Source organism: Camelus bactrianus, chromosome 30 (genome assembly GCF_048773025.1).
Source record: "Camelus bactrianus isolate YW-2024 breed Bactrian camel chromosome 30, ASM4877302v1, whole genome shotgun sequence".
Taxonomy (NCBI): Eukaryota; Metazoa; Chordata; class Mammalia; order Artiodactyla; family Camelidae; genus Camelus; species Camelus bactrianus.
The window spans coordinates 14440164-14584342 of NC_133568.1; the positions used below are offsets into that span (position 1 = coordinate 14440164).

Sequence of the window (144179 nt, forward strand, 5' to 3'; positions counted from 1 at the left end):
ATATATTGAAAATTCAGAAATTTTTCATAAATATCACAAGTCTTAGGCTCACTGAGGTCAGCTCTTCTGACTGGACCACTGAAAACCACACTGGTACCAATGCTACCCTGTCCTCAGCTACTCACCCTTGTATTGTTACAATTTGCAGAACGTTTCACAGATATATGGTCTCTTATGCATTTCAGCCTGAAGGTGGAATTAATTTCATTAGAACATTCCATAAGCAAAAAGAGGACCAGGGGGTCAACCTTCCTCCCAACTTGGCAGAACTGGTTGTCAATGCTACTTACGTACAGTCTGCGGATAGCCTCGTGTGGAGATACTTTTATGACCTGAAAGGTATAGTACGTTAATTTGTGAAGCGTTTTTAGTTAAGTATTAATAAATGTGATTATATAGGTGTATTGGATTGAGATGAAACCTGTTTTTTTATGGTGCATCACAGTCAAGGGAAATTTGGAAAAAACCCCCGTATTTCTCAACAGAGAAGGAAATGTCAAAAAAGGCCTGGAAGCAAAAGAGAATGTGAAAGATTTCAGAGTGTGAGGGGTATGCTGGGGCTGGAGGTGCTGTAGGAGAAGTGGATAAGAGAGGAGGGTCCAATTATGCAGCCATGCTAATAAGTTTATACTTTATCCAGATGGAAAAGAGGAGCAACTAAGGGGTTTATATAGGAGAGTGATATAATGAAGTTATTTATTTATTTATATCATTTCATTAATTTATTTTATTAAGGTATAATTGACATACAACATTATATTAGTTTCAGGGGTATAACAATGATTTGATATTTGTGTATATTGTGAAATGATCACCAAAATAAGCCTAGTTAACATCCATCACCATACACAGTCACAAATTTCCTTTCAAACTTATACTGTCTACCCTCTTAGCAACTTCCAAGTGTGCAATACTGTATTATTAACTATAGCCACCTTGCTGGACATTACATCCCCTTGGCTTATTTACTTTGTAACTGAAAGTTTATACCTTTTGACTCCCTTCACCCACTTCAACCACCCCCAGCCCCTGCTTCTGGCAGCCACCATTCTGCTCTCTATATCTATGAGCTTGGACACTTCAGTTGTTTCCATATCTTGGCTATTGTAAATGATGCTGCAAGAAACATGGGGTGCAGATATCTTTCTGAGTTAGTGTTAGTTTTGCTTTTTTGAAGTGATGACCAAATCAGCTGAATTGTGGAGAATGATTGGGAGGGGCAAGATGAGAGGCAGGGAGATGAGTCAGGGGGCTCTTGCAGTCCCTCAAGTAGGGGATGATGGTGGCCTGCACCATGATAGTTGTCAGAGGGAGAAAATTGCTGCAAAGCAGAGAATTTAAAGAGGCAGGGCTGACAGGACTTATTTGACTGACTTGAGGGGTGAGGTAGAGATTGGTATTTGGGATGACTCTCAAGTTTTCTAGCCAGGTCCCCTGAGTTGAACAGTCTATCTTAACAGAAAGAGGTCACTATGTGTTAGAAATTTTGAGAGATATTGGAAAGGTGAGATAGTATCTGACTGTATCAAGTCAATATGTTGGGGGCATATAGGATCTGGGTTAGCAGTTCCTATCACATAGACTGTGTCTGACTAGAGAAGACTTGACGTATGTTACTGGGACTGCATTTGACTCTCCTTTTGTAGTAACATTTTGAGTATTCTGTCTTATTTTGTTTCTTAAACTTCATCTGACTCAGGTTCAAAAGAATATCAATTTCCAGGAGGAGTAATCCAACTGGCACAATATTGGAAAAACAGAAGTGAACTGAGCAACAATGAAAAAATTTTTAGTGAATTCCTGAATCAGGTAATTGAGAAAAATGATTTGATGATCATTAAGATGGGTGAAATATGGGATTTAGATTGTATTCAGTGTTCTTTCGGACAAAAGGAAAAGAGCCAAACACTAGCTCAAATCACATTGATCTGATCAGTGTAAACTACTAATGGAGACCTCAGTGTGGATTTGGGATCTTAACTTCTTGGCATGAATGGTTATGTTTATACAGAGACCAGATGCTTGTAAGATGTCTCTTTCCATTTGTGTTAAATGCCCAACAATCTGTATTGCATAATAACTAAGAGCACAGCTATGGCATCAAATTCCCTGATTAGGATCCCTGTGTGACCCTAGGTAAATACTTAGATTTTCCTCTCATTTTATAAGGGCAATAGAAACTTTAAAAGATTGCTATAAGGAACAAGTGACATAGTAAATGTAAAGGACATAAAAATTGCACATTCTCAGTTAGAGCTTCATAAATATTAGTTACTATTATGATTATATGAGTTGTTAAGTTGCTGAGTAGGATGTTGGCTAAATAACTGGATTTCATTCTTTTTCTTTTTCAAGCATCAAAATGCCCTCTCTTTGAGTACCCTCAGAATTTATAACAATGGATTACGACAGCCACATTTTCATTTTAATGCAAATGAAATGGGATATGTAATAAGCGGATGTGCACAGGTAATTTTTCTGTGAACCTTTTTTTTCCCCCTGAACTTTCCTTTTCAGTGCAGAAAGAAACAAACAGGAGATATTTCTTTGTTTTGGATCAGCTGTTGGTAACATACTAGATAGGACTCGGTGCTAATGACTTTCTGGGTACAGTTTCCACAGAGGACACCAGGCGGGCCCTGCAAGGTAGCTTCCAAATTTGCTCTGAGCATGAGAAGAGGCTAAGAACATTTCAGGACTGATAAAGGGTTTTATCACTTACGGTGGAGGGGCTTAAATACCTGCTTACATTTTCGGAGTTTCACATCCTCAGATAATGCAAGTGTTTAATGTGCTCCCCTTTGACGACAATGACATTGGCTCTTTGCCTCTCAGTGTAATGTGAGTGGGGGTGGCTGGGAAGGTGTGGGATGTCAGTAGGGTGGCCATACATCCCCACTTATCCAGGATCCTCCTGATGTATACTTGTCATCTTGGTGAAATTATTAATAGTATTCCTCTGACTCTTCAGAGGGTCCTGGTTTGGGTGATCAATCATATGGTTACCTTAAGAAAAGCCACACTAAGTAGCATGTTACTGTGGTGACTTGACAGTAGTCTCTCTGGACTTTCATAGGGCTCCCTGGGGAAATGTACAGGTAAAATGGGCATCTCTGGCTTGTACCTGTCTCAGTCTTGACAGAAAGAGCCAGACCAGACTGATATTCACCTAAGTAAGTCATCCTAAGCAAATAGCTTCATTTTATGTTTTTAAGAGGTGAAAGCTTTAAAAAGTTGGAAAAGGGCATTGGAATCTTTCACAAATTTTATTTCAAGGGTCAGATTTTATTTTTGGTGTGCTTGTGTGCTCATGTGTGTGCGTCTGTATGCGCATTTAGTCTCTAACCCTGTTAATGGAAGACCATTAGGACGCTGCTTTCCCAGAAGGCTGGATTTTCCCAAGCAAGCAGAAAGGAGGGCACGGGGGTAGTAAAACACTGAAATTTAAATCTTCTGCCTGACTAGGGAACATAGTTTATAACTCTTAATCAGAACATGGCGATTAATGCTCTTTTTGCTTGATGTTCTGCAGCTCACTAATGCATTTTGAGGTACACTTACTTAAATAGTGGAATTTTTGTCGGACTATGTCTGAGAAACAGGAGATGTTATGTGAAGGATTGCCTCTCTCTTCTACTATTTGTCCTCTCTAAGAAGTCCCTTTATAACCACGTGCTTTTATTTATCTGTTCTTCACTGTGAATACTTATCTTTAATGAGTATTTGATTTTATTTGCTTAACTTCAACATAGTTCTTTTTCCCCCTCCCTAGGTTGGCATCATCAATACTCAGGGTACCACAGAGTTTAACATTCACATTGGAGATGTGGTATTTTTCCCCACTGGAACCCAGCATTATATTAAGAGCACATGCGATGAGGACTTGCTTCTCATTCTTGCCTTCAGCACTGAAGACCAGGTGTGAGAATAAGCCAGCTTGAGAGAGATTGCTGAGTGCCAGTGATGTGCAGAATACCCTGCTAAGCGATGAGTCTGGATCATAGGGGGCTCTCAGTACACGTGTGTTGAATGAATGGTTGAATGAATGAATGAACTGGCTGAACCAAAGTGTGAAGAGGAGAATCAAATAATCTTTCCACTTGGTTATAAAGGGATCCAATACATTACATTCCCTTGTAATTTCCCAAATTGTCAACCAACTGAGAAAAAGGACCAAAGAGTAGTATGTAGAGATCCATGAAATCATTTCTATTACCGACCAAGCAGAGATTAGAGAATATGGTTCGTATCTATGGGAAGGTGGTTTTCCTAATATCCAGCCCTAGAATTGGATTGGCCTCCCTGTGTTGAGATGGGCCCTTGTGTACCTTATGGCATAAGGAAACAGCATGATTTTTGAAGCTTTGCAGCTCTCAAGGAGGGAGTGAGCATAGTTTATTCTTCTGGAATTTACTTGGCAGAGAGATTGAGAGGGAGGGAGAGGAGAGATGAAGGAGAGAGAGAGAGAGAGTGGAGAAAGAAAGGAAAAACAGAGTCTTTTGCATGCGAAAAGAAACTTTAGGAGACTTGAAGTAACACTGAGTATGACTGAGCAATGCTACTGAGTGAGTAGGGGTGGCATTTCTTCCTATCATTCTTTAAGCAAATCTGGTATATGAAGATCTGTATTATGAAACATAAATTATGAACAATTATTTACTAAGTAGTTGCTTGCTTTTAAAAATTCATCCCAGGGTTCCTTGATTAGATGGAATAATGTATTTGAAGAGCAAGAATAAATAGTAGAATTTAGATTTTTAAGCAATCCTTAGGACTGGGTTTCCTTCTGAGACTGGGTGAGAATTTCAACAGTTTGGGTGCGCCTGGGGCAAGTCCAGGAGCAGACAGACATTTCTCTTGGCCACGCTTCTTCCTACAAGAAAGCCTAACAAGATCTCTGGGGCAGAGCACAGCATGAAGGCAGCAGTATCACCAACAGGACCTACGCCCAACGGCCGGTCTGTCCTGCTTGGTGATGCTCATTTCTCATAATGACACTTCCCCTCTTTGAGGGAGCCTGGAAAAGTCTAGAATCTGCTTCTCTGGGTCTCCAAACCTTCCTGGCGGTACCCAGGATGAGGTGTGGGGAGAGCTCTGTGAGGAAGAGATACAGTGGAAAGCTAGCTACAGACTTTGTTGGAGGGAAGAAGGATTCCAGTGTCTCCTACTTTTGGTGTGGGTCTCACTGATACTGCCATTCTCTATAGCTGTTATAGGAATAAATCATAAAGCCAAATCAGATCAAATCCAATACAAAAAGGAAAAGAAGAAAAAACTTGTTATAAACAGCAAGTTAGAGTTTAAAAAGTTAAGATTAAGAAGAGGGAATTTTAAAAATGAGTAGAATAAAAATTTTATATAAGTGTAGAAATATTCCAAATGTAAAAAGTTAAGAATTAAAATAAACATGGGAGGTAAAATAAATAAGAAACAGACTCACAGACATTGAAAACAAACTTATGGTTACCAGATGGGGAAGAGGGCGGGAAGGGATAAATTGGGAGTTTGAGATATGCAGATAATAATATATATAAAGTAGATAAACAACAAGTCTACACTGTATAGCACAGGGAACCATATTCAATATCTTGTAGTAACCTGTGGTGAAGAAGAATATGAGAACGGATTTATATATGTTCCTATGTGACTGAAGTATTGTGCTGTGTACCAGAAATTGACACAAGATTGTAAACTGACTGTACTTCAATAAAAATATGTTAAAATTAAAAAAAAACTCCCCCAAAACTAAAAGAAGAGATTAATGTGACATGAAAGGCTGATACAAACAAATTAAAATTTAAAAATATGAAAGAAGGATAAAAATAACAATTGAAAATTATTAAATATAAGCCCCAAATTAGAGAGTATAAATCTTTTAGAAAGAGAATATAACGAGGTTTTTTTTTTTTTAATTAAAAGAAACAATTTAAGAGAGTGATCCCCAGTAAGGAAGAAAGAAATGATTGGATTGGAGGAATTTTTTTTGCCTCTACGCCCAGCCTCAGGAATATCTGATGTGTACCTTGAGGGTGGGTAGTCCCCCACTAACCCATCAGAGGGGAATGGGGGTGTTTCTAATGGGGATATGTTTTACATAAGGTGTATGAAGGGAAAGAGGAGGGAGAGAGGATGGAGAGAGAGAGGCTGAGAGACAGGAACACACGCCCAGAGAGAAACACAGAATGAGAGACAGGGACACAGAAAGAGACAGACATGCCCCGTGACACAGAGATAGATGCAAAGGAACATGCACAGAGACATACACAGAAATAGAGACATACAGAGAGAGACAGAGACAGAGATCTGTGAAGAGAGCAACACAGACAGAGAAAAAGAGAAACAGCACAGAAATACACAAATAGAAGGAGACATACAGACACAGACACAGAGAGGGACAGAGAGAGACAGAGACCTACAGAGCGACAGAAACAGAAGGAAAGACACACAGACCCGTACACAGAAGGGCACGGAAAGGCAGACAGACCCAGAGACACACACACACAAAGAGACAAAAGAGAGATTCAGGGACAGATAATCTCAGAGACACACACAGACACACAGAGAGAGAGGAACAGACAGTGAGAGACCCACACATACATGCAGAAACTGAAAGAGGCTGGCTGAGGAAGAGAGGTGAGGGGAGAGAGAGAAGGACAGAAAGACAGTGATTGAGGGCACAAGGACAGACAGACGAGTCAGACCCAGCCGACTGGATGGCCAGGGCAGACAGGTGGAGATTAACGACCCTCTCTGGCTGAGCGGCAGGAGGACCACTTACCTGGCAGCCAGGTTAGCCTCCATCATGTGCCTTTGGGCGTGGAGCTCTGAGAGGCCCTTTTGTCACTCGTCCCTGCTTACAGGTAGACAGAGGTCTTGCTCCCTCTTTAAAGAGAACTGCCCCCCCAATGGGGATGGAGGTCCCTTCTAAAGAACACTTCAGATGCCTCAGCATCTCCAGCCATCAGTCAGATTTTCCTTATCCTCAGAGTCGAAAAAGTGAGCTCCCCATGGCAAGAGAAGTCAAGCACACAAGGGGACCATTTGCAGGATTTCATAGCTTGTAATGCCACACAGCCATGTGCTTACAGTCTTGAAAATGCCTTGATGGCTGTGAGATCTTTGTAGAAACCTGAGTAATTCGGTGCTAACACATCTTCTTTTGGTCTCCACTGTCAGTTGCAAACCCTTGACATGGACGATTATCTCCAAGCTACAGCAGACCACATCCTGGCCCAGCTTTTCTTCAAGAAGCAAAGTGAATTTAAGAAGATCCCCAAATTCAAGGAGGACCAGGCAATCAACCTGCCGTAGATTTGCTGATGAGTTCATATCTATTCTTCCCTCTTCATTTGTTATTATTGATTTTAAAGAAGGACCACTTGGCTCATGAACTTGGAGCTCTTTATAGAGTGATATTGGGAAAGCAGGTGCAAAGCAGCCCCATGGGCTCATTTAGCTGATAAGATTAAAGGCACTTCATGCTAAGGGAACATTTCAGTGTACTCTGTGCAGATTATCAGATTTCCTCTCCTATGGAGGAGATCTGATCAATTAAATCAATATTTTTTTGTATGGATTTTAGTATACATGTACATATTTGTTTATTTTTCTTTTGTTACTTCAAATTTGTTATTCCAGATGAAAATCCATTCTTTTCATGCACATCAGTGACACTTAGCGCTGTGCATGTGTTTTTGTTACTTATCGCTGTGGAAGGAAGTAGGGAGATCAGCCTATGTATGCACGTATTGAGGCACTGGAACCCAGTTACATCTAACCTTGTTTGGAGAGTTTCATATAAAACTCTATGGCTATTCTCAACCCTTTCATTGACATGAAGATACTTTTTGTAATGCCAAAATTTTCAGGGACTCACTCATACGAGTAGTTACACACTTATTGTATATTAAGAAATACTTAAGACTTAATACTAAGAAAATACTTAATGACAAACTAATTATGAATTCAATACTTTCTTTGAATTTTATTAGTCACGTCCCCAACTATTTACATTAGAGGAATAGTTGGCCCTGTATTAGATAAGTCTGTGGTTTACTTATCGGAAGCTGGTAGGAGCTGGTAGTCTTTAAGTTGGGGGTCATTGTCTTAAATAGAAAAGAATTTGTTCAGGTATAACCTGTGCTTTATTTTTGCTTATTTTGACAAGTTTTGGGCACCTCTGCATGTTGCTTGGGTACCACCATCAGTTGTGGGCCACCCTATGTAAAACTCTAGTCAGTGTGGATACTTGTTAATGCTTTCATCCACCATCACCTTTCAATTATAGTTCCCTGACACATAATGGAATTTTAAAATATTTTAGAATGTTTGTCCTTGGCCTAAAGATAAATCTGTATGGTCTCTCTCTCCTTCCCTCCCTCCCTTCTTTCTCTCTTGTTTCTCTCTCTTTCTAGATAGCTAGCTCTAGTGACTACATACATAGAAGGCAGTGAGAATCAGGAATGGCTCACTTTTAGCATGGGGAAGTAGCCATCTACATAATGTATATAATCAGATCATAAAAGGCCCGTCATCCCTTGGAACCACCTTACTGTGTATTTACCTTATTACCATTTTCCAGGAGAGCCAGCTGAGTTCAGAGCTTGTTAGCAAAGGGAATTTTGTGGTGGTGGTATTGTTTTGAAGAGAATTTATAGTGAAAGGGTCACCATCCAGGAAGGGGAACATGGTTGAGAAGATGCAGGGAACAGCACAGGGCAAATAGGTATATGGCAGGTGGATGTCCAGTTACAGGGGAAAGCGTCATAAAAGGAAATGGCAATGTGTGTAGGCAGACTTTATGTGCAAATTTTGTTTTACTTTGGGAATTTTTGAATATACTATAAATCAGTTCAAAATCCATTTTCTTGTATCAGGAAGTGTTATATCAGATTACTATGTGGTCATTTAATAAAGATTTTGTACATTTATTTGGTCTTCTAATTTTAAGCGAAACCTGTTCTTACATTTTTATGAATTTGGAGCATTTTTGGATTCCCTCTATGCATATTTGAAATATGATATATCATCACCTAAAGAAAATATGTTACGGTGCTGGAACTTTCTGGGTTTCCTGATAATAATGTACTTGAAGCCTGACTTAAGTTTCCAGTCTACTGTGTATTTAGAAAAGAAAAATAACAAAAATAGAAATAACCTAATGAAGACATGTCAGTTGGAATATTGCTGGCATTTTATTTTATGGGGGATATGTTCTTAATTTTCACTTGTTTGTTTTGATTTCAGTCCTTTTTCCCTCCTTGGAAAGTTGATTTCTAGTTTTCATACCATTTTATTCTTTAGGGTAACCTCATCCATTAGCCCTCAAGTGCTTTCAGGCTTTTTGGTGTATCTACTTTATTTATTACCAAATCAATAGATTGAAGAGTGAATTGCTCAGATGGATTATTTGGCATCATTCAGACAAAACCCACTCATTTGACTGAAAACCTCCTTTAAAATTGAACTTACCTTACCACTTTATACACAGTCTATAATTCAGCCACATTTCATTCATTTGAAACGGTATGAATTGTACATAGCGTGTTCTTAAATATCAAAAATAAAATCTTTAGAAAGAACTTTTTAGCAGCAGCTTTGAATAAGTGAATGGAGTGAATGAATTTGAAGAGAGGAACTATGAGTTAGGTAAACAGCACTGCATGTTCCATATTGCTTCTAAATAGTGCAAGGTGGTTATAAAAAGTTTCTTTGTTCATACTCTCATCCTTTCCTATTGAAGAGTAATCAGGCTGCTTTTTATCTTCCAACCCATTTAGGGAAAGGAAATCAGTTACTTTTATTATATAACTTGATTCCTAATGACTGTAATTTATCAGTGGTTGAAAATCATTTTCAGCTGTATAGGATTATTACTTTAAAAGACGAAAAGAAGAAAAAAGGCCAAAAAAAAAAAAAAGCCACAGTGATTTTGCTCTATAATTAGAAGTTACACGCAGTGTCTCCTCCATGCTCTGGACTCACCATCGCTTTATAAAACTGGTGTGTTCACCTTGGAGCACTGTTGCTTTGAATAGACCAGGAAGGCACGGGAGAGTCCAGAAAAGAATGGCGATGCTAAAGAGATAAGAAACTGTGTTTTCTTCATTGTACTGAAGTTGGAACTGTTAGGAGAAGAGAAGGGATGACTTAGAACAATGAGGTTGTACAGCTGGGAGGCCAGCTATCACTTGGTCTCAATGCTTTGATTTGCAGAGATACACAGTGAGACCTGAGAAGGGTAAGCTACCCAGATTGCAAGTAAGATATTTCAGAGCAAATTCCAGATCCTTTGGGATGCTCCCCACTTCCTGTGTAGAATTTTTTTTTATTACTGTCTTCAAATACATGAAAGATTTCTCCACCTGAAGCAGAACTCTACCCTAGGAAGTGTACAACCTTCAGACGAGAGTGGTAGCTCCTGTGACCTACATGCCCGCAACCCCAGCACCAGCACTGCCTCTCCTTTTCTGGGCCTCCCACGTGCCGGATGCCCAGGCCCAGCTGCTTCTGTAAAGAGGTGATCAGCGCCTCCTGTGATCACAGACCATTGTTCCTATGTAGCCAAGTGTTCACTAAGCAGTTTTATTTTAAAAGTTTTATTAAAATTTTTTATTGTGCTAAAATATACATCATATAAAATTTACAATTTTTAAGTGTACAATTCAGTGGCAGTAAGTATATCCATATTTTTGTGCAGCCATCACCACGTCCAATTCCAGAACTTCCTCAACATCTCAAACAGAAACAGTATACCTGTTAAACAATTACGTCCCATTCCCCTCATCCCCCAGCTCCTGGTAACCTTTATTCGACTTTCTGTCTCTATGAGTTTTTCTACTCTAGATATCTCATATAAGTGGCATCATACAATATTACTCAATGCTTATTTTTATGAAATTTTTGCTCATTTTGAAAAATTACACCTTTACTATGTGCTTAGCATTGTGCTAGGATATGCAACAGACATAAGAAAGATGTGGCCTCAGGAAATTTGTAATTTAAATGTTTCTTATTCGGTTCTATATTTCTCTTCCCTCCCCACCCCTTCCCTGTATGAACCTATCCCTCATCATAAGACTATGTTAAGGAATGCACAGTAGCAGAGATGAAAAAAATTAAAGAGATGAGTCTACATTATGCATTCATATTTCCAGAGAAGGCAACACACAGTCCCTTTGGTTGTTCCCATTCCAGTGTCAATAGTCTTTGGTCTTCAAATTTTCCATAATTTCATAAAATTGCTTTTCGCATACTTTTTTTTTTGAAGGCAGGTCTTCATTCTAGTTTCTAAAGTTTAAATATCCAGATAAGAGTGTTTGAATTCTGTTTTCTTTTTTTAAACATTAACAAGAAACCTCAAGTGGCCTCAGCAGGTATCTTTCACATCTCTTATCTTGGGTCAGGAATGCCTGGCTTCATCCTACTGGCAATAAATCTATCATTTTATTATCTTAGCCTGTTGTGTTCCGATTCTTCCTTGCTTCAGAGTGTGAAGTAGCTCTCACTGAAAGGAAGCAGGCTTTGATGTGTAGGATAAATGAATATTGTATGATGCGGGTCTGGACTCTTGGAGTGTCAGCCAAGACATTAGCACATATCCCAAAAGCCCACTTTGGATGTTGGGTTAATGAAGAGATTTTAAAAATTTAAATCATCACCTAGAAACAAATTTCCAATGCAAATAGTAGCTACTTTTATTCAGTCTTTCTTTTCAGGGAATTGAGCGATTAAGAAGCAGGGTTTTTAACCTGTTTTTGTTTTGGGATTAAGTAGTATGCTATAACTGTTAGTATGTGTCAAGAATAAATTAAATAAAAATAGAACAATTACTAGTAAAGTTGGTCTCAAGTGATTCATGCAAAGCCTTTAACTGTCTTGTGTACCTAGATAACTTCCCCCAGAATCAGCACTGCTTAAGTGATTATTGTCCTGGGAGGCAATTTTGTCTCTCTTTGTATGGGGTTATAGATAGTAAAAGCCAAGAAGAAAACAACTTCTGTCAGCCAGGATGGATTGTCCTTTTAAATGTACTTTCTCCTATGTTGTAAAATAAACCATTGGAGATGGATTTACAGGTTTATAGTTTTGAATTCTCGCTTGACCTGGGTGCGGGAAGGAGTTCTTAAATATACAGACGGTTACAGAACAGAGAGCAGGAACACATATAAGAAAAGGGAAAACTATGATTTTAATTGTTGTTTTAAAATGTCATGACTTAACTAAGGGCTGGGGTAGAACTCTTGGATTTCCTTCCCAAGAGAGATCTTCAATTTTTTCTTAAAATATTTGCTTTTGGATGGGACACTTTTTTAACCAGACACAACCTACTTCAGCCCATATTTTTAGCTACCACCCCTTAGGTTTTTAACTTTTAACTTCTCACTTAAATATAGCATACATGGAGAAACGTGTCCAATCACAAGTGTGCAGCTGGGTAATTTCTGCAAATGGAACATGCCCATCCAACCAGCACTTTGATCAAGAAACATTATACCACCTGCAGGCCCTCTTGCGGGGCCAGCTTCAGTCACCACCCACAATGTGATGAACTTCCTTGTGTCTGTTTTGGAACTTTATGTAAGTGGGAGCATACTTTATGTGTTTTTTGGTACCTAATTTACTTTCCCCAATATTATGTTTTTGAAACTCATTCACGTTGTTGCTCCTCCTTTTAATGTTTATGCTTCTTAATTTTCTTCTTTCTCTTGAGATAAGCAGACTCTTGGCTTTGATGTGTCACCCGCTTGATTCAGTGTTAACAGCCATGACATGTGTGTAAATAGAGTGACTCTAAGGCAGATCCGCATGGTGGCCTTGATGGCTGGGGCTGTCCCTGCTCTTTCTTCTCTACGTGGTCATCTGGGAAGAACTGAGAGCTAAGGAGAGAGAGAGAGAGGAGGAAAAGACAAGGTCAGCGCACTCTGCTGGAACCTTCTTTTCCTTTAACAGTCTACTCCTCACTCTAACCCTTTCCATCCCCATTCTCTGGTGGGAGGAACATGGTAGATGCTGGCTACACCAGCCAGGTTCAATTCCATGGTGATGCTTTCCCAAACAGGAGTCATTTTCCTCTAATTAGAAGGGGAGAAGTGAAAGGAGGTGGTCTAGGCATATTTTACCAGCTTTCATAAAAGGATGATTTGCTTGGCTGGTCACTTGCTTATGATTTTTTTTCCCCTCCTGGTGTGCGTGCCCATGGGAAATGAGCTAATATTTTATAAAATATAAAAATAACTTCAACATCTTTTTTTTTTTTAAAGAGAAAGAGATTTAAACTTCACAAGCAAATAGCTTAGATGAAATAACCCAAGGACTCTGACTCATTCAAGTTTGAGCAGTTGATTTTATAAACATTTTTCCCCCCAGGTCTCTTTGCAGTAAGAAATTTATAATAGTAGTTCTGTAATTTTGTAGGTCATCTTTTTACTAAGTACTTGTCAATTCAATCATTTTCATGCACTGTGCAGACGTAAAACCAATAGCTGTCTGAATGTGTCAACTTCAAATACTAATGCAGCATCAAGAAGATCAATACGATGTTTCAACACTCTTCCAACTTACTCTTCTGACCACAAAGGCAGAGAATACTCACTGGCATGAAGTCAAACTAGATTCTCAGGTTATAGCCAAAGGGGCTATAAAATGAAGTATTTATGACAGAACTATGCATTTCTTTTCTGATACTTCTTTACATATTTATAATCAATGTTTGCAGCACTGGGAGGAATTTAGGACGAAGTGGGAGGAAGCAGAGTAATGGTTGCTGTGGTTTTAGATGCAAAGGGAGATATAAACCCTCCTAGAACTGCAGAGACTGCAAGAAGGGCAGTCAGGGTGGTGGAATATGGTACAGGCAGTGGTGAATCCTTTTGGCAAGTCCCCTCTTACAGTCTTTGACATTGGCTGACTATTTGGAAAAGCCACTCTAGAGGCAACAGCTCATTTATAGAGGCCCCCTCCATGCTCCTCTCTTTGGGGCATGAGAACCACTTCGATGTGCAACATGAAATGTTGAGAATACCGTATATGTAGACACTAAAAATTTCCCAAACCTAACATATGGAGATCAAATGGGAGAGGAGACTCACCTTTTGAAGACTTATTATAAAATGTGGGTGGAAAATTTGTATTTAAGTATTTTGGGACAGATGCTACTAAGGGCAGCTTGATCTGAATGAACTAGATTAAGGGCCCTGGCTCCAACCATCAGTCATGCATCCACAGTAGGCATGTAAGACATTAATACGAACATGAATTAGTATCTGAAGACTTTCCCCAAAGTATCTTTGTATACAGGAGAGAAAAACTCCATCCATTAAGGGTCATAGGCCAGATTACTCTGTCCTCTGCAATGGCATCTCCATAACCATCTGGAATGCCACATACTTTGCTGTTGTGTTTTGGAGAATTCCTACTTGTGGTGACCCCACTTCCCCGTGCTGCTGTATTCTGCTGGGAAGGGACCATATAGATCAGCTAGTCCAGGAAGTACAAACTGTGTTTCCACAGTGCCCTAAACAGCCTGCAAAGAGTTGGGACTTTGAGCAGAGGTGAGCCAAACCGTGGTGCTCAATGCCCCCACCAGCTGTCAGCCTGCCCTGCTTCGAACAGAACAGAAAAAGGTTTGAAACTCAGTGACCTAGCCCAATTGCTTTCCTTTCTAGATAAGGAAATTAGGGCCTGAAGAGCTGACTTTCTAGGTATAAAGCTCATGAGTGTAGTAGCGACAAAACTGCTCTAAAAATGGATGATTTCTGGAACAGGAAGTGCAGCCTTCACTTGTGGAGGGGGGAGTTAAAGGGCAACTTAACTTTGTAAAGCTTTGGCTTCCTTGAGAGGTTTTAACATTCCCAAGGATGTGCTTGCCACCTTTAGATTCTCTACCGTTTTTGGAAAACACCTTTGGAGAGTTGTACACTGTTGTTTCAGGAAAAAATTCAATCGTAGCTTTCAGCTAGTGCTTCTGGTGGGAATGTGAGGCTAAACACGGGGTGCTGTGGCAAAGACTGCTACTTTACTTTGGGCTTATCTTTAGTCCAAAGCTCCCTTCCCACACTTTAGAGAAGACCATGATGAAATGATAACTATGACTAATCCACTTCCCACAGTCCCTGGATGACAGCTTCTAGACCTGTGATGGTGCCGGAGCTCCCTGCTGTCACACCTCCCCCTGCCTAAACCCATCTCTCCTTTAGACCCTCCCTCTTCAACTCTAGACTACTGTCAACTATCTACTTGACATTTCTGCTTGCGTGTCTAAAAACACCTTAAAGTCAGCATGACAAAAAGTGAATTTCTGATCTTTTCTCCTAAATCAACTCCACCTGAGCATTCTTCATCTTGGTCAATGGTGACGCTATCCTTCCGATTATTCAGGCCAAGACCCTCAGAGTCGTTCCTGCCTCCTCTCTGTCTCACGCCCTCCATCCACTCTGGTTCTGACCAGTTCTCACTACCTCACTGCTGCCAACTCTGTCTGAGCCCGATCATTTTCCCTCTCTTGTCTTGCTTCAGGAGCTTCCTAACTCAGCTTGCTTTCTGCTTACGAATCTCATTTTCAGTCTATTCTCAACAAAGACGTCAAAGAGGTCCTTTTTGTAAGTCAGCCCATGTCATTTTTTCCTCAAAACACTCCACTGGCTCCCCATTTCACTCAGAGAGAAGTTAAATGCTCCGTCTCCTTTACCCCCGACCTTCCTGCATATTCCACTGCTCCAAGCCACACCCTGCCAAGCCGCCCCCATGCCCCTCCTCTTCCAAGGTCACCCCCTCCATGCCTCACCCCCATAACTTCTCTGGTCTCATCTTTATTACTCTTGCTCCTCCTGGTCCCTCCACTCCAGCCACACCAGCCTCTGGGCTGAACCTCCAACTCTCTTGGCACGCTTCTAAATTATACCATCTGACTGGGTGGTCCCCTCTGCATGGACCACCCCAGCCAGATTTCTAACTCTCTCACATCATCAGGAAGGACTTTGCTCAAATGTCCCTTCTTAATACTCATCCTGGGTAAAATGGAAAAATAGCTGCGACCTAGACATCTCTCCCCATCCACTCTCGCCTGTGGATTTGCAGAGGAATATTTCTAGACATAGACCAGCGGGAGGGGCGCTCGGAACTCCCGCGAGACTGGATGCCCACGGGGCGCGGGAAACCCGGTTGCCGCCTGTGCCCCGGCCGTCTGCACGGAGGCTGCGCGAAGCGAGGCTGTGAGAGGCCTGAGGAGGCTGGTGGGAGCCCCGGCGGTCTTCCTCAGACAGTCTGGGAGGCCGAAAGCCCCTGAATGGGTGGGCGCTGCGCCGTCCAGCCGGCCGGGCCTAGGGAGCTTGCTCCCGACGCCGAGAACTGTTCTACGCGGAGCGCGGCACCTGGCCCTCCGGGCGGCCCAGGCTCCGTGCCCGGGACGCGGAGGGGACCGCTGGGCCTGGCGTCCTGCCGCCTCCGCCCAGGCTCGGAGAGCGTGGCCTCGCGGCCTCGCTGCCCCGGGGGCGCTGCAAAGAGTGGGGAGGGCCCGACGAGGGGGCCGCAAGCGGACACCTCAGCGACAGAGGTCTAGACGCGCCCGCGCGACGGTTGGTGGCTGCCAGCCGGAAGCACTGGAGCTAGCGATGCTGGGTTAGTGTAATTGCCTCATGCGTGGGTTTTGTTTGTTTGTTTGAACAAAAGCAAAAAAAAGAATAGATGGGTTCAAGGTATACGCACTTGAATTTCTATTGCCAAACTATCACCCGGAAAGATTCTCCTAATTTACATTTTACCACTAGTGTGTTAATTCCTTGCTCAAAACCGTTGATAACACTGCATTATTAAAAAACAAAGCAAAACAAAACAAAACGAACTTTACCAATTCCTTGCTCCAAACCATTGGTAACACTGCATTACTAAAAAACAACAAAAACAACAACAACAAAAAACTAAAAACTTTGCCAACCTTATAAGCAGTTATGTATTATTACTGTTTTAGTTTATATACCTTTGATAACTATTGAGGATGAACATCTTTTTACATCTTTATTGGTAATTTGCAATGTTTACTTTTACAAATTGTCCTTTGTCTATTTTTCTTTCTTAAAAATTGCCAAGTTATAAAAGCTCTTTTTGAATTAACCATTTCTTAGCATTTTGCATTGCACTTAGGTTACTTTTTTATCTTTTTTTTTGTGATTTCTTTTGGTCATGTGATAATTAAAGTGTTCATTTAACTGTGTTAAATGTTAGTTTTTTTGTCATGTGAAAAATTTAGGTGTTAAAGGTTTATGTCTACTGTCTTCTTTCATGGGATCGAATGTTGCTGTTTTGCTTAAAAATGTGTCTCTTACTTCTTTTATGAGTATTTATCCATATTTTCAACTAAGTTTTCTGATTTTATTGTTTCATCGAAATATTTATCTAATCTGGAGTTTATTCAGGTTTAACATGTGTGAAAGGTTGCAAAAATGGCTGCAATTCTTCATGCTTCTCAGTATGCCCACCCTCCTTGCAATGTGAAGTTGCAGCTCTGCCCACAAGGAGGTGGAATCTGTTTCCCACATCTGAAGTCTGGGCTGGCCTTGTAACTTGCCTTGACCAATAGAATGGTGTGAGAGTCACAGTGTGCCATTGCAAGGCTAGACCTTAGGAGACCCTTCGTGCTTCTGCTTGCTCTCTGGGGACCCTACAGGGCCATTCTGTTAACAGCCTGCTGGGTGAGGAGATGCACGTGGCCTTGTTTGTTGCTCTCCATCACTCCAGCTGACCGCGAGTCAGTTTCCAGAGATGTGGGTGAGGTTATCTTGGACCAGCTAATCCCTAGCCAAGATATCAGATGAGCAGTAGCTGACAGCAGCAGATGGGTGAATGAGAGCCAAGACCAGGAGAAGTGCTCCTCTGCTGAGTCCAGCCCAAATTGCTGTCCATCAGAAAAGTGAACTAAATAAGTGGTGGTGGTTTTTAAGCCCCTGAGATTTGGAGCTTGCCTGGTTATGTAGTAAAAGGTAACTGATGTATGAAGTAGGGAATCCTATTTTATTTATCTAAGGGTTAGCATGCAGTCTAACATCATTACTGAATAATTCATCTTCTTGCCACTGATTTGAAATGTCACTTTTATTTCAAATATATTGTCTTGGTTCTGCCTCTGGATTCTCCGTTACATTCTAGTGATTTGTCTGTTCTTTGTGTAATAGCCTTACTCAATAATATGTTTCAGTATCTGGAATGATAAGTCTCACTTCATTATTCTTTTTCTCCTACAGTTCTTAGCTATTCTTGTATTTTTATTCTTCCAGATGAATTTGGTATTTTTTTCCATATTACAAAAAATATATATGTTGGGCTTTTGAATGGAGTGTTACTAAACATAAAATCTGAAAAGTATTGACAGTTTAAAAATATTGTGCTATCTAGAAATATAATATTTTGAATAATTTATTAAGTCATATTTTATATATTTTAGAAGATTTTATAGTTTTCCTCATGTAGCTTTCTCATATTTCTTATTAAATTGATGCTTGGGTATTTTCATTGAAAGAAGGATTTTTTCATTGTAATTTATAGTTAATTATGTTTGATTTTAAGAAAACTTGACCTATATTAATTTTATAACTGACTACCTTACCGAGCTCTCTGTTTTTAGAGTAATGTTTAAAGTTGGATTTTTAAGCTGTGCAAATCATGTCACTGCAAATAATGATAACGTTTCCTCCTTTCCAATATTTTATTTTGTCATTGCATCTTATCGCTTTGGTTAGCCCTTTGAGGATAACGTCAAAGAATAGTGGTGAAAAGGTCACCCTTTTCTCAATCTTGCCTGTACTGTTTCCTTTAAACAAGATCACAACTCTTTGAGAGCAGACTCCATGTCTTGTTCTTTTATTCTTTCTCCCTTGATTCTTAGCACATTGCCTTGTTTATATTTGTCTGTAAGCAAATATTTAGTAATTCAAGGATCAAACACTTATTGCAGACCTTCTTTGTGTCAGATGTTGTACAGGAAACTAGGTGTGCAAAGATTAAGTCCTCCAGTTTTAGGGGCTTTTAAATCCGTTTATATTGTGCGGACTTTGGAGTTGGCTAGAACCAGGGCCAAACCTTGGCTTTGTGTTTTATATGTTGTGGGGCTTTGGAAATTTTATGTCACCTTTTAAATTTCAACTTTATCCCTTCCCCAAATATGGAAATTAATAGTAACCCTCTCATGAGTTTCTTGGGAAGATAAGAATACATGTATAAGAGCATACTGAAGGATTTCTGAGTAAATGAACAGAAACAGGAAATACAGAAAGAACTATGGTGGAGGGAGGGGACTATGGGCTTAGATTTGGATGTGCTGAGTTCAAAATTTCTGTGGAAATCTAAATGAAGCTATATGTTGGGCAGTTGAATATACAGATCTGGAATTTGGAGAGATTTAAATTTATGAATATGCTATTTAGGTCTTTAATGTTTTAAGGCCCAGAAAATCACTCTGGTCACCATAAAGAGGGTTTTTTTGGGGTAAGTAGGTGGGAAGGGAAAAACATATGAAGCCAAACTGAGGATAGAAAACCCCCAGAATGGAGGCAGCTCAGGGATGGGGGAGTTATCAGGAGAGGTAAGTGCCACAGAGTGGTCTGGGGTCAGCATTTAGAAGGCCACCGGTGCCCTCTCAGGAGCAGCTCCATTGGAGGTGGGAGAGGAGGCGTGACTGCAGTGCATGTGGGAGGCCAGAAAGGAGAGAGCAGCTATGCGGGGAGGATAGAGGTGAGCGCCATGCTGTCCGGTGGCCCGGTGGGTGGTTCATAGCTGAGACCCAAGCAGTATCCATGACTGGGGTTCAGATATGTCTCTGGGAATCTCTTCTGTGGGTGGCCACATCTAAGTCTTTATTTTGGGACCTGAGACACTCCTTTGACAGGCAGCCAGCAGATTATAGCCCCCAGTGAGGATCTCCCCACTGGGTGATGGAATGCAAAGTGGTTTTGGTACACTGAGGATTCCAGAGAATTCAGAGTACCTTTGGCTTCTCAGTGGTTCCAGAACATCAGCACAGTGGACATAGGCTGCAGCGCTTGGCAAATGGGACAGTACCTAGCAGAAAAAGCATTGGGTCCAGGCATGATCATGATGTTCAGTGAGAGCGTCAGTGCCTAGAGGATGCAGTGGTACCTGGAAGAAATGATACAGGTGCTTTCCAGAGCAGGCAGGTCCCAAAGGGTGTGGTGGTACCTTCCAGCATCATAGGAGGTGGTGGCAGGGGGACTTTGCCTGATAGTTGACTAGGCTTGCCTGTGAGTACATTTAAGACAGTGCTTGGGGATTCTCAGAAATACACAGGGGGCCCTTGAGGGGCTTAGGGTCTTGTGTGTCAGTTAAGTGTAAGAGCAAGCCAAATGTGGGTAATGAGTATTCCTGTGATCCCTTGTGCACCATGAGCCAGGCTGTACCTGAGGCAACATGGGTTATCAGGTGAAAAAAACTGTCCCTAAATTGGCCACAGGAGCCGTAGCAGAACAACCATTTGCTACTATCTCTGGGATTGTCTCTGCATGGAAGGTGTTTTAGCAGGACACACACACACACACACACACACACACACACACGGAAAGTGTTTTAGCAGGACACACACACACACATGTGTTCTAGGGTGAAATCATCCAGAGACAGTGGGTTAAAGAATACTGAACAGCTTTTCTTACATAGACCCTTTTACGAAGGGTCTCTGGTATCCTGATCCATCTGAGTCAAACTTGTTGAGCACGTTCTTGTTGAGCAGGTATCTGGTGCACTGGGTACAGTGGTGAATGCCAGAGACATGGCAGTCTAGTAGGGGACACAGTGCTAATAAAGATTATGAATCTCTAGGAGGAGGTGTAGAGAATTCAACATTCCCCAAACTTACACCATGAATCCTTTCTGGAGGAACACCTGTAACACCTTCTGTGTTTGGGACACTGTGCAGTATTGAAGGAAAAGAAGTGGGAGGAAAGCTGGGAGGGTGGGGTATGGATATTTGGGCTCTGAGTAAAGGACATTAAACGAGTTAAGGAAAGACAAGGAAAGAAACAGTACACACCATGGAAAGTGTTTGTAAATGAACAATAAAGCCTGAATGGGTGTGAGGTGAGAGGAGACTGAATTGCTCTCCCCATCCAGAGCCCTTCTCTTTTTCTTTCTTTCCTTTCGTCTTTTGCTTGCATCGCCTCCAGGTCAATAAACCTATGACCAGAAAATCCACGGACTCTTGAGTGGGTGGCGCCTTATTTTGGTCACCACATTTTGTGGTTAGGATGTCCAGCCCGGAACCAGAGAGGGACGCCATCCTGCCTCTGGGCGTCAGGTGGCGCTCACACACCGTCAGAGAAGTTTTTGCAAACTGCCTCAGTCTGAAGTTTCTGTTTTACCAAAGGGGAAAGCTGTGGCTTTCTGCAAAATTCTGCAACAAATTGATTGCCTGCAGACTTATGCGCCAGAGCTCAGTTCTCCAAAGGAGGGTCTAATACTCACATGAAAACCTAATTGTAAAACACCCAGCTCAGGCTGGACTGAAGGCCAAATCCTGTTTCTGTGAACGCAGCTACACTGTCTCGTCTTGCTTGGTCTTTGTGCCTTTTAAACAGCTTTCTTACAGGGAATGTAAAGACCAGAGGAACAGCAGAGAAGGAGAGCTGGAGAGAGGGTGTTGTCTGGACTCGGGACTTGGGAATCACTGCTGACCTACAGAGAAATCTGGGACGCAGGTACTTTGGACAGATCACTTGCCCTGAGCAAGCCTGGGTTCCTTCACGTAAGGAAGGAGGACGCTGCCTCAGTGCTTTTGGATCTTTGGGGAGATGGACTTTTCCTGTGTCCTGTCAGCTCTCATCTCCTTCCTCTGCAACAGCTCTTGTGCCTTGATCTCTCTTCTCTGGCTTTCTGTCCTCTGTTATTCCTGGACTCTTCGTGATCAGTCTGTGGGGGTGAAGTGGGTAATACAGAACAGCAAAATAAAACAGCGCACAACGCGACAGGCTGTGCCTCTTACCACCTGAGCCAGTGCCCTCTCTGAGCCTCAGCGTACTTATCTGTAAAGCGAGCTTTACAGTGCGTACTTGGAAAGGTTGTTTTTATAAGAATTGAAGAAAATAATAAATATATGGTGAATCATTTGCTTTCTTATCCCTCTGAATAAACAACAAATACAGACTAACACTCGCCAAGAATTTGAGTTTAAAATCTTCATTGATTCATTTTCAGTCTCAGCACTTCTAAGCCATCTGTTTTGTTTCTTTTCACTTGGGCTGGCTCTTTGTGACATGACTGCTTTTCCATTCATTCGTTTATGAAACAAATATTTATTGAGCATCTTATATGCTCCAGGCACTGTACTAGGTACTACTGAGTATATGGCAACAAGAACAAAATCCCTGATCTCATGGAATGCATATTTAGTGACAGAAATAAATAAAAAGCAAGTAAATAAACAATGCATAATTACAAATATTTACTATGAACGAAAAGTACCTTGATTTAAAAAATATAACGAGGGGAGGGATATCTTAGGATGGTCAGGGGAGGCCTTTTTGGGGCAGTGAACTAAAAATACAGAGGAGGTGGAGGTGAAAGTGAATACTCTCCTGCAGAGCAGGCTGGGAAACACTCTGTGGACACCTGCTGAAAGATTTTATTTTTCGTCTTTAAATAATAAGTAACAGCTATGCTTATAATAATGTAATAAAATCCATTCTATAACATTTTACAGTTTATATTAACATATTTCTTTGGAAATTTTTGTCAAGTGTATCTTTTTACCCTAGTGCTTTATTTTCAGCCTGGTCTGTAGAAGGTATCCAAAAAATGCTTGCTGAATGAATAAATGGTTACACGATCCCCAAAATAGGCAAGGCAGGGGTTACTGCCCCATTTCAGGGGTGTTGAATTCCTTATCCCTGTCCTTATGGTTCAGAAGGGGATAGAACTAGAACTAGAATCCTGATTTTGTTTTTGTTTTTGTTTTTTGACTTTTACTTCAGTGATCTTTTTAGTATTTCAGTCTTTGGACTTAAAGTCTCATCCTTGTTTTTATGAAAGTTCTCATCAACATATTAGAGTGTTTAGGCGAGACACAGGCCATATATCTGACGGAAAACCAGTGCAATCTTGTAGGGAATAAGTTGTTTTTAGGTAACAATGGTGTTAACCCGAGTGCAATATCCACACCACCTACACTCCACCCATAAAATCCTGGGCAGGTTTACACCTGCCAATTGCTGATTCTTGGGTGTGTTTCACAAACCAATGATTAGCTCTGAAATTCTAATGCTTCTATGAGTTGTTATGAAAGAATGATTCCAAAGCATCAGGAAGGATGTAGCAGCAGCATTGTGCGTGTTGTAGAAAATCAATGAATATTTCAGGAGTGGAAGTGGATCTCTTCACATTCCCATCTGTACTCACTCCTCTTCTGTAGGAGGTGAAATTCAGAAAGATCTCATGGGTATCTCATGTGTTGGTGGATTAGTAGATAACTAAAGAAATGCCTGAATAGAATGATTTGAAGATAAGATATCTGGTCAAAAAAAAATCTCGTGGGGATCTGGAATGCCACCCAATGGCTTTGTTTCCTCATTTTAGGTAGAATCTTTGCCTCGCAGCCTTTCTTTGAATACAAACCTACTAATCACTGTGCTAGAGTCTAGCAGGGATGCAAAGAAGAATAGGAGTTCTCCCACCCAATACATTCATTCATTCATTCATTCTACAAGTATTTCCTGAACATACTACATGCCAAACACTGTGCTAGGCTCTGGATGAGTCAAACAGCTAACATTTTGAATGCTCACTACAGGCAGACACTGTTCAAAGTGCTTTTTATGTGTTAACTCATAGGCTCACAACCCCCCTTGATAAATCAGAAGGTGAGGTCCAGAGAGGTTAGGTGATTTTCCTGAGGTCACACTGCTAGAGAATAGCAGTGACAGGACTCAGACTTGGGCCTTCTGGCTCCGGAACCGGAGCCTTAACAGAGTCCCTCCCCTGGGCTCCTAGTCCCTCCTGTCCCTGGGGGAGACAGAAATGTAAAGAGATGAACGAGAGTCCAAAAGGGCTGTGGTCCAAGGGGAAACAGGCAGGACTCCCGGAGCTGGCTGCCTGGAGCAGCTGGGGAGCTGTCACCAGGCAGGAGACAGTGACGCCGGAGCCACGGCTTAGTCACAGAACACAAAACAGCACCTCTTTTCCTCACTGACTCACTTTGCTATTAAGGTGTATCATGCCACTGAGGTTACTTTGGTAACACAATTTTTAATTATTTTAAAAGTAATATAAATAAATAAGGTACTAATTGAAGCAGTGAGTGCCATTTGGGTTGGGGAGACATGGCAGGTACATCGTGTGTGAGGAGTCTCACTTACTTTTCTCTCTCAACCCTTTTGTTCTCTGGGTCAGTTGTGGGGGCTGAGCCACAGTGGAAATCTCCAGACACTGGTAGCTCTCCCAGGACCACGTGGGCCCGATTACACCACTAGAAATGGAAAGGAAAGTTGAAGGGGGAAGGAGATGGATAAATTCAGCCACACCATCGTGCGACTATCTGTTAATTCTCTACATGCTCCTTATCCCTCACAATCTTGCATCTTCCATCTCCTTCCCTGAAGTACAATGTCATCGCTTACTCCCGACTGTCTGTAGTCCTAAAGGACACAGCTCATAGCCTATCTCTTTAAAGAAGCCCCTCTTACCACCAGCCCCGATCCCCCTCATGTCAAACTCCTATGGTGCTTAGGACCTACACCATCCATCTCACTGGTGAACAGACACTGCTTTGAATAGCTGATATGTTCATATTATGACATTATATTTCATATCTCTTCAAACTCAACTCAGTACCCATTTCCTTGACCAGAAGCTTCTACTTAACTATATACATCTAGGGTAAGACTTTCTTTTAAAGCCAAGGAGATCTTAAATGTGCGTCTGCAAATTTCTCTCCTTTTAAGCTTGTCAGCAAGTTGATTTTCCTAATCCTATTTTGCTTAATAATCAGTTCCTCTTGTGATAGAATGCTAACACTTTTGCATAAACTTCATTTACATTAAAGTTACAAAAGTTTATATGCATCAGCATGGTTGTTGCCCCTTTTGAGAATATTGCATTGTTTTGTGTACACTTAAAAATTCTTTTCCTCATAAAATATATATAAACATACAATTTACCATCTTTACCATTTGCCTATACTTTTAAAATCTCCAAGATTTTGAGCTAAATATTCTGAATACATTTATTTCTTTTTATACTTCTAATATTTCATAAATGTATAAAGCTTCATATTATCATTCATTAAGTGCATCCTATTGGGACATTCTTGCCTCCTTTTTGCTGTTCTGTGATAAAAGTGAAAACACACATAAGGAATATATTTACATAATAAATTCATTACAATTTAACTTTTGTGTTCCAGATTAATTCTAGATTCTGAAAGTTTAATCGATAAGTTCCCAGTTATGAACAACTGCACCAAGCTCGTCGCACTCTGCTTTTTACCTCCACACTTTTCTAGGTCTCAAATATTGTCAGTACTTACAGCTGGGGTTCAGTTACTTTTGATATTACTTTAGATTTTAAATCTAAGTAATACTAATAATATGAACATCACTACTACTAGTAGCTAACACTTGTCAAACACTTACTATGTTGCCAGGGATTATTATAAGTGATCTACACAGAGTGGTTTATGGACTCAAAACATTAGTTCCAGTCAGTGTCCATGCAGAGTGACAGTTTATACCGTCTCGTGGAGTTAGACCAGCAGTAGGTACAGTTGTCTCTTGTCCTCCCCGGGTTTGTTCTTGGGATATAAGGCACAAATATCAAAGTTCACCAAGAAGTAAGTGAGTAGCAGACTATACTAGACTGGAAATTCCTTGAATTATTTGTTTTTGATGCCCCAAGTGCTACTTAGCACCCAAATGTTTGAGAAATGAATTAATAAATATTATTTCATTATGGCCTAATAAAATACAGGATCATGATGGGCTTTGAAATGGCAGGGGAAATAGCTATGCAGGAAGCTGAGTTTGCAGCTAAAACATACCTGCTGTTAGGGAGGTAAGTCAAGGAAAACAGCTATTTCCGTCAAGGGAAAATTTAAAGTACATGATATTGGCTTCGTGCGTGATTGCAAATGTCAAAATTCCATTAATTTGATTTTTAAAGTTTAAGGTATTCTGCCATTTGGTTACTCAGTATATGAATAGAATGACATTTATTCTACTTGGCTCTCTGTAAGCTGCACATGCACATTTGTTTGAAGGGTATCATTTATCCCTTTAATGAGTATTTTAGGAGTGCACCATGTTGGGCTAAATAGGATGTGTGAACTAAAGGAACAGAACTCTGAAATTTAGACACTAATGGAAGACAGACCTGATAAACATGAAAGTCTTAAGGTATAATGAAAAACAGTGTGGGGTTAAGTGGCAACGAGTGATACAGACAGGATGATGCATCCACAGAGTTCAGAGAAGGGAGCGGATGATCAGCTGAGGCCTGATGAGGAAGGTACGATTCTGTTCATACTTGAACTGCAGGGAGGGGAAGAAGAGGGGCCTTTAGGAGTGGAGGTATATTGTGACCCAAAGGAGAAATTAGTAAGGTCGCACTGTCTTTTGAGGAAAGGTAAGGATATTTTCCAGTTTAGAGTGTTTTTTTTTTAAAGGTAATTTATTGAGCACATACTACATGCCAGGCATTGCACCAAGTATTAAGGTGCATCATTTAACATAATCCATCATATCACCCTGCAAAATAGTTGTTACTAAATCCAGATGAGGACACTCAGGCTGAGGGAGGTCACATCACTTGCCCAAAGTCATATAGCTAGTCAGTGACAGAGTAGACGCTTGATCTCAAGTCTCTCCCTCACAAAAGTTTGTGTGCTAACCCATCTGCTCCCATCCCAATTTTTCCAAAACAAAATATAATCCAAGTGTCAATCTCTCTCGAAGACTACGCTTCCTTTAGCATATTTAGGGGTAGGTGGTTTTATCTTGTGTTTCCCCTAAACTATTTCTCTGTAGCACATGTTCCTGCTCACTTGTCTCAGTCAGGCCCTGGGGCTCTGCTCACTTCATGGAGGTGGGCTGGGGGGTCACTGGACACTACAACCGTTGTCCTTATGATATGACCCTCTTGCCGTTGTGCTGGCTTCAGCTGAATGGTGGTGTGGAGAAGGACACAGTATCTCTTATTGCTCTGTTCCTTAATTCTTGACTATATCATCAACACGAAACATAATGAAGGAATAAACTGGAGGTTGTCTTAGTTTGGATGTAGGTTTAGTCATAGAAACAGAGACCCAGCATTAATAATGGCTTAACTATAATGGGAATTTTCCTTCACCATATAAAAGTCTGTTAGGGCAGCTCTCCTTTATGACAGAGTCTGGGGCCCAGACTTCGCTGTCGTAAGGCAGCCGCGTGTAAGGTCCAGCGTGGTGCACCGTCATGTCTATATTCTAGTAGTCTTTTTCAGGAATGGCCTGGAATTTGTGCACATCACTTTCACAACCATCTTATTGGCCAAAACTCTCTCTCTCTCTCTCCCCCACCCCAATCTCTCTCTCTATTTCTCTTCATCTCTCTGAAGGAAGTCATACCTGAAAATAGGAAAGCAAAGATTGTACCTAGATAATTATAGGACTGCATCCCTCCCAAATCCAAAGATTTGAATAGTTTGGTCTTTTCTCTTGGACTCTGGGAACAGCTATATTATGATCTAGGTTTTACAGATGACTTTTAATCGTTCATTTTTTAGTCGTTTCCTCTGTGGCAGAGATTGCTAACTATTCCTCAATATTCTTTTCATAGGCATGTAACTTCTGAGTTTCAGCAGCTGCTTGGCCACCCAGAATACAGATAGCAGTCCTCAGCCCCCCGGCAGCTAGCAGGACCGTGAGAGAGAGCGGTTCTGGTGTACAGCGGACACCTTCGTTCTGTTAAAGGACAGTGGGTGCGCTTCCTTCCACAGCAGTAGTTCTCACCCTTGCTTCTCGCCTCCAGCGCTGTCCTTTGACACGACAACCTGCAGCCATACTTTTGCCAAATTCTGGGGTTTTCTATCTAGAGTTACTCATAAGGGACATGAACAGAAAAACTGAGCATTGGCTTTTGTTGAAGTAAAGTTACGCCTTTTCATTCTCCAGCAGACCACTTGGGTAATTAATGGAATATGTATGTGCAATCCTCACACACACAGGCACACACCCATATCCCACTCACAGGGACAAAAGTTATTCTTAGATTCAATGCAATCTAAGTCCAAATTAAGGAAGAGAAATGCTTTTCAAAGCCATGATCTGCGCAGATACTGAAGCCAGCAGCATTGAGAGCGCCTTGTACTTTATGTGGAGCAGCATGAATTCCTCTTTGTTCTTGGTGGAGTCGGTTGCTCTTTTCAAACATCAGGGCCTTCTACCGCTAAGGATACTCTTCACCTGTTCAAATCAGTAACTTTGAATATACCCTTTTCCCTTTGGGTCAGGTGAAAGTTTTACCTGAGGTGTAATTCTGTCTCCCTAATCTATGAAAATCATAATAAAACAAAATATGCCATGTATTTGCTTCTTTTCAGAGTAAACCCTAAGGTCTGTGTAGATGTGGTGGTTAGAGCCATATTTCTAATTATATTTGGTTAAATGTTGTTTTATAATCTGAGAATTCTCTGAGCTTGTGCATCCTCCAGCGATGGTCATTTTTCTGGTCTGATGCAGTTTTCTTTGACAAGTCCTTTGCACGTGCTTCTATCTGGCATTGCCACATTTGAGTCCCAACTCTGCTCTGAGGATGCATTTCACTTTTCCTGTCAGCTATTAAATAGTTACTTTTAATTAAGACATTGACTTACCTTTCTGCAACAGCTCTGTTCCTCAAAAATTCCCCTCCAAGATCAGAGCATGAGTATCTAAGACAGAGATATTATATAAAAATGTAGAAGTCATAAATGACAGTCATTAAGGCAAATAGGTTTAGTTTTCCCTTTCCTCCCTCTTCTCTCCTTGCATCTTTCTTTCCAAGCAAATGACATTTTTAACTACAATAAAGTTTTTGGAATTTATGGATAATCTGGGTTTAAAAGATTACTTTATGTTAGTATGGAAATACAAGTTGAACAGATATTATAGAAGAGTGTTACAAGTGTACCCAAAGTGGCTTTTTGCTTCATGTCATTGGTAGTTTTTTTGTTTTTTGTTTTTGAAACAAATTAGAAGTGAATGTTCACCTTTGCTCGGCCTCTGCCAGCAGGTTCTGTCTGCAAACAGTAGTTCTCAAATGTAGCCATCCGTTGGGATCACTGCAGGATGTTTAGAGATGTCAGTGCCTGAGTGTCTTTCCAGGGCTTTTAAGTTAATTGGCCCTGATTGTGGCCTGGGCCTCTGGATTTAATAGATGATTTTAGCGCACAGCTGCTGTTGGAAATCTGCTCTCTACTTTTTCATAGGGATATTTCCTGAAGGATGAAATTCTGAATTATTGACTTATTTTAAAATGGTTCTAAAAACACTTATGCTTGGCCGGTAGAGAGAACAATTGGTGAGAAGCATTGAGAATTGGCTAGAATTAGGAACAGAATTGGAATTCCAAATACTCTGGATCCAAAGGGAAGCAAGACACAGATACACTACAGGGTGGGAGACAAAGTGACTGAGCCACGCAGAATCAGAGTGAGGATGCATCTCGTCGAAGCAGATGCAAGAGGGAAGGGGTGAAGGGGTGGGCTCTGCTACTCCAGCCTCTGAGGTGAAATCAGAACAGAAGAATTTAGACTTATTATTGGGAAAAGTGTACAGGAAAGGGGGACTCCCAGGCATGAGAGTAGAGTTAGAATTCTCCTCTGTCAGGCATCTGCCTTTCAGAGTTGCTTGGCTGGACCCGTGTGTTCTGAGGGACTGGGAAAGTGCAGGTTGGACCCACCCTACCTTTCCCACCCTCTCTTCTCCCTGAGCTTTTCCACCAGGGGACCGTGGACAATTCTTCCTCACAACATGGGACCATGCACAGTTCCTGCTCAGACTAAGGGGATTTAGGTTTGACTTGGACTTGCAAGCTTTCCTAGATCACTATTTACAGCTTTACCTTGTTGGTTCAGCTCATCTCTGCAATCGAGGGGTTTTAAAGGGAGCTTTTAAAAATGAGACAGGTAGAAGAAGTTGAAGAATAGGAGAAAAAATTCAAATTGGTCACTTTTGACCTATTAAAAGTTGGAGACATGGAGCCAGCTGGCAATGTATTAATACTGGGTGAACAGTATTAGTCTTACTTCACTTTACTCCCCAAAGTTACTTTTGCTCTTTGTGGACATTTATTTGGTGTTTTTCTGCATCCACTTGCTCTTCAATCATGGGTAAGATCTGATGTATGTCCAGACAGAATAATATCAAATGACTGTGTTTTGGCTCATATTACAATTCTGCTTTACAAAATAGTCTGCTTTACTAAAACATTAGATTTTTCATTTAAATGCAATACAGATATTGAGTTTGGCCTTTCTCCAGTATTTTCTGTTGGACAACAGAGGCAAGTGTGTAAAAATTATACTTGCCTCGGACCCCTGTAGTTAAGGGTTCAAATAATTCTCTTTGAAAAATTAATTAAGATCTCTGAGCCTCAGTTTCTCTTTTGTAAAGTGGAGATAGTAATAGTCTCTGTTTTATAGGGTTGCCTTTTTATTGCTGTTTTAAAAATTACTAATAGTATTTGGCTTTACAAAAACCTATTTTACAATGCTGGAACAATTTGGGGAACACCAAATGAAATGATACTAAAACTCAAAGCATAAAATAAATAAAATATCAACACTGACATAAATACACAATTGATTAATAAATAAATAGAGGGAGACTAAGCAAATCTGTGCAGAAGAATTACAAATAATTCCAAAGTCCAATCTGTTTTTCAATCCTGGTTCAAAACCAAAGTGTCTGATGATAAATAAAACAAACATTAATTTGGGAAAAGAAAAACCCAGGATGTCCTCAAGAAATCATAATAATACTTGTGAATGACAGCGAGTTAAACATCGGAGAGGTCAGGGTGTTAGAGGGAGACGTTCTTCCTTCAAAAACTATAAAAACAATATTGATAACTTTCTACTTTGGAAAACTTGAGTTTTTCACAAATTTTTTTAAGTGATTTTCAAGTTTACAATCCTGTAATACAGTGTTTTGGCTGATTCTGTAGAGACTTTTTATTGTTTCCTTTCACTTAGAAAAATGAGGCTGGGGTAGTTATGTTTTGCTGACATCAAAGAGAGTAGACTTTGACCATGTCGTTCCTCCTCTTTCTCTCCATCCCCTGCCCTTCCCTCCAGTATTGTTTTATGGGTATTCACTAACTCTTCCTTTAGCTAAAGAAGTTTTTGGAAAAGTGAAAAATATTTTATTCTCCAAAGGCTATTTCTGTTTCCCTTTTGGCCAACCCTTGAAAAGATGGGTATATTTGAAGGTGTGAAAGGGATCAGGAGAGGATCTGGGAGGACGAGGCAGTGGGTGTGTCAGGGATTTCTGCTTCTGTTAAGCAGGGCCTCAGTCATGGTCACCTCTCATCTGCCTCCCTCCCTCCCAAGAGAGAGATCATGTTTATCTGGCAGCTGTGCACCATATCCACAGGGCCTGTTAGAAGTTTGTATTTGCATAGTGCTTCTTAATGAGTGCTTTCAATAGTACTCACCTTTATATTTTGAGGACCCAGTCTTGTTAAAACTTGTTTCATGTGAAATAGTTTAGCATCAATGGCTTACTTATGTCAAAGACATAGGAGTGAAAATAGTGTGGTGGAATAAATTACTGAAATGTTAGCTGCTTGTCTTCTCCTTTTATTTCCCCTTCTTCTCTATTTGAGGATATAGCCTGGTCTAGTTTTTGTTGTTGTTGTTGTTGTTGTTGTTGTTGTTGTTGTTGGTTTTGTTGTTGTTCAGAGATTCTTGTGGGATAGAAAGGAGAAGCAGCTCTCCTTCCCTCCCTTCCTTCTTTAGCTAATGGCCAGGACAGGGAAATAGAGCCATTATTTTGTAATAAAGCTAAATGGAATATAATCTAAAACGCTGAATCACTGTGTAGTACACCTGAAACGAGTATAATATTGTAAGTCAACTATATTTCAATGAAAAAAAGAGCTAATGATAATTTCCTAGTAGGAGAAGGGACATAGATAAGGCCTATAATGGCCTGGAGAAGTTGAGGCCCAAGATTCTCCCCAAACTCATAAGAAAGGAGTTTGAGGTCTCATGGGGGGAATAAATGCATTGATTTGGAGCAATGGTTGAGGAATTGGGAAGACCCCAGAAAAATGGCACCTAAGGGAGAAGAGACATTGAGCATGAGGGTTGTCCGTCCAGGGAAAGATCCCTAGTGCCCACGTATGGCAAGGAGGCTGGGTCTCCTGCCCTTGTAGGACCACTCCAGGCTTGGAGTATGTTCACCTAAAGCTCTTCCTGCCTTTTCTGCATTCCACGTGACTCCAGAGATTCTGGTGCAACCTGGGAAAGGAAGGGGTGCTCATAATGACTGGGATGAAATGCAGGCTTGGTGCCATATTAAGTTGATTTAAATGCAATAAAACAGCAATATTTCTTGAACACCTGAGCTTGTGGGCTGAGAATCACATCTGCAACACTAGAATTAATTCATGGCTAATTGATTTGAGGGGAAAATACTGATCTTTCACACCAAAGGCAAATGGTCGAGTAAGTCCCAACAAAAGCAGGAACTACATTAACTTCATGTATTAATAAGGGAGAGGAGAAGGAACAAGTAAAAACATAAGGTTGTTTTTCTATAAAAGCTCAGGGTTCAAAAACCCTAGTCAGAGTTTCTTTTACAGAGTATACACATTTTTGAATTCTCGGGATTTGCAATCATTTTGGGCAAAGTTTGAGGTGAGAACGAGGAGGGGAGTCATTGACTTCCTTCCCAATTGGTTTCCTTTCCTTTCCATATTTGACTAATGAACTTTCCCATCTGTGCAAAGAGCGCTGGACTGGGGATCAGAACTGTGAATTTCAAACCTTGACCTTGGGTAAGCCATTTTACTGCTACATACATAAAACCGAGGGGCTTGGCATACGCAAGAGGGAGTTGTGGGAGTTGAGCATGGGGAGTCAGTGGTGGGAAAGTGTGTACCGTGACAAGCACTGGGCTTTCTTTGAGGACCCAGACTCAAAGTTTGGCTTTTAATACTTACTAGCTTTTATGCAAAAGCGAATATTTAATTTTTCTCAATTCCAGTTTCCTAAACTGGAAAATGGTAATTTTTTGTTAGGATGACATGTCGTGGTGCTTTATCAATTATAAAGTACTATACAAATTTAAGGCCTTACTAGCAATCAATCAACACAGATATTTTTTGAGAGCTTGAAATATGGTGCATAGATCTAGAGAAAAATGAGAGGAGCCCAGCATCACTTCAGGTAATGTTCAGTTGAGGACAGACCTAATATACAGGAAATGATCAGAGGACTTAATGAAAGAAAACTTTTAAGAAGAGGGTTAATGGGGCAGGACATAAAGAGATGGGCATATTATTAAAAAATTATGACATCAAAGTAAATAAAAGCCAATTATTCACCAAGCCTTCTAATGCTACCAAAACAAACCCAGATCTATCTTCCACTTTCAAAATTTTTTATTTTTTCCTGGTGCTTTAAGTATCATAACAGCAAATAATTCCCATCCTAATTAGAATGTGCAGGAAGCTTCTCTGGGTGAGAATCTCCATGCCTGTTAAATTCCAGATCAGTAAAGATTTTTACCTTTTGATTTCTTGAAACTGGCTTGCCTGTCAGCAGTTTGTGTTTCTGGAAGAAATGATAGTAAGCGCCAGGTGTCACAATGCTTTATGTAAATTAGCCTATTCAATCCTTACAACAGTCTTATAAGTTAGGCACCCTTATTATCACCAGTATGTCTGCTTTCTCTAGAGGAAAACTGAGGTACAGAAAAATTACAAGCTGCTGAGCCTGAATGTGAACCTTGGCAGCCTGATTCCAAGGCCAATTCTTTGTGTTAACCAGGATTTTACGTTGCTGCCGAAACAGAATCACCTCTGATTTCTCAACCTTTGATAACAGTGAAATTTATACCCTCTACAGGTAGAATACCCAGAATTCTCAAAAACAATTTTTGGGAAACATTGTTTTATTTCATTTGAAGTGAGAATATTTATGACAATCTGTTTGTTCATTGTTGGTGCAATCAGTGAAGACAATACCCAGCAAGATTAGTACTTTCTTTTGTGCTGGGGATTCTCTAGAGTGATGGTACTGCGATCGTGAGTCCTAAACTCACATGTAAGTGACAGAAGAGAAAAATTAAAAAAAAAAAAAGGAAAAAAGGAAACAAAGAAGGAAACAACAGAATGAGATCTTGAGAAGACTGAGTAGAAAAACAACATATGTCAGATTTGTTTTGACACAGCTCACTTGAATTCAGTGCATATTGTGAACAATTTTGACTGAGATATTTGAGTTTCCAGAGAATTTTTTCTTTCTATTAGTACATCCTTTAATTTTTAAGTCATGTGTTTGCATGTCCAGATACTTATCTTTAGGGCAAAAGTAATTACCCTATGTACTTAGAAATAATCATTTGTATGGCAAATATGTTGAATAAAAAATATTAAGTATTCAGGTGGAGGATTGTATTCATGCTTAATTCCTATTTATTAACAAACTCACATGTAATTTTAAATCATTTTGAAAAAATATGTGGAGCTATTATGTGAGTAACAATAATACAGTTTTACAGTTGTGATAGAAAATTGAGTCGGGAGTTTTCTCTCTCCATTAAGTCCTTTGAACCTACAGACATTTATGGCACTTCTGAGGAATAAGGAAGAAATTGAAGAACACCTAGTGGTAATTATATGTAATCACCAACACCTATTTGATTGTAATACTGGGAAAAACATGACACCTGGTGGCAAGTTTAGATGGAGAAACTAGACCTTGCTTAAGGAGAACGAGACAGATTTTCAGAAAATTTGACAAGTTGGGCAGTAAAAATTCCCAGTGTGTAACTGCTTCCTAAACTCACACACAGGAACCCAGTTTTATATCCTTACCTTTCTCCTTCCTTTCTATGTTCCTTCTTCCCTCCCTTCCATCCGCTCTTCCTTCCTCCCTCCCTCCCATTCTTCCTTTTTTCCTTAAGCATGTATTTTTTGATGTCTGCTATATTCTACTCATTATCCTCATTTAGAGTGCAGTAAGACAGATGCGATCAAGACGGATGAGGTTCCTGCCCTGCTGGGGCTTACATTCTAGGCAGTCTCTCTCCAGTCCTGTTCCCATTTTTTTCATTAATAAATGTGGGACATTGTAGCCAGACTTCTAACTGGTTTCCTGGTTTCAACTTTCTCTCCTTATTCTGTTTAGCATACAGCAACCAAGCAAATCATTCTAGTATGTTGCTTAGCTGAATTCTCGACAGAGTGAGGGCTAGAATACTACTAACCATTTACATGGTTAAATGAAACCTGCAGGTAATGACTTAGCATGGTTAAATCCCCCTTAAATATTGGTCCAGAGAGCCTCCATTAGCTTCTCCCTCCCCAGGAGGGAAAGGTTAACTTCTTATCCATCACTTCCACTCCTCCAGGACTTTTTTTAGGGCTTGACCTATGGCTTATTGGGGAGCACTGTTTGGTTTACAGTTTGTGGGATAGTGAGGCTTAGGTTAGGTTTATGACGTACATAAAATGATTCAGTCCCCAAAGTGACAAGCCCTCACGGGCAAAAACAGTGAGACAGTATTTGTCTGGATCACATTTCAGTATTTGAGATTCTACTCTGCCAGCCTGTGCTCAGCCCACATAACAATGTGGGATATTGTTATTTTTACTAAATTACGCTGATAACTTGCACATGTCTAAAGCAGAGCTCATGGTTTCCCGCTCCCTAGTGCTTTCTCTCCCCCACCTTGCTTCCCACAGTGGTAAATGGCACCACCAGACACCCGCTTGCTGAGTCCAGACTTCCTGGAATCATCCTTGGTTTCCTTCTTTCTCTATTACCCAATACTGAGCTCCTAAATGAAGTCTGGAGGCTCTGACTTCAAAATGTATCCCCACTGCAACCCCATCTCACCTACTCTGGTCTGAAGCATCATCTTCTTCTGCTTGGGTTCCCCCAAGAGGCTTAGATCTTGGTGTTTTGCTTCTCTTGTCCTCTATAGTCTATTCCCACACAGCAGCCAGAGTGGTTCTTCTGAAACATTAAATTACATTAAAAACCCGAGTCCTTTGCTCCCCCAGTGACTTCTCATCACCCTTAGAATCTATGCAGATACCTTCAGAGGCCCTCCCTGACCTGGCTGCTGGCGTTTTCAGTCTCGTTTTCTACCCCTGTCCCCTCTTGCTCACAGCTCTCCAGCCACACTGGCCTTCTTACTGTTCCTCTGACTCACCATCTCCTAAGAGACTTAACCTTCTGAAGCTTCAGTTTCCATCATACAAAGGGCATATGTGTATAGTTGAGAGTTTCTGTCTCACTATGCTTGGGGAGATTATACTAGATTAGGTTTGTAAGGTGCTGGGCAGTGTGCCTACCATTTAGCAATTTATTAATAATTTTTTTACCATTGTTCCTCTTTGAATACTACTCTCAATTTTCCAACTGTCCTACAAGTCTTGCTGGCAAATTAATTATTTCCAACCTGAACTCACAAGCCCTTCTCAACAAACCAACTCTTTTTCTTGGCATTCCTATTTAGGTTAAGGCCATCACCATTTTTTAAGATCTCTGTTCTCAAACCTCTGACCTCACTGACTCCTCCCTCACCCTTGCTGAGATGTCACCTCTAATCAGTCACCAAGTTCTGTTGATTGTATTTCTGAAAATTTCCATCTATCTCCCTCTTTCCTTAATGTCACCACACTAAACTCTCCAAGTAACTTCCTAACTGGTCATCCTGCTCTGGTCTCTCTTTCTTAAAGGATCCTATTCTTCACTTTCGATTCCTACAGCCCAGCTCAGTCCTGGTGAAGCCACTCCTGGCCTGAGCAATTTTCAAAGTCTTCCCACCACCTATAGAAGAAGGGCTCTGTGACTTGGCTTGTTATTCAAGGCCTCTGTATTTGTCAGGGTTCTCCATAGAAACAAAATTAATAGGCTGTATGAGTGTGTGTGTGTGTGCGTGCGTGTGTGTGTGTGTGTGTGTGTGAAATATGATTTGTTATACAGAACTGGCTTATGTGCTAATGGAGGCTGGCCAGTCCACAACCTGCAGGGGGGGCCGGCAGGCTGCCAGTGCTGCAGTTCCAGTAGGAAGGCTGGCAGGCCAGACACCTGGGGGAGCTGATGTTCCAGTTTGAGTCTGAAGGCATTCTGCTGTACAACTAGGAAGGGCTGATGTTGCAGATGCAGTCTGAAGGCAGTGTGCTGGAGAGTTCTGTCTTGCTCAGGGGATGCTGGGTTTTTTTGTTCTATTCATTTGATCGGAGGAAACCACCCACATTATGGAGAGCAACCTACTTTACTCAAAGTGCACTGATTTAAATGTTAATCTCATCCCAAAACACCCTTGCATAATGGTGTTTGACCAAATATCAAACATTGTGGCCCAGCCAAGTTGACACATCAAATTAAAAGCCAGTATTTGAACTAGCCCTCTTTGTACAGGTCAGTACATGCTGTTTACTTAGCTCATTTTGAAGTTTAAATCAGCAACCCTCTGAGCTTCTTGGTTTTTAAAAAAATAATAAGTAAATTATAATTAAAAGGATTCTCTGTGCATAGAGAAATTTAGAACAACTGTTCGCCTTTATTCTTCTCATTTCTGCTCCCAGGCAGAAGAGGCTACTGGGTATGAACTTCCCCAGATTCACCAGAAAGCCCCCTGAAACCTCAAACCCAGTGGCAATCTAGCGAAAAAAAAAAAAATCAGTCGTTCATCTAGCTGAACAATGTGCTAGGGTTATACCAAATAGTGCTGAATGATAGTTTTTAGTCTTCCATTTTGAAGATACACTAAATGGCTAAACTGGGATTCATCCTGGGAAATTAAGCAAACAAAACAAACGCACACCTAGATTTATTCCCACTCCCGAGAGACTTTTAAGAAGTGGAGTCTGGAGGTCTGCATTTTTAATGAACTCCCCAGGAGATTCTGATATGTGGTCCACTTTTTGAGAAACACTGATCAATGGGAATGAGCTTGTGAGCATGAAGAAGTGAGCTCACAGACACAGCACTGCTGTGAGTTAGTGTTCAGTTCTCTCAAATTAGCCATTTGATATTTCAGGTGAGTTGAAAGGAGGACAATAAGAATTCACTTATGAAGCTCACAGTAGAGGGGTTAAGTGCAACGTGAGGCACACACTTCTCCAGTGGGCAGATATGGAATAGTTTACAATAGAGAGGGCTTGAAATGATTATAAACGAGTGCCCCAAGCTGAAGACCAGTGAGAAGTGGATTTAACTGGGTTACCTAGACCTGTCAGGATTCCATGTTCCTGCAAAGAGGGAAGCCCGTGTCAGCTCAGACCCAACCTGGAAGAGATCTGGGAGAGTCTGTTTCCTTGGTCCACAAGATGTAGCACATACAGGAAGGGCTTTTTTGTTTTCAGTTTGAAGAGAAAAATGGTCCACTTTGGTCCCGAATAAGCAGTTGGAGATATTTGAGTATAATTTCTGGAGGATGTAAATTGCCCCCCAGATAAGTTACAAATAGTAACCCAAAATGAGCTTTGAGCAAATTCATAATGAAAAGCTAAGTGTTTTCTGCCTGTTGTAATAAGGGTCCTAATACAAGATCAAAACACCCAAGTTCTGGAGGGGAGGTTATAGCTCAGGGGTAGAATGCATGCTTAGCATGCACAGGGTCCTGGGTTTAATCCCCAGTACCTCCACTAAAAAAACAAACAAACAAAAAAGCAAAAACAAAACAAAAAACACCCAAGTTCAGAACTGAACACACAATAGGAAAACATTTATAGAACCCAGAAGAGGAGGAGTCCAGAGGCCCAAGAGCAAAGATGTTGTATTGGTTGTTTCTCACTAGAAACTCAACACACTGAATCACATTCATTTTATATATAAATATAGTATAAATTAACTGCTTTGTAAATGCTTATATTTAATATTCTAGGGTAGTATATTTTCCACTTATTTCCATACAGTCCATTTGTGGTCTTCGAAAACTCTGACTTTGAGTTCCTTCAAGTTTTGTAGTGGACTGGATTGAGTGGGTCCAAGCATAAAAATGTTATAGTGCAAAAAATACAAAAAGTAAAAATGCCTTAGGTCCAAGCGTAAAAATGTTATAGTGCCAAAAATACAAAAAGTAAAAATGCCTTATTAGTAATTGCTCTGTTTCATTTAAAAAAGCATAAAGGAAAAAAGAATTACAGAAAGTAGGCTTTGTTTCTCTCAAATACTGAAAACAGGAAACCAGAGGGGAATATAAAATACAAAAGCAAATTTCAAGGTTTACCTATAGCAATAATGCAAATTGCATCCTAAGTAATCATATTTCCCATTTTAAAGACAATATAAAGTGAATGTTACCTATTTGAAGTTACAAAATATACATCAGCCTATTTAAAACAAAAGTAGGATGACAGATTCTACACATAAGAATTTTTAGCAATACCACAGAATTCTAACACTGCTTTTTGCATATCAGGGATTTTTTTTTTTTTTGGCAACAAAGAGCACCATAAAACAGGAACATATTAAGGAATTCATCTGTAAACTGACTGTAGATCTTGCAAATGTCAAATGCTTACTTAAGGTGTTTGATATTTCACAGAGCTGATGAAAGGATTAGCTTTCTTCCTTTCTCTAGATTCTTTCGTTCTATTTCTGCTCTAGGCCAGCTCCTCAAAAATCACAACTTGCCAGGCTGCATCATTTATTTGTCTCAATTTCCAGGAATGCTGTTCCTGCATTAATAGTTAATGCTAGACTGTTTTTTTTTAATAGAAGGAAGATAAAAAATATTCATTGAAGAATGAATCAGAATAATTGCAAAACTGTAGTCAGAGAGATTTTATTTTATTCCATAAGCCTATTAGAAGGATTGAAATAATCTTTGTTCTTCTTAAAAGGAAATACATGTGTTCTGCCAAGTCCAGGGCCTAGCACAGAGTGGACACTCAGCAAATGGTAGTAATTTTTAAAAGTCCCTTTTGAGATTTATTGTCAGAAAAATATTTGACTCTTCTAAGAAACTTATTTCTTTTTAGTAGAATGAATCATGAGAATTATGTATTCTCACTATATTTTATATACCTGATGGTAAATCAAAACTAAATTTAGTGCTTGACTTTAATAACCATATTAGTCTAGATATTTAACACATCTATTTATAGTCATTTTACAATTGTAAAAAATTAGCTGTCTTATTTTATTTTGGTTTTGACATTCTCATTACCTTCTTTTTAGAAGGGGATGAGGTTAATGAAAATTAAACAGTAACAAGAAAGAATGCTGGAAGGCCTCAAATTCCTAAGACTTTCCATAGACATTAGGATACATTCAAACAAAATATAGAATATTTATATCATAAAATCAGTCTAGATGCCAACAGTATGTATAATTTATGTTTTATTGTAGTAGTGAGTGTTTGAAATATTTAAAACATCACAGGAAAAACAGTCTGGATAACTGATTTATGCCCCACTTAAAAAATAAAGCGAAAAGCTAGTGTTTTACAAAATTGAGAACTTTTCTATTTTCTAAGAGAATTTAGAGAGAAGCAAAATATTAATTTATCTTGTTTTTTAGCACTTTAAAGTATCGTGCTATGTACATGAATTTGTGGATAGAATCCCACACACCCATGTTCTGATCCAGTTGCTGCTGCTTCCTGCTGGGTAGTCTTTGTAGAGTTAGTCTACCCTCTGTTCCTCTTTCCCTATCTGTAAAATTAAAAAAAAAATAGTACCTACCATTCATAGTTACTAAGTTTTTTGATAATTTATACACCTGGCTAGCTAGCCTGAGACAAGGCCTGGTACCCACTAAATATTTTGTAATTGGTGGCTGTTGAATTAATAACAAAACCAATAATGTATGTCTCTGCTATCCTAAAGGTGTGCAGAACATGAATCGTCAAAGCCCCTTCGGTAAATTGCATTGAGCAAGCAGAGTAATACCGGCAGCCAAACAAGCTGGGTCTTCCTTCTGACGTGATTCTGGCTTGATTGTCTCTCTGCTTGATGAAACTGGATGTAAAGATGGGCACCTGACTCAGGTTTTAGTAGCAAGAGTTATTAAATATTGGGTTTTGCTTATATCAAATATCCAAAGTAACAACACTAAGAACATAACACTGTATTATTGACATAGCTACACTTTTTTTTTTCATAAGAAAGAGAGAAAAATACCTTAATCACTTATAATAATCATGACGATCATGTTTTTCAGGCCATGGGGTTGTTTAACACCTTGGAATAATTATTTACTTTTGCCCCAAATCAATTTTTGGTTAATTGTGTACGATTTCTGTTGATTACGTTAGGGTGTGCTAAGATTCCAAAAGGCTGAGTTTTGCCCATAACGTAATACACCAACTGAGTCTGGAAACTGTGTCAGTTGGAGAATAGATACTGATTCAGATGGTGGACTATAGCATGACTACATGTAGAACTGCTTTTTCATTTGTTAGAGTTCCTGCTGTCATAATTGTCATTTTTTTGCTCTGAAAGAAACTGATAATATGATTCTCAATTTGTCAAAGCTGTATAGATCCACTAGAATAACAGTTTGACTTTGGTATTTCACATATTTGCAGCTTTCTGTATTGGTAAAATTGAACTAAGCAGAGAATCATGAATTAAATGTGTATCACATTTGACCCTTTAACTTTGTTTTCTGTAGGAAAATATAAAAACAAACAAAAAACTTTACCTGTCAATTGGTAAACTTTCTAGTGTAGCTATAAAGTTTAGAAACACACCATGTTTGACTCTGTCAAGACACCCAGTAATGACTGTGTTAACCTGCAGGGGGAGAGTTCCCTGGAGTGGTTTAGGGACTGGTGGGGAGATGTCTGCCAAAACTGTATTGGACCATGTGGCTGTGTGGAGTGGGATGCATGCTTTTCAGATATGAAGCCCATAGTTATTTCTTCCAGGGAAGTCTAAAGGCACAGTTTTATGTAATGAATACCAAAGGTACAAATCACCTGAGGCAATGCATTGCAGATGTGTATATGTATGTGTATACAGGATTGATGGAAATGCTGCATTAATGCACTACATTCATTGCTATTTTGCATATTGCAGTGAAATATGCATTACTAATGAGGGGCAATGCCTTGAACTTTCATGCATGCATTGAGCACCCCATGTATTTTAATGCAGTTATCACCAAGCATATGTGTATTTGCCTGTGTTTCCAAAATGTATGGTCAACCTAAATAGCTCTCTAGTCCCTGAGTTGCACAGTGACTAGGGGAACCAACCATCCTTGTTTGCCTGGGCTTGAGGAGTTTTTCAGGATCAAGACTTCTAGCTTTAAAATCAGGAAAGTTCTAGAAAAATCTAGATCAGTCTGTCACCTTAATGATGACATACCAAGGTGTACAAAAGTTGGTCAGTATGTTCCACCTTCAATACCAGCATAGGAAGTGTGAAATCAACTGAATGTTAATTCTAACGTTAAATGACACGAGGGAGTGGGAGCTATGATCTCGACCATAAGATAGGGCTCAGGGCTACTTTCATCATTATCCTCTGCATGGTATTTATAATACACAACAGTGAACGATAACTACCAACCAAGAATTTGTGGACCAACTCAGTTAGGCACATCCAGTCCCAGCACGGAGCAGCAGAGGCCCAACGTCTAAACAAAAGCAGAATTAATTAATACTGCAAGAGTTTGTAAACCTTTTCCTCAATCTTAGAGGGACATTTGTAGGAAATATTAAACTAGATGGGCTAAAAAAGAGGGAAGTATAATCTACCGCACATAATCTTCCCAGCTTTGTGACTGCCTCCTGTTTTTCATGCAGTTGCTGTCTTAATGAGCCTGAGAGAAACATAAGGAAAAGAGCAAGGGTTCTGAAGTCAGGCAGGATTGGGAGGGAATCCTGCTTCCTTGACACCTTGGCTGTGTAACCTTGGTCAAGTTATTTAACCTTTGTGAGCTTTCTTGGTCTCATCTCTGAAATGCGAGATGCTTAGTCTAAATCAGTTTCCTTTGTCGTATACTCTCAAAGAATTATGTTTCTTGTAATTATGGCACAGAGCTTAATGATGATTATTTGCTCAGTGTCTATCTCCCTATGAGATCTATGAGAGAAGGGGCCATTTCTCTTTTTATTTTAACTGCATGGACATAGTGGGCATTCAGTCATTTTTTGTTGACTGGAAGAATGAAGGATTTTTGTGAGGATTACATGAAGTAATTTACATGTAGGGTTCCTGTCTCCCCAGTCGAACCCACTGAAATGCTAACATTTGTCTTGCTTCTGTATTTGTAGAAAAAAGTTTAGTTAATAGATACTTCGTAAATATGTAGAGAAACTGAAAATCAGGAGATCAGATGGCATATCTGCATGTTCATCATATCTGCACATTTGGTCAAAATGTCAATGCCTGTCCAGTTTTTTGGGGGTAATGTACAAGCAAATTTAGGTTATAGCCAAGGATTGTAACCATGGAGAACTGGTAGTTCATTTTGTTCTGACTAATGCTCCCTATTTCTATAGTGAGGATGAACCAACAATTTAGATGGATTTTGCATAGATTTTCAAAATATCTATTTATGCCAATTTTGAACCCAGTTATTGCATTCCAGATAAGAATTGTGTCTGAGCAGGCAGTGAAAAGTGAGGGCTGGCAGGAAATTTATTTTACCCAATCAGCTCAATATTTCAGCTGTATGTGATTTTCTGTCCAAATTATATAGTTGATTGCTTCAATTTTTTACTTCCCTCTGGATGTCTAGACACATCATTAGAACTGACAAAGAAGATGAGAAAATTTAAGTGGCATGCCTGTCTCTACAGCGCAAGGCCTTATGAGAAGGATAATCCTAGGAACTTAACTTCTTTCTGAAACAATTCACATAAAACAGGCTATACCATTTATTTGTACAAGGAATACTGTTTGGATCACCAATAAGTTAATACAGGACAGATGAGATAAATAAAGTTATATCCTATTTTTCTACTGGGCTTATTCTACAATAAAATTCCAGTATCCTTTCAATGAGTCCTTTAATTTTGTGTGTGTTTTTAAAGAGTTATCTAGATATAACAATTCAAAAATTTTAATGGTTATTCTATGATATGATCCCTAAAAATCAACAGTGAATAGTGTACCCTCACAATCTTTGTCCAGAATAGTCTTGTTATTGCCATTTTCTTGCCTTACCACATGCTCTGCTCTTCTTGAATGTATTACTCTTAGCCATTCTTTCTTAAAGATTGGAAGTAAGGATGAAACTAAAAACATACAAACCAATCAAATAAAAAATCTTGTGAATTTTGAACTCCCAGTCTATCCCTTCCCCCCAACCCCGGGAACCAAAGTTTGTATTCTATGTCTATAAGTCTGTTTCTGTTTTGTATTTATGGTTTTTTTTTTTAGATTCCACATATGATAATTATTTTATGCATAAACCTAGTAAGAAAGCAAAATATAGGTTGTTGCTGACACAGAAATACTTGTGGTTTGCCATAAATGACATTTTAGTTTCTATATAGTTGATACTGAAGGGAAGGGAAACTCTCTTCCAACCATCTTGGATTCTCCCCCTGGGGCCCTATAGATTAGACTGGCCAAAGGCAGATTAACAGGGGAAAAACAAACAGATGTTTATTAACATGTGCATCATGTGTGTATCACATGGGAGTACCAGAGATGAGTAACTCAGGGGTTTTGTTAGCATTTTAGCATAAGAAAAATACATTTTTAGAGAAGTGACAAGACAGAGGAATAGGACCTTGAGTCTCTAGGGACAGCAAATTATGGAAAGGCAAATATAGGAGAAATTAATGGAAGACGAGGGCTAGTTAGTGAAGTTTGTTATGTAGATTCCTCTGGTACCATCTCTAGGCTGATAAGGGTCTAATGTTTCTGGTGATGAACTTTTGTTCTTCCTGGTAAAGACAGGGAGGAGGGACACCTTTGTAAATTTATGTTCTGTTTTAGGCAAATAGGGGGAGGGCAGAGAGCTTTTCTTTTATATGCTTTTTCTCAATTGTCTTTAGCTTAAAAACGATTCCTATACCAAAGTGACACATAGTTGGCCTATCCAAGGGTACCAGATCTGGGGATTCAAGCAACCATGGAACCTGCAGATAGAAAGGGCAAAGTGTACTATGCCATTTTATATAAAGGACTTGATCATCTGTGGATTTTGGTATCTGAGGGGCATCCTGGAACCAATCCTCTGTGGATACCGAGGGACAACTAAATTTTGGGATGGTGTTGTATGCTACTCTGCAGTGCCGTTGGCCTTTTCTTATGCTGCTTTGGGGTGTGTGTGTGTGTGTGTGTGTGTGTGTGTGTGTGTGTGTGTGTGTTTTGTTTTCTTTTCTTTTTAAACTGTAAGATGAAATGGACAGAATTAAGGGCATATAGATAGTAATGTCTATTAAGCATTCATTGGCATAGTCAGAGTTTAGGTTAGATACATTTACATTGTAGAGATTATATGAGCTGATGTGAAAAAAACTCTCAGTGACTTCTTAAAATAGAAAAGCATACCAGGGTAACCTTTTTTAACTCACTGTATCAATTCATTCTCATAGTTTGGACGAAATTAAAAAATACTGTTAGATGAAATTTCTAGAATAAAAGTTAGGGAACATTGGACTCTTCCAAGTTCAACATTTTATAAACTACATGGAGGGACACATCCATGTTTGCCAGTGTTTTACAACAGAATTTATTCTTTCATTCAGAAACACTCACTGAGTACCTCCTATTTCTCAGATGCTAGTGCTATGTTGCCAGTTTGAGGAAATAGGAAGCAAATAAGACATTGTTCCGGCCCCAGGGGAGCTTACCATGAATCAGACAAATAGATGAGTCATTCTTACCTTGGGGTGTGATAAGTGCTTTGATAAAGACAAATCCAGTGTTGCCCATCAGTTCCCCTTAGAGGCAGGTTCTTTGTCAAAGTGATAGCTAAAGAGGCTGATGAGTTCCTCAGTGATTTTTAAGGTTAATCATGGAGTGGGCCAAGTGGAAACATGAAGGCGTGTGATAGTAAGGAGGTGGGTTGGGAGGCCACAGCCTTCTGACTTCACGTGAAGTCGTTTGAAAGGACACTTCTCTGACTTCTAGGAAGTGCTTAGAGCTATGATGGAGATGAGTTATCATGATGTGGACTTCCTGAAAAATCAAAACCAGACTTCTGGATCCCATTCTGGATCTTACAGTGCCCCTTCTATGCTCTGTCCCACACTTACACATGTTTTCCTGCACACAGAAATTCAATTGTATTTTACCACTTACAGTATTTATTAAAAAAAACAAAATAATGAAAACTACTTTGCATTATTAGTTGCAACTAGTTGCAACCCCAGATACGTTGTAAGTGTTCTTCTGGTGGGGCCCATCTTTCCTTCATTCTTCATCAGGCTTTTAAAGCACATGGGTGGCTTTTTACAAAAGTTTGTACAGTTTTGCCAAAAATGTTGGTTCAGAAAATTCAAATTTGTCAAATTTGGGTCGTCTAATGAAATCAGGTGATTTTTTCCTACTGTATAAACAAACCCCCATTATTAATGTTTTAGTAATGTCTCCAGATACTGATATTTAAACTAATTTGGAGAGAGAGAAAGAAAGATACTAAAAAATTGGATTGACAATGAAACTTGGAAGATTGAAATCTGAAGAAGAAAATAACTTCCTTTCACAAAAAGCTGTAGATACTGTACAAAGAATAATGATTTCTTATTCTCTATCTTCTCTGTGAGAGGAAATGTATTAATTCTATAGGAGATGGAATGTGAGTAAAAATTCTTGGAGAATGTTTACAGACAGAGGAATTTCCACAATTTCCTTTTTGACTTTTCAGAGAAGGCTGTAGTAGGCAGTATGGAATGCAGTGGTGAGTGAGCAGTCAAGTCACTCTGTGTTCCTATTTTGGGCAGGGTTACCTTTGTGTGGGGCCAGTGGAAGTGGCAGCAGATGCCTGCTCTGCGCAGAAGCAGCGTCCTGCAGCGTCCTTCAGCCTTACTAATGTAAAGATGCCCACCTGGGGGGTTCCTGTTCTATGTACATCCTTTCCTTCCTACCCTATCAAATGCTAAGGTGGTATTTTATGCTCTCATGTTTAAAAATATTTTTTTACTTCAAATTAAAAAAAATTCAAGTATAGTTGATTTATCCTGTTGTATTAGTTTCTGGTATATAGCATAGTGATTTGGTTATACATATAAGTGTAAATATATTCTTTTTCATTATAGGTTATTACAAGATATTAAAAGTAGTTCCCTTTACTATACAGTAGGACCTTGTTGTTTATCTATTTTATATATAGTAGTTTGTATCTGCTAATCCTAAACTCCTGATTTTATACTCCCCTCCTGTCCCTTTTGGTAACCATAAGTTTGTTTTCTATGTCTGTGTGTCTTTTTCTATTTTATAAAATAAGTTCATTTGTATTATACTTTTGATTCTCTTTATAAGTGATATATGATATTTGTCTTTCTGTGTCTGACTTACTTCACTTAGTATAATAATCTCTAGGTCCATCCATGTTGCTGCAAATGGCATTATTTGATTCTTTTTTATGGCCGAGTAGTATTCCAGTGTATGTATATGTGTGTGTGTGTGTGTGTGTGTATTTATGTGTGTGTATATATATATATATCTCACATCTTCTTTATCCAATCACCTGTTGATGGACATTTAGGTGCTTTACTATAAATTTTTAAGTTGGAATGTTTACAATCTCTTATAAAGGGAAACCAGGATGCTACTCCTGTCAGTGTCACACAGGGATGTGGGCAGCATTTTGGGTACGAGTCATCCACAATAGCCAGAAAGAAGGAGCCAAAAGACAAAGACAAAACCATATCTGAAGAAAACATCCAGAATCAATACTAGATATGCCAAATTAGTTGTCAGTGAGAGGTGGGATGGTGGAGGGGGTAAATGTGGGGAATTTTTTGGAGTTCTGTAGCTAGAAGAAAAAGCATACAGCAGAAATGAGGTGACAGAGGTCGAGACATTGGTCATAAGTATGGATGGGTGTTGACTGCATGATGTATGTGTGTGTCATTTGGGTCAGAAGACACAGGGTTTAAGGGCCCCAATAATGGACTTAAAGCATGTGTCAAATTTTACACCCACTGAGTAATTAAAGTTATTTATCTTAATCTAGAGATGAAGTCAGTACCTTTTCTGTTTCTTGCTTTTTGAAAATTCACCAGACAGGCCATGACTTCTTTTTTAAAAGAAGGAATCCTCTCTTAAATATTCAATCCAATTTATTATAATAGAAGGAACAGACTGGAAATAGGAAAGAAAACAAGAGGAAAAAGGGGCACATGGATTACAAATATTTTAAGTATGTGCATTATGAAATGTATCATAAAAATGTAAAATATGTGTCAGAAGAACATCACCCAGGTAACTGTGAAGTGACTTAGGTATCTTACATTTACAGTGTTTGTGGGACTGACAAGACAGGAATTGTATCCCTGCTTCTTTAATCTAGGGGGAGAACTTGAAAAATCCAGAGCTTTTCAACATCTGTAAAATTTTGAAATTTAAAAGTGATAAAGATAAAAAAAGAGGTTTTCCCCAATTAGTTTTACTTCAGTTTAATAGACCATGAGTGGAATGCGTAGAATTTCACATGACACACCGTCTTGGGCTTTGTTTTCTGCCCTGGTACAAAAGAGTGAAGATGAAGTTGTAGAAAAATCTCAGCTCTTGCATCACACAGTCATATCGTTTCTCCAGAGACTTGTCAACACGAAAAGGTCTATGCTATAGCTAATGGTTATCCTTAAGCAATGTGATGGTACAATCATTCTCAGAATTGGGTAATACATAGACCCTTTTTAATGGAAAAAAATTCAACCCTTTGAATGTTGAAAATACATTTTTTATTGTAATGTTACTTGAAATGTATAAATATACAAGGATGTGTTATACAACTGTATTTTGTAATAGCTGTAAATGGAGTGTAACCTTTAAAAATTGTATAAAAATGTACAAATATAACACTAATTATATACTTCTTATACTGTTAGCTATCGGACAAATATAAGACCCAAATAAATTTACACATTAAGTAAAAACAATACTTTAAAACCAACAAAATTCAAATTAATTTAATGTGGTGGATGATGTTGTATTACTGAAATTAAATTGCCCCTTGAGTCAGGAACTTTCAGGCCCCAGGTGCACAGATCTAAGCTGAGGAATGCCCTACACTAATGCTATGACCCCCTTGTCATCCCAAGGAAGAGTGTGGCTTTATAGATACCATGTGGGATTTAGGAAGAATCAAACCTCAGTTTGAATACTTTCTCTGATTTTTTTTTTTCCTATAAGCAATGTTACCTTGGACAAGTTAATTCAATTTCTTAAGCCTCATTTTCCTCACCTGTGAAATGTGTGGATTGGTGAATAACACCCCTCTTCTAGGTGTTGTTTTGAGGATTTAGTGAGATCATTTGGGATGCCTGGAACATAGAAGGTTTCCTATAACTATTAGTTCCTTCTCTTTCCCTAATTAATCTAGTTTTTTCTTTTTTTTAAGTTCCTCACAAGTTTAGATTTCCAAAAAGAATTATAGCCTATCAGACTGTACTAAACACTTAACTTTTGGAATCGCAGGATAATCAAAACCCATCAACCGCCCCCCCACGCTTTTTTTTCTGCATGGTTGCTTATGCTTCCTTCTTCCATTTGTATGTCCTTCTAGACGTTACCACATGTCCAAATCCAACTCAGAATTTAAGGTTCAGATCAGGTGCACTGCAATCCAGATAGCTTTTCTAAATTCTTGGCTAGAGCGATCACTCCCTTCTTGTAACTCCTGAAGCACTTTATCTGTACCTCTCATGTGTCACTCAAATTTGAGTAAAGCGGCTGGATATCTTACACAATGGCAGAGCCTTGACGAAGGGCTTGGAGAACAGCTTTCCCATAACACAGCCCAGCCAAGGACTGCTGGGAGACAACTGCTGACAGGCCCACCCCACGGGAGCAGCCGCAGTGAGGCCCCTCAGCACTCCAGCTGGCTAGGCAGCATCGGGGCGTGAAAGGGTCTTTTGTTCTGAGGATTACTGGCCTCCCATCAGCCCTTTCAGCCAGTCACGTACAGAGAGCAGGCCTGTCAGCAGCCTCATTTCTTTTCAGGAAAGGAATTGAAAAATCAGTGTGTGGTGAGGTGGGGCTTGGCATCATGGATCCTGGGTTGTAAGAAGCTGCGTTTCTGGAAGCTTCTCTACTGGCAAGTAGACACTGCTCAGTGGCTGGACTGCTGCTGACTTGGGCAGGAAGCTGAGCCAGCTTGTGGGTCAGCCTCTGAGGAGGAGGTTGTGAGGGAGATTCATACACTAGGTTCTAGGGAGAGATGGAAGAGACCAGAAAATGAGGCCACTGCATGAAGTAGACTCAACCACAGGGGAGGTGAGATTAGCTGAGGAAGGGCACGTGTCAGGCCAAAGGTGTGGTTTCTGCTGCCTGTGGTGAGCCCAGCCAGAGGTAAGCAAATGTGCTTACCAGAAAAGGTCCATGTTTGGAGTGGAACAGGCCAGCCCCAGGCAGAAGCCCTGCCTTTGTCTTTGTTAATCGTAATATTTAAAAACCCAGGAGTGACTGGGAATAGATATTTCTCCCTGTAAGGAATATATGCAGTAGTGTTAACATTTATCAAACTGACCGAATCATGAAAATTATCTGGTAAGGTTTTAAAAAAATACAATTTTCCAGACTCCATCTCAGACCAATCAATCATTAAAGAAAAGGCTGGTCTGGAATTCAGAATTTTTTTCCAAGCTTCTCAGGGGATTCTTACAATCAGGCCAGTTTAGGATGCCCTATTGTGCATGGAAGGCCCACAAGGGGAATCAGAGCTCTGAATTTGGATCTGGGCTTTAATGCTCACCCATTGAGAGGTCTTGTGTGAGCAATAACATAACTTCCATGAACCTCAGTTTCCTCAAATGAAAAAGGGGCCTCCCTTTCCTCCCTATCTCGCTGGCTTTTGTGAGGCTCCCGTGCCTTCATGTGTATGACGTGAAGTTCAACCTGTTTCCCTCAAACTGTCAATAAAATAAATCACACATATATTACAAATGTTTCCCATTGATTTGTAGCATATTTTGGAATAAAATTACAGGATGACAGAGGAAGCTTTGTCTCATTCCTCCTGTTCAGCATACATTGGGCAAGGAACTTAGGTTTCTTCAAGGGCAGTTCGGGTTATCATTGCTGCTTTCATTGCTCTCTTGGGGGTTGTGAAACATGCCAGATCAGCCCCAGACTCCAAGGACACTAGTTGTGTGTGTTTCCCTCTGAGTCTGGTTTGTGAGCTGACTAAGGGATGCAGAAAGAAGTGGGACCACATGGTGGTCAGTTATGTTTCTTCTGGAAGGAAGAAGGGAAGACATTGATCAGGAAATTCGAGCATGTAGGTATGTATGTGAATATTTATTAAACATTTTTCTTATTATGTTCACTATTAAAAAATCAGTGTACAAGAGAAAAGCAGATTATCTATAATCCTGTTGCCCAGAGCTAAATACTTTTTATATCTGGTATACATGTTTCCATAGATACCACTCACAGACATACATATTTATATAAACATATGCACATATACATATATAAACATACACATAAATATATACAAGTATTAAAAGTATAAAAAGTAAAATTGGGATAAAAAACCCTATTTGTTTTTCAACTAATATACATGATAGCTTTCCAAATGAATACAGACTCATAACATTATTTTTAATGGCAGACTACTAACACTTAACTGTCAAAATTTACTTAACCAATCCATATTAGTGAGCACCTGGAATGTTTTCCAAATACTTGCTAACATAAGTACTGCTTTGTACGTATATCTTTGCTTACTTATCCAGATATTTCCTTAGGAAAAATCCCTAGAAATTGAATTGCTGGGTCAAAGATTATGCACATTTAAAAAAGACTTTTGATATAAATTCAAGTGATTTTTCAGAAAAGTTATATCAATTTATGTTCACAGCTTCTATGTGCCAGTCCCTACCCTCAAGGAAACCACAGTCTAACTCTTTATACTTTAGAATATTAACTCTCTATCTCGTATATTTGGAAATATGTATATATTTTTTTTCTGGTTTCGAGTGCTCTTGTTCTCTGATTGGATTGGGTAAATTCTGGATGTTTACTTAAATTTCGTAGTGTACCTCATGGTCTGAAAGGAGATTAAAAACTGTCCTCTCACTTTGATCAAACATAAGTAGGAGGCTATGGCTACTGTTACTACTTACAGATATGGTCACATAATTTCATATGTTCAAGTTTAATTTGTATTGGTTGGCTGGACCATTCATTCATTTATTCATTTTATCAAACACTTATTGAGTGTCCTAAAATTTTCTAGGTGTTAGATACGTACTTTTAAGTCAAACATGACTCCATCTCTGAGGAAGCTGATAATCTAGTTGAGAAGACAGGTAAATCCACAATTATAGTGTAATAGTGTGATCAGTACTACGGTATCAGGATACATAGACTGCTTGGAGAACACAGAATAAGGAAATGCCTGAGATGGGGAGGCACTTGGGCCATTTTGAAACTTTAGTAGGTGTTTGGTGAATATAGGCATGATAAGGGCATTCTGTGCAAAAGGAACAGAGGCATGATACCCCTTGAAACATTTAGGAAATATGCAGTGTTTTTCTTTGGATCAAAGAGTATTGGAGAGTAACTGGAGGGAAGCTAGAGATGAAGTTGGGGCCAGGATAAAATGGGCCTTTTGCGGGCTAAGATGATCATGTTGAATTTTACCTTGAAAGTTTTGGGAGGAAAGAGGAAGAAGAGTGGAATTGCAGAGGGAAGGGGGTTTTACTTGCAGTGCTTTTTTTTTTTTTTTTCCTGGAGAGAGAATTTTAGATTTAGAGTTGCAAAAATACAAGTTCCCACATGCCCTTTAACCAGCTTTTGTTTCTGTTAAGCTTACTTAACCATAAAACATTTATCTGAACTAGGACATTAACCTTGGTACAAATACTGTTGATTAAAGAACAGAGCTTTATGCTGTTTCACCAATTTTTCTACTCATGTTCCTCATCTGCTCCAGAATCTAATCTGGGATCCGGAGTTGTCTTCAGTTGTTACATTGTTTTAGTCTGTGATAGTTCCTCAGTCTTTTCCTTGTCTCTCATTGTTACAGAACCAAACTTGGGTAAGCTTGTCCTCATGCAGTAAAGCCAATCCACCAACACCAGGTTGTGGTGAAGGGAAGTGCGGTGTTTATTGCAGGTGCCCAGCAAGGAGTCCAGGGCAGCTAGTACTCAAAGCACCCGTACTCTCTGATGGGGTTCAGCAAAGCATTTCTAAAGGCAAGGTGAGGGGGGGTGTCCCAGGTTTTGTAATCAGCTTGTGCACAATTCTCTGACTGGTTGATGGTGATGTAACAGGATGGTGCCACAGAAATTAACATTATCTGTCCTTAGATATCAGTAGATCTTGGGGGGCTGTGTGCTCATGATCATCAAGTTGTTAATTTCTTCCATTTGGTGGTGGTTTTAGCAGCTGTAAAACTCAGGAAATGTGCATCAGATACTATTATCTAGGTGCTTCAGAGAGGAGCTAAAGCAGAGAATACGGGGGAGAGGTCTGACCCAGGTCCCATAGGGTCCTGCTTGGTTACATCATGACCTTCATGCTTTGGAGGAATACTAGTCAATTATTTTGTAACGTGTTCCTCAGTTTGGATTTGTCTGTTGTTTTCTCATGATTAGACTGAGATTATACATTACTGGGAAGGATAACTCAGAAATGACGTGCCCTTCTCAGTGTGTCCTATCAGGGTGAAGAGTGATTTTTTTTTTGATATCTGATAATATTAACCTTGATCACTTGGCTAAGGCAGTGCCTGCCAGGAGTCTCCACTATAAAATTAATAATTTTGCCTTTGTAATTACAAAATGTCTTTGGAGTGTCAACCAAAAATCTGGAAGAACATGTTTTTGGTGACTTGGACACATCTGAGAAATAATATCATTATTATAATTATAGTAATAATTATATATTATTATTTTTAAGAGACTGCTTTCTGAGCTGGTAGTCTGTCTCATTGAAGCCCTAAGCATTCTTGACAAACAAATCAGTAATAATTCAGATGTTATTGCTCAATGAAGAGACTAACCTAACCTCATCCTGTGACAGATATTGTGACATTGCCCATGTGCTCTTATTCTACCCAGCCAAGTTGATCAGATCTTTAAGCCCTACCCTCCCTTCCCCTGTTTCTGAAATGTCTCTTTCCTTTCAGCACACGTTTTCTCAAGTCTCTTCCACATTAAAAAGTATATATATATACTTATATATATCTCTCTAAATAAAATCCCTCAAAACTCTCCTTTGACCTCAATACTGTCTCCTTAACCACCACCCTTTCCATGTATTTCCTTCACAGTCAAGCTTCCAGAATATGTAATTTATACTCTATGTCCACTTTCTGTAATTAGCCCAGCCCGTGGATTCTGGCTTTTCTCCATCAAACAATTAACATTAGTCTTATTTGAGTCAACACAACCCTTCATTTGGCGCTTTTCAGTAATTACCTTATTTTACTTCCTGCGGCATTTAACAGCGTTGAACGTGGACTCACTCCTGAAATGCTCTCGTCTTTCTTGGCTACATGAGCAACACTCTCTCTTGGTTTTCTTTCTATCTCTCTGGTTGCTTCTCCTTTATTTTTCAAGTATGTTTTAAATCTGCCTGTGTCTGAATGATGCAAGAGTCATACTTGCAAAGACTAGAGGGAGAGACAGTACATATACAGGGGATAACCTGCAAACACTGCCTTAGGCTTGAGGTTAACATCCCTAGAGATGTCGTGTGGTAGCAGGTACCCCTGGTATGCTGTGATGACAAGGGGGCTTTCCCTGTGGTATTCTTTCAAAAAAACCCCGTAACTCAGGTCAAGAGGGGTTGACCAAGACGGTGAGCTAAGTCCTGAGCACCCCTCCTCCCACATGCACACCAAATGTTCAGCTACATGTGGAGCAGTTCCCTCTGAAAGGGATCCAAAGGCTGGGTGAATGACTTCTGCATGTCAGAGAAATGAGAAAATACACACATCAAGGTAGGCAGAAAAGGCTGAGACACACTCCTACCAGAAACCCACTCCTGACACAGCACCATACAATTGGGAGGGAAACCCCAACTCCTAGCATTTCCTTAAGGAGAAAAGGGTTTGGGCCTCACATCTACCACCCCCAAATTTGAGACTCCCACCGAAGGGACAGGCTCTCAAAACACCTAGCTCTGAAAGCCAGTGGGGCTTGTTTTCACAAGACCCACAAGACTGTAGCAAAACAAGAAGCGATTCTTAAAGAGAGGGTGAGCATTCACAAAGGCTATCCCCGCAGGGCTCAGAACAGAGGGAGCAGGCAAGATAGCCTTTCTGCCAGTCTTCCCCTGAAAGAGGCCTGTCTGCATGCTTTAAAAGCTGCTGCCTGAGGGCCTGCCTTCTAATTCAGTAGGTGCTTGGGCTGGCTGTGATCCTCCCTAGAGAGCAGGGAAGCTGAAGGACCCCTCTCACCTTCTCCTTCCAACCTGCTCCTGGTCACCAGTTTCTCCATGGAAGGAACTTGTGCACATGTCTGTGCCCCAGCTTTTATGGTTGCTGCAGAAAGGATGGGCTGGATCACCTGCCTCTGATAACCACAGGGGCTTCCATTCTCAGGTTAGAAATAAATGAAAGGTGATAAATGTAATTGCTAGGAAAGTCTTCAGGATGCCTGGGGTAAGGTTTAACTGGTAGGTGACAGTATGCTGCATGAATTCGTTGGACAAGCTTAACAGGTCAGAAGTAAATGATGGGTTTTAGCTTATAAAGCATATTTTGCATGTATGGTCAGTTCTTTAATTAATCCTTGCAGTGACTCTGTGAGATACTATTATGTAATAGTTACATTTTCCATTTGAGCAGGCCGAGGTGAAGCAGCTTATGCAGGCTCACACCGAGGACCAGAATTTGCTCGAAATGTTGCTATTTTCAGCTGTGCTGATTACTGAAAAAAACTGGGGAGTGTTGTTTGTTCATTTTGCTAAAAATGAACCCTCTCTGACTTGTATAGAGAAAATTTATCCTTCCACTCTTTGAAGTGTTGTGACTTCTCTTCATTTTTAAAGTTTATTTGCTTAACCTTGTAGGTTTGGCTAAACCAAGATGTGTGACAAGAAATGCTGGTGGATCCCAGATCTTAATTTGTGCTTTGACAATGCAGTTCTGAGTAGGACTTGATTGAGCTGATCAAATTTCCTAAGTGTTCTAAAAGAGCTGCATGGAAATAGAGATGTGAGAGTCCATTTTGGTTGAGCCCCATGCTGTTTGATGATATATTTACTTTACTCATCTTCCTTAGGACATTCTGGTTTCTTTTTTCCTTTGGTTAAATCTCTCAGAGTAACATCTCCTATGTAAGAAGTCTTTGGCACTTTTAAGAGGCAAATATGACAAATCTTAGACTTGTGGTGTCTCTTGAAAATTTCCAGTAGTCCAAATGACCAAGTTTCTTTATATGATTTGGATGAGAACTATCAGCTTCTCCAGGTAATATTTATTTTTTATAAACAAAGTGCTAGTTAGAGGATTAGAGCTTTTGCATTTATTAAATCCATTACACATCTTTATGATAAAATTTTTAGTTTTTAAATAATTTAGTTACTTCATATAGTAGAATTTAATAGTCTAAATTCTACAGTGTAAACCCATGCAAAAATTTCCCCTTTCCTGGATTTAGGAAATATTATTTGGATGACTTTTATCACAGCAAGTATTTTTGGTCTCTTGTGTGTAGCAGTTAAGCGCACAGTGATGATGGCCCCTGTATCCAGGCCAATATGAGAGGCAAAATGCGTAGAAAAATAAACCAAAACAGTATAGGTTACATGTCTGATGAGAGGTACTGATAGCAAGAACTACTGAAATTTAGAGAAGTGAGAGCTCAGGATGCATCAAGAGCAGTCAGGAGAAATGCAGCAGGAAACAAAACAAAACAAAACAAAACGAGACTTAAAGATTGAAGGGTCTTAAAAACAGCCTAATGGAGGATTAAGTAGGTGAACTGGAGGAAAGAATAACTAACTCCATGCTGATGGAGAGTATGAACATCTCATGAATTTATGGCCCATCTTCCAGGAAGGGGCATTTTTGAAAAAATTACTCTTGTGAGGAGAGTGAGAGAAGAGGGAGCATAGAAGTGGAAGTGTAGGGGAGCGTACATGTAGACTGCCTCTGGGCAGCCCTGTCGCATCTCTGTGGTCCTTCCCCTGTCATCCCCTGGATGGATAGCTGTGCTTCATGTCTGTCCTTTGTGATCTCTTACCTCATCTTGAGGAATTTGCTCTTTAGGCCCAGTTGAGGAAAGCCTCTTTGGATTATGTGAGACCCAGACAGACAGACAGACAACCAGGGAAGATGTTCTTTTTATTATGCAGTGAGATCTTGCACTTACAACAATGACTTATACAGGTATGGTATAAATTGTTCTCTGAACCAGTAAACTAAGAGAGGATTATAGCAAGATGAATTCCTCATTTGTTATGTGTTCATTGTTGAAGGGTTACATTGCTTTACAAAAATGGAATGATTTTCAGAGGATATAAAATTATCTGAACTTACAGGGACTAAGAGGTATTTGATTTGTGGCCGAGCTCTGAATGAGAGTTTATCTTTTACATGGTACAATGTAAATGAAAACTGATTCTTCAAACAATTATTGCTTGGAGTGTAATTTCTATTCCAATTATCCAGAAATTCAAAGTCCCTTTTGAAAATAATAGCATTGTGGTGTTTGGTGTTATTTTTGTCTTGAAAAATTCAAAGGCTTTTTTCACAGTTTTATTTTGCTAAATATAATTACTAGAATATTCATATATTCATATTTACTTGATAATATGCATTAGAATTTTATAAAATGTGCATTTAAAATATCTTAACTATTTAAATAATGATCTTAAAAGGTAAAATTGACTTCGTATCATTGAGTGAGGTCAATAGATACACTGTTATACTTTCACTTCATATTAAGTCAGCCTGGATTTTATGATGTTAGATCGGTCAGATAGAATTCCAAGGATACAAGCAACAATAAGATAATAAGAATAAACATATCATTAATAATCAAGAAATTTTTGGAAGTAATTTCTCAAGTAAACTGCTTAACCTGGTATGAAGATGAATTAAATTGGATGCATGTAGTGATAGGCTGCAAATCTCAGAACATATCTCAGAACATATTCATATATTATTTTAACAAATATTCCAGTTAATTACCTATTTTTCTAAGCCAAAGGAAATTCTATAAATTGAAGTACATTAATGAAAGAACGATTAAGAACACCTAGCCGTCAAGTAAGTGTAACATTAAAATATGAGTTGGTGTAGTTTTCCAAGATTTAAAAATGATTTTAATGAAATTTTAATAAGTGCCCAAGTGAAGGGAAGAAAACACTTCTGGTTTTTGATTTATCTGAGATTCAGCAGGAATGAAAATTATTTAAAGTTTAATTCAATCAAACCGTAACAGAGTTCTTTGCCTGGATAAAATGAGAACTATTAATAAACGTAAAATTAAAGAACAATTACTTAAACTACCCTTGAGTGAGCCATGGTTATTTTATTTAATAGGAAACTTTTTATCTTTTCCCTTTTGTCTCTTTCTTGAAGGAGTGCCAGAAACCATTCAGGAATGTTCACTGAAATAAAATGAGAAATCAGCAAAAAGGGATAAGGAAACAGAGCAATAAGAAAAAATGCCTGATCTTCAATGTGCAAATCTATGGGAAAAATAATATTTTTTATTTTGCCAGGCATTTGTTGAGGTTCAAATACGTAGCAGAATAAAGGTCTTTCCTTGGGAAAGAGGGCACTCACATCTTATGAGGTATCATAATATACTTTTCATTCATAGTGCATTTTTCTTTATTAAATTAAAAAATTTATTTTTTAAAATAAAAATTGTACATATTTAAGGTATAATACAATGTTATATATGCATCATGAAATAATTATTATAGTCAAGCTAGTTAACATATCCATCTTCTCACATAGTTACCTTTTTTTTTTTGTGGTGAGAGCACCTGAGTTCTACTCTCAGCAGATTTCCAAGTATAATACGGTATTATTAACTATAGTCACCATGCTGTACTTTAGATCTCTAGAATTTACCTGTTCTGTATACCTGCAACTTTGTACTCTTTGACAAACATCTCTCCATTTCTCTCATCTCCCTGAGACTGGTAACCACCATTTTACTCTCTGCTTCTATGAATTTGACTTCTTTTAGATTCTGCATATAGGTGAGGTCATGCAGTATTTTTCTTTCCGTGTCTGCCTTCTTCACTTAGCATAATATACTCAAGGTTCATCCATATTGTTACAAATGGAAGGATTTCCATCTTTATTGTGGCTGAATAATATTCCATTTTATGTGTATATCTCATTTTCTTTATCCATTCACCCACTGATGGGCACCTAGGTTGTTTCTGTATCTTGGCTATTATGCATAATGCTGCAGTGAACATGGGAGTGCAGGTATCTCCTCGAGGTACTGATTTCCTTTGTAGTGTTTGGCACAACTGTTATTAAACATTTATTTGTGTATGTGTTTTGTTGAGATCTAAGCTCCATGAGAGAAAAAACTGAATCTCTGGTGCTTTACTTAGTTTCTGTGACTCAGCATAGTGGCTGACACAGCAAATAGTCATTGCATGAATGAATGATGCAAATAAAATGAAAAACTGAACCCATAGGGAAAGTTTCAAGAGGAAGTTCGATTATTTTAGTCATTAATAAAAAGCTAATTAAAGATTTTTGTGGAGATAAACAAAGACCACCCATGTGAGAATAAACAGAAGCTCTTCACTCAGAACTCACAATAGATTGAGGGTGTCAGCAACCATCACTGGCGTTTGGCAGACTCAGAGGAGGTAAGGGAATAGGAAAGCTTTACAGTGGGAAAAAAGGAAGGCTTCAGGCTATTACAAGGTATTGAATATAGTTCCCTGTGTTATATAGTGGGACCTTGCTGTTTTATATATAGTAGTTAGTATCTGAAAATCCTGAACTCCTAATTTATCCCTCCACCCCTCCTTTAGCATGCTCCATTTGTATATTCAATCTCTTAATTTAGTGTTCCTCAAATATGTGACAGTTTGAGAGCCTCTTTTGATTTTTTCCCTCTAAGTTTTATCTCCGGTACCAGATATATGGTGGGTGCTTAGTAAATATTTGTGGGATGGTGAGGAATGAGAAGAGAAGACAGCTGAAGTCATTTCTCTGCTGCATACCAAGGGTTCAGTATGCAGTGCAATAGCCTCTAGACACATGTAGCTGGTGAGCACCTGAAATGTAGCAAGTCTGAATTGAGATGTGCTTTAAATGTAAAATACACAGTGAATGTCCAAGCCTTCATATGAATGAAAGAGTGCAAAGTATCTCATTAACAATTTTTAAAATATTTATTAAATGTTCAAATGATAATATTTAGGTACATTAGTTCAAAAATATATCATTTAAATTAATTTTAATTTCTTTTTATCTTTTTAAAATATGGCCGCTATGAAAATCTAAGAGTGCATATGTGGCATGGGTTATATTTCTACTGGACAGCGCTGACCAAAGTAACCCTTTTGGCGCGTAAGTTTCCTCTTCATTAAAATAGGGCAAATAATTTCCATAGCATGTCCCTTTTACATTGCCTCAATATAAAAGTATTTGAAAAGGCTGGAAACAAATTTGCATTCATTTATTCGTTCATCAAAATATGTGATGTGTTTACTATGTCCCAGACATTAAACTAGACAGTCCTAAATAATTCCCAGCCCTTGCCTTTGCCAAGTCGTGGAGAGAGAGGCTTAAAGGACAGTTTGTTTGTTAGGCATACAAAACTACTTAAACCCAAGAAAACTGCATGGAAAAATGCTCTTGCAGCCTATTTCTCATAATTATGCATCTATAATGTTGTAATTCACTTCTCTAGAGAAAGAAAAACCAGCACCAAAAATACCTGAAAATTCACCTTAGGAAGATCTTTGCTTAACATTTTCATGAACCAAGACCCATTTCAGTTCTGATTTTTTCCCCACTTAGAAGCTGAATGACCTTGATAAGCCCCAAACCCTGTGGGAATCACAGTCTCCTCCTCCCATAAACTGGATTTATCTCCTGAGATTGCTCTGAGACTCAAACAAGATAATATGTGTGAAAAACTAATATAAATATGAAGGATAATTATAGTTATTATTAGAAACAATTATGACCATTAGGTTAGAATGAGGGTACTGGGAAAAGAGCAATTTGGGGGCTCACAAAATAAGTTTTAGCTTATATGGATTCTAATAGAACTAGAGGGAGCCAAACGAAAAAGCATAAACGTGCAAAGCGTAACACAAGATATTAAGACCTAAGCCTTCACATGCTTCTAAATAATTTTGAAAAGTTGCCTTCAATATTAAAATGAACCAGTGGATAACAGAAAGCTCTCAGGAGGAAACTGCTTCAGGGCTGCATTTTTGATTAAAGGTATGGCCTAAGGCCTTATTTATTTATTTTTTTTGAGAATCTAAATGAAAAAAAAAATTAATGCTCCCTGTTAATTCTGGTAGCCTTTTGATAAATTTTGGTTCTGTCTCTTCATCTAGACATAAAGATAATAACATCCGTGGCTGTAACACTAGATTACAGAAGGATAGACGTAAGTGACTAATCCAGAGCTGTGTAAAGGGAATAGCTTCCTTCTCGATCTCCACAGTCCAATATGGTAGCTAAGTGTAGCTACTGAACGCTTGACATGTGGCTGGTCTGAATTGCAACATGTAGTAAGTATAAAATATATAGCAGATTTTGAAGATTTAGTATGAAAAAGAAGAATGCAAAATACTTCATTAGTAATTTTTTATACTGTCTGCATGTTGAAATAATATTTTTGGATATATTAAGTAAAATCTAGTATCAAAATGAATTCTGCTTTTATTGTGGCTTCTGGAAAGTTTAAAATTACACACGTACCTTACATTTGTGGCTCACAGTAAATTTCTGTTGGATAGCGTTTCCCAAGACCCTTCCCAGAGCATTTTTAAAAGCTCAAGTTCTTGTCTGGATGGATTTTGGAATCCTTTTCCTCTCCCCACATCCATCCTTCCCTCTCCTTTCTGCTAGCAGGCACGAACCAAGCAGAGATCTAGGTTAATTACCTGAAAAATGAGGCCCTAAAACTTTCTTTCCTTTTGTTCTTGTAGGTTTTCTTCATTCTTTTCTTTTCCTAGTTGACGAGGAGAATAAATTTGGCCAGAAATGACTTAGGCAGAGTTCCTGTAAAAATTTCTTCAGTTAACAAAGGGTTGGAAGCCATAAAATGATTTCTCTTTGCCAGTCAGTGGATTTCAGTTTAGTTGGAGGTGGTCTGTCTCTGCTCATATGTGCGGGGAACACAATTTGTTAGTACTTTCTCTGGACTAATTTTCTATTCTACTAGACATTCCACTAAAGTACCTCATCTAACCGTAGATTTGCACCAAGAGGGGAGTCTTATGACAGAATCAGATTTAGACACTTTTTGTCTGAAACTCCTTTACTAGGAAAAAGCAATGAAAGTAAAAAAGGAGCAGAGATTTATGGTCTCATGTTTAAAAGTCAACAGAAGGAAGAAAGATAGTCAACATTATTTAGAATTCCTGCAAATGACATTCTCAATTTACAGGGTTTTGTGCACACACTGTGCCAGGAATGGTGGTAGGCACTGATCATACAGACAAAAATTCCTTCCCTCAATCAGCTTATATTCTAAGGTGAGGAGACAAGCAGTAAACAAAGTGTTAAAGTGTAATTGTTAAGAGGGTCATATGATGACTCTCCTGCAACTCTAAAATAGGCACATGTCAAAAATTTTATTCACCTCATTCATTAACAATGGGACAAATAAAATGTTAAAACAACTTTAAAGATCGTTATAGAAGTTAGGTATCTATAGCCAATGTAAGGACAAGTTTGCTGGCTTAGATACAAAACTGGTTAATGACCAACAGGGACATACATCATAAACTTTGGTTTTATCTTTCCCACCGAACTAGAAGTTATTTGCATCTTTACTAGTCAGAAATCTACAAGTTAGCCTCTGCTAACAAATTTTGCTTATTTGCAAGTTTTGGATAATTTTCTGACACAAGTAACTAAGAAAAATATATAGTAGTTTGGATGGTGGTAATTGCTTTGAGAAAAATATAGCAGATAAACAGTTGAGGAGGCAAATATGTGTCTGTGCTCATCTTTAAATCAGGAGACCAGAGAAGACCTCTCTGAGAAATTGACCTTTGAATAAAGATCTGAAGGAAATGAGAAAGTAATTAAGTATATCTGGTGGAAAAAAAGATACCAAGGTAGACGGAATAGTGATTGACATGATCTTCAAGCATCAGGGAGGCCAATGTGGATGGAGTGGAGTGAGTGTCTGGGGAAGACATAGGAGTTGATATCAAAGAATTTATGGTAGTTGGTGGGCCAGATCCCACAGAGCCTTGGAAACCACTGTAGTGACTTTGAGTTTCTCTTGAGGGAGATGGGGAAACAGAGTCGTTGAGCAGAGGGGTGATGTGATATGACTTCAATGTTAATAAAATTACTCTGGCTGCCATATTGAGAATAGACCAAGAGAAGTTAAGAGTGAAAGCAGGACAGCCAGTGTGAAATGATGGTGTCTTGGACCATGGTGGTGGTGTGGCACTGTGAGAAGTGAGATCGAATTTTAGATGTATTTTGAAGGAAGAGCCAAAAAATTTTGCTGGTGGATCATATATGAAGTGCAAGTGAAATTGAGGCATCAGAGATGATGTCAAGTTTCTTAGTCTGAGCACCTGGAAGGATTGCCACTAACTGTCAAATTGTCATGGGAAGCAGTGTCCTTAGCTGAGAGCCATATAAGGATTCTGAGAAGAAAAACTAACCGGTAATCTTTTTTTCTCCCTTCCTTCCTTCCTTCCTTCCTTCCTTCCTTCCTTCCTTCCTTCCTTCCTTCCTCCCTCCCTCCCTCCCTCCCTCCCTTCCTTCCTTCCTTCCTTCCTTCCTTCCTTCCTCCCTCCCTTCCTTCCTTCCTTCTTTCCTTCCTTCTTTCCTTCCTTCCTTCCTTCCTTCCTTCCTTCCTTCCTTCCTTCCTTCCTTCCTCCCTTCCTCCCTTCTTCTTTCTTTCTTTCTTTCTTTCTTTCTTTCTTTCTTTCTTTCTTTCTTTCTTTCTTTCTTTCTTTCTTTCTTTCTTTCTTTCTTTCTTTCTTTCTTTCTTTCTTTCTTTCTTTCTTTCTTTCCTTTTCTTTCTTTCTTTCTCTCTTTCTCTTTCTCTCTTTCTCTCTTTCTTTCTTTCTGTCTTTCTGTCTTTCTGTCTTTCTTTCTCTCTTTCTTCCTCTCTCTCTCCCTCCCTCCCTCCCTTGCTTGCTTGCTTGCTTGCTTATTCTGTCTGAGGAACATAGATGTAGATTAACAAATTCTGTTAAGCCAAAGTCTCGAAGAGAACTTGTTTTTATTTTTGTTTGTTCTTCATTTTTGTGTTTTTTTGTCTTGCCTAGCCATCTTTCAAAAGCCCAAATGAACAAAGGTCAAATATCAAAGAGTTGGTATCCTCTTAGGCTCAGAGGAGTATGGGAAGGAAGAATTCAAAAGTACATGGTTCCTTATGTACATCACTACATAAGTGACTTATATTAAAAAATAGTATATACTCATTATAAGTAAGGGAAGTAATGCAGAGTTGGATTTCTGAAAAAAAAGAAGAGTCTTCCTCACTCCCACTCTATTGAGTAAACTGTTACCTATTGCATATTCTTCTGTACCTTTCTCCATGCTTATATAAATGCTTGTGTAAAATTTTCAAACATCTGTACATTAAAAATGAAATAATATTCCAGATTTTAAGCAGAATAACTTTTTTTTTTAGTTTTCACTTAATATATCATGGTCATCCTTCCCAGGCCACAAGGCTGGACAGAGTCAATACACGCCTATGGCCAGTGGAGAGCTGGAGCCATCTCCTACTCACTCCTGAGACCTGTCAGTGTGTCTTCCCAGCTCTGCACTCAGTGGCATCTCACTGGCAGACTGAATTGACAATGGTGGGAATATTTTCACCCTTTAAATTGTCTCATGTTACAAATCAGGCCCCCTCTTCCACGAGTCAGTTTTTAAACACATACTATTACACCTGACCAAGGTGGCCTTAATGTTCCTCTCAGCTGACGAACTGTTAGAGAAAATTTTAGATGAACTTCCTGACTATAGGTCCCTGACCTCCTTTTTTTTTTTTTTTTCAGAACATTTACTTTAGAGAATTTTCAATTTTAAATTCTTTTTCAGTGTCTTTGAGATGTTCTCCCAGCCTCTTGCTAGTTGCACAACCCAGGTCTATCTTTCTCAAAGACCTGGGATCCATCCCTTTGAATTGTAATCATCAAGGAAGACAGAGCCTACCCCAATCTCTGAGGGAGGGCAGGAGCTTAACTTGGGTAACCACCAATTAGCAAACACAGATAACCTAATCACACTGGCCAGTCTCCCCTCATTTTTGTAGGAATCTCAGTCCTGTACCCCTTCTTGGGCCTTCACTTTGATCCACCCTGAGGCCATTAAAACCCAAGATGATGTCTTCACAGAAGCTGTGACTTCAGTACCTGTTTTTAACTTTGGTCTAGAGACTCATTCCTGTAAGGTAGTAGGACACTTAAAATAGAAAGATTTTTCAGGAGAAAGAAACCTTTATCATCTTACTGTACTAGAGAACGAGAGAAAAAAACTGGAGTCAACTTGGACCTTCTCATTTGTCCTTTTAGACCCCGTCGGTTCTTTAGAACCCATCTCTAGTCCTCTCCCCACCCTCTAGTGTTTTTCTTGGCTACCCCACTCCTGGCGCATCTGCTCTCCTCTGACTTTTAAAGCAATTGGTTCTTTGGTTTCCTCAGGAGTAGGGACTACAGTGGCTCCTCACTATTCCTGAGCTCTGTATTTGCAAATTTACCTACTCTCCAAAATCAATACTTGCAGCAATTTTGCAGACATCGTGGACACGAGCATAGTGGTGACAATTTGAAAAATTTGAGTCTCTTGTCATGCATGCTTATAGCTGAGATCGAACAAGGAGACACTTGCCCTCCCTGTTTCATCTCATGGTCTATTTTGCGCCATGCTCTTTTTTTGCATTTTTGTGCTTTTTGTTGGTGATTACATTGTTTAAAGTGACCCTCAAGTGCAATGCTAAAGTGCTATCTAGTGTTCTTAAGCTCAAGAAGGCTGTGATATGATTTATGGGAAAATATATGTGTTAGACAAACTTTGTTTAGGTATGAGTTATAGTGTTATTGGCTACAAGTTGTGTTAATGAATCAACAATATATATCAAGTAAGACATCTTTTAGCAGAAACATACATAAAACAAGGTTAGGTATCAATCGGTTGAAAATGTGATCAAAGGCTTGCAGAAACCTAACCTTTATTTCTCCTAGCAGCAGTGATCCAGTATTTGCTAATTCAGTGTTTGCAGTGACTTTATTAAACATAGCTACTGTGAATAACAGTAACTAACTATATGTTTTTATATCTTCAGGGCCTGAAGAATGTAAATCTCAGTGTATGTTTATTTAGGGGAATAGTCAGTAGCTACTAGATATTTGTCAAGTCAACGAAACCTAAGGATGTGGGACAAGGTGCAGAACAGGGAAGGGCCCTGTTAGGCCACAGCTTGGGGATCTGTCTGTTGGCCGGGGCAATCCCTGCATGTTGGGGAGGCCCTGTGCAACCAATCAGGTGGATCCTCCCTAGTGAGGCAAGAAGCCAACCCTGAGCCCAGCACGGGCCCTAGGTGGTCAGGTGGAAATGAGTCTGGATTGAAGGCACTGAGCTCCTGGCTGGGCTCTGCCACTACTGAAGTGTGTAACTTGGGGACAATAATTCGACCTCACTCTACCTCAGTTTTCTTACAAACAAAATGAGGCAGTTGGGCTAGGTTACTGTTAAAGACCCAGTGAACTTGGAATGTGAAAAGAGGGAGCTGACACTTCCTGGGATGCAATAAAAGCTTAAATCCCACGTCATATTCTTTCCATGATGCCCAAATTCAGAAATACAAATAACCACAGATGTTTCCGTGTGTGAATTCTGCCTTCAACTGAACGCCACCTTGTTCCGACAATCTTGTTGACAAGTTCTGCAGAACGTGTGTTCTGATCATACCTTTTGACACGAGAGAACCGCTTCTGCAGACCTCTTGGCAAGGTGTGCGTGGTGCTTTCAGTCATATTCAGCTTGAAGTTTGTAGTTCAGATCAAATGAAATATTTTCAAAGCTTAGTATGTAGTCCCAAAACAGCAATAAATCACTCAGAAAGTTATGTGCTCATTTGCACATGGCTTCAAATTACTGAGTTAGCCAGCTGAGGGCACATATTATGGTTTTTCAGCATATGATTTTTTTATTTCTGGTGTTCTGATCATCCAGTAATTAGTGGATACAGATGAAATTACAAGCTGCTGCCATTGCCTCAGATGGTCAGGTTTTCAGGATGCCAACTCCCAGCTCCTCTGGAGTTGACATAAATATTATGGAAGCAAAAAATTATAGTCATTTGCAGGGAAATCATGTGTTTAATTGCCAAGCGAAGCAGAGGAAAAATAGCAGAAGCACACATCATGTATCAGTTAATGCGAGCGCATTATTGCATGTTGCAAAGGGGTCTAAAAGGACTTTTCAATAGCAAAATGAAAACAAAACTATTCTAAAAAATGCCATCTGTGAAGCCTCCCGATATGTCTGACTGGCTCATTTCCTTTCCAAAATAGTCCCTGTATTCCAAAAGCTGCTAATAATGAATAGAAATAACCGTGGAGTAAAAATGGACCATAGCTGATGGAGGGAGACTTAATGTTAAGGATTTAGTTGCTATTGAAATCAACGTGGAAAGGAATGTTCTGCAGATACAGTTTGTGTAGATATTTCAATGTTTGCTGCAGATGGCACTTTAACACAACATAAGGCTCCTCAGATTCTACATCTAGGCAGATTATTTTGATAATTAATTTCAAATTCAGAATTTACTTATAAAATTTATGTCTAAGTAAATATTATTTATATAAAATTTTACTGATTTTTTTCTTATTTCCTCTTTTTGTTATTTGGTATAGACTTGTCATCATGGGAAAGATAATTGATATCCATGTAAGGTTTTATAGGGGGCCCAAAATTTATCTACTTGGAAATAATGTTATTATATTTCTCTTTTGGGTTGACAATCAGTCACTACAGAAAACTTAATCCTATGAATATGTCACATGTTTTTATTCCTCTTAAAATTACATATAAAATTGGAGACTTCATCTATTATTCTAAAAGCAAAGATAAAAATCTCTTATAGGTTCTACCACTGCCAAGTGATCAGCACAGTATAGTGGTCAAGGTCACCGACCCTGGAGTCAGATGCTCTGGTTTTAATTTCTGTTCTACCACTAACCAACATGTGACCTTGGGCAAGTTTTACATTCATATATACCTCATCCATAAAATAGAGATAATACTGGTATCTTCATCCATAAATATCTTCATCCATAAAATAGAGATAATACTGGTATCTTCATCCATAAATATCTTCATTCATAAAATAGAGATAATACTGGTACCCACCTCATAGGTGCTGAGAATTACATGAGACCATATGTGTGAAGCAGTTAGTCTGATCTCTGGAGTAAGTGAAGTGCTGAAGGAGTGCAAGTTCTCCCTATTGTTTAAGTAGCAGCTGCAAATACATCCACTCAGAAGCTAGATGGTGACATTCTCAGTTATGTAACAATTTTTAGGCAAGATGATAAAAAGTTATAATGTTATAAGGTTATATTATTGTCATAAACCCATTATTTTATCTTATTTAATCTCCACAATAAATCTGGGATGTAGATTTCATCATTTTTTGTAGATGAGGAAACTGAGATTAATTGAGGCTAACAATCATGCCTTTCGAAACAAGATAATAACTAGTGCTTAATGAGTGATGGCTATGTGCCAGGCACTGATCAATCACTTTAAATTGTAGTCTCTCACTTCTCATAACATTCTAGGAGTAAGTATTCTTAATATCAGTATTTGCATAGGAAGGAACATAGGCACAGGGGAATTAAGTAACTTGTACAAAAAGCACATAATTTGTACATTGTAATTAAGTAACTTGTTCAAAAACACATAAAGTGTCAGAAGTCAGATTTCATTCTATCAGTTTAACTTCAGAATCCTTATTTTCAACCACTATGCTGAAAGAGAAAAAAAGCCACGTAAAAAAGTTACTTGTAATAAGTAATGAAAAAAAAAATGACAGACATGTGGGCAAATATACATAAAAATAATTTACAGTGGAAGAAATAACAAGTGGCCAATGGTTCCATATGATACTGCTATTGCCAATTTCTCTTAAAAAAAGACACAAATTAAAATTACAATTATATATGATTTTTCACCTCTTACATTTGCAAAATATGAAAAGATTGATATTGCCATTGGTACAAACTTCTATAGAGGTCAATTCAGTGGGACCTATAAAAAATGAGAAATGCACATACCCTTTGATCTAGCAGTTTAACTTATAGAAATATATTTTAAAGAAATTGTCACACACACACATATATATTTGTGCAAAGATGATCGTTGTATTATTATTTATAATAGTGAAAAATTGAAAACAACCAAAGTGTATCAACAGGGGAATGCATTTGATAAACTAGTTTTCTCATGCTGTTGAATATTATGTAGCCACTCAAAATACAGGAATGAAGTGGATCTATATGAAAAGTTATATAAAAAAGTCTGTGACATTCTGTTCAAGGTAGAAATCAAGTTGCATTGTGTTATATATTTGATATAATTAATTTTTTGGCAAAAATATATTCATTTACCTTTTATATTTGTATTTTTATAGAAGGAAGACTGGAAAAAAATACAATATTAACAGTTATTTCTTAGGAGAATTCATGGATGGAAATTTATAATGAGAAAGATTTTGATTTTACTTTATCACACTTTGGTATTATTTAATATATATAATAATGAGCATATTCCATCAAAATGTAATAATAAAGTAAAAGTATAATGTAAAAATAAAACAAAAAAGAAAAGAGAAAGTAAGAACTATGCCAGCGTTACAGAGCTAATAATGGCAGAACTATTAACCAAGCCAAGTTCAGTGTGACTCCAAAGTCGTTTGTCTTCTCCACTGTTCCATTCTCTAGGATAATGTAGAGCATTATTGAACATTACTTCTGCTTTTCTTTATATTATATATAGTTATAATTTGCTTTCCTAGGGAGTTTTATGTTACAACTTATTGCGAAGGAGATGAGACTTTATTTTCTGGCTTATTTTTATTTCTAGATTCATATCAGATATTGACCAGGCAGTGGAATGGGACAGTGTAAAGCTTTTTAATGAAGGCTGAAGGATTTCTAATCCTTTCTTACGTACACTCAGGTAATGACAAGTTTATAGACCCTCAGAATGTACTCACCTGCACTTTGCCTCAGTGTATGAATGATAAATTGAGGTAATAATTCTTATGATGACTTCATCACAAAGATAGTAGTATAATAGAATATCAAAATGGGAGTATCAGATAAGACTGTGAGCTGAAGGATATTGGATGTTATGGGTTGAATTATTCCTCTGCCCCATTCACATGTTGAAGTCCTAACCTCAGGACCTCAGAATGTGGTATATATATATATATATATATATATATATATATATATATATATATATATATATATATATATATATCACAATGGAATATTATTCAGCCATAAAAAGGAGGAAATCTTAACTACCTGTAGGACCTTGACGGCATTACACTAAGTGAAATAAGTCAGACAGAGAAAGACAAATACTGCATGATCTCGCTTACATGTGGAATCTCAACAAAACAAAATAAAACAAAACAAAACAAAAACACCAAAAGAAACTACTGAGCTCATAGTTAAAGAGAGCAGATTAGTAGTTGCCAGAGGCAGTGGGGAGGGAATGGCTAAAATGGGTGAAGGTGGTCAAAAGGTACAAACTTCCAGTTATAAAATAAGTCTTGGGGATGTAATGTCCAGAGTGGTGAATATAGTAAATAATAGTGTATTGCATATCTGGAAGTTACTAAGAGAGTAGAACTTAAAAGTTCTCAACACAAGAAAAAAATTTTGTAGCTATGTATGGTGATGTATGTTAACTAAACTTATTGTGGTGATCATTTTGCAGTATATACAGTTATTGAATCATTATGCTGTACACCCAAAGCTTATATAATGTTATATATCAATTATACCTGAATAGAAAAAGAAAAGATGCAAGTAAATAAAATGTAGATTGACAAGGTGATACAACTATGTGAAAAAGAGGGGCAAAAAAAAAGAATAAAGGAAAATTATGAGCAACTCCAAATGAATAGCCTAGATGAATGGATATGTTTCTTGAGAAATAGAAAATGGCAAAATTGGCTCAAAGAGAAAGGGAAGACATGACTAGCCCACTCTTGTTATAGAAATTGACAATGTAATCAAAGACTTCTCCTCCAAGAAGGCTTCGATTGAGATGGTTTTATCAGACTTCAAGGAATAGAGCTTTACAATTGTAGTAAATTTATTCCAATAAATAGAAAAAGTAGAAAACCTGCCCAACTCATTTTATTGGAACCTTGAATCTCAAATTGGGTAAGGATGATCTCTGCAAAACAAATTATTTGTCAATCTCACTTACAAAAATAGATGCTAAAACCCTAAATAAAACATTGGCTAAATGAACTCTATAGTGTATTAAAAATCATATATCATGATAAGGTTAAGTTTACTCCAGGAATATAAGGGTGCTTCAATATCTGGCATTGTATTTAATTCATATTAGTTGGCTAAAGGCAAAAATAACCTATAGTTATAGCAATAGATGAAGGAATAGTACTGGATGGAATTCACTATCTATTTTTGATTCAAAAGTGGCTCTCATAAAACCAGAAATATAAGGTGTAGGCAGGCACTTTTTTGCCCTATCTAAATCCCTGCAGTACTGTTTCTGTACATGCCAGTAGCATCTTAGTGTATGCACCTGAGGCTCTACCTGAGTGCTACCTCTGGTTACTGGAGTATGATTAGTATGTGTGGGGCAGGCTGGACGTGCTGGGGAGAAACGGTTCCAATAGTAGCCCTCAGTAAATGATGGACAGGCTTTGATGAATAAATACTCCAGCATTCTCATCCCATGTTTTGGCAGAGGACAACTCTGAGGTATGTCATATGCCTGTGATTGGTAAACTTTTTTTTGGTAAAAGGGCAGATAGTAAATATTTCAGGCTTTGTGGGCAATGTGATTCCTGTTGCAACTATTCAACTCTGCTCTTGTAGTACAAACAAAAAGTTGAGTGTGGCTGAGTTTTTTTTTTTCATAAATAAAAAACTTATATTTATAAAAACAATTTGTAGTTGGTTTTTTCCCTTGGATGTAGTTTGAAGAGCCCTTTTCCACATAGTTTCCCAGAAGTTCTCAGCAGTATTGAGCCCTGGGTGCCTGTAATATATAGTAACTTGCTCATTTACACACTGTATTTAATTTCCCCCTTTCTGACCTCACTTTCTCACACTGTCTTGGTGCTTCCTGGGATAACTTCCTACATAGGCTACTTGTCAAGTTCTTATCTCAGTGTCTCCGTTGGGGAAGCCCACACTAGGACAGTTGATATCAGAAGTGACCATAGGAAGCAGAGCCTCAGGATGGGATTCTGGAGACAAGGATAACAGCAAGGACCTGAAACTCCATGCGGACCCCACTGCTGTCTTAAGTGTGGTGGTGACGGCCCCCAGCACTCTGCAGTGTCATAATTTCTAGGACTCTCACCTCTAGTGGATTGTAATGGGGTGCAGGTGGAGAAGGATGCACTGAGTTATGTAAACTCTTGGCCTTGAAATAGATGAAGATGATGATAATTTGAAGGCATATGCAACTGGTTAGCTGTTATTAAAAGTCATAGAAGCCCTAAAGGAAGAAAATAATAGACTCAAGAAAGCCAAGTATCAATTTGGGGTACTCTGGGAAAATCAGAAGACTGTGTTTTAACAGACACTCATCTCCTGAACCCAAAATACAGACTGTGCTGAAAATCTGGTCCCAATAGTAACCTTCAGACAGTGATCTGATCTCAGTCAGATTTGATTTTGAGAGTGGCAGAGTTACCATGGTTGCTGAATTCACTGCCTTGAAAAAAATTTCCTATTGAAAGTCAAGAATCTAAAAGGGATGGGACTCTTAGACTGGGAATGGATTATTCTGAGGATGTACTTAAAAACTTCAAGTCCCAGATTTCACTGAGTCTCCTGGACTGGCTTGCCACAGGAAGCAGTCTTCCAATTCCTAAAGGCCTTTCTGAAGTAATGGTCTTGTAAGATGATGCCTTTTCTCCACAAGATCAGTTCCCACCCTCTCGCATTGCTTGTAGGTAAATAACCAATGTCAAGTCTCGGCATGGCCAGATTGAGCAACTGTTGTCCCTGTATCAGAGAAAAGGAGTTACTCATACAAAGAGCTGGGGGGGGGGCCTGGCTAGTAGGTAGCAGCAGAACAGGGAGAACATACCTGGGAATGGAACCCGAGGGTGTTGGACCAGGAAGGGCAGGCTGTGAAGTTGAAGATGATGGATGTGAGGACAGTCTCTAATGAGTCAGGATTTAACATCTTGTCAGCAGTGCCTGCAGCCAGTCCTATTACCCTGCTGGAATGTCTTCTTGAGAAAACTGAAACATTATCAAGGCTTTGTAAAATTTGTTCACTGAGCCCAGTAGTGTATCATAAATACCACATTTCCTTTATAAAAATTTGCTCTAGTTTCTTATAATAGCAAAAAAAAAAAAAAAAAGGACAATATATAGTATGATATAAATGTTTATCCAACACAGAAATAGTTTAATAAAATATTTGTATGGACAGTATTGGAAGGTTACTTGTTTTATTGTTTAAAGGTGAAATAAGCAAGTTGTTTTCTAGTCCTCCTTACCTTTCTCTCCCTGACCACATGAGCATACAAAAATGTCTGGGAGGGTGTCTATGAAACTGTTCTCACTGGTTATTAAAAGTAGGAACTGAATTAAAAAAAAAGATGACTTTCAGTCTCTGTGTTCTTCAGTAAACAAATGAAAGGAAAGTGAAGAAAATTTGGTGAAATCATTTTGGTTGTTTTTTCCCATTTCCAAATTTTATATAACAAATACGTATTCTTTTCATAGTAAAAAGAAAAACAGAACTATTGGTAACACTACTGAGATCAATGCTTTTGTATTTCAAATGCTCTTAGTATAATTGTAATATGTAGTACCTTCTTGAGGGCAGTTTGACATTACTGTTACTTTCATTTTGATTAACTTTGTTTAGTGAGTGAAAAGGCTGATAGAGAAGTACTTGCCACAGCTGAATGTTGAACACAGACTAACATTCATAACTGGGAAGATTCAGGACTAATTCGGGACTAATTTTGATTGAATTGCTTTTCCTTTTCCAAGTGGAAATTGTTAAACAAGAGACTTACAACTTCATTATTAACTTGAGAAATAAAAATGTTACTGAACGTGGTTTTAGGAGTTTTAAGTTTAAGATTCTGAAATTTGCTCATGAATATAATGCAAAATAGCTAATGTTTAAGTCAGTTATATTTAGGACAAAACCATTTTTCTCAAAGCAATATTTATCTTGGTGAAGAAAAACTGCAGTCTCTACAACCATGATTCATGAGTTTGGTCATTCTCTTGTAGGTGATTTCTGATATAGGCCTCAGTGGAAGAATGTTGATTGCTCCTCCTCTCACAGTCTTCCTTCCCATGCCTTCTGTTCAAGACTCAAAAGTGAGAAATTTCAACTTTTCTTCTGATTCCAAAGTTCAGACTCAAGACTGAGAGAGAGGGGTCACACTTTAGAGAAAAGCTTCATTTCTCAGTCCCTTGTAAATCTATGGAATTGTTGGCTTAAGGTCCATGCTTGCTGATACCTTGAAATGTTTTGGAATTGCCATTGTAAATTTGGAATCATGCATTTCCAACTGTGACGTATCAGAAAAAAAAAATCCTGAATCAAAATATTGTCGCCCTAATGCTTTCAGTATTCTCAGCAATTAAGTCTAGCAGTGTATCTAGGTGATCCAGCAAACTGTTTTAGGAAAACAGCTCCCCTCTGGAAACACAGCTTAACTGGGTTCCATTTGGCCTTTGTTTCTCACAAGAGCTGTCATTTTGTAGCTGGGTTCTGGTGAGGTTAAGAGCAAGTAAAGAGAGAATGATGAAAGCGTTCTCAAATTCAGCAGTTGTCATTGCTGCTCATTGAAATCATCTGGGAGTTAAAAATATACTGATTCTCTTGAGCACCACCTACAGAGATATTTGTATACCTGGGGTGGGAGGCAGCACCAGCAGTGGTTTTAAAAGCTCTCCAGGTGATTCTAATATGCAGCCAAGGCTGAGATGCATGCTGGCTTACAGGACTGATACAATTAAGATACATTCTACAGTATCTTTTAAATTGACAATTTGAATTCCAGAGACATAGACAACTTGGTGCTTGAGTGTCATTCTGATCCCTTCTTAGGCTCACTGGTTTTCTAGGGTCATTTTAAGGCCTTCATATCCCAGAGACTTTCATGCTATTGGTGTTCCCACCCCACCTCACATTACATTAAAATACAGCCACATCCCACATTTGCTATAACTGATACATAATTACATGAGTCAAATTGTAGTTTGAATAGTTAGTTTAAAAAATGTTGTGGTCATCTGTGTTCTTTGTGGCCAGGTCTCAAACGTTACTGTAAATCCTTGCAGTTTCTTGGCATTGATGAATAACAGAGCCAAAGCCCTTAGCACAGGTGGAGAACAGAGAAGTGAATCTTGCCTACCTGCACTCCGCCCACGCAGCACAATGTGTTTGCGCCGAGTCTGAATCTTTGAGCATGTCCCCAACCTAGTGTCAGGTACTGGGCACATTCAGAGCCCTAAGCTATCAGACTTAGTTGGTGGCAACATGGATGAAGATAATAGCCTTGCCTTTGCCAGCTCACTTGTAGACACCCAGAGTTCTTTGCTGCAAAGCTGGCCCAGCAGCTATTTACAGAACTCTGTAACATGCCTGGGCAGGGACAGTAACTGGCTCTCATCGCCTGCCAGTCAGTGATGACAGTACAACTTCCATCAAAACATCACCCAAAATCCAGCCCTGGTCAGTCAGCCAGGACAGACCACTGGCCAAGAAAGCACCATCTGAGGGTACAGCCCGTACAAACCTGTACCTGATCATCGTTTAAACCTACTTTTAACCATGCAGATGTGCTGGAGAACAGACAATTTACTGGAAAATATAAAACCCCAAAGTTAACAAGTTTATGAAGATATACTCAAAACCATGAGTAAACAGAGAAAAAGGCAAATTAAAAATATAAGATAACCCTTTATACCAGAGATTCCCAGTCCTGGCTGTGCTTTAGAATCACCTGAAATATTTGGGGGAAGAAACTCCAATACCCAGGCCCTACCATAGGAGACCCAGACCTAAATGTTCTGGGCGGGGTTTGGGCATTGGTTTTATTTACAAGTTCCCGAGATGTTTCCCCAAGTATTGCATAGCCAGAATGAAAGGCCAATTTCACTGGCAATAAGTACAAAGCTGGTACGTGCTGGCGGGGGTGAGGGTGGTTCTAGAGAGCATCTGGCACGGCTTGGACAAATTAAGTACATGCAGACCTCTGCCTCAGCAGTTCTACTCCTAGAGACATTTTCACGTTAAAGAAAATTTTTCTTGGCTCCATCAAGGGACTCATACAAGGTATTTTTTGCAACATTATTTGTAGTGACCAGAAGTTGGAGACAACCTGAATGACCACCCGGGAGAGCAGATATTTCGATGGAGTGGCTGCACGAAGAGCAGTTAAATTAATGTTCCGAGTGCGCTGTTAATGAGTCTTAAAAGCAGAGCAAAACCAGGAAGAATCTAAAACAATCAAACTCATTTTGCAAAACCACTCATAAAAAAACACATTAAACATATGAGGTGGAGGAGAATGGGATCAAGATGTAGAGATTAAGGTGAATAAAATGAGAGCCATGCAGAGACCGATGGTGATGTTGTGTTGTGAACTGATAAGTAGGATTAACCCAACCCTCTGCACCTACATTAAAATAAAATAAAGTCAAATAAAATAGAAATGTAGGGACAGCAGGGAGGTGTAAGGAAAGCGAAGGCACTGAGAAGAGAGCACACAAGGAGATCCGACCTCTGTACAGTCCAGTTTGAGGTTCAATGGTGGATGCACATTTGGAAGGAGACAAGAAGCAAGAGTGAGCAGTTCAAGTCAGCGTTCATTTGTGCATAACTGAAAACCTGACCCTGGCTCGGAGGTGGAATTTAGGTGGAAGGAAACGCAGAGAAGCTGAGGCTTTCGGGGAAGTCCGCTTTGGGCTGGTCTCCGTGTACTGAGGAGGTGGACTTGAATGGCTGAAAGATACATGTTGTAGGAGAAGGGGGGTCATGAGAAACACAAGTGAACAGTTGAGACCACTGGGCTTCGAAAGCTAGACAGGAGGAGTCAGAACTCCATCTACCAGGAAATGGAAAGCTGTTATTGAAGTCGGACCACGACAAAGATCAGGAAGGAACATACTAGGTGACTGGGGATAGAGAGACTGTCAGCAGGGAGGCGCTGGGGGCTGCTGCTGGAGACACTGGGTTTTTACAGGATCTGGAGAACCGGCTAGATTGAAAAGATTGTAAAAATTGTTGCCAGTGTTTCAGGAATTTGTGACATTATTTTAATATGAAAATATTATGCTATTTTAAAATATGAGGCAGCATGGTGTCGTGGTTAAAAGAATGGACTCCGAAGTCAGACTGCTTAGGTATATACTTTGGTTCCACCACTTCCTAGTTGTGTGACCCCCAACCTGCTGCTTAACCTCTCTGTGCCTCAGAAATGGTGCCTTGGCTGTAAAATCAGGAAGATACCTGCTAGGATTGTTCTGAGAATTAAATGAGCTAATGTTCATAAAGTGCTTAGAGCAATTGCCTAGGACTTATTAAGTTCTGTTTAAGTGTTTGTTAAATAAATGTAAGTAAATAATTCTCCTTTCCTAGGTTTGGGATGCAGGTGCCTTTCCTTCCTACTTAATGGCTTCTCTGATGGAGAGATGTCAGTCTCTAAGCATCATGGGATAGGGACGGCTTTGTGGTCTCCATTTTGGATCCAGGGACTGGAAGCCACTAAGCGACTGAGTCTTATTCCAGAACTGACAATCTGAACACCCAAACTTGTGGTAACCTTGAATTTTCATCTCTCCACAGCTCCTCCCTTAATCCCTGGAGCAAGGCTTTTTGTGTGGCTGACCTGGATTTTATGCTAACTGCACACACCCAAAGAAAGTGTGAAGCTCTGCCCACTGAGACACAAGACATCTCTGGTTAATGGGGACTGGGAGACCCCAGATGGCTCCATGGGTGGCATGGACTTTGAATGAGGCAGCACCTGTACAGGGCCTGGCACACAGAGAAGGGAAGGCGTGACCTGGGGTCATTCAACACCGAGCCTGGTGAGGAACACTTTCTAATTTAATTGTATTAATTTTCACATGTTACTTAAGCCTAACTGGTTACCAAAAATGAGAGAGGAAAAAATCCTCCATTATACTTTCTGTCCTTGTGGACATTAGATGTTTGTACTTTCCTTTCATCTTTGTGTAATTTCCTAATTTTTTTAGCTAAGAGAGAATGGTGGGGGAAAAAAGGGTTTCCCTATCATTCTTTTTCTTGAGGAGCTCAAATTTTGGAGGGAAGGAGAGATGGGAAGATAGCTACAAGTCGCTGATTTGTGAGCCATTTAGAGGCAAGGCTGAAGGGACAGAGCAAGCAGATGGCAGGGGAGGCTGTGTTGGAGGCCATGTGGGTCAGCTGCACCTAAGGGGTGGCAATCAGCCCAAATTCTGAAATAAGAATAGTTTCAGAAAACTGAGGCTCAGTTACTCCCTGGTTGTGTGACTTAGGGCAAGTTACTTACACTTCAGAAGCTCAGTTTTCTTTTGAGTGAAATGGGGTCACAAGTACTGCCTGCTTGTGAATGTAGTCATGAGGATTAAATGGTAAAATGCCTATGAAGTGCTCAACATGGGCCTGACATAGAATAAAGCTCAGTAAATACTTGCTGGACGCGTGAATAAATGAATGGATTAGAGTGCATTGGTGCAAAGTCCTGAAAGGTCCTGGCAAAGCAGGCAGTACGGCGTCACTGCCTAATTGTTGTCTAGTTAGTTGACTCCCACCCAGTACCTTTAATTTAAAGATACAAATCATGATTTAAGAATGTGTGTAAATCAAATCATTATGCTACACCTTAAACATACACGGTGTTGTGTATCAATTATATCTTAATAAAACTGGAAGAAAAAAGAAATGCAAATTTTAAAAATGGGCAAAGGATTTGAATAAACATTTCTCTGCAGAAGACACACGAAGGGTCAACAAGCACATGGAAAGTGCTCAGCATCACTAGTTATCAAGGAAATAAAAATGAAACACAGTGAGATATTACCTCATCTCTGTTAGAATGGCTGTTAGCAAAGACAAGCCGTGACAAAAGGCTGGCAAGGATGTGGAGAAAAGGGAGCCCTGATGAACCGTTGTGGGAATGTAAAGTGGTTACAGCCATTATGGAAAACAGTATAGAAAATCCTCCAAAAATGTTAAGATTAAAAATAGAACAGCTGTATGCTCCAGCAGTTTTGCTTCTAGGTGTATGTCCTAAGGAAATGAGATCACTATCTCAAAGAGGTATCTGCAGTCCTGTATTCACTGCAGCCTTATTCACCATAGCTAAGATACAGAAACAAAGTAAGTGCCCATCGATGGGTGAATGGATGAAGAAGATTGTATGTGTGTGTGTGTGTATATATATACACAATAGAATATTCAGCCACTGAAAAAGAGGGGAATCCTGCCATTTGTAACAACATGGGTAGGCCTTGCAGACATTACGTAAAATGAAATAAATCAGACAGAGAAAGGCACATACTGTCTGATTTCACTTATATGTAGAATGTAAAGATTTCAAACTCATGGAAACAGAGTAGAATGGTGGTTGCCAGGGGCTGAGGGTAGGAAGAAATGGAGAGATGTTGGTCAAAGGGTAAAAACTTTCAGTTATAAGATGCATAAGATTTGGGGACCTTGTGTACAGCATAGTGACTATAGTTAATAATATTGTATTGTATGCTTGGAAGATGCTGTGCAAGTAGACCTTCAGTGTTCTCACCACCACCACCCCAATAACAACACCACCAAAATAGTAATTATGGGAGGTGAAGAATGTGTTAACTAACCTTTTTGTGGTAAACATTTCACAATACATACGTGTGTCAAATCATCGCATTGTATACCTTAAATGTATACAATATTATATGTCAATTTTATCTCAATAAAGTTGGGAAAAAAGACACACACACACAAAAGATTATTTTTTTCATTGAACAGTTATTAAGTTCTTGTCCTGGGCACTGTACCAGATGATGGATTGAAAACTAAACTTACCCCCATGAATTGTTTGAAGACTAAAATACGACATTTGTAAAAATAACAGTAAAATTCTTTTATATTTATATATGAAAATCACAATTAATACCTGACCTTCATCTCTTCACTTAAGGGTAAAAATTAAAGAATGCTAAAATTGTTTGTTGTCCTGTATTCAAGTGCTTTTTTATTTTATGAATAAACATTGGGATCTTTTGCCTTAATCAGTTTTGGTGCAAGTTTAGGTGCTGTAGTCAGTGGGCCTCAGTCAATTCTGGAAGATGTTGAGTGTGAGCTGCAGAACTCCTAGTTGCTTTAAAGGCATGAGCTATTAGGGAAAGAGTTACTCACTGAGAGAGAATAACTTTCAATTAAGTTACCCTTAGAGGTTCTGCTAAGAAATGGACCATGAACGACCCAGCCACAGACCTATATGGGGAGACCTGAGTCGCAGGATCAGATTGCTGGTGTTCAAGTTCCAAATCTACAATCTAGTTGCTGTGTACCTTAAGTAAATTATTCAGCCTCTCTGAACTTCAGTTTTCTTTTTGTCTCTTTCTGTCTTTTTAACCTGTAAAATACACTGCAGGCAAGTGGAACTCTTCTGTGTGTTTTTTCAGTAAGTCCTTATTAGGGGCTCACCATGGGCAAAGCACTGTGCCAGGTGCTAGGGAATATAGCGATGATAAAAACTGCAGTCTCTGTCCTTGTGGAAATTTAAGTCTAACAGGGACAATAGATACTAAACAAATAAAAACACTATCTAGGTATCTAGCTAGCTATCTAGTTATCTACCAACAATGATAAGTACTAAGAAAGGGCACAGTGCTGGGAAGATTCTAAACCTAGAGGAATAAATTTAAATTGGACAGTGAGATTTAAACTGAAACCCGAAGGGTGGTGTATTTGTTTTCTATGGCTGCTGTAAGAAATACCCAAAACTTTGTGGTTTAAAAAAGCACAAATCCTACAGTTCAGAAGGTCAGAATTCCAGCGTGGGTCTCCCTTGGGTTAAAATCGAGGTATTCTGGAGGCCTTAGGGGAGAACTGGTTTTCTTGCTTTACCCAGCTTCTAGTCTACCCACATTCCTTGACTTGTGGCCCCCTTCCTCCTCTTCAAAGCCACCAGAATTGTATTTATCTGACCATTATTTCCATTGTCACATCTCTTTCTTTGATTAACTTCTGTCTTTTGCTTCTGCTTTTAAAGACCCTGTGATTACATTGAACTCACTTGGATAATCTCCCTATTTTAAGGTTAGCTGATTATAGCCACCTCAGTTGCATCCATAACCTTAATCCCTCTTTGCTCATGTAACCTAGCATATCCATGGGAATTAGGATGTGGACATTTTTGGTTGGTCATTATTTTGTCTGCCACAGATGGGTAGAAATGAGCCTGGGGAAGGGGGTTAGGGGTGGTGGATGACTTTCCAAGGAAGACACAGGTGGACAGAGATCTTGAGACAGGCTTCCATTAAATTAATGAAAAAGAAGAGCATGTTTGAAGGGTGGAGAAAGTGGGGAATAGTGCTGCAGGCTAAGGTTTTAAAGTAGATGGAGCTAGCCTTTTCAGGGCCCTTTTTCCCATGTTAAAGATTTGTAATTTTTTCCTACACGCAATGGGAATCCTTTGGGATATCGATTGAGGTACAGCATGATGTGATTGGCATTTAAGGATCATGCTATGTCCTTGGAGGAGAGTACACTGGGGAAGCTAAAGATGAGGCTACCGTAATTACCAGAGAAAGATATTTTTGAGAGTGTTTAATACAGAGCCTGGCAATCAGTAAGAAGTCTTGTGTCTGTAGTGCTACACGACCAGGCTGTTCTTCAGCATCTTCCTGACAACACATTATTTTCCCCCCACTCTACTTTCTCAAATGCACTCTTCTTTCATGTTGCCCACCTTCACTTCTTTTTGCCAACCTCCAGTATCCTTTAAGATCTGGCTTACACCTCCAAGAACCTTCAGTGACTGGCATTATTCCACATCAGTAACTGCTTTTGCTTTAATGTGTATTTTGAAAAACATCACTCTCTGCATATTTACTGTCAGTTTTGCCACATTCCTCCTAATTGAGTCGACTCCAGCATTACACAGCAGCTTCTGTCCTGCCCAAATTCTAGAGCCACCATGACTGAGACAGACCAGATTGTTAAAGCCCAGTTTTGAACATTAGGACCTTACATTATATGCTATGTCCTGATATGTAATATTTTAGCCTTAGTATGAGGTATAATGACCTATTGCTGACCACCTGAAGCTCTGTTTCAGTCTGGATAGGCTAGATTTTGCTGTAGCAACAAATAACACGGGTATTACAATGGCTTATAACAACAAAGGTTTATTTTTTGGTCACACTGTTTGCCTATTACTGGTCATCTATGGGCTCTGCTCCATTTATCGTCTGAAACTCAGGCTAATGGAACCTGGCCTCTTTGCAAAACATTGCCATTGGTCATGGCTTATGACTGGTCTCAACATTAAATGCTCCATCCTTGAAGTGATACACCTCTCTTCTACTGACAACTCTGGCTAGAATAAACCTGACTTCAAGGAGGTGGAGAAGAAATAGAGGAGGATAGAAAGTGCAATTCTATCATGTATTGGGAGGGCTTGAATAACTGGTATTACTTTCATTGTGGTCTGGGGACCAGTGCTCATCCCAACATTTAATGGTACCCACATCTGAGAACCAGATTATGATAGTGGAGTTTACAAGTCCAAGTCCTTTTTCTATTACTCATTCTGTAGGCCTGAGATCCTCCTGGGTCTCCTTTCTGAGGTCCTATTCTGGTAATTAGCATGTTTTCCTGGGTTCCCAAATAGGGCTGGAAGCCTTGTCTTTCTTTTTCAGTCCCCATCCCTTAGGATACAGGAGTCTCATTTATCCAGGTGTTAGAGCTCTGCTAACTGTAGGCAGATCATTTTATAGATGGCATTGAATGCTCAAACTCTGATCATTCTCCAACTGAATTGCACCTGTTGGGAAGCCCTGACATTTTTGTTTGGATTGTCTTATGCTGATCATTTGCCCAAACCCCAAACAGAGATCCAGTCTGCAAAGCTTTTAAGTCTCGCTTTCTGCCCAGAAATTTCTAAGCTTGTAATATAATTTGGGTCTAAATTCTAGCATCCTTTCCCTAGTAGGCAAGTCTTCTCCAGGCATTAAAGATGCTTCTTTCTTGCTGCTCGTAAACAACCATGCTGCCTTGATATATCCTGAGGCATGTCTAGTTGTTTTTGATTTTTTTCTAAACATTTTTCCCTCTCCTCCATTTCCCAATTTTTCTTAGCATCTAATGTAGCACAGTGAATATAGTAAGTATTTAATAATCACTTCTTGGGTGAATGAACGCGGAGCCACAGACTTACCTTGAAACCCGTGAAGTGTTGCTGAATGCTTTAGTATTTCATCAGGAAAACGGGGTAATGATACTTAATTCAGGAAGGTATTAGGCGGATTAGATATGTTCAGTGTGGTATGTGCTGGAAGAGGCACCCATCACAAGACATTTCAGTAATATTAATGACAAGATGTGGCTGAGTCAGACACCAGCCAGGGTGTAGAGGAGCACCTGTTTAGTGTGCCCGAGTGACTTTCTTCAACAAGGGATGGAATTTTTGTTTTCTTACCTCTCATCTGTATCTGAACTGTGTTCCTGTATCCTTCTCTTGATGTGAAGGAAAAACAACCTCTCAATTGATTTGTTTTTGTTTTTTCTTTGAGGAGGGAAGGACAAGAGGGGTGGATTCTTGAACAAATGTGCAGATAGTTTTAGTTTTTCACGCTCCCACTTTGGTCATTTTTTTTTTTTTTTGCATAGTAATTGCACTGGTTTGATTTGGACTTAATACCAAAAAACTTCTTTTATAATTTCTGTGCATTTTGAATGATTATCTTATCAAGTTTAAATTAGTAGGAAATACAGATCTAAATAGTATAATGAAGCCTTTGAAATCTGCTATCTGTCTGTCTGGTTATCATTTTAATCACTCAACGCAACATTATGAACTACAGTAATGTCCTGGCCTAAAAGAATTGTTAAAGATGGCAGAGCTAGGGCTGTCATATGAGTTGTCACCACACTGAAAGACCAAAGCAGAAATACAAAGGTATTTTCATTAGTATCAGATCACGATGAAATGTCAGTCATGGAAATATTTCAAATGGGTAACTTGATTAATAAATTAATTTTATTGTTATCTTTAAGATTACAGTGTGGTTCATTTCATAACAGATGACATTTTAACAGGCTTTGGATTCTTTTGGCTGAAAAAATTACCAGTTGTTAAAGGACTGTCAACCACTCTCAATTAATACAGACTTCCAAATTCTTTCAGCTTAAAATTCTGCAGATATCAAAGAGCTTATTTTCTAGGAGATATTCAGCATACCAGTAAGAGTTACCTGTATTTCTTTGCATGTTGTAGTAATCCAGGTGTGCTCTACTCTAGCTGCTGCCCTTGTGAGGTGAGCACAAAAAGTGTTCTTTGAAAAATTAAGAAAATTCCAGTTTTATACTGAAAATTTAAGTACACAGCAATTTACTTGTTCATTCTTACTTTGGCTCTTATAACACTTCATGAGTTAATGATAGGGAGGGTAGAACTTTGATATTATTTTGTCAGTGACCTAATGATGCACCCTGTGGAATTTTGCCTACTCAGTGGTTATGGAAATCCAGTGCAGAATTTAAATATGTGTGTCTTAGTACCACAATGCCATACTAGATTTTTTTAAAAGCTGAAGTGAAATATATATTCTATTCAAATATATGTTCACTAGATACATTAAATCATTGTATTTAAATGATTGTATTTAAATCATTTAAATTCATTGACTTACCAGGTGGTCATGATTAGTACTAGTGAAACTCCTAACTTGCCTGGGTTCCCTATAGTTAAGTGACCACATGTCCTGGTTTATATGGGATAGTGTTATCGCTGCAAAATTAAATTATTAATACTGCTTCCTTTTGCTCTCAGAAATACTTTGACTTGGAGTGATAAAATATATGATCACTCTACTTTCACTGTCACAAAAGCCATAGTTCCATTGCTTTAGTTTCATTATGGAGAGGCAAAGCATTGTCTCTTCCTCCTCCTTAGAACGAATCCCTTCTTTAGCTTTTTCATGCCTTTTGTGTTCTGTAGATCCCAAGGCCATTTTACTTTGCTCCCGTGGATTCCAATGGAAACTTTAGCTGAAGAGTGCATTTATAGGAGCACTTTAGAAATGATCAAAATACATTCTAATACATAATCAGTGTATGTTTTACTCTACTCCAGGAAAGCTGAAATCTTGGCTCATTCTCCATTGAGCACTCAGCATCTTGCACAATGCTTGGGTATAGTAGACGTAATAGTGCTTATTGAAGGAATACACAACTTGAAAACTTAACCCATTTTTTGATGTAAGAAAATTGAAGTTTCTTTACACACACAATTTTCTTCCCTAAAGGTATGAAAACACTCTATGAGCACCCTTGGAATCATTATTTAGTAAAGTATTTCTCAAATATTGTTTGAATAAGGATTACTTGGCATTTAACCAAAAAGTCAGGCCCTCAGACCCTGCCCCTGACAGTCTGGTTCAGTAAGTCTCAGGTGGCATATAACAGGCATCGTATCTAGGATCCTTTCCAAATCCAAGTCTTTGAAATCTTTGTTTCAGTTTGTTTTCAAAAGGACATTTGCTTGACTTCCTACTAGGCTATCCATCTTTCTACAAAGACACTATTAATAAGCTAATTATAGAGATGATATTAGACTGAAAGGAAACTGGGTTCCATCACGCGACTGGTTTTATCACTTCCCTTCTTTGGATACAAATTTCCTCAACCTTAAAATGACAAGGCTGAACTACAAGATCTCCCAGACCTCTTGCAGCTCCATGATCAGGTAATTCTTATCTTTGAAACCTGATAGGTGTCCGGCCAGTTAAAAAGTGCTCTATGAGACATTTTCAACTAAAAAGCATAAGTACTTCGTCTTTGTTGCTTCATTTGTAATAAATTATCTATGGACAAATTACTACTGAAGAGATAGTTTCAGACTTTTAGGTTATTTAAGCACCATTCTTCATAAACAACTTTCGACACAAATTTTATTTGGGATTTTCTGGATACATGTATTGGGAACTGATTGAGCATTTTTTATTTGAGGTTAACAATGATTTCTTAACTTTTGCCAATTGACTTTTAGATCCCGCCGAAGATATTTCTGCAGATAAGAAAAAAGTCCTTTAGTTTTGAGTATAATTTGCAGAAGTTAGAAAAGGCTCACCTGCCCACGTATCCTGTTACTAAATTGCAAGCAGAATCAGAAGTAATCTTCTGGGTAACTATTGCCAAATACATACAACCAAATTATATTATTTTTTCCCAAAAGTATAAGTCAAGTTAGATGAACAGTTTCCAGAAGCAGAGAGAGAGAATAGACTGGAAAAATTTTAAAGCTGAGGAGGAACTCGAGAAGGTCAAGATTTGATGAGGAGAGGGTCGTGATTGCCAGAAAGTTGTTGCCAATAGAGGGGAAAGAGGTTCATGTCTGGTTATTAAAGGAGCAACAACAACATTCACTTATTTCAGAATTCTATCTTGGGCTGTTTCTGAGATCAGAAGGAAGAGTTCTGTGAAATGATGTGATAGGAGAGAGAAAAGGAAGATGGTATGATTGCAGTGTCTTTCTACTAGGCGGGCTGCGTGGTGGCATAGTATTGGGGTGTAATCACAGAGGTGGGATTGATTTTCTTGTTTCCTTATGTAATTGCTTAACACCCCACTTCTTCCTTTAAGGTGGAGCCCATCTAAAGAATAATTATTTATTTAGCCTGATCCACACTAGCACTGATGTCTCATAGTAGATACTAATCAACTCTATTATTCCTCAAGGTTGCAGGTTTATAAAGGGCAATGAACAGGCTGAAAAATGTTTCTGGAGGTAAACTTGTGATACCAGCACCTCAAGAATGGACAGAAAACGTGGGAAATACGTAGTGAATATTGAACAATCTGGAAGCCAGCCAGTGAGTATTGGTGGCAGCACCGTGGTATGTTCAGATAGGTCAGAGTCTTGTCTTCAATAATTATACAACTCTTAATATTTTTTTGTAACAATATGATTCTTCCCCAAAAGGAATTCTTTATCAAACATTTACATGGAAGACAATTTTTGGCTATTCTATTACTACTTGTTAATTAGAAAACCTGTATTTTTTCTGTATATCAGTATATGCAAAATTGAGAAATTCATTTTAATACTCACTGATCTATTAGCAGATTTGGGTAATAATTTAATAACCTGTTCAAATAATTCTCTACAGTTATAACTGAAGTATAAGACAACAAATCTACACTTGGCTTGATTAACAAATTATGGCTCTTAAAATGTGATATATAAATGTTTGTGTTAATTACCTGGATTTTTAGTAGAATGTGTGGATTTGTCAGAGCTCAAAGATCTCATGTATCTTTGAAAGTTAGAAGACAATCTTGTAAGTGAAGTCTAGGCCTAGGAAGCAAATTATCTAGCAAATTCTCTGGATTAGTCTCTACTTAACTATACATGAATTTCTTTTTTTGGTAGAGAATTGTATTCAAGTGAAATATTAGAGTTTAATTATATATAGTATTATTTGACTATTGATTATGTTTTTAGAAGAAACAATTTACTATTTAGTGCTGTGTTTTGGGATTGCCTTTTATGTAACTGTTCATATCTGACTAGAGCCCTTGATACTAGAAATAGAAATGGAAATTTGTTGAATAAAATCAGTGTAAGTTTGAATGGACAATTACATTTTGTGAGGAAAATTATTTTTGTCCCCCTACACTAACAAGGAAGTTATGAGGCAAAGAAATCCTTCTCTTGATTCTAGATCAACAACCCTTCCCCTAAAGATGTTCTTCCTGGTTCTTCTGGTCTTATAATCATGTCATTATGTTTTCACAGTGTCACGATACTCAGATAAAAAGGTCCCTTTTTGTAAGGGATTGGTCATCTTGAAAATATCCCTAGACAGTGCTGGGAGTTTTCAAATAAAGGGCATGTATTTTCATCATTGACTGTTTCACTTTACATCTGGGTATTAGGACATAATGGCAGAGAAAAAAAAATTTTTTTTCCATTGAGGGCCATTTTTACCAATGGATTAAGTATCAGTTGAAGGCTAAATAGAATAGAAAAATTTAGGAGTTTGTTTTTCCCTCTTAGGAAACATGAAATGGTAAATTAATCTCTTCTAAGTTATGAGCAGAGAATTTAAAACTTTATTTCATGAACATAGCTAATGCATATTAGATGTATATCATGGAAATTATTAGTTTCTACCAAGAGGTAATTAACTATAATTCATAGCTCCCCAACTGCTCAAAATTTTAACTTTAGAGACTTGCCTGCTTTCAGTGTAGTCACCCACCATCTTCCTTCTCTTAAATATTTTCAATTCTGGTAAGTTGATCTGGCTAGTGAATTTTTATTTAATTACAAAAGTTCAAAAATATTCAAGTTCATCAGCTACAAGCAACTGAATAGCTGAAGAATAGTGGTAGTAATAATACCCCAAAACACAAAGCTTTTATAAAATATGAATCTTCGTGATTTTCTCAAAGTTAAAAACAGATGGAAATTTGTTAAAGTGCCTGTGTGTATCATATCTTCTCTTATTAGGTATCACTACATAGTTATTCTGTTTATTTCTTTGGCATGATATTGTAACTTTAGAAACACAGACCTTGACTAATTTTTTTATGCCCAAGTGTCTTCCTTCTTGACTATATATGATTCTACTCCCTTTTATTTTTAGTTGTAGTTGCTCAATGGCCAGTGTCTGCACACATATTTAGCTTTATTACTATAATAGAAATTATAGGTTAATTGAACTAGCAATGTCAATAGCATTTTTAATAACCATTTGGGAGTGGATATTTAATCAATATGATTGAGAGTACAGTTAAATACTACTCTTGCTGTCCCATGAGAAAAAATTTAAATACTTCTATAATATTTTTCAGCTGTAACAAATTTACATGTAACAATTCACATTCCCCTAAGTATGTAACACAGATTATGCTCCTTCTTTTTCTTAAAACTGTATCTGGAGTTATTTTTCTTTTAACTGTGCTTCAAGAAAACCTAACCACCAAAATCTTTCTTAACTGAATCCACCCTTTTAATTCATTTACTTTAAAAAATTCAACATGTATTTAAAAGATTTAAAGAATAATATAATAATAATAAACTTGGTACAAGCACCAAGTTGAAGAAATAAACCATTACAGATATAGATGAAATCTTTATTTTTTAATTTTTTTGTTGAATATATTTGACATACAATATCGTGTAAATTTGAGGTGTGCAATGTGCTCCTTTGATATTATTACATATTCTAGTATGATTGCCACTATAGTGATATTTATCACATTACATAATTATAGTACAAGAAGGTTGTCTATACCCATTATACTGTTCCTTAGTTGTGAAATCTTTTGTTTATATCTTCCCAACACCCTTCCCTTTCTCCTCTGTGCTACCCACCTCATAAAGACTATGGTGAATATGGTTGTGCTCAAACATTTTCCAGCTTCTAATCTTTTTGCACATATTTTGTCAAATTCAAACAAGTCTTTTGTGCTTCACCAATGAAGCATAAGATCTGTAAGAGTAGAAAAATCAAATAGAAACTAGAAAATGCATGTTGGGAGGTTGCCAAATGACTTGTCTTCCATAGTTCTTTCATGGACTGCCTAGTTCTGTCAAAAAAGAGGATGGCATTAATAATATTAAGGCCATAGATCTCGTTCTGATATGAGGAATTTTAGTTAGTAGAGTGTGGACAGATGGATACTGGTCTTATTAGACTTAGAAACCCTGGCACTAGAACTTGAATAATGTAAATTTGTTGTTGTTTTGAAAAACTTTAAAAAATATTTAGACTTATAGAAAATTGTGAACACAGTACAGAGAGTTTCCATGCACCTGAGATGCAATTTCCTCTTTTCTCTTTTTTTCTTTTATCAATTTGACTGAGATATAATTGACATATAGCACTGTATAAGTTTGAAGTGTACAACACAATGATTTGACTTAAATACATTATTAAGTAATTATCACAATAAGTTTAGTGAAATTCCATCATTTCATATAGAAACAAAATTAAAGAAATAGAAAACATTTTTTCTGATGAGAACTCTTAGGATTTACTTTAACTTTCATATGTAACATACATCGGTGTTAATTATGTTTGTCATGTTGTACATTACATCCCTAGTACTTATTTATCTTATAACTGAAAGTTTGTGCCTTTTGACTGCCTTCATCCAATTCCCCCTCCCCTCAATGTACCCCACCTCTGGTAACCACAAATCTGATCTCTATTTCTATGAGTTTGTTTGTTTGTTCTTGATGTATAATTGACCTATAGTAACACTGTATTAGTTCCTGTTACACAACATAGTGTTTTGGTATTTTTGTACATTTCAAAATGATCACCATAATAAGTCTAGTTACAATCTGTCACCATATAAAGATATTACATAGTTATTGACCATATTCCCCACACTGTACATTTCACACCTGTGACTCATTTATTTTGCAACTGGATGTTGGTACCTCTTAACCTCCCTCACCTCTTTTCCTCACCCGTTTCCCGTTACTGACATTTAACACTAATATGGTACATTTGTTACAATTAATGAACCAATGTTGATACACTATTATTACCTTTTTGATACATTATTATTAACAAAAGTGCATACTTTATTCAGACCTTCTTAGTTTTTACGTACTGCACCTTTTCTGTTCCATGATCACATTGCAGATACCAAATTACGTTTAGTAATCATGACTCCTTGGGTTTCTCTTGGCTGTGACAGGTTCTCAGACTTTCCTTATTGTGGATGACCTTGACAGTTTTGAAGAATACTGGTCAGATATTTTGTAGAATTTCCACCAATTGGAATTTGTCTGATTTTTCTTCCCCTAATGATTAGGCTGGGGCTGTGGTTTTTGTTTTAGGGACGACCATGGAAGCAAAATGCCATTCTCATCACATCAGGTCAGTGACACCTGTTATTAACATGACTTATCATTGTTCATGTTGACTGTGGGGACCTGGCTGAAGAAGTAGTTGACAGGATTCTTAAAGTTGTTCTCCACACTCCCCCTTCCCAAACTGTGTTCTTTGGAAGTTGCTGTGCTCAGTCCACACTTAGAAAGTGGGGAGTTACGTTTCTTGAGGGTATAGTGTCTATGTCAATCATTTGGAGGTCTTCTGCATAAGAGATTTGTCTCTTCTCCTTCATTTATTTATTTGTTCAATGATTTATATGAATATGAACTCCCAGATATTTGTCTTATATTTTGCGTTATAATCTGGTACTACTTTGAAGTTTTTTGCTCAGATTTTTACAGCTTTGGCCTTTGAGAACTCTTTCAGTTAGTTCTTGTGTCTTTTATTATCATTATTATTATTATCATGATTATTATTATTATTATTAGTTTGGTGAAGCATGGAAGACTTCCTTAATCTCTGGTGCTACAAGATGCCCCAGGCTTATCTTGTATATTTCTCCCAGCTCTAGAATCAGCCATTTCTCCAAGGACCCCTGGTTCCTTTTATCAGAAACCAAGATCTAGGTGCTTGTTGCTGCTAGAGTGTTGTTGCTTCTAGGTCCTCTCAGCTGACAAAGCAAGGAAATTTATGTGTGTATATTACATATCTATTTCTCTAAATATTTCTGTGTGTAATCATCTGCATTTATATTAAGCTAAACGTGAGTTTATACTGATAACTCCAACTTTTTTTGATTTTTTTTGTGTATTTACCTTGTGTTCAGTGACTTCATTAATTCAGTTTCTCATTCTAACATTCTGTTTGTAGATTCTTCTGGATTTTCTATAAACACAAGCATTGCATTATTCTTTTTATTCTGAATTTTACAACTTTCTTTTTGTTTTCCTGACAATACACTGGCTAAGACCTCTGATGTAATGTTGAATGGAAGTGGGAAAGTGAACATCTTATGTTGGCCCCGAATTCAGGGGGAAAGCATGAAATATTTCACCGTTAATTATGATGTTAGCTTTAGGTTTTATGGAATTACCCTTTATCAGATTGTAGATTCTGTTACTAGTTTGCTCAGAAATTTTTATCACAGATGGTTGTTGAATTTTGCTAAAACTCTTTCTGCATTTTTGATATATTCACACATTTTTTCTCCTTTATTTTTTGTTACTGTGGTAAATTACATTAGCTGTTTTGAATATTAAACTAACTTTCATTTCAAGTTAGCTTAGGTTTTGGGTAGACCTCATTTGGTCATGATTTTTTAACCTTTTTATATATTCTTGGATTTAATTGACCATGTGTTTTGTTTAGAATGTTTGTACCTATGTTCTTGATGGGTTGACATTCCAAGGTTTCAAGGTCAACTCTTTAGCTTTCTATGCCAGGCAGCCTCAAAATATGGCAAAGTCTTTAGGGGAAACCAGTCTTGTGTTTGTGATCAGTTCCTTTCTTCCAGCAGAATTTTATCTCCTAATCACTATGATACTGCTAGAGACTTTACTCTGCCTTTCCATCCTGGTCTCCAGCCTCCTGAGCTATCCCAGAACATTACAAAGACCTTACAATTGGGCCTTTTCTATTTTCCAGTCCATTATACCAGACTCACATGAACACCAAAAGTTTTGTTGACTGTTTTGGTTTGTCAGAACCTCAGCTTATGCTTAGAATCAACCAATTCCCCTAGAAAAGAAAATGTTCTTTGATTGTTAGGTTACTTTGGAAAAGTTCTTTCTTTATTTAAATTAAAAAAAATCTGATTTTCACTTCTCTCAAAGCTCTTCAATTTTATTGATTGATTGATTGATTACAGTGGAAGAAGTGGACTATTGCAGTTTGTTCTATCCAGAATCTCACTTTACCTCTTTAGATTTGGTTTTCTCATTATGAATAAGACCCCAAAGGGTTGTCCTTGACAAGCCTTAAGGTCTCTAGAGTTTTCATTGTGGGACTTGTTATTTTTTCATTTAATTTACTTCATTTTTTCCACAACGAATTTTATTATTCCATACTAGCTGAGGCATACAAATTTATGGTCATGTAGAATTACACAGAAGTATGTCATTTTTTTAATTGAATGATTCTTTAAATTCTATAGTGCTTTACAATTTTCAAAAGTTTCACCCACATGATTTCATACAATCCCATAATAAGCCTTTTCCCCCCTACTCCTCTGCTGCTCCTCCCCCTTCCCTCTACCCACTGGTAACCAATAATTTGTTCTCTTTATCTATAAGTTTGTTCCTTTTTTGTTTTATTCACTATTTTGTTGTATTTTTTTGGATTCCACATATAAGTGATATACAGTATTTGTATTTCTCTCTCTGACTTATTTCACTTAGCATAATGCCCTTCAAGTCCATCCATGTTGCTGCAAATGGCAAAAATTCTTTTTTATGGCTGAGTAGTATTCCATCGTGTATTCTTCCACATGTTCTTTATCCACTCATCTGTTAATGGACACTTAGGTTGATTCCATACCTTGGCAATTGTAAATAATACTGCTATGAACATTGGGGTGCAATTTCTCTTGAATTAGTTTTTGGTTTTTTTTCAGATGTGTACCCAGGAGTGGAATTGCTAGGTCATGTGGTAGTTCTATTTTTAGTTTTTTGAGAAACCTCCAACTTTTTTCCAGGTGGCTGCACAAATTTACATTTCCCCCAACAGTGTGTGAGGGTTCCCTTTTCTCCATATCCTACTGTGGAATTTTTTAAAATGTGATCTTCCTTCATCAGCTTGCCACATAATGATATTTAACAAATCCATTAAATATGATGAAGATAAAAATAAAGTCTGAGTTTTAACATCAATAATTATATAAAGTAATTAAATGTAACATGATCTAATTAGATTTTCTTATTTTGAGAAGAAATATTATAAATGTATTTATTTATTCCTTAGTCTGGTTTCAAATGATCTTATTTGATCAAATATGCCATAATATGTCACAATTTGATTTATATTTGTCAGTAGTGTATTGCTTTAGACATAAAAGACAATAGCTTCTTATTTTTCCCCCATTCTTTTCTGAATACAGCCGTTCATGAACCTTAGAAAGTATGAAGCACACAGTTCAGCATGTGGGTTGAAAACATCAGTTGATGTAACTGGTGATGCTGGTACCAATTTAACTGATGTCTGCACCAACACAGGGACACTTGGACACTCAAACTTTCCAAACAGAGAATTCCAACAATGTCAGGTAATGTTTGGGGCAACACCGTTTCTTTGGGTTATAATGTAATCCACATGGAAATGCACTTGATCTAATATTTCAGAGGAAAAATATTCAATTAATTAGCATTGTTCTATTGAAAATCTACAGCATCTTTTGAACATGTCAAGTCACTGAGAGGGAATGCAGAACAGGTAGATTTATGGGGTTCTTCATTTAAGATGGAAAGAAGAAACATGCAGAGTTTAGGGAAAACGTATAAAGGTTAAAAAAAAACTAAGTTTTGTGCCCCCTTTGTTTGGAGGACTGAGTAGGTGATGACAGCAAATTCGTTGACAGTGAGTGACACTGTAGCCCTTGCTCAGTGGAGGGTGAAGTCATGTGTTAAAGCCTGGGGCCGTAGTCTGTGGGTGATCTGCCTCACTCTCCTTCCTTTCCTGCTTCTGAGGCTCACTGTGGGCCTTCCAGCAGCCTCCTATTTCTGACCTCACCCGTTTTCAGCCTTGACTCAGAAACTATGCAGTATCACCTGGATTTGGTGCCCAGAAGCAGATTTCCTATATTCTTCACCCTATTTCTTGTTATTCTGTTTTCTTCATCTTGAGATCTGATCTCTGAGTCTTCCTCTCACTCAGCCCCCATCCCCGGCTCCAAGGTGGAAACTTGATTTTGACTGATTGCTGGCGATGCTTGGCAGACTGGGTGCTGCTGGCTCTGGACTACAGCCCTGCTCTGATTAATCGTGCTCTGGGGACAGTTTGGAAAGACTTTAATAAAACGAGAGAGGAAAAACTCTTTAGGACAAAAGACACTGCAGAAGAAGGCTTTTGATGGGGATTATTTAGAGAATATGTCTCTGATGACCTCAAACAAAACAGGCCAATCAGAGAGCTGAAAATTATTTCAGACACCTTTACTCAGCCACAGATGGAAAACACTGTGGTCTAGGAAGTTTAGATTGTTTGCAAGAATTCACACAACTAGTTACTGGCAGTAACAGCACTGAGCACAGATCTGAGGTCAGGCTAAGATGAGTTTCTGTTAATCTCTTGTTAAAAATTGTTTAAAAATGAGGGTGATTTTGCCTCTGAGATGTGTGTACCATCCTTCCTCTCCTCTGCTCTTAGCTTCCTTTCTAAGGCCTAGATGACTTGGAGCAGAGGGTGCCATTAGTCTTCGGACTCTCTTACTTGGTGCCCCGAATCCCTTAGCCTTTGTACCCAATGCCCTTGACCTGCTCCTCATTGCCTAGTGGGTGTCGCTCTCAAAACCAAATTGAGGTTTATTGTCCAAGACAGTGTCCCCTATTTTGGGACATTGAAGAGCTACCCTACATGCTCCAAAGACATAGGCACTGTTTGTTTCCTTTAGTGATCGTTTTCAGTCACCAGACAAGGGATAAGAATGAGCTAATTAGTGAAATCAGGTGAAATTAGTGAAATGTTCTTTGGGCACTAAGTAAGTAGTGCTAGGAAAATGTTATCCATACCGTTTTCTTATTTACTATTTACAGCAGCCCTATGAAATGGGTGATATGATTCATACCAGGGAACGGAGGCTTTCCAGGACAATGCACATTTTCAAATGCCATCATCTATCTAGTAAAAGATGGATTTAAAATTTAAACCTGAATCTGTCAGACTCCGATGCCTATGCCCTTAATTATGACAATGCACTGCCTTCTGCAAAAATCTAACTTGGAGGAAGTTTCTGGCAAGTTAAAAATTAGGGAAGTTAAGAAACTTGCTCAGAATATTAATGGTATGGAATTCAAGACTATCTGATCTCAAGGCTTACATGTTTTATACTATGCAATGTTTCCTCTACAATAACAAATTATACATACATACATATATATATATGAGATAGATGGACAGAGAGAGAGAGAGAGACAGAGAGAGATTGCCAAGTAATGTTACTGACATTAATCCCTATTCTAACTTTATCACATAGATTTTTATGGATGTATCTTACCCATACAGTGAAAACAGCTGGTGGCAGCAGAAGCTGGATTTCAACAAATGTTTTCAACTCCAAATTTCATGCTGCCAAATATTATACTAACCTGTTGGAAAAGTTAGCTAGAATATTTGGTAAGCCATTAATTAATGCATTTAAAATGGGAGACTCCAAAGCAGACACATTTCTGATACGTGAGAGGCCAAAAAGGGAAGAAAGTTTAATCAGATGATCTTTTGGGTCCCTCAAATGTATGCAGCAGTCAGTCACACAGTGGATAATTCTTTCGATGGTGTGAGGAAGAAAGGGTTTCTGAGGTGACATTTATTGTTTATTTTAGTTTTAAATACAGACATACAGAAAGAAAGCAGAGAGATCAGTGGAAATTTCTTTATTCCTAGTACAAGAACCAAGACTTTCGTAAATGAAAACTTAAATTTGAGCCAATATTACAGGCCACTAAGATACATTTTATGTTTAAACATTTTTTTTACTAAAGTAATCTGTATATAAAAGGATGATCAATGGCATTAATTTTTCTTGCAATATTTAGTTTCAACTTCAGTGTTTATATAAATCCTTTCCAGGTGACACGGAATTTCTTCAGTGACTGGTCTCTGTGGAAAATATTCCTGGTTTCTCTCTTAGCTTGTGTAATAACGACAGCGATTGGAGTTCTCATAGTGTGTCTGGTGTATAGTGGGAGAAATAATAACCCCACCATTGTTATCCAGCTTCCTCAAAACCATGGGACACCCTCATCGACAACTGAAACAGCTTCATCTGCTAGTTCCCAAACTACAGTTCCCACTACTACAGTAGGTTCCACAACCACAACGTCTTTTCTAACTACCATCTCTACAACCACTGCTAGCTCTTCAACAGAACCTACCGGCTTAACAACCACTGATTCAACAGAATCTACAACAGCAGCAGCAACCAATTCATCTGACCTGACAACAACAGTGGCCACAGAGGCTCCAACCACAGCTGCCCCCACTGCTGCTCCTACTGAATCCACAGCCACGGCATCACCCACCTCTCCAGCTGAATCAGTTACCACTGCAGATGCCAGTACTGGTACCACTGAGGCTCCAACCACAGCTGCCCCCACTGCTGCTCCTACTGAATCCATGGCCACGGCATCGCCCACCTCTCCAGCTGAACCAATTACCACTGCAGATGCCAGTACTGGTACCGCTGAGGCTCCAACCGCAGCCGCCCCCACTGCTGCTCCTACTGAATCCACGGCCACGGCATCACCCATCTCTCCAGCTGAACCAATTACCACTGCAGATGCCAGTACTGGTACCGCTGAGGCTCCAACCGCAGCCGCCCCCACTTCTGCTCCTACTGAATCCACGGCCACGGCATTGCCCACCTCTCCAGCTGAACCAGTTACCACTGCAGATGCCAGTACTGGTACCGCTGAGGCTCCAACCACAGCTGTCCCCACTGCTGCTCCTACTGAATCCACAGCCACGGCATCGCCCACCTCTCCAGCTGAACCAGCTACCACAATGGCTGCCAGCCCTACTTCTTAATCTACAAACTCAACAACCACCACTCCTTCTTCTACCACTTCTACTGAACCTACAACCACCACAGTTGCTTTCACTTCAACTGAACCAACTATCACAACTGCCAGCACTACCACTTAAGGGTACAATCACATCAGCCACTACCATCCCTTCTGCAACTTCTGCTGAACCTACAGCCACAGCCGCAGTTACCCCTTCTTCTGAATCCCACCAACACAACTGTTAGCTCCATCTTTTAACCTGAACCTACCACCATAATTCCAATCATCTTCCCTCAACTGGAGACGTTACCACAATTGCAAGTACCGTTTCAGTTGCACCCAGCACCATGACTACCGGGTTCATATTACCTGACTCTCTGACTGCCGTAACTTTTTCTGGTCTACCATTATAATATTACAGTACCAATTCAACTCCACAATGGTTCCACAGTGGCAAAGCCTCCCACTCAGCTGAAGCTACAACTACATAAATTACTCAGCAACTTCAAGTCTGAGTTATTTTCATTTCAAATGAACCTACAATATCAGTTTAACAGAATCTCCAGACACTACTGTCTGCTCTTCAACTGAATTTGCACTACCACATTAGTTACCTCCAACTCAGTGACTGAATCTGGTCTGTTCTCTGACATAAATAAAACATCATCTTCAACCCCCTTTCCTCCAGTAAAAATAAAGGTGACACAGATGCTACCAGCTTTCTAATCACAGCACCCTAATGACCTCAGCTGAGATGATAATTTCCATACCTGGTAATAGAAACATAATGATACCTGTTAATAGAAAATGCACCCACAACTAAGTAATTTATTGTCACAATGCAGTTAGCAATTTCACTCTGCCTTCTCATGAATCCATTGCCACAACAACATTCCATCAACAATACATGCTGCTACTATAACTTCTACTGAAATTTTGCAGTAGGGACCACCACATCAATCAGTCCTACAGTCATACTACCATTTCTACACCACCACCATTTCTACTGCACATGGTACTACAACATACAAACCTCACTAAACCCTCCAGTACCCTATCAACTGATTCTATAAACACTGTAACTTCTGCTGATACATTGTTTAAAGCTATCTATTACTTATTAGTCTGAACCAAATGCTGCCTCTATGTATACTAATCCAGTAATCACAATATCACACCTACTTGACAGAAATGGCAAAGTCATAATGACCCCTTCCGTTGCAACCATTGTTAGGATGCTTGCAAGGTAAATCCTAACATCCATTATCATCACTCCCACACCAGAGGTCAATAACCGCCAACGTACAACTCTAACAACTGCCAAAATAACCACTTCGAAAACAAGGTTACTTAACCAGTCCAACTATCATTCAAGTGATAATGAATTTCATCCCCAAAACAAGATTTAGATTTAACAATACCATGTATTAGCCCTGACCATTTAATTAGGAGAGTCTCTATTTTGTGAGGTTTTAGATAATACAATTGTCATATAAAGTAAATCCAATCTATTTACTCACATTGGAAAACTGTTTTATAATTGAATAAAAAGTTACCAAGTGTGAATTTAGTCTTTTATTTTTCCAAAGACCTAGTCTTTAATACACAAATTCCATATGCACAGGGAAAATACATTCTATATTATAAGAGTATGTTAAATACATTTATGTATTATCACATTTTCTTTTTAGATTGTGCCAAAATTACTTCCGTTTCATTTTCTCTTTAAATCATTTTGATGTACAAGTAATATTTTAAATGTGTTATCACTATTTTCAATTAGGGATTTTGTTGTCTACTACTTTTTTTGCAGTAATCTTATAAAGGCTTTCAATTAAATAATTTGAGTAAATAATAATAATCATATTTGAATAAATAAATAATAATTTACTTATGCCTGCTATCTGCTGAAATACCAGAGAAAATTCCTCCCACATTGCTAACCTTACAGTAATTATATGCAATTAATATAATAAAACTTTATTAAAACCCTTTAATTCTATTTTTTCCTTCTTCCATTTTTTTTCTCAATTAGTGGTACTTTGTATTGTTTATTAAATGTATCACTCACTGAACTTTTCTTTTTTTTGTTAAAGAAAATGTAACTTTTACCATTTTCCAGTTCTACATCTCTGCTTTGAATCAGGATGGGAAATGTTCTGGAGTAGATCCATTGTGTAAATAAATACAAATTTGCTTTGTAAAGGATAGAAGATTTCCCCAGTTTAATCCTGTGTAGGTGCTCAATAGATATTCATCTAGTAAGTGCATAAATTCATCATAGCAGTGATATATTAGGTAAGCTTCCTGAAGGCAAGGACGTGGCCTCTGTGTTTACCCAGTGTGTGTATTCAGCACCTAGCAGGTAATAAATATTTGTTCAATAAACAAAAATAGCAAACATTATAAGTATTTACTATTAAATGAAGACAATTTTAGAATTGAAATTATACTGTTCAACACCTTTTAATAGACTTCTTAATATTAACCTATTAGTATTATTTTTCTAAAATTTTTTTAGTTAAAGTACAGCATATGTGCAGAAAATACACAAATCATGTTGCAGCTCAATGAATTATCACTGAGTGAACACACCCATACCCAAATCAAGAAACAGAACCTGCCCAGTACTTCAGAAGCCTGCCTTGTATCCACACCTGGATACTGCCTCCTTTTTCCTTCCCCCAAAGTAAACACTGTACTGATTTCTAACACCACGGACCACGCTGTCTGATTGAGAATGGCATCGGTATAGTATGTACTCATTTGTGTCTGACTTGTTTAGCTCAGCTTTTTATTTGTGAGTTTCATACATGTTTTGTAATTTTTCTCCAAGAATGAGTGATAAGTATATATGGGTGTTCAGTGTAAAATCCTTTACATCCCTTTATATATTTGAAGTATATCCTAATTTTCCAAAAACAGCACAGCTAGGACATAGCAAATGTTGTCTACGTGAGTGCAGAACGAAGTCAGCAGGGGCGAACTTATTTAAGATCTTACAGGTTATGCTAACTTTAGTGATTTTCCTTTCCCAAGAGAAAATGCCATTGGGGAGTTTTGAGCAAAGAAGTGACATGTCTGCTTTAATTTTAGATGGAGCAATGTAAATGCTTTGTGGAAAAGAGACTGGAGGGTTGAAAATGTAGAAATAGAAAAATTAGGGGATTTCTGCGAAGCGTTTTGTTTGGTAAGAGGAGACAGTGGGTTGAGCGAACGCACTTAGTACTGAGCCTGACACACGGTAAGTGATAAATACTGTGAACCCTGCTTTTATTCAATAATGTCAAAAGACACACAGTCATTCCTCTTTTACTCAGATCAGACCCACCCCAAACAGTATTTCTTTCAAGTACAATGACCATATTATTTTCTTGAAGTCTCATCTCTTCCAGATTTAAGTTTTAAAGTTCTCGTCTCTTCTCTCTCACTTTGTGTGTGTTTAATCTCTTTTCTCTACATTCTTAGAACACCTCTCTGTATTCCTGGACCAATCTGTGTCACTTTCTTTAGCCAGAGGGCCTCCTCTGCATTTGTCTTAGCTGCTTTCCGCTCCTGCAGTGCCCTCCTGCCTCCCCTCTCCCATCCCGTGTGCATTATGGCTGTTAAGAGCTGATTCAGAACTTATCTGCTCCAAGCTATGACCAGCTCCTTCACTCAAAAATGATTTCCTTTGCTTTCTTTATACTTTGTAAAATATCACTCCAAATATGTTTACTTTGAGCCCCGTTTCTCCTGTCCTTTCTGAGTGTCTCTCTAGTCCTCACAACTAAGTCCACCAAACCCTTCAACCTGGCTTACCCCAGTTTCTGCCCTAGTCCCAGAACTGACTATATCAGAGAAAAAAATTATTTAGGTGCGCCAGCCCCTGATCTTCTGGTGCTGGACAGGAATGCTTCATATAGTCATCTTCTGCCACTATCAACCCAGATGAGGGGAGTATCAAATCCCAAGCTCTGAACGCTGTGACAACAGCCTTCTGCACTGACCACTGTGCTCTGAACCTTCCTTGCTGCTGCCCTGAGCAGGGATTTGACGTTTGCTTACAAGCCCTTCTCTGTGAGCTCTCTGTAGCCTCTGATAAATTGAGGGTCCATTTTGAGTTGCTGGTATTTAGTTGATTCCTTCTTATTTCCCAGTAGGACTTGCAGTTTTACCTTGTTCTTTTAAGGCTCCATTCCTGGAGACTGTCTTTCCCAGGAACCTCAGCTCCGGGGGCTAGGACCCTGCTGACTCCTGGCCGACTCTGACAGAACTGCAAACCTGCAGAGCTCTCCACGGATTCCTGATTCCTGTCCTCGGTGCATGTGTTGGGAGAATAAACTTCTTCAGTGCGGACAATTGAGTGCTGATGATCTGCTTGAATCCAGGTCCAAGATAGTGATGTTTGCATGGATAGAAGCCTGGCAGTCTTGACTGGATTTGCTAAGCCCTTTCTATTGTTTAGAAATAGGCTCCTGCATCTACTGCCTCTGTGGATGGTCTGTTTCCAGCCGTGAACATGACTGTCTTGTGGTCTAATCTTGTTAACATCCAGGCCTCCCTGATGCACCTCGAGGTAAGTCACCAGCGTCTTTATTCTTTTCAATATTTTGTTTGATCCCTTTGATTGACTTCTAAATATCTTTTATGCCACTCTGTCTACCTCCCTGCTAATAATCTTTTTGTCTAACAGCTTTATTGAGATGTAATTCGCATCATAAGATTTACCCATTTAAAATGTACAGTTACCCTCTCCCCATTATTCTTAACAAAAGTGAACAAAATTTATAGAATGACCTTAATTAATTGAATGTTGGATGAATGGGGCAACCTCAGTTTCACACACTAAACTTAGCTTAAGACTCATTAAGGGTTTCTTTAAGATTTTATGTCTTATCAAGAACATGAGAATAATAACAATTAATTCTTGAGAGGTTATGAAGATTAAATTATGGCCGGAGAAGTACACCCACTTATAAAGCCATGTCTCTTCATAGTAAACATAATAGTCCTGGAAAGGGCTTAACATCCAGTTAAGACCTATTTAGGAGGGTGCAGTGACATTTTATAACAACAGATGGTGCTATGGTGCTGCTCTGCTCTTCTTTCTTTCCTTTTCTCTCCTTTCTTCCTTCCTTTTCTCTTTTCTTTCTTTCAACATTTTACTCATTAAAAATAATAATAGGAAATTTTTAATCTACTTTTTGTGTTTTAGAAAGTAGATTAAAAAATCCTTGAATAGTGAGGGACATGGTTGTGGTGCCAAAGCAACTCAGACCTATTTAAGAGAAGAATTTGATTTATTTCATGTAACTTTCTAGAAAACAGAACCAAGGTGAACAGGTTGAGGTCACTGAGATGAAGTCTTTGACTCAGCAACATAAAAAAGATTGATCTAGCAGGTGAATCAACCCAGAAAGGAGTACTGAACCCCAGAAAACAGCTGAACTCTCGGTCACAGCACGTGACACGGAGAGTCTGGAGTAAGAATTCATTTCACTCACTGGAATTTGACCTGAATGTTTAGGATCCTTTTGACTCAAACATAATTACATATTTTATAGGGAATCCCAACTTAACTGTGAAATATATCTAGGTGTAGAATGTATGACTATGAAGATAGTTGGAAACATGACCACAGGAGTCACCATTTTCACAAAACCTGCGATATAAAAAGCATCCCCAATGTTGGGCAAAGTGGCAATCTTGGATTTACCCATACAATCTTTGCACCTTATGTTAATCCAGGTGTGTTCTACTCCGTCTTGTTGAGTAATGCCGTGTACCTCCATATAAAGCGTTCCTTGATAAAGTAGAGATCCGATGAATTTCACAGTAACATATTTTCTTCAGTGCTTAGCAATTTAGTCTTGCACCTCTAATTAACTAGGCATTTTGAAAGTGGAACACTCCAGTTATTGCACAAAGTATCAGAAATTATTTATTCTTCTGTAGGCTAACAAAATAAAGAGTAGATGCAAATGAATGCTTGTGAAATTTTATCTAGTGCTCCAGGGTCAAATTAAGATAGTATCTCCCTAACATCATATGATAGTGTGTTACTAAGGATGCAATTCAGCTGTTAATAGAATTCTAGGTGCTACTGTCTCTCTTCATTATTAAGAATTTAGAGGTTCAGGTTTCTCCCAGCTGGCTGCTCAGTTGTTCATAGGATATTGCCCTAAACTCTGTGTTACAGGATGGTTTACACACTGATCTGCATTTGAACAAAAGGGAAGGGAAAAGGGAAAGGAAGGGCGTATCCATTGCTGTTAAGTACAAAACCCCAGAACTGTACATGTACCTTCCTTTCTCATGCCATGGGCAAGGATTTAGTCATACGGCCACACCTTGCTACATGGGCAGTTAGGCAGGGTAGCATTTATTGTTGGCAGGCATGTACCCAGCTAAGAATTATAGGGTTTACTTACTATGAAAGTGAAGGAGAGAGTAATTATTAGCAATAACTAGTATTGTGTCAAACATGTAGCCAGCCTGGAAAACAAGCCCAGTTTGTAGTCATTTCAAGTGCAACTGAAGCTGGCGTTATTATCAGTGTTCAATACTATTGAAACATTTCATTCATGTGGATTCTTATAGCCTACAGGTCCGAGAGTCATTTCTTGGCAGGCATTGTGTTACAATGCTTTTTGAAACAAATCTCTGCCCCACCTTCTCCCCTCTTCCATAACTTTTTAATTGCCTATTTATTTCAGAAGCTGAGGCGATGACATTTTGTTTTAGTTAATTCCAACTAGAACTCTTATGCTAAAAATGGTGAATACATTTATAGGAAGACTTTTGAAAGGGTTAAACTACACAAACACACACACCCTTCTCTCTCTTTGTATAGTTTCAAGAGGGTAGAAAGATTGTTTGCTTAGCTTCTAGCATAATGCCTGGCATCTGTTGAATGAATAAATAGAGATTAGCCACATAGTTTGAAAATGTAGGGTTATTTTTTCATACACACAAAATATTTCTTCCTAAATATTTCAAGGAATTCCATCACTTTTCTTTAAATTTTTCTAAGACAGTGGTTCTCAGACTTTGGTGTACATAAGAGTCATCTAAGTAGAGTACCCCCCCCCCACCTCCACAACCAGAATTAGCCAGACATGAGGCTCAGGAATAAGCATTCCCAAGAAATCTTCCCATCTCTTTCCTACTCTGGGACTTGATTTGTCTGTCTTTTTTTTTTGTTTTGTTTTCAAAAGGAGATTTAATGGATTCTCTAATGGACTGTCTACCTTTCTTCATCCTGAGCTGGGACAATGGGTGGTTACTAGCCTGAAAGACAGTAGAGTTTCTGACCACGATTATTAAACTGGCTGTCTCATTTCTCCTCTCGGGGCCTTGATTTTTCTGTTTGCAATTTGGCAGGGTGGGAATAGGTGGTCTATGTGTTATTGGTAAACTGAGCTGTATTAAATTGGATGGCTCTTTAGCTAGTCAATTAGTGCTGCTGACACACCTATCAGAACAGGACATTATTTTTTAATTAGTTTTTGATCACCCACTGTATGAGTCATTTTAAAAAAAATTTATGTTACTCAGATACCATTCTTCACTGAGAACTTTCTGGGCCACTTTTGGAAAGGTATCTCTGAATATATGTGTTGGACACTCATTGTTAACTTTTAAATTGGCAGTTATTTCTGAACTCCATCCTACTGCCATTTAGATTTTGCTGAGTCACAGGGACATTTTTCTACCTACGTAAGGCAGAGACTGCCTCAGCAGTTAAATAGGAAGGTGTTGGAAAACCTTGTTTTTATCATTTTCTATAATTATTTAAAATATCTTAAAAATATTTAAAATTAAAATTTTCCTGGTGCCCTTCTGAAAGATGGAAGACCTTGGTGAATACATTAGTAATTACTTATATCTCAGATTTGCTAGCTCTCAGAGTTGGGGCTCTGAGTAAGTGGACTCAGGATAGACACATTTTTATGGAAGCTGAAGGAGGAGGACTGGAAGGTTTTAGAGGACCGGAGGAGAGCCTGAAGATGCCGAAGTCTAGTGAGCGGAGAGCTATGCATCCTTAAGAGGAGGTACCAACAATGAGAGAGATGGCCATGCTTCGTTGGAAAGAAAGCAGTGGCAATTATCACCTGCTCCAGAATTTTATGATGGAGAAGCCCCAAAGTCAGAATGAAGGGTAAGTGAGGAATGTTGCTGAAAGTTAAGAGAATGCACCATGACCTATAATTTGAGAATTTTTTTTCCGTTTGGGGAGCCAAGAGGGAACTCACAATAGCTCCCAGAGGCAAGATTGGTTTTCTGTTTCTTGTATTAATTACTACCTTACTTTTTCCTCTAAGGTGGATCCCATATTGGGGGCTGATGGCTGATTGCTTAATTTAGTTCATACCTGCACTGATGCATCATAGCTGATAACGTGGTTACATCAATCAATTATTTCTCAAGATTCCATTTATAAGGGGCGATGTTCAAACTGAAAGTTGTTCTTGGTGTTAAGTGTGTGGTAGTCAATGTTCAAGGATGGTGAAAGAGCATGGAAAATATACAGTGAATATTGAATCCTCTGGAAAGCAGCCTGTGGGTATTTATTTTTCCATTTTGGTAGCTTGCTTATGTGAGTCTTATATTCAGTCTTTATTGAAAATTCTAGTAAGTTTTATAATCTTCAAAAAAAAAAAGGAGTGAATACTTCCAGTTATTGAGGAAAACTCAGCTTACTAACTTTTCAACCACTCATTGTCAATCACAAATCTTGTATTTTTATTCGTATAGCATGGACTCCATGCATAGTTTACAACTATTTCAAATATTTATTAATCTCCAACAGGTGCAATTTTCTGTCAACGTGATTTAATCAAAAATTTAAATAATGCTCTATAGGTATAATTCAAAATAATTTTGTAATTTAGGCTTTAATCTCTTCAACTTGAATTGGTTTTAAAAGTTTGAAGTCCAGATTTCAGTGTATAATAGACTTTTTTCTGGCACAAATTATAGACCTGTCAGAACTCAAAAATTTCCCAAATCCTTGAAAATCAGGAGCTAATGCTGGGTATGGTTCCTAGATCTAAGAAGGAGGATCCTCTCTAAAAAATTCTGTTTTATTTATGTGCAATTTGTTAAGATACTTGTGTATTTTTTTTTTACAGTGTTAACCATTTGCTAGGTAATAGTTACAATAGCATTTTGTTTGTTTGTTTTTGGTAAACAAGCAAATCTAATCAAATTGCCCTTGATATTAAATAAACATAAAACTATACGGAATAATACAAGTGCAGTTTGAAATAAATAGTACGAAGGGGAAAAAAGCATGAAATAACACATTTCTGCACTGGGGAGACAGATCAAAGAAGAAAGTCATGCTGCTTAATAAAAATTAGCTGAATGAACAATTTTTGACGAAGATACTTCTGCCTCCAAAGCAAGAGAGTTTTTTCCTTTTGGTCCTAGGAAATGTGACCCCTGACCTCACACAAAAAATACTATCTTCAGTGATTTTTCTACTTTACTGTGATGCCAAAATACTCCACTTAAAATTAAAAGAAAATTCCCTTTATGGAGCTACTCATTAGCTAATATTATGTTTTCTCTAGATAATGTGAAAGTTACAAATGTTTTCAAATGTTACGTGAAATAAGAGTTAGAATATATTTTTGTCTCTTTTTGACTAGATGCTTGAATACAGTTATGGGAAGATAGTTTTTCCATTGAGGGAATGCTTAGCCAATGGAAACAAATATCAGCTGAAGAGTATAGGCAAAAAAAAGTACATAAAGACAGTTTAGGTGGTTTTATTTTTCCTCTTAGGGAAAATATGACATCTTATATTAACCTTTTTAAAGATATAAACAGAGAACATAAAACTTTACTCACTAGGCATGGCTTACGCACCTTCATTTTATTTTGTGGCCCATTACTGGTGAACACCGATGAGCTAATTTATGTTATATCCAGTGCTGTGAGAGCTGAAATTTAAAAATTTAGATCCAAGGCGACATAACACACACAGATTATTTTCATATTTTAAGCATTTATGATTAAAGCCACAACCGATAGCTAGGTCTGATCCCAGGGTCACAGATGCTCCATCTTGGAGTAGACACCATCATCTTCCTTTGAAAGGGCTGGGTTTCCAACAAGGCAAGAAGCCTGGATAACTGGCCTGATGAGTCAGTTTTATTCTGCTTATAAAGCTTATTCACATAGTCTAAGTGAATCAGCCCTGGCAAACTGAGAAATAATTGAAGACTAAGCAATGACGTCCACACAAGGGAATCCTGATTTCCTCAAAGTTTTCGAATGACTAACAGATGGAAGTTTGTTGGAAATGCTAATATATCAGCCCTGCTCTTATTCGGTGACAATATGTAACTGCTATCTTCATTTATTTCAAGTTGTATTATACTATATGGACACTGACGTTGACTAATTGTCCATAATTTGTATACCATGTTTTCTTTATTTAATTACAGTCATATTTACCTTTATGCTTAGTGATGATCATCCACTGGGCTAGTGTTTACACACAAAACTAGTTTTAATATAACCGATTATTATCTGATCAGCAAGGCAGTAGATGTAAAGAAACGTTCCCCCTGAATTTCTTATAAACTTCCCGACTTTAACAGTGTGTCTCAGGTTTCTCCTTTTTTTAGCCTGTTTTGAAGAAGCCTATCCCCTCAAGACTTCCTTCAGTGACCCCTCCCTTTTATATTATTTTAAAAATTATGTAGGAAATATTTCAGACATTCAAGTCTAAAGCACAAGGAAATGAGCATGTCATGCATTAGACGCCCAGCTTGAGAAACAAAGCATTAGGAAAGATGCCTTTTGCATTCTCTTAAGCCCTTTTCTGTTCAGATTTTAGCCACAACGCCCAATTTGGCTAACCTCAGATTTCTTCACCTCCCTTATTCTCACTTCACTCATAACAATGCTTTATTGTTTTTGTATTTACATAATCTTATGTATTGTAGGCAGAGCTCCCTGAGGTGAGATGGAGACCAAGAAATACACGTTGACAAGACTACGGAATACTTGGTCTTCCTTAGCTCTGTCTTGCATTCCGCTAAATGGAGCGTTGAGTTACTGTTAACACAGGGCATGTCTTTGCATGGAGGCTTTAAAGTGGTGGTTTTAATTGTGGGGACTCAGGCTCAGAAGGAGAAAGTCGAATTGCTGGTACTTTCTACCTTGTGTTATTCAGGGCATGTGTCTGCACCACTGTTGTTCTTGGGATTCTTATTTCTAAAATAAACTGGCAGAGGATGCTTTTGATAAGTGGTCAGTTCCCTTTTAGTTCTGATGATCTGTAAACATTTATTTTGATATCTCATAGAAGCTCTGTGGTGGCGTATCTTCACAGGATGCACCTATATATGCTTGAAACATGGGGATATTTAATAAGAAGTATCATATTATGATGATAACTGATGCTGTATGATCGATGCTGTATAATCTTGACTCCAAAACATTATTAAATTATTTAAAAATAATTCAAGATAATGACCTGACCACAGTTAATTATTTTGGGAGAAGCTATTATTTGAAAAATGTATTTATTCACCAAATAAAATAAAGCATTTAACTTATTCGGTATGAAAGTCTTGTTTTAAATACTGATCTTCTACTAACAGTCTCATGACATGTCAGAAGCTGGTTTAGAATTTTCAGAATAATTTTACTTCAAAATTCAACATGGTGGCTTCCTTTTCTTTCAGTTTGTCCCATTGTTTTATTCCTGTAGACATTCCAGAGTCCAGATGGCCATGAAGTTCACAGTTTAGCATGTCAGTTTCCACCATCAATGGATGTCACTGGTGAGGCTTGTACCAGTGTCACTGCTGCCTGCATCAGTCCAGGAAGACAGTTCCCATATGGAGAGGTATTGTTTGTGATAACACTGCTTGCTTCTCCAGTGTTACCCCCATGGCAGTACTCCTGGTTCAGTATTTACTGATATATATATATCAGGCTATATCTATCTATCTATCTATCTCCATCGCCCTATCTGTCTGTCTGTCTATCTATCTATCTATCTAGATCTATAAAGGGGGGAGTAGGATGGTATATATGGTTTATATATACACATGGAATAGATAGATAGGGAACGGGTGAGTGAACTATGCCCAAGGGGCGCAATGGAGGTGGATATTCGTTGCTCCAGGACTCAAGGGCTTTGCTCCGCGGGGACGCGCCTCCCTTTCTGACCCTGTTCCAGCCTGAGTCTGAGTCGGCCTGGATGCCCTTCCTTTAGTTCTCTGAACTCTGCCTTCTTAGGAAAAATTTAAACCGAAACAAAATTAAAGAGTATAAAAATAACCAATATTTGAATCACCCAGGTTCAACAAATACCAGCATTTTCCTAATCACACCTCATCAGTATGCGTTAAGTCATTTCACCTGCAAATGGCTCAGCATACTTCTCTGCCTGATAAGGACATTTTTAGTAACATAGCTACCTTCTGGTTTTCACAATAAGATTAATAGTAATTCCTTAATATCATTTAATATTTAGTCCATGTTCACATTGCCCCTGTTTCGAAATTATAATCATTTAGTTTTAATAAGGATCCAAATAAAGTCTACACATTGCTTGGATTGTTGTGTATCTACATCTCTTTAGCCTAAAACAGTTTGCCTCCACCCCACTCCTTTCTCAGATGTCACTGATTTGTTGAAGAAACTAGGTCATTTGCCATATAGAATGTCCTATATTCAGAATTGGATTGGCTGCTCCTTCATGACAGTTTTTGACTTGTTCCTTTATTCTCTATAGTATGTCCTGCAAACGAGAGGCAAGAACAATTTAGAGGTGATGCCGTGTGCATCTCACTGCATAAGATCATGTATTACATGAAGTCTGGTTTTCCTACTTTTTATGATGCTAAGATTGTTTATAGATTCAGGTGGTATCAAGCTGATACCTCTACCATATTTCTCTTCAACTATTTCACCTAATGGCTTTAAAATCTATTAATAATCTTTGCCGAGATCTACTTTTCCCATTTTGGGCTGGTAAATGGTGATTTTTCTAATTTTATATTTCCCTCTACATTATAGCTCAAGTTCTTTGGCAAAGATGAACCAATTGAATTGAAGGAAATCCAGTTCTCAGAGAAAATACAGCATAAATATTTTATTTTTTATTTCATGTATTAATTTTCAAAGAAATGAATTAGTTGGTACCCTAGCATCCTCCAGTGGTGACCAATGAGTATTTCTTCAGAATCAGTTTGGTCAGTAGTTTTTTGATGCTTGAATTTTCCTTTTAGGCTATTTGGGAGCCCTTTCAGGTTGGCTCTTGTGTCTTCTTGAGAAAGCCTGATTAGGCTTTGACAGATTCTTTGTTTTTTAGCATAATAAGATGTCTGGGAATATGGCTTTTTCACTCTCCCTGACACAAGACTTAGAATTAGCTATTCCTCCATGGATGCCAGTGTCTTTTAGTCAAGAATGTTAGAAACCACAATATGTCTTTGGCTCTCCTGGTTCTGATCTTAGTGTTTTAAACCTTTACTTAGAAGCCTCACTTGGTTTCCCAGTGCTTTCCCTCTTGATTTGTTGTCTAGACCCAGATATCCTATATTTCTGATCTCTTGTTATGGTTACTATAGTTACTTCCTCTCATAGCATAATTTCTAAGCCCTTAACCCTGGCAGAAAATGGATAGTTCTTGATGGATGACACACATAATAGTTGGGCTGGGTTATTCTGGCTCGGAGTCTACCTCTGCTCTGCTTCTTGCTACTGGGGAAGGTACTCTTTTGGAGGATCTGAGCCCTGGTCCTTAAAACAAAACAGTGAAGTGTCAACTTTGGCAGAGCTGAGACAACGTGTAAGGAGGGGGTGATCATAAAGAGAAGCAGTAAGAGGATTTTCTCCTTGTTTGCAAAGATAAAATAAAGCATTTCAGCTTGAGAGCTGGGAGTGATTTTAGATACCATTTAATCCCATCCAGTCTCTTCATTTATTGACTGCAAAAATATTCCCCAGGAAGGTTGAAACTCTTGCTGAAATTTATACAACTGCTAATTGGCAGAGATAGGACTAATGTTAGGCAAATTAAGAATCTTATACCAGATCTCAAAATTTTGAGACTTACACCCAAGAATGCTCGGTAGAAAAGCCTGTTCTTTCCCCACCATCATCTTGCCTGTCCACTAAACAGCAACAAAAATGTTTTGCTGCAGCACCATTATAATCATCAGTGTCGGCACAATCACAAGCATCTTACAGCATTTACTAAGCGCCAGAAGTGATAAAGCACTTTACCTGTACTCTCTCATTTAAGCCCCACAACCACCCCATGAGACAGGTTCCATTATTATTCCTATTTTATTTATGAAGACTCTGAGGAACAGAGCTGCAGGTAACTCATCCTCGGCCACACACTGTAAGCGGCAGAACCAGATTGAAGCCAAAGTTGTTTCTGGCTCCAGACCCTGTGCCATCCAACCACCACGTACTCAGCCTCTCACTTGTATAACACTTTGTAGTTTACAGAGCAGCTTCACCTCCATTAATCTTTATGCCAGTACTATAAGTCATGTGTTCCTATTACTTGCATTTTACAGACGAGGACTTGAGCTCAGAGAGGATAAGCAATTTTCCAAGTGAAAATAGCGGTAGCTTGTAGAAGTTGGTCTGTCTGAAAAATTTCATGCTGCCAAATAGTGTCTGAGCTGAAGATTAATAGAAGCAATAATTAAAATGCACGTTGATGGAAGGTTTCTAGGAAGCCTGATTATTGGGAGGAATTTTGGGTGTTAACAGAAAGGAGGGAATTCTAACCAGGAGAATTTGAGGGGTCCTTTTTATACTGTGCAGTCAGCAACCTATGTGCATACTCATCTTTATTTGGGGATTTTAGGTGATAACTGTGTACATGTTTCTTTCCTCCTGTGATAAGGAAAGCACAGAACCAATTCTTTCCCAGGACGAAAATGTAGAAATTTAACTTAGTATTTTTTATGAAAAGGTAATGAATAATAATGACATCTATACATTTCTCTGATGAAGAAAATTACAGATAAGTGACAAATTATAAAAATACAAATACAGATTACAAAGAGGTGACAATGATCTTTATTGTTTTGGAATGTTTGGTTTCAGTCATACTATTTTTATTTAAATCCTTTTTAGGTGACACAAAATATATCCAGTGACTGGTCTTTGTGGAGAATTTTCCTTACTTGTCTCTTAGCCTGTGTAATAACAACAGCAGTTGGAGTACTCATAGTGTGCCTGGCCAGTAAAGGGGAAGTAACACCACCCCCGTTATTATCCATGTACCTCTGGATGATGGGGGACATATAATAAATACCCCTGGAACAACCTCACTGCCTACCTTTCAACCCGCAGTCACCAGCACAACTACTGCAATCACAGCCAAGGGTCCTACAAGCACCACAGCAGGCAGCTCCACTACTTCAGCTGAACCTATTACCATAAAGCAGCCCACTACCACCCTGTCCCCTGAACCTGCCAGCACAACCACCACAACCTCCACTTCACCTGAAACCACCATCATAATGGAAACAGCCACCGGCACTTCAGCTGAACCACCCACTCTGATGGATGCTGCCACCACTCTGACCAAATCGACCACTTCAGCTGAGGGTAACGCCACCACAACGGTTATAACCTTGTCAACAGAAATTACACCTAGCACGACTCCAGCAGACCTTACAACGAGAACCACTTCAACAGAACAGACAGCTCCTGTGCCCACAATTGAACCTGCCACAACAGCCATCCTGACTTCTAATAAATCTGTAACTGTTACCTCTTCAGTTGATCCTGGAACCCATTTGACTACAGATCCTTCAACCGAACTTACGAGCACAACAGAAGCGATCACTTCTACTGAACCTGAAAATGCAACAATTTCTACTGAACCTTCTACTATGACAAATGTAACAACCTCTTCAGTTGAAATTATAACAAATGCAGTGGATAGCACCTCACTCACCGAAGCTGAAAGCACTACAGTTTCTACTGAACCTACTATACTTGGAGATAGAATGACCACTTCAGCCGAACCTCAAACTTCCACTTCTCCTCAACCCTCCACCACGGTACCAGCTATCCTTGAACTGAACCTGAACCTCCCACCAATTGCATTGAGCCTACAACCAAAAAAGCCACTCCCAATTAAACTGAATTTCCAAATACCACTAAATGTACAGATACAAAAGCAAGAACTAAAACTTCATTCATAAACACTCAGAATTTTTTCAGCAGCTGCTATTAAAATAACAGTAGCACTTCAACAGAATTTATAACACTTCAGATGGCTCTGTAACCCTGTGGCTTCAAGCACTTAAACTGAAGCTACATCCTCAAGGGGAACCAATAGTTCAGATGAATTTACAACCACTGCTATCCTACTACCAGGACTGCCACCCCCACTTTATCTCAACTCTTTCCAGCCAGTACTTGAAGTAAACCTATAATTTGTATAACTTTGAATTTGCAACCACATTAGCCACTGCTGCTTATTCAATGAAACTCATCTCTCTCACAAGACAGCCACCTCAATATCACACATTCACTCTGCCCCACATTTCCACTAACCCTAGTTAATTCAGGTGACAACAACTAACATCCAGGTAACAGAAGCTACAACTACCATAGCTACCATCGCTTTTAATGAACCAACAACCACAGTTGGCCACTGTTACTATTTTAGCTTAATCTAAAAGCACCATATGTTCTATGCAATTTACTACCACAAAGACACTATAATAATTTCACCTGAAGCTATGACCACCATTACTTCCACTAAACCTACAGCCATCACAAAACCAATGCAACAGCTGAACCGATAGCTACCACAAGAAACGATGCTGTAGATTTGTCTGAAGTGGTGGGAGTAGCTGTGGTTATTGTGGGATCGAATGATGCGATATTTTTCAGCTGAGCCTAACATCACCACGACTAATCGACTACCATAACTGTTTCTGGCACCACTTAAAAAACCAAATGAAACAAAATAACATTGCAGCAACAGAATGATCTCCTCATAGCAAAAAAGTTTTATTATTATCCCTAATTATCCCATTATCTAATCCCCACTACCATCTCTCATATTAAATTTATATCTGTAATTATTGTAGGTGATTCTCTAACCAACAACCATACTTCATTGGAAGTTTATCACCATCTTAAGGACAAAACCCAACCATTTAGCCTATGACCAATCCATCACTATAATTACATAAAGCCCATGTTGTCTTCCACACTTATTAAGTCATCATTTTACAAGAACTGAACTTTTAATTTAAAAAGTTTATCACTTTTCCTAAAAATTTCAGATCATGTAATTTGCATAAAAGTGAACATAATTTGTTATTGAAAAAGCCTTATCTATGAAATGCATGATTAAATCTCATAGTAAAATTACTATTAATATCTGTTGATAAATACCAATGTGTTTAAAGGATGGATGTGAAATATAAAAGTACAATAAGTAAACTTACATAGAATAATTTTAATTATTATATTTTGTTTCTTATGTATGCAATACAAAAATGGGGTTATTTTCCCTCATCTGTTTTATCTTTAGCATATTGGCTGCTTGTAATATTACTATAAATTAGTTTTTGCTATTTCAAATGGAAGCATTAATTAAATACTGAAGAAGCTTCCAAGGAAGAAAATAAATGTGCAAGATAATTAATAAAATTATTAATTTGGACTTTGTTTACAATTTCTGTTAATTGGTAAGATTTAAATTGATGCTTAGAATGGCCAGGCTCCACTGGAAATTACTGGAGCAGAATCAATGAGGGAGCCAGGAGTATGTATTTTACAAATCAATAGACATGGAAAAATCATTTTAAAAAACTAATTGAGACTGCTTTAGTCTAGTCAGGCTTCTATAACATAATACCATAGACTGAGTGACTTATAAACAACAGAAACTTATTTCTCATAGTTTGGAGGCTGGGAAGTTCAAGAACAGGGTGCCAGCAGATTTAGTACCTAGTGAGGGTTTCCAGCTGTCTTTTCTCTGTGGCTTCCCATGATGGTAGGGGCAAGGCAGCTCTCTGAGGACTCTTTTATAAGGGCCCTAACCCTATTCGGGAGGGCTTCATCCTCATAACCTAGTTACCTCTCAAAGGCTCTGCCTCTAAATTTTATGATACTGAGGGTTAGGATTTAACATATAAACCTGGGGGACACAAATATTCAGTCTATCACACAAACATACTACAAAAAAGTTAGCTCTATTCAGACCTGTACAAATGGACTGCTATTTATTATATGTTTACATTCTGGCAGGGGTGAAGAAGGAATATATTGCTTACCAAACAGGAAAAAAAGGATGTATGTTTAAGGAAAAAAATTTTAAATAAATATTTCAATATTAACCATATTAATTAGAAAAAAATTTTAAGTTGTTGTAATAGGAATATTATTTTTACCATAGTATCCCAGTTACCATAATTTCTACATACTTAAAAATTATATAATTGTATTCGAATACTTTAATTTGGATTATCCTTCCACAAATTGAAATTTCCTTCTCTTCAAGTTATTTCAGTTAAACACACACACACACACACACACACAAACACACACACATACACACTTACTTTTAAAAATGATAGTAAAATTTTTCCAGCTTGAGATATAGTAGATGCTCACTAAATGTCTGTTGCATAAATACCTACTACCTACATAAATATATAAACTGATAAATGTTAATTGACTCATATATTAGTTTCCTATTGCTGCCAAATTACCAAAAAAAATTAAGGGCTTAAAACAATGCAGTTTTACTATCTTTAAAATAACATAGAGACAACGAAAGTTATCTCTGGGGGAGTCTACTTCATTGTCTTAATGAGAATCTAGAGGATGCCTGCATCCCTTGGCTCATGGCCCTTTCTTTGAGTCTCTTCAACCTCTGCTTTTGTCATCACATCTCTCTCTCTCATACTGATCTTCTTGTCTCTCTCTTATAAGTAACCTTGTAGTTACATTTGGTTCATCTTGATAATTCAAGATGCTATCCCCATCTCAGGATTTTTAACTTAATCACATTTGTATAGTCTTTTGCCATGTAAGATAACGTAGGGATTGAGATGTATGTATTAAAGGGGTGGCATTATTCAGACTTAACATTGTCCATTTGCTGTCCCCCTCCAAAATATCTATCCCATATGTAAAATGCATTCCCTCCTTCCCAAGCTCCTAGTCTCAACTCATTACAGCATCAACTCGAGTCCAAAATATTACCTAAGCTTCATGAGCCTGAAAGTCACCAATTTCATCATTTAAATCATCTTAAAATTAGGTATGGTTGGAACTCTAGATATAATCTTTTCTGGGACAAAATAGCTTTTCATCTGTGGACCTGTGAAACTAGAAAACAAGTTATCTGCTTCCAAAGCACAATGGTGAGACAGGCATAAGAGAACATATATAGATAGTCCCATTCAAAAAGGGAGAAAATGAAAGATAAAAGTAGCCACTGGTTCCAAGAAATTCAGAGATCCAGACAGAAAAACAACGTTAGGTTTCAAGGCCTGGGAATAGCTCTCTGGATTGAAGCTCCGCCTTCTGGGTCTGCTGCTTCACCGTTTTACTTGAACATTCTTCCTGTTTCTTGAAAGGTAGCGTATGTTTGCAGCTGAGTAGTGTTGTCAGCCTGTTTTCTGCCTGAAGAATTTTGAGAGTTCAGATGACTTCTTTCATTTTATCCTCTCTCTGTCCCTTTTATTCCAAGCTGGCAGTGTTTCTGCTGGTATAAAATTCTCAAGGTCCTTCTGGGTCCCCTGTCTGACATGTCACTTTATTAGACAAGAGATTCCTCCACAGATTTTTCCTAGAAAAATCCTATTTCTATTCCTGGCTTCTGCTGAGATGGCTGAGGGGATCCATGAATCACAAGCTTAATCTCTTCAAAGAGCTGTCTGTGTGATTGAATACTCTGACTTTTTATCCTTCCAAGGCAATAGTAAAAGGTTGTCCAACCACACTTCTGGCTCTCTCTCTCTCTAGCACGATTTTCTGACAGTGATTCTCCTATTTTTAGCATCTTTTGCAATCTGGATAGGCTGAGAATTTCCCAAATCATCAAGTCCTCATTTTTTTTTACTGCTTAACAGTTCTTCCTTAAATTTATCTGTGTCCTCTTGCATTTTACTATAAATAGCAAGAACAAACCAGTTCACACCTTCAACATTTTGCTTGGAAATATCTTCAGCTAAATGTCCAAGTTCATTGCTTACAAGCCTGCTTTCCACATAACTAAATTGTGAAGGACACCATTCAGCTAAGTTTGTGCCGTTATATAACAAGGATTCAATTTCCTCTACTTTCCAGTAACATTTCTCAAATTCATCTGAGCCCTCACCTGCAGGACCTTTAACATCCATTTTTTTTTCTACTGACAGCCCATTTTTGATGAATTAAATATTATCTAAGACAATATAAGTCTCTCCTACCATGCTTCCCACTTCCTTCTGAAACTGCAATAGAGTTATTAACATCCAGGTATCTACTAACAGTCTGTTCAAGGCAATCTTGGCTTTTTGTATCATGCTTCTCAAAAATTTTCCCAACCTCTTTTCATTGCCTAGTTCCAAAGCCACTTCCACTTACTTAGGTATTTGTTGTAACAGCGCCCCACTTCCAGGCCCCAATATCTGTATTAGTTTCCTATTGCTGCTGTAGCAACTTAAAGCAACAGAAATTTATTGAATTATATTTTTAGAGTTTAGAAGTCCTGAATAGGTGAATCAATTTATAGCTTTCTCACTCCACAATAAGTGAATACACATTTTTCTCCAGCTCACAGGAAACATATGCAAAAATTGACCATATACTTAAATAATACTCAATAAATTTCAGAATTTATATTATTTCAATCATTTTCTCTTGTCATAAACAAGTTAGAAGCAAATTTTAAAAAGATAACTAGAAGAGCCCTAACACTGGAAAATAAAAAATTCAAAATAAACTATGAGTCAAATAAAAACAACAGAAATTAGAAAATTCTAAGAATCTTTATGATAATTAAATATTATATTTCCTCCAGATGAATTTGGAGGAAAATTTATATTATTATGTTTATAGTGAAAAGTAAAGTGCTAAAACATTACTTGACATAAATCATAGAACTGTTTTCCTAGGTCAGTTTACCAGGGCAACAGAAACAAAAGCAACACAAAACTTACAACCTAATGAAACTTACAAGTTTTTGCACAGCAAAGGAAACCGTGAACGAAATGAAAAGACAATCTATGGGCTTGGAGAACATATTTGCAAATGATGTGACTGACAAGGGATTAATTTCCAAAATATGCAAACAGCTTGTACAACTAATAAGGGGGAAAAAAAAAACCAAGCAAACCAATAAAAAAATGAACAGAAGACCTAAACAGATATTTCTCCAAAGAAGACATATAGATGGCCAATATGCACATGAAAAGATGCTCAATATCACTAATTCTTAGAGAAATGCAAAACAGAACTACAATGAGGTTATCACCTCACACTGGTCAGAATGGCCATTATTAAAAAGTCTACAAATAACAAATGCCAGAGAGGGTATAGAGAAAGGGAAACCTCTTACACTGCTGGTGCAGCCACTATGGAAAACAGTATGGAGGTGCCTTAAAATCTAAAAATAGTATTGCCATACGATCCAGCAATCCAACTCCTGGGCATATATCTCGAGAAAACTCTAATTTGAAAAGATACACTTATGCCAATGTTCATAGCAGCACTATTTACAATAGCCAAGATATGGAAGCAACCCAAATGTCCATCGACAGATGAATGGGTAAAAGAAGATGTGGTATATATACAATGGAATACTACTCAGCCATAAAAAAGAATGAAATGATGCCATTTGCAGCAATATGGGTGGATATAGAGATTATCATACTAGGCAGAAGTAAGCCAGAAAGACATATACCATATGATACCACTTATATGTGGAATCTAAAATATAGAAATGAATTTATTTACAAAACAGAAGCAGACTCATAGAGACACAGAAAACAAACTTATGGTTACCAAAGGAGAAGGAGACTGGAGGATAAATTGGGAGTTTGGGATTAGCAGATATAAATCTTAAGTGTATAGTGCAATGAATTTTATACATATGTATGTATCTAGATTAAGATATAAAACATTTTCATCACCCCAGAAATTCCAAATTCCTAATGCCAGGGCCCCATTTCCCCAGAGGTAACCACTATTCTGAACTGTCACCACAGATTAATTTTGACTGTTCTTTATCTTCACATAATGTAATTACATAGTATGCAGGCTTTTGAATATAGTTTCATTCACTCAACAAAATGTCTATGTCATGTATCAGTGGGTAAGCATATGTTTAGCTCTAGTTATCCAAATATAATTTTCACATTATATTCCTGTTTAAAATGCTGGTGTTTGACTTGCCATTTCTACGTAAAATATCAGAAGTCTCGTATTGTCATTTAACTTCTATTTTCATGTAATTATTTGATATCATTTCTCTCTGTTCTCCAAATAGCCTGCTGTTCACTCAGAACTCTCTCTACCAATCTCTATTCTTCCCTTTAATGCCTTCCTTTTCTACTTTTATACAAAACCTTCCTTTTTCTCCTCTACTAGGCTTGCGCATCATGACTTTTAATATCTGGATCAGAACTTGAATCCTACATGCCATGGCCAGATTCAAACTATTTCTTTGCTTTATTTTTTTAGTGACATCAGTTCAGACCCACTTATTGTCAGCCCCACCTCACTGTCCCTGACTGAGCTGCCACTGGTCTTCCCCACTCAGTCCAATAAACCTTGCCCAACACGTGTAGCCTTAGTTCCTGCCTCAAGTTCCAGACCTAACTAGGACTGAGAAAGGTACTGTATTTATCATGCCATCATGATAAATCAGGAAGTACATCACTAGAGTCCTGTAGATAGACGTTGTTGTTGTTCGGTCTTTATGATAGATTTAATCTGTTAAATGTCTTTCCTCTCCTGCCTGCTGCCCCCACTTCCTGCATTATTTTCCTTCTTAGCACATAGTGATGCCTAATTAATGGAAGTAGCATTCTAAAAATATCTCGGAATTCAAAAAGTATTTCTTAAAACTTTAATATCCCACCAGGTAAGTGGAAATAATAGTATTTTATGCATGGTGGGCTGTAGAATTAGATTAGGATCACGTGGAATACTCATTGGTAAAATCATTAACACCTTTCCACAGTAAATATTACTAATAATGGCAAACTGCCTCTTAGTCAAGCACTTACCAGGGATACTGTCCACTAAGGGTGGTTCAGTCACATTTGATAATAGAGTGATTCTTTTTCCTACCACCCACATATTTTATACTTAAGTAAAAGTCAAATGACCAATTTTAGCCTTTAAAAATAGTGTTTTTAGAGTAAAAAAAAAACTATCGTACTTGTCCTCAAATGCTTAAAAGCTGTTATTTAGTAGAAAAGCTATTTGTTTTGTCTCTAGAATAAATAAATAGGGAGAAAAAGTTAAAGTTACAAAGAAGAATACTTCAGTAATGGCATAAGGACGTTTTTCTGACAACGAGTAGCATCAGAATGTAGAATGCCAAAATTTTAGAAAATCCACTGGCACTGGTCATGGGAGGGTGAGTGATGCAGTTGGCCTTCATTCAATGGAGGACTGAATTAGATATCTGGGGTCTTAAAATTTTACACATATAACCATAAATTTTAAAATAACAAAATAATGTTACCCTTGCTGTATAGAAATACTACAATTAAAAAACTTTGAAATGTGTAATCTAAATTCCAATATGCTATCTATAAATGAGATGACCATATATCTCAGTTTTCCCAGGATAGTCTCAGATTACACGGATTGTGCCAGGATAATATAAATAGTGAGTTCTTCCCCATTTGGTTAAGGTGGTAAAATATTTGGCACCCAATTTATAAACAAAGACTAGATTGTAAACTCTGTGATAACAAGGATCTTATCTATGTTATTCATTGTGACTTCTTAGAAGAGCGACTGGCACAAATTAGCTGTTCAATAAATCTTTGTTGAGTAAAATGATTATGTGTTGTGTAATGAAAGGCAATATTCCCTCAATAAAAATTTACATACAAATTTTAAGCCCACATGGATTAGGGCTCTTGAATAATTTAGAATTAGAAAAATCACTGAACTGCAACTGAACTAATCCTGAAAAGTTGGTTAAGTTTCTATTTTGTTTAGTGCTGCTAATTGTAGTACCACAGTGTTCCTTAAATACTTTTTACTTGGTTTTATTTTAGTGAAAGAACACTTTCCTCTAGATACTAGGGCCAGAACTGGGAAAAGTAAAATTGAAATGAATTTATTTTGTGATAATCATATACACAAAACAAATTTATGATTTAAAATAATTATATTTTATGTAATGCAATAAAGACACTGATAATTCTAATACTACTTGTGAAAATTTCCTGTGAATTTTTTCACAATAAATATTCTTATGCATTAGAACTATTTAGATGGTTTAGGAACTTCAAACAGCAACTGTGGTAAGTTTTTGAAATCTGGTGTCTGGCTAGTTAATTACTATATCCACTACATAAGAAAACATGATGAATATAATAATCCTTTGCTTAACTGATTGCCAGTGATCAGAGAGCTTGAGTGGTCATCCTGGTTCTCATTGTCAGCAATAGTGAAAAGGAAGAATACACAGATATTTTAATTATTATCATAATACTCATTGTCAGATTTCATCCACAAATGTATATGATGGATAAAATAGTTTTTAAAGAAGTCAGTGTTGACCCAGCATTAAGACAAGAGTGGTGTTCACTCACTATTAATAGATGACAGCAAAATAACCCACCGCTCACAAACTTAGCTAATAAAAACTCAAATATCAATGTTCTCAGTTATTCTGTTATGCAAGAAAATATTCAACTAATATTTTTAGCTAAAATGTCTGCTTAAGTTAAAAAACTTTCATAGGAGAGTGTGATAAATACAGGGAAATATCCGTATACTTTTTGTACATCTTCTAATCCAATTAGTTTGATCTAAGGAATAAGAAATGCACAAGATATGTGGGTTTTTAAAAAAGCCAAAAATCTGCGTACCACAAAACATGATTTTACATGACAACATGATTTTTTAAAATGTTCAGTTTGATATTTTCTTTGGAACTTTGTAATTGGGTCATTTAGGATTTTGAGGGCGGGAACTAAAAGTTTCTGCACAAGTAATAGAATGAGGTACCACTCTCCAGGCTACTGAACAGCACTGAGGTACAAGCAAATGCTTATGGGATCTTGATTGCTCTGTGGTTATGGTGCTCCAACGCCAAATTAAGATGTGTGTCCCTGTATCACAGTAAGGCAGTGTTTTAGGCTGCTCCTGAGTTTTGCTACATGGAATTAGTCCAGGATCTTCTCACTTCTCTCACCTTGTCTCCTGTTGCTCCATGATCTTAGGGTGTTGTCCTTAAACGCATGGCCTGACATGAGGTAACTCCACATCTGCATCCCAGCTGTCAAGAGGTGAAAGAAGGAAAGGAGGTATGTGTGCCCCTCCCTTTTAAGTGTCTGACTTTGTTGTTGCTGATGTAACAGCTAATATCCCATTTTACAGAACTTAGTTCTGTGGTTGCACCTGGCATCAAAGGGCACCGGCAAATGCAGTCTTTATTCTAGGGGTCCATGTGCCAAGTTAAAATACGGGGGTCCTCTTACAATGACAATGAAGGGAAGAATGATTATTTAGAATAACTTGTAATTCTGAAATACGTAGCCAGATTTTAAGAGAACCCAGTTTAATGTCCATTTTATTTAAGGTGCATACATTTGGTTGGCTAATGATAACCTACTGATTTGCAGTGGAATTAATTAAGTTCAGTGCTCATGTTCATTACTATGGAAATTTTCACATCATGTGGACCCCTTACATTTCCCCTGCCAGAGGCCACACGGGGGCGTGACGGGCTAGTTTTACTGCTGAGTGGACATCATGTTCTCACCCTCCTTGGAACAAACTCTTTCCTTACCTTTTCCTCCTATCCACAGATTTTTCACGCTCGTTATGTTCTTGGGCAGTTTCTCAATCTTGGCAGTGTTAACACTTTAGGTTAAACAGTTCTTTGTTATTAGGGGATATTTAGCAGCGTCTCTGGCTTTCCCCACTAGATGCCCTTCCCTTTCGTTGTAACAACCAAAAATGACTCCCGACGTTGCCAAAGGTCCCCTGCAAGCCCCCCCCCCTTTTTTGAGAAGAATTCACTCTTAGAGGCTTTAAGCTATGTTATTTTGCCAGATGATCAGGAAGCATAATGCCTTGGAGGTGGTACCAACATGAGGAGAGATGGTTATTGTACGTTTGGAAGGAAGCAACTGGAAATTTTATTTACTTCAGAATTCCATCAGAGATTGTCCTTGAACTCCAGAGGAATGGTATCTGAAGTATGAGGACAAAAGGGGAGGGAAGGAAATATGAAAGGTTATCGCAGTTTGCTTCTGCTAGTTGGGCTGCAGAGAGAGAAACCATAATACCTCTCCAAGGGGGCTGGTTTTCATATTCTCATCATCATTAATCAATGCTTTACTTCTGACTCTAAGGTGGGTCATTTGTTAGGACTGATACTTAATATTCAATGTAATCAAACCTGCACTGATGCATTGTAGTAAACTTGCTATCAGTCCACTAAATATTACTCAAAATTGCAAATATAAGTGATCAAAATAAAAAATAGTCCTGGAGTGAGACTTGTGATGGACAGCTCAGAAATGGACAGGAAATGTGGGAAATACGGAGGAAATGTGGAGCTCCCGAGAAAGCAGCCCATGAGTATTTGTTGTTCCATTTGATATCTTGCCTCCATGAATTTTATTTCTAGTCTTAATAGAAAAGTTTTGTGCTTTTCTTATACCATAGAAGTAATGTTTATGTATTCCTTACAAAAAAGAATGAATGCAATTAGTAAGGGAAAGACAATTTTTTAACTTTCCAACAATTAGCTGTAAATTAGAAATCTTTTATTTTTTGTACTAACTGTGAGTATAGTTTAAATTTCTTTCTATGTATTATTAACCCAAAGTCTTAGTATTTTCCTGGGAATATACCATTAAATATCTTCTTGGTACTATTATGTGTGTGTCCATGTGTGTGTGAGTGTGTGTGTGTGTGTGTGTGTGTATATATATATATATAGAATACAGAATACTTCTGCCTATATTTTATTAATTTGAAAGAAAAATCATTGACTTTTTGTTCTTAAAAAAGTCACTGTCCCCCACTCCTGCCTCTAAGACTGACTGTGGCCCTTCTTTCAGCTCTCTTCTCTGGACTCCCCCATCCCCCAGTTTTTCTTCTTTTCTTGGTTACTTGATTCAGATCTGTGTTCCTGAGGGCATATTCTCCTCTGCTTTTGTGGCTTTATCTCTGAGTTCTCACCCCAGGGAGAATTCTGATTTTGACTATTGTTGATGCTTGGCTCTTTTGTTGGGTCTTCTAGGTTCCAGCATTCACTGTATCCCTAATCTTGCTTAAAGGCTCATTAAAGAGGGTCTGAGCTTAACTCTTGTTGCTGAAAAAAAAAGAATCTTACCTTGTAGGTCTGAGAGCAAAGTGAACAATGAAAGACCTGGATCTGATGGAGTTACTTAAAGTGACTTTTCTTGCTTGCAAATTTGTCTACCATGGAACAGAAGGAGATTGTAGTTACCATCTGGTCTTAACACATTATTTAACAGATGGGGAAAATATTGTTCTGGGAGGGCCACATTTTTGCAAGAATTCACGTGGCTAAGTTAGTGGTAGACTCAGCCAGTGTGCTCAGTTCTGTTGCAACATTCCAATCTGCCTGCATTTCATCCTGCTTCCGGTTTTGACTCAAACCCAAGAGAAAATATGCTTCTTCCAAATTGGGAGGGCAGCCATTTATTCTGCTCCCCTTTCACGCTTCCTTTAGCCAGAGCCTTAGACACTGTGGTGCAAGGTGACGTTGGATGGCCATTGGTGCCCCTTGTTTCCCTGGTTTTGATGCTCAGTGTCTGGTTCTTCTTGGGTTTCCAGGAACTGCCACCCAAGACTCCCAAGCTGGGCTTCCCTCCCAAGCCTGGGACCCACATTTTCTAGCAGTAAGACATATTCCATTTCTTTCCAAGACATCAGATGGGTGCTCTCCTATCCTCCTTCCCTGATCTCAGTTAGGAGAGCCTGAGTGACAATGGGCTTCTCCGTAGTCACAAATTTTAAAACTGAGCAAGTGTCAGAAATTGCACCAAGTACTTATATACATTTTTATCTTATTTAATCCTTACAATTATCCTTGGATACAGGTATGTGCTTTCTTATGAAGAAATACAGGCTAGGACAGTAAGAGAAGTGTCAGATGTTAGCATGTTTATGAGTCAGAGATGAAATTCACCCCTGAATCTTTAGACTCCAAAGCTCTTAATCACTATGCTACACTGCTTCTGATAAAGACAAAATATTTTAAAAATAAAATTGCAACCTCTTTTTAATTATTTCCCTAAAGACTACTTTATTATTATTATATTATTCACCACTTTAGAGATTAAAAAATACCTCAAGACTCAGAGGAGTTAAAAGTTTGCTTTAGATCTCAGAGGTTTGGGGTTTAAACTCAAATTCATCTCCAGAGCTTGCATTCTTTGTCTGTCCTCTTGCCTGTCCAATAAAATGAATAAGCGATATTTTCAGTGTCACCAACACCACCACCCTCATCATCTCACAAACTCTTACATAACACTTACTACATGGCAAGCTGTGCTCCAACCATTTTGCACATATTATCTTATATATGCTTCATAAAAATCCTGTGGAGGAAGTTCTCCCATCATCCTGATTATAACACTGAAGGCTCACCAGTTCAGAGACTTTAAGTTGCCCAGGCTCACACAGCAGTCTAGTTCCAGCATCCGTCATCTCACTCCAGCCTCACGTTTGCACAGAGCTTCATACATTGCAAAACTATTTTGTTTGCACTGACCCTTATGTTGAACCTAGGAGCAGCATTACATCGAGAGAAAAGCCGCTTCTATTTAAACCCACAGCTACTGCTGCCTCAGTGGAAACTGCAGCGAGAGGAGCCACCACTCACACCCGGACAACAACCAACAGCTGAATCTGTAGGCAACAGGCATGACCACGATTGTACTCCCACCACATCCACCACTGCTGTAGCTGCTGCGCGAGGGACCACCACAACCACTGCGACTAGCTCAGCTGGAACTGCGACTGGCACAATTTCTGCTGGACTGATAACTATAAAGTCCATGAAACCTTCAATGGAACCTACAAACATCAGCTTCTACTGAACTGCCAACCGTAACATCCATGGCAACTCCTTCAGCTGAACGCAGGACCACAGCATTCAACATGGCTTCAATTGGACTAAAAATCACCATAATATTTGCTGAACATATGATCACATTATCTAAAACAATTGTAACAATCACCACCCCTTTAAGTAAATACACAACGACAATACCTGTCACTGCTTCAGTTGAATTACTATCACGATAGCTGGCATTGGCACTTAACTTGAAACCAATAGACAATTACTACAATTTCTATAAAAACCTATTACCACAACAGTTATCACCATTTCAAACAAGTTTATAGTCACAACAGTAAACACCACTTCAGCTGTCCCCACAACCACACTAGGAAACACCACTTCAGCTAAATCCACGACCACTGTCACCTCTCCAGGTCCTACTAATACACGGTTACCATTATTACCACCATTTCAGCTCAACACATTATTAATAGTACTTCAGATGAACGTTGTACTTACCACTACTTCAGCTAGAATGCAACTGTCATGCTGTTTGCTGAGTCTGCTAGTATCATGTCTTCTTAAAGCCACATCTACTGCTTCAGCTGAGCCTGCAGTTTCCACAGATACCACCATTTCAACTGAAAGTACAACCCACAGCAGGTACCAGCAATCGGCTGAGACCACAACCAGCACCAACCAGATCAAGACCTACAATATTCATAGCAACAAACAGGATCCCTTGTGTCTTCCCTAAGTCAACATTCCACCGAGGAGCTTACACAGCGCTCTGACTTCTTTCACATAGATTCAGTTTCCCTGTTTTTGAGCTCCATGTAAGGGAACCGTACAGTGTGTATTTTGTGTCTGACTTCTTTAACTCAGCATTATGTCTCTAAGTTGTGGAGGGTTTCACAGTTGTTTCTGGACCCCGGCAGACTAAGTACTCGACCATGGGACACCAAGTAACTATATGACCGTAACTGTCTGTTCTGAACTGATCCACCAAGTCATGATGTCAGGTCTGTGCAGCAGTACACATCTTCAGGAGGAGCATCCAAGACTTCAGTGCAAGTAAATATGCCTTCGGGGCCTGATGGCCCGGCAGATCCAGTGGCACTCTGGGAGATTGTGGCAGACTGAGATGTGGAATCTAACCTTTGGTAAGCCCCAATCGGAGAACCCAGGATTTTGGAATAAACCACGTCCTATGTTGCAAATAACTATTCTCCATCTCGGACAGCTGCATACCTTCTCTTCAAAGTGTGCACTGCTTCAGTGAGTCAGAGCAACACCATAAAAATACAACATGTTGCCTCCAAATTCAAAAATGGACCACCAAGCACATGCCACTGACTTAGTGCACATGGAGGTGAGTGGTAAAAGGTAAAGCAACTCACCTTTCACTTTACAGTGTTATTCTGTGTGCATCTCCCCAGCCTACAGAGCACCCTGTCCAAAGAGCTTTCCCGGGATAATGCTGTTTCCCTCATGGGCTATATTTTTCACTGTGTGATGAAGGGCTGTTCCCCTGGGTCCTCCCAAGGGAAGCTATCATGGGATGCATGAGAAAATCACATGTGACAAGTCCAGTGCAACATACTTATTCCTAAGACTTTGGATTTTTCATTTATTTTTAAATATTGTATCAAAGATGTTGTGTCATTTTAGCTCCATTAAACATAATCCACCACTGTCTGGGTTTGTACAATCAAACAAGCAAACTACTAGAGCTACTTCAGGCCCCTCGGTCTAACGTGTTGAATCCAGAACCTTGAGCAGGTGTCCCTACACCTTTACATTTGGTCCAGTCCAATGTTAGGGTCCCTGCTGTCTGGACCAGAACCCTCAGTTTATAGTCCTATGTGTATTTCCTATCCTTCTTTCAATATTATTTAGCTGTGTAATCCCACGTTTTGAGGATTGGTCACTGGAAAATAGCTTGCAATATAGATAATAACACCTTCCAGCATTACTCGCAGTTGAAGATACACAACAATCTAACAGGTTAGCTCAACTAATTCACTCATGACTTAATGTCACACCCAACACAGATGATAAATGTGGTGTTGTTTTAGAAAAAATTTAAAATTACTGGGGCAACTGCATATGCTTAAATGATCAATGAAAAAGAAGATACAACATGTGTGTATATGTGTAATATGATCGATCACAAGTCAACAAATGGATGACAAAAGACAGGCTTTCTAATTCCTGTAAGATGAAAACAGCTACTTAATTCTGCATCTTCCTACATTTATTTCTAAATTTCATATAAAACAAAACAAAGTGTAAACTAAACAGAAGTTCACACAACTATCTATTGTGTAATGCAGAAACAAAGACACCTACAAACTCCAACTTACACGCTAAGCGAGGATGAAAAAAAGGGGAAATCAGTAGAATATTTTTAATACTGTACATGATAGAAAAATCCCAAGTTTGACAACACTGTTAGAACTTATGAAAAAACTGGGAATACTGTTAGAAGAGTGAATATTCACATAACTTTGGAAACAATTTTGGAAATACACAATATAATTAAAAAACACACACATCCAATGATCCAGGAATTTTATTCTTAACCATATACATCTAGAAACATTTTAATAAATGTTCCCGAGGAGGTACCTACTAGAATATTCATAGAATCATTGTTTATAACAGTAAAAATGTAACCAAACTCAGTTTCTATTAACAAGAGAATAATAATTGTGATGTAGTCAATTAGTGAAATACTATAATATAGGAAAAACAAATAAAATAAAGTTACAGCTGTCAGTGTAGTTGAATTTTACAAATGTAATCTGGTCCAAAAAACCCCACATACTGTGAAAAAGTATAATTGGTTTCATGCAAGTTTTAAAACATGCAAATAATATTTTATATTTTTGGAATGTATTAAAAATAAAAAATACATGGGAAATATAAACATCAAATTGAAGAGAGTGATTACCTCTGGCAGGTTGGAAGGGAGGGACTATGATGAAGAATAAAGACAGAGGTGGCTGTAATTATGTGTAAAAAACTTTTATTTCTGTGATATCTTCTAAAGATACCGGGTCTTTGTCTCTGGCTCCTGACACAGAGCCCCTAAATTCCTTATAGTTTCCTGAGTGACAGAGGTGATACAAGTGTCTTTTGTTTTAATAAGGAGATTCTTGGCAGGCCCTACATAACTCCAGGATGGAGGCTGGTCATCAGAAAGACCAAACTTTGATTAGAAGCCTGGGACTTTCAGCCCCACTCCCCAAATTCCAGGGAGGAGAGAAGGGCTCGAGATTGAGTTAATCACCCATCACGCCTAAGTGATGAAATCTCCATGAAACCCTCTAAACAACAGCGTTTAGATTGCGTTTGAATTGGTGACCATGTCCACGTGCTGGGGATTGCTGCACGTCCCAGCTCCACGGGGACACAGGCCCCTACACTTGGGACAGTTCTAGACTTCGCTCTGTGTACCTCTTCGTCTGGTAGCTCATTTGTATCTTTTATGAAATCCTTTGTAATAAGCTGGTAAATGTAAGTAAAGTGTGTTCCTAAGTTTTGTAAGCTATTCTAGAAAATTCTCAAACCTGAGAAGGGGAACCTTGGTTTCTAGCCAGTTGGTCAGAAATACAGGTGGTTCGAGACTTGAGGTTGGTGTCTGAAATGGGGGCACTTTTGTGGGACAGAGCTCTCTGACTTGTGGGATCTGATGCTAACTCTGGATGGATTGTGTCAGAATTCAGTCGAACTGTGGACACCTAGATGGTATGTGGAAAGCTGGTGAACTGGTTGTTACAGAAAACACACATGCATTTGGTTTCAGAAGTGTCTGCATAAAAGCAATCCTGAATTTTTAAACTGGGTAATAATAGGGATTTGGCAGTTTACCAGATTATTCTTCATACCTTTTCGCATATTTCTCCATACTTTTTTTAAAGAAAGTGTGGCTGGGGCACCTGACCTGTGAAATAGTACAGGGTGAGGATTCAGAGGTGAACAGAGGCCAGAAATCTCAGAGGCTTGTTGGTCATGGAGAGGATTTGGATTTTACCCTAATTAAAATGGGAAGTTATTCAGGGGGTTTGAGCAGGACAGTGATATAAGCAGGCCGACACTTGCAAAGAGCATCCTGGCTGCCTTGTGAAGAAAGGATTGGACGACGGCATGCGTGGAGGTAGGGAGACCAGTTAGTTATGTGTGGCCCTCCTCCTGGGAAGTGATGGGCTCATTATTCACATTTCACACCCAGTACATAGCAGGGAACTTACAAGGCAGCCAACAATATGAATAACAGTGTTACAACTAGAATTAATTCAAGCATAGTCAAAATCTTTCTTTTTCTACTGACACTAGTGGCTACAAAATTACCAATTCCAAAGAATTTTCATTTATTTTCTTACCCAAAATACTACTGTTTTGTTCACCTTCAATTCACATTTTAAAGTTCACATCTCGACATTACCTATTCCCTTTGTTTATTTGATCTAATGTCTCTCCACTATGGCCTCACACTACATACACCCAGATCACACTTCACAGATTCCCTCAATGCCTTGCCTCCTTCTGCTTCTCCGTTGTGTGTCTTAGCTGCTTTCTTCTTCCACAATTTATCTTTCCTCCTCTCTCCGCATCCAAGAGTGTGAGGACCTTTAAGATCTGGATCAGAACTTGTCTCTTGTAAACCATGACCAGCTTCATTCCTCAAAGATCACTGCATTGGCTTTCCTGACATTTTGAACGCCACACCCATTGGGTTTACTCTCAGCCTCGCCTTGCTACCCTGTTGGGCTGCCCTCTCCTCACCTGCTCCCTGAAGCTGAATTCACTGCAGCCTCCTTCAGTCCTGTCTCACTGCCATCATTGTTCCAGATTTAAACCTGATTCAGATAGAAGTTCTATGAACTGATTCAGCCCCATGTAGCTCTCATTTTTTACACTCCACACTCCACCCATGTGAAGTGGATGAAATAAGCAATGCTCCACCCTTCAGCTCTGGGACTGCTGGGTCCTGAACTGTCCACTGTACCCTGGGCAGGGCTATGATGATCCACCGATTAGCACTTGGATCTTACTCTAATCCCAGGTTTGAGATCTGCCCCAAGCCCCCTATAGGGCCTCATTTCTGATAACCAAGTTATGTTTCTGGACGTTGCAAGCCCCAGTTTCTCTCTTTGTCCCTCCCTGTAGACCTGAAGTTTTATTAAATTTCCATTTTGAGTTCCCATTCTAATAACCAGTCTGTTTGCTACTGTTCCTTAATGAGGCCTGTCCAGTTCTTTTGCGCTCATCCCTGTGGACTGCAGTCCCTTCAGTGAACCTCAGCTCCCAGATCCAGGGCCCTGCTGGCAAGTGATATGGTCCACGTGACTGATTGCTAACTCCTTGCTCTGTGAACCTCTTAGATGCTCAAGTCCGACCATTTGTCTATTGTTTGGGCAGAACGTGCAGGGTCAGCATGGAGGCTGAGTCATGTCTCCGCCCTGGGAGTTGCCAAGTCCTTGCTGCTATTTGGAGCATGATATCCAACAATCTCTGTCCTTGTGATCAAGTCTAATTCCAGGTGTCAGCACCTCCCTGGCCTTGTTTGCAGTAAACCTCTGTACTTCCCTGATGTGTCCTGACGTATGTCATCAGAGTTTCTAAAGGTTCAACAGTCGCATGGTCTTTCCAAGAAATTTAACCTCTGAATTGTTTTTCTCTTTCTCTCCATCCTTCTTAGTGTGCAGTGTGGTATGCACTAGACAATTAATAAATGGCTGTAGACAATGAATGAATGGGAAGTCTGAGGGCCACACACTCTAGCCTCAACATGAGCTTCTAAAAGGTCACTTAAACATATGTGTCTCATCAGGAGAGTGATCAATCAGATAATAGTATTTAATTCTTGTAGGTGTTTTGAGGATTAGTTCTGAGGAGTGTGGTACACCCACTAAAATTGTCACAGACATCTCTGTAATATTAATAATATTACATTGACCAGGTCTTATGTCAGAGGCTGCCCAAAGGTAGCATCATTTGCTATGATCCAGCAATGGTTGAAGCTGTTCTTTTTACTTGTCTTCTCATTCCCATTTTATTTTATTAAATTTTTTTATTTTATTGAAGTATAGTTGATTTATAACATTGTGTTAGTCTCTGATGTACAGTATAGTGATTTAGTTGTACACACACACATATATATATATTATAGGTTACTACAAGATCTTAAATACAGTTCCCTGGGCTGTACAGTAGGACCTTGTTTATCTCTTTTATATATAGTAGTTTTTATCTGCAAATCCCAAACTTCCAATTTATCCCTCCTCCTCTCTTTCCCCCCAGTAACCATAAGTTTGTTTTCTATGTCTCTGAGTCTGTTTCTGTTTTGTAAATTAGTTCATTTGTGTCAATTTTTTTAGATTCCACATATAAGAAATATCACATAGTATTTATCTTTCTCTTTCTGGCTTACTTCACTTAGCATAATAATCTCTTCCATTCCATTGTATTCCATTATGTGTGTGTGTGTGTGTGTGTGTATTTATTTTTTGCCTACATTCTCTTCTAGGAGATTTATGGTGTCCTGTCTTATGTTTAAGTCTTTAAGCCATTTTGAGTTTATTTTTGAGTATGGTATGAGGGAGTGTTCTAACTTCATTGATTTATATGCTGCTGTCCAGCTTTCCCGACACCATTGGAAGGGGCTGTCTTTTTTCTTCATTGTATATTCTTAACCTCTTTTGTCGAAGATTAATTGACAGTAGGTTTCGAGGTTTATTTCTGGGCTGTCTATTCTGTTCCATTGATCCGCATGTCTGGTTTTATGCCAACACCACACCATTTTGATCATTGTAGCTCTGTAGAGTCTGAAGTCTGGGAAGGTTATGCCTCCAGCTTCATTCTTTTTCTTCAGTATTGCTTTGGCAATTCTGAATCTTTTGTGAGTCTATCCAAATTTTAGAGTTATTTGTTCTAGTGCTGTGAAAAATGGCCTGAGTATTTTGATAGGGATCACATTAAATCTATAGATTGCTTTGTATAGTATGGCCATTTAAAAATATTAATTCTTCCAATCCAAAAGCATAGGATATCTTTCCATTTCTTTAACTCATCTTTAATTTTCTTTGTCAACATTTTCTAGTTCTCAGCATATAAGTGTTTCACCTCTGAGGTCATGTTTATTCCCAAGTATTTTTTTTTTTTTTGTGATTTTAATGTGATTTTAAAAGGGATTTTTTTAAACTTTCCTTTTCTGATATTTCATTGTTAGTGCAAAGAAATGCAACAGATTTCTGTATGTTAATCTTGTATCCTGCTACCATGTTGGATTCGTTTACCAGCTCTTGTAGTTTTTTTGCTCATACACATTTAAAAAAATGTCAGTTATGAGTCGGCTTACTAGCTGAAGTCTTTATGAAGTAGTTTTTCAGAGCAATAAGAATAAAGACAAACAGGCCCCCAGGCTGTGCTTTCAGGACCAGGGAGATAAGCTGACCCCTTTCCTGATATAAGGATCCCTAGTCCCATTCCTCCTCCTATTCCTGTAAGATCTCTAGCAAGTGCCATTGGCCAAGTCCTATGATGTTGGAAGAAAGGAAATGAATCCTTCTTGGTGATCTAGAATGAATCATGGGCTTTGAGTGTTTTACCTTATCCTCACAATAATTTATGGAGTTACTTTAAAAAAAGGAATAAAGGCAGACATGCTAGTTGTCTTTAAAAAATTGAAAATTTCTACAAGCCCATAGTCTTTCATATGAAGTGCTTGGTCGAGATGTATTTCAAAATTCATAATTTCAAAAATTTCATGAAAGTTATATGATACATATACTGTATATTACACAACACCTGCTGCAGGACTGTGGTGGTAACCTGCAATAGACATTCATATTTTTGTAATTAAATGTATGAATAATCACGTTAAGATTATTAAATGTTAAAAATTACCCTTCTTAGTTTGGATTAACTTTTGCTGTCAAGTAAATTTGTGCTAAAAGTGCAAAATAATTTTCAGCTTTTGAAATCTTTTGGATTTTGGAATTGTGCATCAGGAACCCATAAATCAATGGAACAGAATACAGAGCCCAAAAATAAACCCATGCATTTATGGTCAGTTAATCTATGACAAAAGAGGCAAGAGTGTACATGGAAAAAAGACACTCTTTTCAATAAGTGGTGCTGGGAAAACTGGACAGCTACAAGTCAAAGAATGAAATTAGAACACTCCCTAACACCATATACAAAAATAAACTCAAAATGGATTAAAGACTGAAATGTAAGAACCAATACTATAAAACTCCTAAAGGAAACCTTAGGCAGAACAGTCTTTGACATAAATCACAGCAATGTCTTTTTTTTTTTTTTTTTTTTTTTGGATCCGTCTCCTGGAATAAGGGAAATAAAAGCAAACAGAAACAAATGGGGCCTAATTAAACCTAAAAGCTTTTGCACAGCAGAGGAAACCATGAACAAAATGAAAAGACAACCCACGGAGTGAGAGAAAATATTTGCAATGATATGACTGATAAGGGGCTAAGATTCAACATATATAAACAGCTCATACAACTCAACATCAAAAAAATAAACAACCCAATTAAAAAATGGCAGAAGAATTGAATAGACAGTTTCCAAAGAAGAAATGTAGATGACCAACAGACACATGAACAGATGCTCAAAATTGCTAACCATCAGGGAAACGCAAATCAAAACCACAGTGAGATATCACCTCACATCTGTCAGAATGGCTATCATCGAAAAGAACACAAATAGCAAATATTGTCGAGGATGTTTAGGAAAGGGAACCCTCATACACTGTGGGTGGGAATGGAAATTGGTGCAGCTACTGTGGAAAAGAGTATGGAGGATTCTAATGGTTTTTAAGCGCATGTGAATTACTGAGCAACTGACCAAAGAGACTTCCAGACACCAGTTTATAGGCTGAAAAGATGAAGCCACCCTCAGATCATAGATGACTAAGAAATATTGCTCACAGTGTGGACAGGGCATTCATGCTTGCATAGAGGAAAAGCAATGACAAACTTCTACATCAGAATTTTCCCTTTGGTTGGTCCTAAAATGGAAGGCAGGTGGTGCCAAAAGGAGGAAGAGGAAGAATTGAGTAAGATTTTCAGTGTTTCCCTCTGTCAGGAGGATTGCTGAGCAGGGAGTCACAGTAAGTCTCAGAAGCAGTATTAACTTTATTGTGTTTTTCTATACTTAGTATCTCATTTCCTTCTCTAAGGTGAATCTCGTTTTAGTGAATAATTATTTACTCTTCAGTTTAATCCACCTTGCACTGATGTATCAGAGTTGATTTTCCATCAATCCTTTCAAGTATTTGTCAGTGTTGCATATATAAAGCACAATGCATGAACTGAAGAATATTTTTGGAGTTCAGCTTGTAGTATTGCAAGCTCAAAAATGAACAGAAAGCATGGAAAATATGCGGTGAATATTGAACACTCTGAAAACCAGGCAGTGAGTATTGTCGCTCTATTGTAATATTTTGCCTATGTTGCCATCTCACTTTCAGCGTTTAATAGCAATCTAATCTCTTTACTACAATGCAGTCAATGTCATAACTTTGCATTCTTCTTCAAAAAGAAAAGTAGCTGTGTATTAATGTTTTTGCTTCAACTTTTCATGCTATATTCTGCTATGCTATACTTTGGAAGTTATTTCATATACTTACTTATATACAGCATTAGAAATGTTTCAATGACCCCACAATATAAAATAAATTCACTTAACTTTCTGTGTTCACCATCATGTAAACATAAAGCTCCAATGGTATTTTGGTTTAGCTTTGAAGTTGTATTTTTACAATTTCATTCTTGTATTTCGTATATAATTTCTAAACCTGTCAGAACTCAGATTCCTAAGTATGTTGGAAATCCAGATACTAATCCTGGATATTCCCTTTTGACTTACAAAAGAAATCCTCTAAAAATGCCTCCTTTGTATGAAAATATGATCATTTTGTCTATTTTGAAATATTTTGCACCAAGAATCAAGCCTTTACTATGTAGTTAGAAGTGGCCTCTTTAATATCAGAACAAAGAATAAAAATGCGCTAAAAATTAAAATGGTGAGTTAAAATTCTTTGCCTGAACTGAAGAATAGATGAAATAGTTTGCCTTTGCAAGTTGGAGCTGTGGCAACTGGCCTGGATTCATCGCCTACAAAATAAGCCAAAGAAGATCAAATCCTGTTGTTCAACAAGTGTTAGTTAAATAACAGAATCTCTTGGAGGATTCCCGGTTTGCTGAGAGAAAAGGAGTTTGTCCTTTTGTGTCACCATATACAGGACCCTCCTGACGCTGTTCTCTTTGTCACTTCTGACTTTGACATTCTATAATTGGATCTTCAGGATGCTAGAATATTCAGACCAAAAAAAAAAAAAATCCCTTTAGCCAAGTATTCATCATCTTGTTAGTGTCTCTAGATAACAACAAACTTGAAGATGTCTACAAATATTATCTTAAGTACTTTTTTTATGGTGTCTGTCTGGATAGCTGACACCATTTTAATTACCATGGATATTTAAAGCATAGTAGTAAAAATATTTTTCTCTTAAGACCAAATTCAATAATAGAATTTAAGAATAACTTAAAGATCATAAACAAAAGAAAATCCATTTTAGTGTTTTGTTTTTCTGTTGGGATTATATGAGAACTTAAGTTAATCCTTATGAAATTAGGGGGGAAATCTATAGAAATTTCTTTGGTAACTATTGCTAATGCTTCAGTTGCCCATGGCCACTATTAGCTAAGGCTGACTATCTCATTGAACATTACTCACAGCTCTCCAATTATTCCAATTTTGTGTGGGGACTTCACCTGTACAAGAGTCAGAGCAACCCTACCACAGGAAAAAGCTCACTTGGCTCAGTGTTTCTCTGAAGTTGAGCTTAGTTCACAGGTTCCCCACCCTTCACGTAAACGCCACATATCATCTTCCTTCTTTGAAAGGGTTGGGATTCCAACAGTGCCAGAAAATTCTGGAAAACTGGCCTGGCGAGTGAGTTTTACTTTGTTTACAAAGCACATTAAAACACCCAAGTTCATCAGCCACAGGTGAACTGAGTAATAACTAAAGCAATGGAACCAGCCCTTATGGAACTAAGCAAGGTTGTTATTAAAGGTAAGTCCAGTTTTGCTCAGATTTACCCAGTGGATAACACAGACTTTGTTTAATCTTATTCAATAAAACATAGAGCCATTTTCTTTATTTCTTTGATATAACATTTATAGAAAAACCTAACTTAGTAAACTGTTTACGGCCAAGAGTATTCCAACTTATCTATATTTAATAAGAATTATTTATGTTTGGTATTATTGATGCTATTTCCCAGTGGACCAATGACTTTATACAATTCTAGTTTGATAGTTTTATGGAACTCACTGGTTGATGGGCCAGCCATTTTTACAGCTGTTTATTAATGGGTTATCAAATCAACATGATCAGAGACAACTAGTAGTTGTAGCATAGGAATAAAGACACGGACACTATGCGAACAATGATGATAGCCAGTACTCACTGAATGCTTGCTGTACGCCAGCAACCCTTTCATTAATCTTTAATCCTCACAGCAAATCTATGAGTGAGCAGTCTTAGTATCCCCTTTTTTGGAGATGCACAGAAAGTGGCAGAGATGCCCTCGCCTCACAGCCGGTAAGTTAGTGTTATTATCCTGAGAAGACCACCCCGCCCCAGCCAATGCTGTGCTACCTTTGAGATGTAACAAAATTTTTGTCCCAGATCCATAAATTCCTAAACTTCCTCCTCTTCTATTTTCATTTTATCTTGTTCTTTTTCCTCTTTTAATACACCTCTTCCTCCAAATCTTACCTCTTTTCCTCAACAATATTTAGCAATTATTGTATTTTTAAATTATATACAAAGCTGTTTTACATCCCTTTTATGTTAGCATATGAACTTTTATTGTTGTTGAGAACTGTTTTCATACTGCTCTATGCCCAATAGGAACCCAGCAAAGACATGTCACAAACCGCACAAAGATGTGTCTTCTGTGTCCTTGTCATGGGTTCGCAAGTTCCATTGCATAGAGCATAGTGTGGATTATGCAAAGGATTCTCTTTGTGTAAGAATTTTTCATTAACGTATCATCATAGTTTAGCACAATAATATGCTATATATAGCGTAGTAGAGTAGAAATTACACTGGCCTTAACCCTGGAAGGGCTGGGCTCTAGTTCTTGCTATTATGTCATTATGAGATAATAATAGTAATAATAATAACTTCAACATATTTTTTGCTTCAATGTTCATTTCCAAAATGACCGTAACAGGTTGTACTTGATAAGCTCCAAGAACTTTTTCAGCTCTGACATTCTATTCCTTTTATGAATAGAGGCTTCCTATTATATGCTCCACCTACAGCAGCTCGGGACGTGAAAGTATTAAATACATGCTTGTAATATGATAGAGAAGATGGGACGATATACATTCTTGATCTGAAACATTGGTTAAAATATTATAAAAATTAGTTAAAATGGAATAGAATAATCTGTCTAGATTCTTTTTTGTCTTCAGAGGATGAGAAAACATCTATTTCTTTAAAAAGTTTTGTTGTTCTTTCTTTCTAAAAAGTCACACTCTTGTTTTTTTATGACTGATGAATTTAATTTTAGAAATTCAATACCACGGCTTCCTATTCACTTAATGCTTCATCTCTATAGCCAGTCACATGCTCAAATGACCAAGAAGCTCACAGCTCCGTGTGCTGGTGTCCACCTTCAAATGGCGTAACTGGTGATGTCCCTTCCAGCTTAACTGGGGTCTGCGTGAACCCGGGAGTCCTTGCACAGTCAGGATACCCACTCACAGACTTGTCCCATGCACAGGTAATGTTTGCTATAGCAGCTTTTACCCAGGTTGGGATGTGCTCAATATGGGTCTGTATTTGGTCTAATTTTTCCCAGAAAGTAATCATTTAATTCACCTACATTTATGTTAAGCATTTGCTGTATTCTCAGTATAATTATATGTCACTGTGAGGCAATTTACAAGAGGGAGGATATTTGATAACCTCTGTTTTCAATGAGGTAATATTCTAGCTGGGGACTCAGATATTCACATATATGAGAGAACATATATGAAAATAAAAGGAATAAATTAAAGTACAAATGCAAGATTGGGAAGGGGTAGGGGAACAAATATGTCAGCAATATGGAGATTAATTCACACATTAGACTCTGATGAGAGACTGGGTCATATTTAAAACTTCAAGGATCCTAATCTATTGTGATCACCTTATTTTCTTAAGCTGTTCCAGCCTCTGAGCCTGTCTGTGACTCTGTAGCTCTCTTGATTCTGACTTCTGGGGCATATGACCTTGACATAGAACCCTGGCTCTGTTCTCCATATTTTCTCCACTGACTCTGAAGACTGGATCCAGCTCTCCTTGGTTCTTGATCTTTTCTGCTGGCTGAATTAACTACCTCGGGACTGCATCTCTACATCTTCAGCTCTAATATAGAAACTTGACATTGACTATAAATTATTTAATTCTGCTTAGCAGGCTGGGTTATCCTGACTCTGGATTTCTACCTTCCATTGCTTAACCTTGCTTTAGAGGTTCAGTAGAAAGAGTCTGAGCCTTGTTTCTTGATTTTGGATTAAAAAAAATATAAACTGTTGATACTGTTACTAGGTCAATGTGAAAAAAATAAATGAACTAAAAATGGATAGAGGTAGAAAATGTTTCTTCTTGTTTGCAAAGGTAGAAAGAGATTCATATCAATCATAGAATTGAAAGAGGTCTTAGATAACATCTAGTCTGGTAGTTTTTAACCCTAACTGTGTATTAGAATCACCCAGGGATTGTTTAAGAAATACAGACGGCTGAGCCCCACCACAGACTAATTAAATGAGAAACTCTGAGGGTGGGGCCCATGTATCAGTGTCTTTTAAAAGCTTCAGGTGAGTCTAATGTGCCACTAGTGATGAGAATGACTAATCTAGTCCCATTCAGGGACTAGATTGTCCCTGAATAATCAGGGAAAATGTTTAATAATCAGGGAAAATGTGACCGAGGAAATTGAAGAGATTTGCCAAAACTCGCATTGCTTGCTGGAAGTGGCCGAGACAGGAGGATAACATAGGTGTCCTATTGTCTGGTTATGTGCACTTTATTTCACTAAGCTGCTCTTTTATAATATTTTCTTAAAGCAGTATTGTAGACTCCTCCCAGATGTGCATAAACCTTTTTGCCACCTTCTTTTCTTGAGTGTCATTTGTAGAACCCAAGATCAAAGTAAAGAAGATGATTTTTTTTCCCCTGGGGCTAACTTAGTCCTAGTGGTCCTCATTTTCCTGGCCGTGGTGACCCCTGTTCTCATTCTGCACCTGCCGCCTTGGAGCTGCTACCCTTTGCATGAAACCCTGGCCTTTGAACAAATACAGTGGCCCATATTTTGCGACATTTAGGACCTGCTTTAGTCTGTCCGAAAGGCACGAGTGTTGTGTCCATTCCTTGAGGGTCTTGCTCTCATCCAAGTGATAACAAAATAATCAATCATGTTGGACAAATGAAAATGTATATAGGTTTCCAAGTACCAGGAACTTTTTGTCTTATTTTATCCTCTCATCTTTCTTATTAGGTAGGTATTGTTATCCTTATGAAAAAACTGAGGTTTAGAAAGATAAAGTTGCCAAATGCTACACATCTAATCAGTGGCAGCGCGAGAGTTCAACTCCAAAGATGCTGAACTTCAAAGCTCTTGATCTTAAAACCTGCACTATACTGCATCTAATATATACGATTGTATATACACGTACGTGTGTGTGTGTGTATGTATATATATATATATATATATATTTTTACCATGAAAGTGTTGTTCTGCTTATGTGAAAAGACAAAAGTCCCCATACTCATCATTGGAAAATAAAATAAAAGAATATGAGATTTTGGCAGATTTTGATTTATTCTAATGTTAGAGAAACCATGCAATTACTTCTATCTGGATAAAAACTTGGACTTTAAGCTTAACTTTCTTCAGAGACATAAATGGATTCAAGTTATGCTAATGCACTAGATTATAAATAACACAAAAGAGGTGACAAATCACGAACATTTTTGGTCATTACTGATATTTTTATTTACGCTCTTCTTAGGTGAAGGAAAATTCCTGCAATAATGGGTCTCTGTGGAAAGTCTTTTTGGCTTGTCTCTTAGCCTGTGTGATAACAACAGCAATTGGAGTACTCATAATATGCCTGGTGAATAACGGGGGGAATGGCAGTCCTTCCATTGTTATCCAGGTACCAACTATGAGTAGGGAGCCTGCAGTTACCACTCCTGGAACAACCGCTACTACTTCTCAACCTACTGTGACCACCAGTTCAGCTGGACTGACGGCTACAACCACCTCAACAGAATCTACTACCTCTGCTGCATCCACTGAAAATATAGCCACAGCCACCACTTCCGCTGCACCTACAGCCCCCACCACTTCTAGTTAGCGTACAGCCACAGCAGCCACCACCGCCACTTCAAGTGAAACCACAGCTGCCCCCACTTCACCAGAACCCACAACTGCTACCACATTCATAACAGGATATTATTAGTAGATTACAGATTATAGATTAGTCTCAGCTGGCAACCAAAATAATCACGACTTCCTCCACCTCTCCCGCTGTTGCACAACTACGTTCACTTCAACTGGAGCTATAACCACTACATTCCCACTGCATCTACAATTACTGTGACTTCTGCGCAGCCTGCGGAACAGCGGCCCCCTCTCTCCTGTAATCTCCACGCGTGCATCTGAAGCTGTAACTACAGATGCCACCGTTATCACTTTGCTCTAATAGAACTACCCGAAATCATCAAAATGTTCTCTTCCACAGCAAGTCATCCTTTAGCTATTTTCGCTGCCAATTAATCTACAGCTATCTTCCCTCACTGGCTCTTTCCCCAAATTGTAGCTGACTCTTCAATAGCTTGAGTCCATGTCCACTGCCACTCCCACATTATACCTGTAGCAGCTACCATGATGCCACTGAAGACAGTGAATAATGGAATAGTTACCTTAATTTTCAGTGCATCGACACTTAGGACTTCTAAAACTATTAAAACTGTTTTTATTTTTAAATAACTGAACACCTAAGCTGTAAGAGTCTTCTCTTGTTTCTGTAGTTGAAAATAATATAATTTTATACAGAAAAAGTAACCCAATTTGTTCATTTAGAAAGTCTTTAAGAAATTGTTGTATAAAATCTTATAGTAAAATTAGCAATTTTGATTTTTGTATGTATTGGTTTCAGTTCAGAGCATTGCATTCCTCTGTAGACAAATTACACACATAAAAAACAAATTTTATATGGGGGAGATTTAAATAAGTTTATGCAGAGAAAATTTTAGAATTTATAATTTTTTCCTTTATGGTAAATTTTCTTATGTTTTTTCAGTTTTTCTTTAGATTGTAATTACCTTTTAGGCAGCCATATTCTATTTGCATTAATAATACTGAAAGTGTATTTGAATCTCTATTTTAAAATTAAATGATTAATT

At 38.3% G+C, this 144179-nt stretch overlaps 5 protein-coding genes across 7 annotated transcripts in view; all 5 read left to right on the forward strand.

Moving 5' to 3' along the window:
* Positions 1 to 8930, forward strand: part of LOC123618641 (uncharacterized) — a 14430-nt gene extending 5500 nt beyond the window's left edge. Inside the window, exons 5-9 of the mRNA XM_045521444.2 lie at positions 186 to 339; positions 1700 to 1809; positions 2356 to 2469; positions 3773 to 3919; positions 7177 to 8930. Of these exons, the coding sequence (XP_045377400.1) occupies positions 186 to 339; positions 1700 to 1809; positions 2356 to 2469; positions 3773 to 3919; positions 7177 to 7311 (660 nt within the window). The 3' untranslated portion in view covers positions 7312 to 8930. The remainder of the gene's footprint in view (positions 1 to 185; positions 340 to 1699; positions 1810 to 2355; positions 2470 to 3772; positions 3920 to 7176) is intronic.
* Positions 8931 to 15280: 6350 nt separating this feature from the next.
* On the forward strand, positions 15281 to 78609 carry LOC141575600 (uncharacterized). The gene is made up of 3 exons (XM_074355173.1): positions 15281 to 15352; positions 16098 to 16617; positions 78496 to 78609. Exons 1-3 carry the CDS (start codon positions 15281 to 15283, stop codon positions 78552 to 78554), a joined length of 651 nt encoding a protein of 216 aa, XP_074211274.1. The 3' UTR covers positions 78555 to 78609.
* A 26-nt stretch (positions 78610 to 78635) lies between these two features.
* On the forward strand, positions 78636 to 100793 carry LOC105073999 (uncharacterized). Of its 2 annotated transcripts, none has more exons than XM_074355249.1 (4): positions 78636 to 78740; positions 87613 to 87770; positions 94825 to 94989; positions 97509 to 100793. In XM_074355249.1, exons 2-4 carry the CDS (start codon positions 87690 to 87692, stop codon positions 98463 to 98465), a joined length of 1203 nt encoding a protein of 400 aa, XP_074211350.1. In that variant the 5' UTR covers positions 78636 to 78740; positions 87613 to 87689; the 3' UTR covers positions 98466 to 100793. The 2 variants fall into 2 exon arrangements, with proteins under 2 accessions (XP_074211350.1, XP_010959738.3); XM_010961436.3 differs by having other exon boundaries at positions 78642 to 78740; positions 87613 to 87746; positions 97509 to 100467.
* A 1979-nt stretch (positions 100794 to 102772) lies between these two features.
* LOC105073998 (uncharacterized) lies at positions 102773 to 116079 on the forward strand. 2 transcript variants are annotated; one of them, XM_074355348.1, is made up of 3 exons: positions 102773 to 106586; positions 110157 to 110294; positions 113555 to 116079. In XM_074355348.1, exon 3 carries the CDS (start codon positions 113944 to 113946, stop codon positions 114631 to 114633), a length of 690 nt encoding a protein of 229 aa, XP_074211449.1. In that variant the 5' UTR covers positions 102773 to 106586; positions 110157 to 110294; positions 113555 to 113943; the 3' UTR covers positions 114634 to 116079. The 2 variants fall into 2 exon arrangements, with proteins under 2 accessions (XP_074211449.1, XP_045377477.1); XM_045521521.2 differs by lacking the exon at positions 102773 to 106586 and having other exon boundaries at positions 109985 to 110294.
* A 20845-nt stretch (positions 116080 to 136924) lies between these two features.
* Positions 136925 to 143768, forward strand: LOC105073997 (dynactin-associated protein). Its single transcript, XM_010961434.3, has 3 exons — positions 136925 to 137120; positions 140344 to 140508; positions 142781 to 143768. The coding sequence occupies exons 1-3, from the start codon at positions 137064 to 137066 to the stop codon at positions 143126 to 143128; spliced, it is 570 nt and encodes a 189-aa protein (XP_010959736.2). The 5' UTR covers positions 136925 to 137063; the 3' UTR covers positions 143129 to 143768.
* The last annotated feature ends 411 nt before the right edge of the window (positions 143769 to 144179 follow it).

Excerpts from the sequence above, each read along its gene's own strand:
- LOC105073999 (XM_074355249.1), top strand. The coding sequence starts at position 87,690 with ATGGACAGAAAACGTGGGAAATACGTAGTGAATATTGAACAATCTGGA. Across the intron at positions 87,771-94,824 it reads GTATTGGTGGCAGCACCGTG|CCGTTCATGAACCTTAGAAA; the intron begins GTATGTTCAGAT and ends TTCTGAATACAG. Across the intron at positions 94,990-97,508 it reads GAGAATTCCAACAATGTCAG|GTGACACGGAATTTCTTCAG; the intron begins GTAATGTTTGGG and ends AATCCTTTCCAG.
- LOC105073997 (XM_010961434.3), top strand. The coding sequence starts at position 137,064 with ATGAACAGAAAGCATGGAAAATATGCGGTGAATATTGAACACTCTGAA. Across the intron at positions 137,121-140,343 it reads AACACTCTGAAAACCAGGCA|CCAGTCACATGCTCAAATGA; the intron begins GTGAGTATTGTC and ends TCATCTCTATAG. Across the intron at positions 140,509-142,780 it reads CAGACTTGTCCCATGCACAG|GTGAAGGAAAATTCCTGCAA; the intron begins GTAATGTTTGCT and ends CGCTCTTCTTAG.
- LOC141575600 (XM_074355173.1), top strand. The coding sequence starts at position 15,281 with ATGACAAAAAGTGAATTTCTGATCTTTTCTCCTAAATCAACTCCACCT. Across the intron at positions 15,353-16,097 it reads ATTCTTCATCTTGGTCAATG|ACCAGCGGGAGGGGCGCTCG; the intron begins GTGACGCTATCC and ends TTCTAGACATAG. Across the intron at positions 16,618-78,495 it reads ACTGGAGCTAGCGATGCTGG|CTCCTCCCTTAATCCCTGGA; the intron begins GTTAGTGTAATT and ends ATCTCTCCACAG.
- LOC105073998 (XM_074355348.1), top strand. The coding sequence starts at position 113,944 with ATGGAAACAGCCACCGGCACTTCAGCTGAACCACCCACTCTGATGGAT.